Here is a 111,960-nt window from a genome sequence, read left to right as displayed (position 1 = left end):
TAATGATTTGTTTGGCTAGTTTAGAGTTGCAAGCTTCAAGCACGGTTTGCTCTGCCGTACAAACAAATTTCAAACGGTTGTAGTTTGAGGAAGAGGAATAAATAAATATAAGTGCTCTTTCCCTAATAAGCGTCCCGTCTCCGATAATTACCCACCCCTGAGCTACAGAAACCTAATTTAAATCGAATTTTTATGGTGGTCAAAAAAGTAATTTGCCCGCAGTGATCTTGCTTCCTTAAATATTGATCTTGGCTGTGTTTGTGCTATTACAAGCTGTACAAACTTCTATCGTTGTAAGCCTGGACAAAGCAAGCTACCGGCGACAGACTCAATAAAAATACGTATTTTATAAAGAACAAACCAAAGAAAACGATTTCTATTTGAGTTGAAAATTATAGTTTAATAACAACATCGACAAACATTATTACTAGTGATTAAACACAGACTACGAACAGTCGCTGCCTCTTCCTAGGATCCTGACCACGAGGGGAAATTTATTAACTGTGCAAATCAACTGAATATGAGAAATTTATACATAACGTTTTTAATATCTTTCGGCCTGGTAAATCTGAGAAAGAATAGACAAGTCAGAATAGCATACGTTAATGTAACTAAATAACGTAAAAAAATAGTTCATGCACATGAAATGTTTTTAGATATTACCGTGAATAGGTGAAAAATAGAAACATATAAAAAAAGTAAATATAATTTGGTAAGATTGAGGAAAATAAAGCTATAAACAAAAAAACGAAAAGAAAGTTATCATTTGAATAAACGGTATTTGGCATCTATTACAAGAAGGTGATGAGTTGAGAAATGTTACAATGAACAGTTACACGACAGTCAATAAATATGAAACGAGAAATCCAGATGAGGACACAAACAATTGAAATCAAAAGCTGCCGCAAGGAAATACCTGAATGGAATTTGAGCAATCTGTTCAGATGTTTAACACGCTGAACAAAGATCTTTCCTTCTCCATTCAAAAACGTTTCTGCTACAGCGAAGCGAGAATTAAACAGAAAATGTGTCAATTCCTTTTGTTTGTAGGAAATATAAAATACTTAACTTACGATTGGGATCAATAGCGGTAATCCCATTTTGAAGATGGCAAGGTTTTGCGCTGTTTTACTTTTGGCCTTCGTTGCCTGCTCGCTGGCTCAGTACCCTGGTAATTCTTTTTGTTGTTACTTGCTTTTTGCTTGAACATTTTTTCCACGTCAAACGTAGGCATTTTAAGCTTAATTCAGGTTTGTACCTTCTAACAAACATACACTTGCATTGCGTATATAATTTGCTAGCTATTAAACTAGTTACATGTGTTCGTTGCTTTTGTCATTGATTCTTTCAGTGATCTCTCTTTTTATCTTTTTTTCAGTGATCACTAGGTGCTTGTAAAAAAAACCTTGACGGTTGTACGTTAATTCTAAGCTCGTGAGAAAATGAAAAAGCTCATAAAAACTGAAAATTTAAGGATAAATTTAATCGGTTTTCGCTGCCTGCTCCAACACGAAGTCTAAGCGTTCGAAAAAAATGAAAGCATCGTTTCTACTCTACCTTAAAAAACACTTAAATTTCTCAGTGTTTAATACAAAAGGCTTTAGCCTCGTGCAAAGCGTATACTGAATGTCCTTGTAACTTGGCAGGTTATCAGAACGAGTACTTCGGTACAATCTGTGAAGGCAAAAAAGGAATACTGCGCTGCCCTGGGACCAAGACAATAACAGTGAAGTTCGCTAATTATGGAAGAAGCCGCGTGTTCAAATGTGGAATGGGATTCAACACCAAGTGTAGATCTGAAACATCCCTGAAAATTGTGAGTATTTTTTTTTATTTATATTCGTCGCAGTTCACAGCTTATCATAGACCATGTTTGGTTCAATTTTCTATGCATATTCGTTTTGTTATGTCACATTCTTATCAAGTAGTAGAGTGAGTGAGTGAGTAAACTATTGATTCAAGCGAACTTTCATCCCCCATATTTCGTTGAACTCTTGCCACACAACTTGTTCTGTAGACAAGGCATCTTACTCTTACAGTGCCTTCAGTTCAGGAGTGTAAATCGGCACCGGTGAACGTTGAACTGTCAAGGTCACCCGAGAACAAAATGCTGGCAAGTGAGTGGGGGGTGGGGGTCTAGGGGTGGGGGAGAAGTAATACGCCTAGTTGATACATGCCACCAAAGCTCGGGGCCAAAGTGCAAACTTTCAATATCTCATACCACGATGATTCACTATATTCTATGAGAGAGAAACAACACACTGACATTCAGAAAAATGTGCTCTTCAGGTGAGCGATCTGTGTAACGGGAAAAACAACTGCATTGTCAACGCCTCAGATGACGTGTTTGGTGACCCGTGCTCTTGGACCAAGAAATATCTCGCTTTATACTGGCAGTGTCATTAAGGTAAATATTATATTAAACATGATAAGGTATCTTGCATTTAATGAGCTACGTTTCTCTTTTCATATTGAGCAAGTAAATGAACGTTCGTTGTTTATTTACCTGCACTTAGCTTCTTTCTTTAATGAGAATTACTTTTCTAAATAATCTGCCTCCGCGCTCAAGACAATTTTGAACGGGAAAGGTATATTTAAAAGTGACTTTATGTTATTAACGCAGGAATCACCAACATCTATTTTGCAAGTTTTTTATTTATTATTAATTTATTTATATTTTTAAATTCTTTATTTTCTTAACTGATTAATTTGTTTGTCTGTTTGGTTGGTTACCCTGCGATGGACTAGCATCCCATCCAGGGGGGGTAGAAATACTCCTAGCTGCTTAATGCTAAGGAAACCGGGATAAGCTCCGGCAGTATGCGCCACTTTGGCTCGAAGCTGACCTTTTTTTTGGTTGGTTGGCAGTTAAAATACTAATAAGTAGACCTAACTGAAGTAACTGCTTTTTTTTCTTTTTTACGCAGGAGCGAGACATTAGAAGCGATACAATTGCCTCAGTTTGTTAAACGTGAATCACGGCTTTGCAGACGTTTTAAGACAATAAACAAATATTGAAAAATGCTTGTCTTATTGTCGTTGAATGGCTATTCTTTATTTTTTTTACATTAAAACTTTTTCAAAGCCTAGCTAGTCAACGAAACCAACGTTTATCTTTGGTTTCCATAGCATCAAGAAACACTGAGATGCTTGTCTGCAGCAGTTTAACCCCCCTCATTTTGTTGCTGCAAACCTGCTGCTGGAATCCATTTATTCTCCGAAAATTCTGAAAATTATACCCCAAAATTTCAGAAATAAAAAATAAGCCCTCCCGAATATAAGCTCATGTGTTAGAAAAATAGACCCTATTGTATAGCTTGTTTTGAAGTTTAGTTAGAGAATGCTCAGCGACGTGTTATGTTTGTAAAATGAGCAGTTGTAGGGCTTGTTCTGGGTTTCATATCGTTATGCTCAGCAAGTTTTTTTTTTCAAAAAAAAAAAATGGTATTCGTATATGCACAAATACATTTTTTGACACAGCATCCATCCAATCCAAATGGAACCAAAAGATTTTTGACACGTATACGCCCTGCCCAGAAATAGGCTTGAAAGGCAACGTTGAGCAAATATAAGCCCAGCATGAATTGCTTATCTTCGAATTTTAAGGTAGCCCTTTGAAGAATCCCTTTCAACGTCATACAAATTGCGTCAGGTCGTCAGTTTGATATCAGCTAAGTAAAGGATATGGTTTCAATAGCTCGACTAAAAATAGAATCGTTTTCTTTTTCAACCAGTTTATAGTTTGGCGGCTAACTTTGTTAGAATCGGGAAGCCATCTACCTTCTCAAGCTTTTTTTCCAGCCGCATTTTTGGGCACTATTCAATTCTGAACGGGGAGTAGGGAGGCAACTATGTATAAACATAAGGGCTATTCCCTTGTAATCAAGTTTTTGGTTTTTTAAAGTTTCCGTGAATCATGGCCGTATTTTTCTTCTCTAATCAAAGAATAGCTATTCCACCTCAAGTTAATAGCTGTTATTACAGCTGAGCCGCAATATATGTATTCTTTTGTTAAGAAGATATGCGAACGAGGCGAAACTGCGAAAGGGTAACATATCAAAAGGGTCAACAATGCGGAATGACCCTCTCGCTTCGTTTGTATGTCAGACCGCTGAGAACTTTAATAGCAGCTATTACAATGTCACAAGTTGTTCCTGTAACCTTTCAGTCTAGGATAAATCCTTACTGTATTACATAATTATCATTCAAATTCAATTTATTGAGCAGTACCAGAAACCCATAAGGGTTGAAACGTGTAACTCCCTATGATTCGCATTGTACAAAGCGTTTGCACATTCGTTTACACTAAGTACCATATTTGGAAAATCACGAAAATCACTAAGTACTATATTTGGATTAAATTCACAGCGCGCACTAGCTCGCGCTCGATGGCGTAATCTTGTTTTTGAACAAGCTTGTTTAAATAAAGTTAATTTTGGTTAAATTCTCCTTTTTCATCTTCATGAAGTAGTCAGGAGAACTTCGCTGCGAATTTCTTTAGTTTCTGTAAGAAATTTACGGCGTTTAGGTCGAAATTCAAGCAACTTACCGTAAAACCAAAAATTATGTTGCGTGTGTCACTACGTGTATAAAGCATTCGCGTACAAATTCCTCGTGTTTCCAAATATGGTACTTAGCAAAATGAATATTCAAACGCTGTGCGCGCGCGTTACACGTTTCAACCCTTATGGGTTTCTGGCAGTACTCTCAAGTTGGTTGTAACCTTTTTTGTCTGTGGATAAAACCCTAGTGTGTGACAACTCAAATAAAAGCTACTGAGCAGTACATTCATGTGGTACTGTTTATTATGCTGTGCAAGGTGGTTCTTACTTTTAAGTCTTTGGATAAAATCCAAGTGTGTGACCAATCAAACGAAAGCTATTGAGCAGTGCTTTCAGAGGTACTGTTTATTATGCTCTGCAAGGTGGTTCAACTTTTAATCTGTGGATAAAGCCCTAGAACATGGCCAATTGAATGAAAACTATTGAGCAGTACTTCGATGTGGTATGTTTTGTTTAGCCTGTCTAAAAGCTAAATAAAGCTAAGTCGACTGAAAGACTGATCAAAGAAACCTACCGAAAAGGTGAGTAAACGATCGGTTCCTATACTTTAGTAGCTGGGAAGAGTTTTTGTTTCCAAATGGCAGCTGTTAACATTTTTAGGTAGGACAAAAGAATATAAGAATTTTAATTTTATACGAGCAAATAATGTATCACAGTAAAGACTAAATGAAGTGGTTTGTTGAGGTATTCTGACGGGAAGGTCTATGCATGTGCTTTAGGCGTCAGTATGATCAACTATAAGAATTGTTTGATTCTGGTATTTCTTGTTAGCTGTTTGACACGAGGTAAATGCCGCATTTTCTTTTGATCTACTTTCGTATATTTCAGTTTATCAAGATCAGACAATCACATCAGCATTATATCAAAATGGGCAAAAAAATAACTTTATTTCTCGTTGTTTATACCTTTATGCTGAGGTCGCCGAACAGTCAATTCAGCTTAATATGAATTGATAAAAAAAATGAAAAGTATATTAGGAGTGCCTTTGAAATACTGCAAAAAGAAACAAACAAAGAGTATTACTGAAAGTGTAATGGTGCTTGAAGTGCATGTACACCATCACATTTTAAGAGTATATTTTTCAAAGATGCGTTAGCTACAACAGGATTTGAGCCCATAACCACTGCGTTACCGATGTGAACTAAACTGTAAGTCTTCTCTGTCAGTTTCTTTATCGATTCTATAGTTAATATTACTAACCTTATTGATCCACTTTCGTGTTTTTAGGATATAGCAGCAAGAAATACTACACGGCAATCTGCCAAAACAAAACAGGAGAAGTGAAATGCCCAGGAACTCAAACGATCAATCTATTGTTCGCTAATTACGGCAGAAGACATCTCTTAAAGTGCGGAATTGGTCTCAACGTTAAGTGTATCTCTATTGCCTCTCACACGACGGTAAGCAAGTAAATCGCTCGCTTTAAGCAGTCCACAGGGTAAATTGAGTATAGAAAAAAAGTTCGCCCTACCGAAAGGAATTGCACAACACCGAGTGATATCATGTAAAGTGCATAAACTGCTTCTTATGTGAACTGTAGATATAGATGTAAGAAAGACACGATCTTTGCAGTGGGTTTTCCAAATGAAGTAATTGAAAACTAACGAAGCTAAAAAATATTCAGGGCTTCCACAGGATTTTAACCACTGACCTCCGCGATACCGGTACGATGCGCGCTCCATGCAACTGAGCTATGAAGCCGAAAGGACACCAACGATGGCGAGGATGGAAATGGATTACAAAATATAAAACGCCAGACTAGATTCCTTATTCTGTTTTTCACTTCCATTTTACCATTTCTTTTTTTTTTTTTTTTTGCTTTTCAGGTGCGTCTCATGTGTGACGGGAAAAATAGCTGCTCGCTTCACGCCTCAAACGATGTGTTTGGAAACCCGTGTCGCCTGACCCCAAAGTACCTTGAGCTATACTGGGAATGTCAGCAAAGTACCTTGAGCTATACTGGGAATGTCAGTAGATACAGGAAAAAGTTATAACTGATCTAATGATGTAATAACGACCCTAAATGATTCCTTAATTAAAAGCGAAAAAAATGCTCGTGAAAATTTGGATTTTTGTGTCTACTTTTTGTGCAGATATTTATACATGTAACTAAATAAATGGGAATTTGCAGTAGCATTTCCACACAAAGTGTCTCTTTATCCACTGTTCCCAATCAAATTGGAATTTAGACTTCTTGGTTTTTGTGGAGGAATGAAAACCGGAAAACGCGGGGAAAAGCTCTAGAAGCAAACACGAGAACCAACAACAAACTCAACCCACATATGACGCCGGGACCGGGAATCGAACCCAGGCCACATTAGTGCGCCATCCCTGCTCACTTACTCCCTTTATTGTCAGTCAAAGGAAATGAAATTGGATGACGAGTTTCCTTGAATTCCGATGCATTAATGAATACGAAAATAATATAATTCCTTCTGTGAAAGTTTGTAAACGCTATGATTTCATCAGTAGTTTGTGCAATCTCGAGCCCAGAGTCCGTCTATGTCGGTCAGCGGTACGGGACGGACTCTGGGAAACTGGAATCGATCAGATCAATTTCAGGTCGATTTCAGGTAGAACCTTGGTCTTCCGGTTTTTATTGCGCATGCTCTCAGGTCTAAGCGGAAGTAAATTTCCCAGAACGGAAGTAAATCGAGAAAGTTGAACTATTTCTAACACAGTATTGACAGAACTGGTGTTTATCGAAGCAACAAAAGTAACAAAAACGTTCTGCAGTTAACAAAAGAGAGAGTCAACAAAAGAGCGTCTGGTGTTTTGATTTCCGTTAGTCTCTTTCTTGTGCATACTGTTATAATGGTTTTAAATCAAAGATCTTGTTTGCCTTCCAAGATTCCGCCTGACTGTGCATGTGTTCGTTGTTGTTTTGCGGACGACAGTGAAGAAATTTACATAATGCACAACGCACGGACAAGCTATTGTTCTGTTGATAAAAATTTTTGTTTGGCGACTTTCGTATATTTCAAAGGCTTCTCGCTGACAGCGCATCTTTTCATGATAGATTGCATGTTTTCGAGCAAATAATTTTTTCCTCGTCAAATAGCGGTAATATTTATAAAGACGTTAAAGGCCACATCGGTCAACGCTATTCAAAAGGTGTAATTAGCATTTCGGCGACTCAGCTCGTGCACACATTCACGCAATTCACGTGCACAAAATTGTACAATTCCTTTTTTCAGCAAAACAACAACGCGTAATGTTCAAATTCTGCTTTATTAGTTATTATTTTGAATCGAGCACTGTCTGCGATATTCAGTTTTTCAATCGTAACGGAGATTTGAAAGAAAACAGTAGTTCTAGCGAGATTTGTAAGTCAACTATAAACTGAGTTTTCAATCGACCTTGTCCTTGGTGACGCCTTGGTTGTTGTTTTAAAACTCCGCTCAGAATCGACGCTTAAAGGAAGTCCTTTTTTATTCAAGGTATCTTTTGAGTTCAAAAAGAATGGTAGAATTAGAAAATACTTCATACATGTAGCGCCATATGACGAGTTCTTAGGTGTTTTACAAAATTAAGGTGATACACCTGAACATTTGACAATGGAAAACAAAAAATGTTTTGCAGGGTTTCCGGTTTGGTTTACTTCCGGGGAAGATTTTCAGACTTCCGTGTTGATTTCTATTGTTCTGTGAGGACCAGTAAGACACTGAATTATTATTCAGTTTCCCAGAGTGAGTCCCGGCGACCCTACCGCTGACCAACCGCTGACGGATCACGGAGCCGGGGCTCACTCTGGGCTCGAGATTGTAGTTTGTGCCAACAGGGCTCGACGATCAGTAGGCTGTGTTTACACACGACCGGTTCCAAACGGATCCGGTCCGCAAAAAGGCCTTCTCTGTTTGCACGGAACCCTTCTGGAACCGCGGTCCTGATCGGTTCCAAACGGTTCCATGTAAGTACTGGCAGAAGCCGATGCGGTCTGGACCGTGTAAGACGGGTCGGTCAACACGTCCTGTTGGATTTAAGACAACCTTTCGCTTTTTATTTGCGTTTTGCTTTTTGTTTGCGTTTCGCTTTTTGAATTGCGTTTTGCTTTTTATTTGCGTTTTGATTTTTTTTTCAATTTGTGATTTCTTTTTTTAATTTGTGTTTCTTTTTTATTTGTGTTTGACCCTTCTGGGCCACCCTACTATCTTCTATCAACACCACAATAACGTATTGACTCAGCGCACAGAACACCAATGCACACTTCTCTCAATGTAACTTTCCTGCGATGCATCATGGTAGTCGTATTTCAACATAACAAATCTTTGCAAGTTCGTTTCACAAAAAAAAAACGTTCACTCCTTCCCGTTCTTTCGATTTCACACAAGAATTAGCCATTGTTATACTGTAAAAATATGCCAAGCCACTTATTTTGAAACCCCACTATCTCGTACAAATTTTCTTTTCCTTTAAGAGTTTGAGATAGCAGGGTCCCCAGGTGTGTTTCATTGGGGGCACTGGATTTTAGAAACGATAGTTTTGTTAGTTAGACGATGAAAACATCGTACAATGTAACTTTCGTTTCTTTTCTCTGTTCTCTTCCAGGTTTACATGCGAATAGCGGATAGTGTGTAATTATAAGCGGCCTAAGTGTGCCACCATTAGGCAAAAATCTAAAGGGCTTACCTTTAATATTCACTATGTTATTAGAGATATGGTGTGCTTAAGCATAAGTCCCTGCAAACTCCGAATAAAAAAGAAGGGCAGTTAGTCCTATCTTGTAGGCGTTTAGAAATAATTAAGAAGAAAATATAAGGTTGAATGAGTGGTCGACCAGAAGAAATTATTTCAACTGGTTGAAAAACCACAATGAATTATACATGATTTCAAAGGGCAGGCTTAACAACAACAATTAGATTTAAATGAAAAGATGAAAGAAAAAACTCAAGCTTACTGTAGCGCAGCGTTTTTATTATTTCCGCAAAAATTACGGCTTGAAAATACTTTGACAATTTATATTTACGCTCAAATCAAAACCACAAACATTAAAATCCTTCGCTATTTTAATGTATGCGAGTCTTATTTGACAGAACAATGATTTAAAATGGGGTGTTTATTAGTATATATAGTGTTTAACAAAATTTACTTAGGCGATATTTACCAGAAGTAAACTAATTTATTGGCGAACTTTATAAAAACTTCATAGCTTCAAGTTATTTTAATTTGAACATTGTAATTTAGAGTGAAACGCCGTCTCATGGCTAACTAGGTTCCAAGTACCATTTCTATACATTCACCCGTAACTTGTCATTTATACGCTCATAAAGCGAGGGATAAAGACTCTTGTAATTACAGTCGGAAAATCACTTTGTTGTCCATTTATTGTTGGAAAGGATCAAACTACGAGAGCTCTAAAAATTTTTTGCAATGAAACTGCTTTGGGCGCTCGCATTTTTAGCCACCTTTGTGGTTTTACTGGGCAACGCCAAAGGTATGTGCAATGTTCATGAATAGATAGCTCGGAGAAATAACAGAGGATCTGATAATTTCTCTATAAATGAAAGATAAAAGTTCGATACAAAGAAGATTGCTAATTCAAAGACACTCCCTGCTCTACATAGACCCTAAATTGTGAAAAAATGAATTCTACAAAACGGCAAAGAAATATGTCTCATCCTCAAAGCTTCGCCAAAATTTTCAGAAAGGATACTACAAAATAGTTTCGGAAGAAGATTTTCCACGGAACTTAATGTATTTTTTTAAATTGATGTTTCCCTTATTGTTCTATATTAATGAATAAGACAAATAGGGGGTCATATTTTGGCCCTACACAAAATTGTAAAATTATAAACTGATATGACAAAAAATATTTTTATTTTTGCTTGTATAGACAAGATGAACCTCGAAGTAACTCGAAAGGAAGCTTTCTGAAGTATTTAAGTTGGATATTTAACAATAGGCTTTATTTCTGTCTCTCGTTCGTATCCGGTTGATCTGTTTGTACTTTGTTTGTACTTCAATGGGTTTCATGGTGAAGTCCTTCGCCTGGAACTACTAGTGACTGACCCGAGTCAAATAAAAAAAAATCCGATAGGAAACTACCCGTACAATTTGAGGGTGAATCCTAAATCGCACAGAAGTCAGGCACCTCTGCGGAATCTGTAACTTCATTCGCTCCATATTTCACGCACCTCTTCTATTTTAAGGGCTAGGGTCAACCTCGTTCCCAGGGCTTTTCCCTTGGTGATTTGAAACGGCCCGTTCCAAATCACCAAGGGAAGAGCCCTGGGAACGAGGTTGGGCTAGGGTCATTGTTCCTTTCGACCAATCCTTTCAGTAAAGCCCTCCGAAAGGTGCGTCCCGCCCCAAATCCCGTACAAGAATTGAAAATGAGTCTGTGGTTTTCGTCATCGAAGTTGCTAAGCAACATGGCTTATGATCATTACGTCATAACTTTTCAGGGATGTTCGTTAGTGCCTGTGTGATATTTTAATTAGAAAAAAAGAATCCATCTGAAGCTCTTCAATGGAGGTTTGTCAAACACTGTTTTTTTCCTTGATGTCAAATCAATTAATCAAGCAAACCTTTATTTGAGAAAGATAACAATACTGCTAAAATCTTCGAAGAAAAAGTAAATTATAGAAATAAGGTAAGAAATTCAATGGATTGAGATTTAACTTGGTCTCGTTTCAAGTTTACTGTCCCTTCCTCCAAGGCGACCCTGGGAGGTGATAGTCAGCTCGAAGTCTGTTTATCCAGCACCTTGCTCTGGGTTTTGCGGCATTTAGTGACTTGGAGTATTGTCACTCCATATCAATCAATTGCAGGTCACGAGTGGCACGAGTATCCTATATCATGTTGTGAATGTCACGCTACAATATAACGCAACTTTTGTTAAGCAACAAAATGTATCTTTATGTTCAAATGCATGACTTAATGTTCAAATACCTATATGGTCAAATGACTTGATAAAAAATAGAGTTGACCAAAGACTTGCAAGAATAACAAATTAGCACGAGACACTAAGCCCAAAGGGCTTTTGATTTGTTGTTATTTCAATTATTACAAGAGCTCTAAATATTATCCCCACGCGAAAACTTGTTACGACGTTAACATGTTTGGTAAATGAATATTCCAGATAAAAGGCGACTGTATGAAGGAGACTTGCTTCTAACGCCACACGAATACAAGGAGTTAAAGACTGGGGCCCATGGACAGAAACGAGGCTTTACACCAGGCCGACAGTGGCCTGATGGCAAGATCCCTTTTGTGGTGCACAGCTCTCTAGGTAGGACTGATAGCTTTGGAACAAAAAATATAAGCTATGCTTTCGTGTTCCACGCTTACCGTCTACAGATACACGCTTTTTATTTTATAAGAATACTGTTTTTTCGACCCAGGATAAATATTCTTACTTTTCTGCCGGTTTTAGGCTGAAAATTTGCTTATGAACATTCTTAGATAATACGTTTGACATTTCCGTTTAAGCATGTTTTGCGGTATCAATTTTTGTACCGTTCGTCGAACTGTCATAAGCATCGAAGATTTGGCTAGTGCAGGTTATTATCGATTTATTGGCTAGTTAAAAGTTTTGTACGGTTCAGTAAATTAAACACATATTTAGTTGCATTGTATTTACAAATTTTCAACTCAAAATTATATTCTTTTTAAAATCTCAGCCTCGGGTTTATTCTTAAAATATTCTTAATAATTCGCAAAATTCAACCTCGATATTCTTATAAAATAAAAAGAGTGTATTTTAATAACATTTAAGACAGAAAAATTGACACACGATGTAGTCTCACTCCATTCGGACAGAATTTACCACAGAATAGCGATGGAAATGCTGAACGTTTCTATGTTGAGTAAGAGCTGTATTTTCTTCCTTTCCTCAAAGCCGTTGCTCGTATTCGTCTTTCCTTTCAGGAATAAGAATCCCTCTTTCGCCCGCTTCCAGTTTTTATGCCGTAATGTTTACTTGCGCATGAGTAATTTTTTGTTTCAAGCTCCGTGAAGGTTGGTTTGAAAGGAACTGCGCATACTTAAATGATCAAGTCTTTTATAGTTAAATATCCTAATGTTTACCATCAGTCGACCAATCGCTAAACATTAGCGGTTCAGGATTTTCTGCTAATTTTTAATATTAAAATTGTGTTTATCTATTGAATGTTAAAGAAAAGAGTGTTAAAGCAGGAGATGCTATCGCTGGAGCTATGAAAGAATGGATGGATAAATCTTGTGTGAAATTTGTACCACGATCCAACGAAAAAGCCTATCTTCTGATTGTTAACAACGACAGAGAAGTGTAAGTAATTTATGATAATTTATGTGGGCATGATCTGCTTTGTACTCAGGCGCTTAGGGACGGACCATTATTTTTTTGGAGGGGGGAGGGGATGAAAAATATTGAAAAAAATTGTTTGCAGGGCCTGGAAAGACAAAATAAATTGTTTGCAAAAATGATATGTATAATAAAAAATAAAAATTGGGTACCGGCAAAATAATAATGGTGGGTACCCTGCGATGGACTAGCATCCCATCCAGGAGGAGTAGAAATATTCCTAGCCACTGCTATCGAAACCGGGATAAGCTTCGGCAGTATAGGCCACCTGGCTCGAAGCTTCCCTTTTAGGGACAGGGCGTGAGACTCTTTCAATGTACCTTATTCACTCCCAAAGAATGCAAAAACGGTAATCATAAAGATTCCCCTTACAGTATCGATACAGTGAAACAAAGGCAGGTCATTTGAATAAAGAAATCACAAACTAGGATATTTTATCGTAATGTGCCACTAAATTATCAGAACTTACATTAAAATAAGTGTACAACAGTGATGTCATTGCTAAGGTCTGGCATGGTTGTTACTGTTTTCAGTTGTGCCGCGACCGACATAGGTTACACAGGCAGTGTGTACCGACTCCTGCTCGCTCCTCGATGTTGGTGGCATGGCATGATCCTTCACGAGCTCGGTTAGTCCATTGGTGTTTCTTACCTGCTCATGTTGCACCCTATTCATAACAACTAGTAGTTGAAAAGGTCTCTAAAAACTTACTGATCAGTGACAGAAAACTGAAAGCCTGTATCAACTTCAGTAAGCAACGTTACCGTTTATGTACAAATCAATTTTAACTCTTTTTTACTTTTAATACTACTAAGACTTATACATTTTTCCATGTGCAGAATAACCGTTAAATTAAAAAAATAATACTTAAGATTTTTTAGATAGAAAAACCAAATACGTAATATTGTAATAACCACCCCGTACCTTCTCTGGATGGCAGATCATGGCACTTTATGAACAGGAAAACAAGAAAACTTTACGCTTTTCAAGCTATTCATGTGGTACTTAAGAGCACTTATTTCATCTTCGTGCACACTAACTGACATATGATTCGTTTCACCCACCCTTTTGATCACCATCATCATCATCATCATTTATTTGCGGCTTTTAAAAGATCTTGAGAAAAAATACCTTCCGGGGAGAGGGGGGTTTATAAAGCTTTTGCGTTATTCAGTGTTCTTACGCAAGCTTGCTCAGTGTGCAAGTTAGTGGGGACCTTTTGAATTTTTCCAATCCGTTTTCCAGGATCCGGCTTAATCTTCCCAAATCTTAACCACCCTCGTTTGTTTTTGGTTCATAATAAATGGGGTTTATTGAGAGGGGGCTAAAAAAGCGGGGGATTAACAGCTTTTATGGTAAGCCACTTGAAAGGTTGATCTGTGAGAGTGGTCCAGACAGAAAAAAATCTAGAACACTTGAGCAAACAGTCATATTGATAGATTTAATAGGCCATTTCCGAGTTACCCTTTGCCTCTGTTTCAAAACGAGTCTACGTGCGAAACCCTTCATGTAAAAATACGTTTCACCTACAGGTCCATGTTCATGCATATTAAACTTATTACATTTGAATGGTTTCGCAGGTAGACTCGTTTTGAAACAAAGGCAAAGGGTAACTCGAAAATTGCTTATTCATCTGCACGGCGCGTAGCCTTCCACCCAGTCGTTCTTAGGGGCGATCTAAGAACGACTGCGTGGGAGGCTACACGGCGCGCGGAGCAGAAAATACTGATTGTTTCTATAATACACTGTTTCTTTCAAACTAGGTCACGTGATTGGTTATTTACACGAGCACACGCGTCCAGACCGTGATGACTACGTGACAGTCAAGTGGGAAAACATCAAAGAAGGTTATATGGAACATTTGTCTTTAGTACTGATGTTTAAAGTAATTTTCAAGGTGAAAGAAAGCTAAAATACTGAAAAAAAAAACATATTAAGCCTGGGTTCGGTTGTTCTCAAAAATCAATTTTGACCTCCGCAGACTAGACATTTAGTGGTCGGCGTGGGAAATATTAGTTATCGACAGCTAAATGTGAGCGACAACAAAAAAAACGTAGTGTGTGAGGCGAGCTGTCGACAACAAAATGCTAAACTTTTAGCTGTCGATAACCAAGCGAGTTCCTCTTTTCTAAAAGAGAAAATTAAAACTTTCTAGTTTTCGACAACTAGGAATTTAGCGATTATTTTTTCAACAACTCGCAATCTAATTTTCATCAGTTTGGAATATTTTTGTCGAATGCTAAATGTCTCTTGAGTGCCGTTGAGAAGAGTTAAACGTGTGAAGAAGATATCTCTTCAACTCGGGTTACTGTACAATATATCAAAAACAAATAATAAAGCTTAAGTTCAAGTTTAAGTTTAATTTATGCACCTGGTGAGACACACTTTGGCATTCTTAGGCATCTCGATTAGAAAATGCCTCATTTGCATTTACCTTCAATTTTTTGTTGTAAATATAAACGACTATAAAACTATTTCGTCTTTGATCTCTGTAGTTGGTCGCCATATAAGATTTAAATCTGATCCCAAATTTAAACAGCAGTGTGTAAACCAAGCAAAAAGTTTTATTGTTTAAACTTGGGAACAGAATGGAGGGTCTGAATGGGGTTTAGTGTTAAACCGGCCAATTTTTTAATGTTTACTGTTTCCGGAGAAAATACTGTTAAGTATTTGGAGGGTTTTTCGTGAAAAATCCATAGTCTTTAAGCATTGTAAAATCTTATCTGCTCTTCAAAACTCGGTAATAAAATCACTCATGAACTTTGAGCCTTTGATATGCGTCTCCTCGGAAACCTTCGGTAGTCTTTGGTCATCTTCGATATTATTCGGAAATCTTCGTCAGTTTCCTGGAAACTTCGACTGTATTCAGAAATCTTCCGAAATATATGATCGGGAATCGTCGGAAAATGGCCGAAAACTTCTTGATATACTAAACAAAATTAAATTGGTATTTTTGAGCCGTTTTTTGTTTCTTGTTGGATAGAATTTACTGTTACAGTGAATATTTTACTGTTAGTGTTAAAATGCCTAAAATTTAACTGTTTCATGTTTAATACAGAGCCAAAATATTAAGTGTTTAGTGTTATCAAGGTACCCCATTCAGACCCTCAGAATGGTGTGATGTGGTATTTATGGTTTATATTGATTTCTTTTTAGGGCGTGGCTGGGACTTCACAAAACAAAACGACAGTGATCCTAGTTCGTTTGTGACTCCATATGACTACTCCAGTATTATGCACTACGGAGATGGGTTCGCTTCCAAAAACGACGAGAAAACATTGGTTCCAAACGACCCAGGAGTAAGCCAGGAATTCACATAATTTATTTACCTGTTTCTTCGTTGAATAGAAAAAAACCAGATTTTTAAGTCAGCCCTTTCGCTAAACAGTTGTTTTAAATCTGTAATTTTAACGCTGTGGATAAAACCCCTGTTCGCGACCAATCAAATGAAACCTATTGACCATTATATTTATGTGTACTGTTCGTTTTTCAATCATTTTACAAAATGAAATTTGGGATATGGATATTTTCTCTTCGTTTTAAGCTGAGTTCTTTTTACGAGTGCAAGGATGAAGATGTGATTTTTTTTACAGCTAACTTAAGTTGTTGAACTTTTATACAGGTGACGATTGGGCATTGGGAGACACTAAGTGACATCGACATTCAACAAGTGAATTTACATTACAACTGCCCGTCTGGTTAGTGTGAAAACAAACTAGCTTTAGTTAACTGCAATGAAAAATTGTTTGGTACTAAGCATGTGCGCTTGTGCCTGAAAAGAAAATAGCGGAAAATGGGATATGCAAGTGAGCTAGAGTTAATGGTTAGTAACAGTGTTTACAAGGATTGATAACAAGTTGTGAAGCGTACAATTATCATTTAAAAATTAATTTTTTTGGTTCATTGCCTTTTTTTGTCATTTTGTTGCTTCCGTACGAGTCTTGTGATTTCAGGGCCCGATAGCCCACACCAAGGTTTCAAGTAGTTTATCTTATAAGAGCCCTTAGCTTAGCTTCGTCATGTTTGGGTTAGTGCTTCGAAGCTTGTGTCGTTTTTTTTAAGGTTTCTTGGTTACGAGTTTATAGTCTAAGGTTATTCAAGATTTTGCTCACACAAGAAGTGTCTAAGTTTCAGAATTGTCTCAATATTTCCGAGGTCACCGAGAATCGTACCCAAACATGTCTTCAATACAGCTATATAATTGATGAACCTTCGAGGTTGAAGTTAGTAGTCAGTAAAAGTCAGAAGTTAGTCAGTCGCAGCTTAAGACAATTTTAAAAGAAGTAAAACAGAAGATTTGCATCAGTGATTTAGAGTCCCGGTGACCTCTTACACAGCTGATTTCCTTTGAGGTTCCTCTCTCTGTTATGAAACCACAATGTGTAGACTATTGTCTGATTAAATAGTACTAAAAACTTTCTTAAAAGACATTTTCGATCTGTCACTAGATTCGTACACGTACGAAAAGTTCATCTGTCAGAACAGCAGGGGTACAATCACGTGTTACGGTGGAAGGAAGATCAAGATTACACGTGCTTACTATGGAAGAAAACAGATGTTTAAATGTGGAGTCGGGATGAACACTAACTGTGAAGCCAAAGGGTCGGAAGCTAAGGTACGGTAACGTTATTGAAGACCATTTTTATCACACCACAGGGTTCTTAAAAGTGCCTATTGGCTGAGCGCACCGGAATACTACACGAAAACATTAGAACTGCTCCAGCCATGTTCGCTTTCAATTTTATCTGTTCACTTCAACCGCCTTTCGCTCGTTGTACGAGATACCAGAACAGGCAAGATGCATGCCTTTTTATCGTTTGCTAACCCAAATCCCGCTCGGTTAAACCTTTCATAACCTACGGTATCATATCGGATTCTGCACATATTTTCCTGATCGGAGAAAGCTATACAGTCATCTCTCGCCTTGCGGACACCCCGCTACTGCGGACACTTCAGCTCGCTATTACGGACAAAACTGAGATCCCCGGCGAAAGAGATTTGACTGGAAATGGCTCCCGCTATTCCGGACTCTCGCTATAACGAACACTTAACGACGCCCCGGGCGTGTCCGCCTTTTGGAGAGTTGACTTTACGAAGCTGATGGTAATAAAAAATTAAGCCATCGTACAAGGAAGAAGATTTCTTATGAATTAAACAACTAATTTATTTTGTTTAATTACAGATAAAAAAAGCTTGTGATGGGAAAGACACCTGTGAGCTTCATGCATCTAATGATGTGTATGGAAACCCGTGTGCAGTTATCTCATCCAAATATATCCACGTCAAATACAAGTGTGCATCGTAAGGTAACTTAATTTAACCTTGATTTTAATCTAAAATATACTGAGAATTAACCATGCACGTTTTCTGCGCAAGTCTGGTCTCGGGAAAGGATCTGAAGACGGTGCAAGACCACGCCGACCTGTCTTCGTCGGCGCTATTAGCTTCAACCTGCAGTTGAAGTAATATTACCAACCAGCCCTCTTCCTTAAAGGTCTCCGCACACGTGGCGTCAAGACGCAGGGGCAAATCGCAGCAACATGTAGCAGCGACAAAATCTTGTGTTGCTCACACTGAGGGGATATGAAGCAGCGACAAAATCACAATGTGTACATACGCAAGAAAATGTAGCGAGACATGTCGTATTCGTATAATTCTGTGCAACAAGCCGCAGGGACAAAACTGCCGCAAAATCGTCCCCGCTGCATGTCCCCTCAGTGTGAACAACACATTATTTTGTCGCTGCTACATGTTGCTGCAACATGTCCCTACGACGTGTTCCACGTGTGCGGAGACTTTAACACAGCATGTGATGCGAAATGTAGTAAATTTGGGAAATGCTTTTCTAGTCTTTTTTATTAGTTCTGTTACTGGCAAATGTGCCCATATATATAGATTACTTCATAGAAAGTGCGCCGTACGGATTTATATTCACGAGTTGCAAAACTTTGGGAAAACGAACGAGTGAGCGTAGCGAACGAGTGAGTTTTCCAAAGTTTTGCAACGTGTGAATAAAAATCCGTACAAAGCACTTTCTATGCTGTAATTTGTTTATTATATATATAACGAGAATTCAACCATTCAACACTTTACGCCAATTTTTCCAGTTTAAAACCTTTGACATACAACATCTGTAGTTAACGGCGCGAGAAAACAAAGCTGAAAATGCACATAGCTTTATACAAGCGAATTCGCTATTTCAATAATATACATGTAAAAAGAAAAAAATACTGGCGACAAACTCTCCTAGACAAAAACTTTATTTAATTAAACACACTGCGTTACATTTACGTTTAAAACTTCGTATCGCATCGAGGAAACTTCGCCACAAGCGAATAAACTACTGGCGAATCAACTGGCGGATTGTGAACAAATTGTGGCAACACAACGAGTCGGTTAATTAAACAATAATTACCACGTAAATCCAGATTAAAAATACAGTTTACTTAACCAAGACGATCCCAAAAGTGTCTGAATATTCTTAGAAAGTCCCATCTCCAGAAATCGCGGACCTCCGAGTCCGCGAATAGTATGTCCTGCGGTGCATTGACCGAAGAAGCGAACGCAAGGATTACAAAGAAAATGTATGGAGAATGAAATGTTTTATTAAATATTTCTTGACAAATTAACAAATGTAAAAATGTGCAAGCGGAACACAATAGACTGGTGTATTAAGAACAACATTGTACAAGAATTGAAGTGCAGACTTCGAATTTCATTTGTATTCATGAAAGTTTTCTGCGAACAGTTTTTGAGACCACAATTATAAGGCGTTGAGAAGGAATGTATGGCGAAAACCGAAAACTTAAAGTTTATAAACAGGGATTATCGGCAAACTGAATGTGATCGAAAAAATGTGCAAGCAGATTTAATAAAACTAAACACGAATCTAACTCACCAAAAGATTATCATCTCCTTCCGATTAGATTTCATTTGTATCTTTGCCGTTAGAAAACCACAAAAAATCGCATACTGTAAACACACGGCGGCAGTCCACGTTAAATTCCCAAAATCCGCTGTCTTTGAGCTACGATATTTCAGCTGTCTTTGCTCCAATTTTGCCGCAAAAGCCATCGTTTGAAAGATCTTTTCCTCCAGTTTTATTATCAGGCAATATTCTTGACCAGTGGTTTTCCTACTTCACAAAATATTTCTCTGTGTAGGCCGCATTTTTGTGTATCATCGTAGATGTGTATGAGCCCAAAGTCAGGCTTTCGAGTCAGCGGCTATTACCAAGTTTCGTGAGCGCTTAATGTAAGATACATCAAAATTCGCCGACTTCAATGTCCGCGATTTCTAGCGATGGCAGATGTGTTGTTAGTTCCGATGAAAGTCTTGTCTTCGCTTTCACTTATCGACACTTCGCCTTCGCCTGTCTTCGCTTCGCCTTTGAAGAATGATTTTTATCACTGCTGTATTCTTTAGGTTTTGCTTAGCGTGTTTCTGTTGGCTTGCATTTCCATTAAGTTCTTAAAAGCTAAACTTTTGTAAAGGAAGAAAACGTGTAGCCATGTTTTCAAAACATAAACTGCCGTCGGGAGCAAACTTGCGGCTCGCTTTCTCAACCTCGTTGGAAACCATTTGAATTCTTCCGCTGTGATTGGTTAAGGCGTTCCACTCTAGACGCTGATTGGTTATATTTTTCACATGTGAAGAAAGCTATACGTGAAGCTGATTGGACGTATCGCTTTTTTCACATGTGAAATATAGCAAATATAGAATTCTATTTGCAAGGTTTATTGCTTAAAATTCTCGCTATATATATGATAAAAAATGTTTCACAGGCAATTTTACTGATAGTCAGAAAAATGTTTCATGAAATTATTAAATTATTGTTGTTTATGTGGTAGGCATCTTGTATAATACAGTTATAATGTAAATCAGTTTTGGTGGTTTGACCGATCAACGTTGGTGTTTCGAGGGCATGCCAAACGTTTATGGTTTCATTCTTGAGAGGAAAAATTTCGAAGATAGAAAAATACGTTAAAACTCCCTAATGAGAATGAAACCGACGCTGAGCCCTAACAATATGCTTTTGTTTTATTTTTACAGGTGTTTGGTGTTCAACGAAGCTGTTACAGGCAATGTTCAAGTCTTACATAAAAATAAAGCTACAAAATAGAATCACTTGTTTCATTTGGTTACATTATTCAATATCTCATTAACCGTGATCCCAGCTTACCGTCTTCTCATTTTGTAAAACCCAGGGGCGCTTTCCATTTACATGGAATTTTCGGTGAGAATTTTTCGACAAATGGAACAGTGCAATTTTTTCATCACGTAAATGGAACGGAAAGAAGCTGTTCCTTTTGAAAATTCCATTTTGATTACACCGCGAAGAGCCTGGGTGAAAAAAACATGGCGATCGAGAATGAAACTTGTGTACTCTATTATTTTCCTTCTTCGTGAAGCCTTGAAGAACGTTCAAGGGAAAATTTCTCGTTCTTTGAGAAGAAACGTCCTCTATCTACACTCGAAAGGAATTTTGGATTTATTTGAATGAATTCAACAGGTCAATTTGTGTTCTTTGGTTCAATTGTTAATCTTGCTCTGTGAACGAACAGTCTGGTTGTAGCAAATGGAACAGAAATTTCTGATCATTCCGGGAAAAAAGGTAATACCTCGGAAGGTATTCCTCTTTTTCCGAAAAATATCCAGTGAAGAAAGTCTGTTTTATGTTCCATTTGATTTACCACCGAAACAACTGCGTTTTCCATACAAAAGGAAAGCGCCCCAGGTCTCCCCTAACTTATAATTACCCTAATTTAAGTCACGGAAACGGAACCTTTTAATCTTTGTTTAAATGGATAGCCTCTTCCAATGTCCCAGCAAACTTAGCTTGATTGGCAAATTTCGATGAGATATTATTATCACTTAACTTTATTAGGTTGTTAACCTAGTTTCCAACATTTTCGGCAATTTTATTGGTCAATAGTAAAGGCTTCAAGTCCCTCGCGGCCATATCGAATTTTTGCCCCCGACTTGCTCGCATTTTGGCAAATCTTGTAAATTTTCCTCCGAGATGTTCGAATGTAAGAAAATCTTTCACAGTTCAACCACATTAACTTGCAACCGAAATAAATAAATGCTTCTCCCTTACCAAAACAAAATCATTGCCCACTAAAATCGTATACAACTCATCACTTGCAGTTCACCGATAAGAAAGTAACACCCTCGAGACACTGAACACTTTTGACTTACAATTTTATTACTCCATAAGTGATGTACATCGACATTTTAATTATATACTAAACTAAAATTACCCTAATTATTTTCATTCACACTTTGTGCGCAAAACCTAAGGAAACTAATAAAAGTGGTGCATTATTCTGAATCAAGCATCTTGATAAGATTACCGCAGGGCCTAGTCAATTTCTCCTCTCCAACGCTGGGAGTTGTAATTTGGCTTTCACAAACGTTTTACACTATACACCTTTCTTGCGTGGTCTCTCCTGAGGAACGAGACAAAAGATTTGCTGTCTTGGGCTAATGCATTTTCACACAAGTCAAATGCACCGTTTCCATTGTAAAAGCGTTGTAGGGTTCTTCTTTCAGGAGAAAATTGATATCACTGCTTCGGTTAGAAATCGTAAAGAAAATGTTGGCAGGATCGTGTCTTACTGTGTGAACTTGATTTCTGTGGTAATCGGGGAATTAAGAAAAAATGACTCATAAAGAAAAGAAAAGATGCACTGGAAAAATTGACGTAATTATGCAAAATGATAAAACAAAAAAAATCCATAACAGGAGGAATAAGTTTGAGATTACAAAATAAAGACGCCAAATCAAGGCGATATGAGAAATAAATGCACAGCTAGTATATAACTAAAGTAAAACGGCGTTTATCTACCACCGATTGAACAACTAATTAGCAAGCAAGAAATCGATACTACTGTATTTGGCATGCAATTTCCTATATTACAGTAATCACTTTTTGGCAATAGCCTGTGTTATGAACTTTCCATTCTCAATTCTGATCACATATCTTGGCGACAAGATCTTCAAACACGTTTCCTTCCTCAGCAGCTGTCCCGTTCTCTAACTTGGCCGGGGTGACGCTTGTTCCGTTCTCGGGAGACCCCTGGGCGGGGTTGGAGGGTGTATCTGACAAGCCCCTCAGAGTACGTGTGTATGTAAACCCTCTCGTTCCATCCGGCCCGGTGGGTTTACGTATCACTTCAATCCTGCCGGGAAAATAAAAGTTAAGTCAACACTGAAGTTCGCTTTACTGACACGTTTTTTTGTAGTACTGAAGGGAGATTAAAGGCAAACAAACCCCGTTGGAAACACGCCAGTATATATGTACCCTTAATACTAGACTAGAGTAACAAGAAATAATGAGACAAGAGTTACAAAAATTTACATCAACCACAACAGACCACGCTATAAACCAAAATGTATCAGATAATGGGAAGAGCAAATAAACTGAGAACTTGTGAAGTCCCCCCCCCCCCCTCCCTCACCCTGCCCCTTCTACTTAAAAAAAAAACAATTGCAAAACATTTCTATAAAAAATATAAGAGAATCTCGTAGGTGGTGAATTCCTTATTTCTCGTTACCATTCTGAATCACATGATGTTGCTTACTTTAACGAGAAATTTGGTATTGAATTCTCACCTTGGTCCAGGACTCTCGACACTCTCAGAAAACGTTCTTCGTATGAGCCTTTCAGGTCGCTGAGAATCGCTGCACAAAAAACAAAACAGATAATAGTAAGACAGTGTTACAAGCTACTCTTTAAGTTCTCAAAACATGCACCGAGCACATGGCATTCAGAAATTAGTACGAATTCGTCCCGGTCTATTGCAAATCATGAATACAATTAGTTTGTTCATTGAGCTGGGGTTATAAAGCTGTTCTTGGGTGAAGGATCGCCTCAAAACCATTACAACTGAACTACAGGCGTCTCCTCTCGGCAGAGGCATTAAAGTCAATCAATAAGTAACAAGAAAGGGGTTCGTTTGAAAATAACGCTTTTTCGCCTGGACTGATTGTTAGATGACTTTTGAAGGACCTTTGAGGCCCTCCCGGGGGAGGGGGTGGGGACATGTTCCCTTTCCGTGTTCCCAGTTTTCCCCCCTTTTGTTCCCATGTTCCGGCTCTTATTCCCTTAAACTCCTGGAGGAGTCTCAGCTTTATTGTAACACCAGAAACAGTATCCAATGATGGATGTCGATTGCCATGTTTTAAGTCAGTTAATTACTGTATCCCTATTTTTTTCTATTGCACTTTTGATAATGATGACGTGAAGTCATCGAAACGTCAGGTTACTTTTTATCGTTAATTTTCTTATTTAAATGTGTTCCAAAATCTACTACAATTATTGGGTAGGTGACAGAAAAAAAAACTAGACAAGAACAGAGAAGACGAAGGCAATCTAAAGATGTCAAGGTAAAGGAATACACTTACCAGATCCTTCGTAAGCTGCAGGCGCTCATTTTACGAGTCTTCTGATTCTGAACCACAACAAATTCCACTTCGTCTCCTGGCTGTGGTGTAAGAAAACAAACGATGATTATTAGAACAACGAAAAATTGCGCGAAACCCTTTTAGAATCAACCATTCTTGAATGGTTGTTTTTACAAGTTATTGGAAAAAAGTTGTCAACAAAAGAAGACACTTTATTGGTTTGGTTGACCAACTTGTAAAAACGGTTTAACTGGTTAAGGCTTCCCAATGAACGTTTTCAACTATCCTGAAGAAAAATGGTTTTCCACAAAGAAAACTAAATAGCCCAACCAACAGTTCATCTAATAATAATAATAATAATAATAATAATAATAATAATAATAATAATAATAATAATAATAATAATAATAATAATAATAATAATAATGGTTTTATTGGTAACATTTCTACATAGTAGCTCTACATTTACCAATTAAACTAACCTAACCTAACAAATAAAATGATTTTTACAATAATAGTTATTAAGGGTCAGAGGGAAAAAGCAAGTTAAGTATTAAATGAATTAAGAGTGGATAATTAAGGTCAGATGCCGTTAGTTTACAGAATACTGCAAAAGAAGAACTGTTACTACGTGGCCTGTGAAAAGTGCGGACCCGACGCTATTTATATACTGTCACCTTTTTGAATAAAGATTACTGCCATGTCTGTAGCTTGTTTCATTCATTTCAGGCAGCTAGTACTCAAACTCAAAATGTTTGTTACAAAAAGGTTGTTACAAACGACCTGAAGACATCAAGACGTTGACGAAAAAAAAGGGAAAGTAAAAAGGAAACATGCCCGCTTAAGCAAAGACTACACAGAGCCAAAACAAATGAACTATACACTTGCCTGGAGTTCCACTTCACCCTCCACTTCACTCATGTGAAAAAACAGGTTTTTCCCTTCCTCGTTTTCATAAGCAATGAAGCCAAACTGAGAAAGGAGGACGAAAAACATGTCAGCGATGAATTCATTAACAAAAATGAAACCACCACACAGCGAGCTACGTTTGACACCTGTAAATGTATGTATGTTACAATGCCTCAAACAGAAAAGCCAAATTAAGACCTTTTATTATCGATGAATTCTTGATCAGGAAAAGCAGTGTAGACAAGCTTCAGATGTGAAAATCTTTTTATAAATTCTTGTAGAACTAGATCAGGGTTCCCACGGTTCGAGGTGGAAATGACAACAGTCCCGAAAGGTTTGGCCTTTCAAAAACTCAATTTGGAACTCACTTCATTATGGGTGCCGCTATTGATCAAAGTTCAACTAAATTCAAAATTCTCACAGCTAAGAGAACAGAGAAAGAGAAAACAAACAAACAACACCCACCTGGCCTTTGACTGATTCAACTCGCGACCGCACGCGTTGTCGTACACTGACTACTTTCATGGCTATCTCCTTTCCTGTTTGTTTATTGACACCCACCTGAAAACGAACCTAAGGTGCCAAAACAAATACACAAAACGTTAAGTATATTGGTTCAAAAGACATTTCTGGGGTGCTTGTTTGGGCAGAATGACCTTCGTACTCTTTCCTGTGTGACGGGGCCAAAGAGCGCCTGCGTGAGAACCCGTGGTTGTAAATGAATGACAAGAGATCTGGGTGCAAATGGCTTCAACAACTCAGTTAAGACTAACCTGTGCTAAGTTGACAAATAAAATCCATCTCAAAATATTCAGTGACATTTTGCAGAAGCTGCTGGGTTTGAAATATGACTGTATCTTACAATCAAGGGAAATCATATGGGAAATCTCAAAAGCTGATGGGCTTACAGTTGGCTAACAGCCACTATCAGCAAGTTTCTTGTGTCTAGGCAGTGGGGGCCTTTATTTTGGAATCAGAGAGGGACAGTAGGGAACATAAATTACCTTATCTCCATACTGAAGGACAGTCTTTTTATCCACAAGACTTGTAATGCCATACTCAACAGTAAATGAACACTCTTTATCCGGCTCCTGCTCAACCTCGTTCTCTTCTTCACTGTCTTGGTCTTCACGGGTAATACGCTCAATCAAACCAGCATACTCTACTTGCTGAAAAGTTCAATGTGACAGCAGCGACTTAACCTTTTTATAGCAAATTTATAGTTCCAAGCAACAGTTAAAGGTATTGTTTTGTCATGAATAAATGAGTTGAAGCAAGGTATCAACACCTTTGCTTTCATAATGTGAGAAATAATTGACAATGGATTCATCTTTGAAACTTTTTTGTCAACAGCAAAAAGAAATCTCTAAAAGCTTTTCTTCAAAGACTAAAAAAACTTGCGAACTTGAGCAAAATGTATGCTTTCAACTTTTCAAAGCTCGGAGTTCGCGATGCAATTTACTAGTCAAAAACCTACGATTGCAAGCGTAATTTGTCACCTATGATATTAAAATGTAATCAAATTGTGTACTCGTGAAATTAGGAAATAATTTCACTTGCATTTTGTCAAAATGCTAATAATTTCCCTCGCCTAAAGGCTCGGGAAATTATTAGCATTTTGACAAAACGCGCGTGAAATTATTTCCTAATTTCACTCGTCACCATTTGATTACCAATACTAATCTTGTTTGCAGTACCTGTGGATCAGCACGCCGCAGAGACCTCAAAACTTTGCCCAAGTACACTTCTGGTAGAATTTGCTCCTGAGTAATGGTCCCCTGAGGAAGTTTTACCAGCATCTCAGCACTTACTTTGCCATTCTTACATTTGATAGCATACTCCATTTCATCACCAAGGATAAGCTCATTAGGATCGCCATCATATTCACTGAAATTAACGCGTAAATTGTCAATCAATCAACCAATCAATCAATCAATCAAGCAAGCAAGCTGGCAAGCAATTAGTTAGTTTATTAAATCACTTGGTCCCAGGTTCGGCACGTCAGCAAAAAGGTTCAGTCTTTAAGACCATACAATACTTTAATTTCCGAGGAGAAAACATACAGCATCAACATGGCCAACATCATGTTACCTCATGGTCTTCAACAACAACAGGGGGACCCTAGAGGATTTCTAACTGAAAAAAAAAGCTTTCTGTGGAAGAGTATGCACATTGTTGTTTTAATCTTGTCCCATCATCCCTTTAACTGATACTACTTTGTATAATATTCAGTCTGTTTATCAAACGTGATCTGTGCTCAGTGGTCAGGTAGAAACTTGTGGCCAATCAGAGCACACACTTTGCTGTAATGCATATATAACGTAATACACGTTTACAAACCTGTAATGAAAGAACACTTCCTTGTCATGTTCTGATGTTTCCAGGAATCCAAAATTCTCCTTGAGTGTAGCAACATATCCCTTACAAGTGAACAACACACAAAATAAGATTTGCATCAACTGCAGTTTAATTTGTCAACACTGTGCTTCAGTAAAGCTGTTGGATTAAATTATTGCAAACAACTTTTTGACAACTTCAAATCCCATTAGTGTCCCCAGTTAGTTTGTTTTAGGCTAAATCCATTGATACTTTAATAAAAGTTGTCATCAACATCATCATCATCATCATCATCATCATCATCATCATCATCATCATCATCATTGTTGTCGTCATCATCATTATTATTCATGTTTTCTCCAAGCTTCACAACTTATCTAGATGTATGTGTACATTGTACATTAATTTTTGCCTTCCCACTGTACTGTTTGTCTTTGAGAAATAAAGGCAAATTGCTTTTTGCTGTTTTGCCATTACTCTTTAAGTAAATTTTGATAACATAACTTTCTTACCTTATGTCGCATTTCACTGTTTCTTTTCAACACAGTCACATTAACTGCCTTTCTAAACCCAGTTCTTTGACTTTCTGACAAATTAAACTCCACCTGAACAGTAGGAAAGACAAAAAAAACCCATTCAAATGCCGAAATTATACATCAACATCGTTAACCATACTCCAAAATATCTTGAGGTACTGCTGTAGTTTTTACCCCATGGAACAAAATGGAAGCAATTTTTGATATCTGTAATGGTAAAAATTCTGATTATTTAACAACACTGTATTGCTATTTAAATACCAGGTCTCCATACTGTGCAGCTCCTCTCAGTTCAAAGCTGTTTAAATCAAATGGCAATGATTCCCTAACTCCATTGATACAGCAGGTGATCAGACCAGACTCGCTCTCCCTACAAAATAATACGAAAACAAATTACTGTACAAGCACTGATACATGACAGGGTTCTATGTGGGATTAATCATTTGGGGGAGAAGTTCCAAGTGGCCGAAGGTCTTGAGCTTCCGAGGGGGTCCGGGGGCATGCCCCCAGAAATTTTTGAAATGAAAATACACTGAGATGCAATCAGTGCATTTTGAGACACAATATAACTGTCCTTAGACAGGGAATACTTCTTCACTAGCCTTGTCAAGTCTGGATGAATTTTCAGAAATAGTTACTTATATATGAAAACAACATTTTTTTTTTTGGGGGGGGGGGGGGGCTGGGCATTTTGCGGTGGAAGCTTCTACCCATTAAACACCCTTGATAACCCCGATAGAAAGGATGATACAACCTGACAATATATTATTGAGCCTATCAAGAATCATGTCAAAGCAAACTACGAATTTTCAGAGGTGACTTACATTTTGCTCTGCAAATTCAAATTGACATCACAGTAGCGTGCTCAATAATTTTATATCATAACATATGGCTGGTTAAATTTCCCAATAATTATAACGGACAGTGAGTCTGTGATGACACTTACTTGTAACTATCCTTTCTTGGGCTGCGACTGTTGTAGTAAGGCTCTCGCTCAATGCGTCCTTCATATATTTGGGATGAAATTTTCTGTGAAATATATAAAATTTAATTTAGTATAAAATACATATTTTACAAAACAGTACTAAATAGACCTGGAAGCTAGTACATAAGCTGTTAGAGTGGTATAGTAAATGGGAACACCTACTACACAGACTACTTAAGCTCACCAACATCTTTTACACTAATCACAGCGCTGAAAAATTTTGAATTCCAGCTCGCTTGTGGGACAAGCAGCTCTCAAATTTTATTTACCTTGGGCAGTTGCAGTCCTATCTCAGATAACTTTTAAATAATTTGGCCATGGCTGGCAGAGGACTTACTTGGCCATTTGCTTATCAATCAAGCATCTGCCAGGAAAACCCACATGTCCCAGATGACTAAACCAGTGAGACCTTTTTTGAGTCTTGTTATCCCCAAAAACATTTCTTGTATAGTTCTGAGAATCTGGCCATATATTGGCTATATTCTCTAAATCCAGGTTGTTCAAAAGCTGATCAACACTAACGCGGGATTAAAAGTTGATGAGGGTTGAATATGTCTTGTATAATTGTGTTTTTTTAGCTTATGTTTTAACGTTTGAGATGAGGCGGCATCAAAACTGGAGGACAGAAAAATATAAATAGTAACTTAACTGAAAAGTTTAAAACTGAAAAAAAATATCCATGCGCTAATCCGTGATTAGTGCATGCTTTGAACATTAAAATGCTGGCCTAGATGACTACATGTTTTACTCTCTTATTAACTACAATACACCAGGGCCCAGTTGTTCAAAGGGTGGATAACGCTATCCAGCGGATAAGCGATGACAAAACAAACCACGCTATATCCACTGGATAGTGATTTATCCGGTGGATAGCATTATCCACCCTTTGAACAACCGGGGGCAGTAAGGTTACAACTTGTAGGCAGAGGCTACTGAATGAATGTTTCTTTGTTTACAAGATTAAGATTTTTAGAGATTCTCAAAATTTCAAAACAGGTCACAGCCACATAGTTCCACGATTTAAACCTGATAGGAAGCACAAGCTACTAACCTCCATCTGAATTGTTCCTTTTGGTACAGCTCTGACCCTTATTGCATGTAGACGTTTAATGGATGATGTGTCCTAAAATGACAAACAGTAATGCAGTTCTTGTTTTAGTCAATTCATATTAGATTTCTGGTCTTCTTTATAGGGGATAAAGCTGTCATACTATACAAGTTTGACAACAGCTAGGTTCCAGGCTTTCATACTATACATTAGACATTGCAACTCATAGATAAAAGCACACTCAAAACCCTCAAACCCCACAAGCAATGATTAAACTCTACTAACCTCAGACACTGCAAATTCCACTTCATCTCCAACTTGAATCTGATGTGCCTAATGTTAAAGCAACACAGATACAAATTACAGAGAAATACTATCCAAACACAACAAAAATTTGTTTGAGAAATAATGAGTCTCAAAAAATCGGGATTCTACTGTTTTAAAGGTGCATCATTACTGTTGAATGTTACATACAGCGTCTAGAAGTTCACTGTAGTGAAAGAACATCCTGGCATCTCTGTCGCAGCATTTTATGAATCCAAAGCCTTCCTTCAGTGATGCAACAACACCCTAATGGAACAAACGTTTCAACACAATCAGTTGGCTACAAATCAACAGTAATTACATGTACAACTGTAACAATACATAAAAAAATATCTTATTAATTTGTTAAGCTTCTAGCGAGCCCACAAGGCTTACAAATCAGGACACACACCAGATTGAACTTGAATTCAGAGTGTTGTTTTTTGAGGAGGGAGAAAAACCCTCCAAGCAGGGACAAGCAATTAATTAAACCCACATAATGATGGCAGCTCAAGAATTTGAACCTGGGTCACTCAGAGTAACTTGTCCCTTGTGCCCCAGGCTCAGTCGGCTAAGAGGGACAAGTGGCTCTGGAGACGACAATAAAATTATTGGAGAGTGTCTCATTACCATTTCTCTTGTCTCTCCGTCATCTGGTTCTGCTACATCAACCAAGCTGATATTTGTAGCTCTTTTAAGTGAGTCACGGCGATCTTAACAACAGAACAAATAAATTATTAGGTCACTAATGTACAATGAATGCACCAAATGAATGGATTCAGAAGAACCACAATCACACTCACTGGCAAACAAGTTATTACAGCTGGACATGTAAGGAAAAAAAATTAATCCCAGCTTGCCCCTCAGGTAAGCAGCTCTCAAATTTTGCTTGCCAGGGCAGCTACACGCTTGTCTTAGTTTACTTTTTATGATTTAGTCAGTAGATGACTTGTCTACAGTTTGGTTCTTGCCCATTGCGCAGTACTGTAAGCATGAAAAGTTCCTTTCCCAGCAGGAAAGTCTACTTGTCCTGGATGACACTTTTTTTAGCCCTGCATGTATTTTGTTCATTAACCAACCACCAAAAATATCATATTAAAACAAACATGGTGGCTGTGTCCAATCTGTTTGCAAGTCAGCAAATATTATCTAGATCTGCTATGTACAGCAGTTTTGGCTACTGTTGCAACATTGAAGAAATAAATGAAAAATTCCAAGCAGAACGTGCAACCAGTGACAAGGACAGGAAAAGTTGCACTTGTATTTTACTAGATCAAAATTGATATTAAAAGGCTGCAACTACATAATTTTTGGAGTGCTGTGATTACATATAGCCATTTCCACAACAGGAGCTCAGCAAATCAGTGTACAGTAACAGAAATATTATGTCTAAGTATTGAAAATCAGGTTAAAAGTGGGGCTAATAACACAGGAGTACAGTATGGTCCATATTTAAATGCAACATTATTACAACCCACCAACTGCAATGTTAAATTCCACTACATCTCCAGCTCTGAGTGAAAAGTCTCCCTGCAGGTCCCGTTCAGAAAAGACAATCTCTTCCTCGATATCTTCATTATCTGGTAGAGTGTAGACAATCTTTCCATGCAGTGGATCATGTTGTCTCTTGGCAGCAGATTTACTCAATGGCCGATCCACAGTTCCCTGATATCTCACGCTGCTCACATCTTCAAACTTCACGGTTCCCTCAGGCAACTTTTCCACACGCACTGCAACTTCTTTACTCTACATGGCATGTGAATAACATTTATGTGAGAAATAGGCTACAGCAACAACTTAATAATTATCTAAGTGCGATTCATAGCTAGCATCTCACTTGGATAAAGACACAAAATTGCAAGTTGTATATCAAACACAAGAGACAGTGTTTCATCAAGATATCCAAACACCGAGACGAGAGTTGAAAATACAACGTGCAGCATGAGTATTTTTGACAAAAATTAAAGGTGTTTGGGTAGCCGATGAAACACCATCTTGAGTGTTTGATATATCTTCTCAATCAAAACAAAAACTACAGAGGAAATGGAGAATTAAATCATAAAAATCTATGCTAATTAAGACCGAATATCCAAACCTCCAGTCCTTCACAGTTAATTAGGACTTTCTTTGTTTCAATTTGACGAATTATTAATAAATTTGAGAAGTGCTGATAAACTACTTAACAGTGCTTTTAAAAAGATTTTAAGCAGGTGGCTGTCCATGTGTGCAACTGTTAGAGAACAATGTAAGAAACTGAAATCTCCTCCCCTCCCCCAGGAGGCTGCATGCGTTTTAGCCAGTGATTCACAGCAGAATACCTGCCGCAGCTCTGGCAGGTGCTGGGTCTAATTAAAAGCCGTGACTATAATATTATATGAAACAATCAGGCAACTTGCATGAAGACAGCAAAACAGAATTTGAAAGATGAGAGTAGGAAAATGATCTCCCAAATGTAAGAACTCTAATCAAGATACAAAAGATACAAAAGCCATAGAAATAAGTCATGCACATGCTGTGGGAAATGTAAAAATTAGTTTACATTACAAGTAAATGTTGTATTTCCTAACTTGCAAACATCAGTCATAACATTAAATGAGGTTAAATGCGATTTAACCAAGTTAAATAAAGCAATTTAACCAAGTTAACCACAACGAGTGGGTAGTCGGCTGTCCTGGTGGTCAGCGGTTACTAGCTCTTGTCAGGCTCAGTGCGTTGCGTTCTCGGACATTACAGCGTGGTGTCAGGTCTTCGTTCAATGGAGGGTTTTCAGGGATGTTTTGCGAGTTTTTCCCCTCCCTCCCTCCCTTTCCTGCTTCTTTTTATTAGTTATAAATTTATTTTTCCGCTGATTTAATCAGTGTGACGGGTGTCTGTGTGTGGGGGCTCATGGCTGTTTTGTTGGGATTGCCAGCCTTGGCAGCTTTATCCTATCTGGGGAGGGCCGGCTGACCTCAGTGGAGGCCCTCCCGGGTATCCCAGGCACCCATCCTCCATATTCGCGAGGCAGTGGTTAATTTTTCTTAATGTTAATAAATCATTATAATAGAAATACAATGCTTTTCTGTGATATACCTTGATATATTCATTTAAAATATTTCAAACTCAATTTACTGGACCAATTAATTTATGAAAGCCATGGCGACTGCCTCAGAGATCTTATTCTCTTAAAGTTAATCTATATGCTGGGATCTTCCCCGTAGACTACTGCCTTGTCCTGGTGGGGGAGCTTGCGTGCCTCAATGACCTTGAGAACTATACCGTCCGGTCTTCCCTTAGCAGGTCTAACCTTGGTGGGCAGGTCAAAGGGTAGAGGCCAGACAAAAGGGTAGTCACTGGTCCTCCAGGTTGGGGGTTGGGCGTGCGGCTAATCCCCGCACCCTGTAAAAATATATGATTACAGAAACCAAAAAGAAAATTGACGAACTCATCAGGGGTGCTGTCGGGCGACATGCGAGTTACCCGATGATAGCTTTCTTAGCTGGAATTCTGGTGTCACGCATATGACAGCTGCGGGGCAAAGCCTCAAGGATCCCCGCAACCTGATTCAGTCGCCTGGGACTTCCCTCGTGACACCCAAAGCTACCCTGAGATTTGGGTGTTGGAACGTGCAACCACTTTATCAGATAGGAAAAAAAAAACGGCCTCAAGAATCCTTATGGGCCCGATGAGGATAAGTAAGTAAGTATATGCAACCATGGCTTTTCAGCCCTTTGACAGGCTGTATTCTTCATGGCATGGGATAAATTGCATGTACATGTTCACTACACAGTGTCACAACAGTGCACATTTAACAATGTTCTTACATTTCTCGCTTGTATTCCAAATTCCACATCATCTCCTAGCATGAGCTCATTAATATTCCCTCTGAATTCACTATAGTGGAAGAAAATCTGCCCAAACCAAAAAAATATATAATTAAACATGAAGGAATAACACTAAAAATAACAAACCAACAACAACAACAATGTTCAATAACAGTAATTATAATAACAAAGGAAAGGTAAAGATGACAGAGAATCTCACCTCACTGACTTTGTCTGCCCTTTCAATAAATCCAAATGATTCTTTCATTGATGAAACAACCCCCTGGAACAAAATATAAAGATCACAGATAGTTTATTATTTTGCTATTGTCTGCTATGGCGTGGTGGTTTTCAGCTAGGGGTTGGCAGACATACATTATAGTACAATGTATATTAATTCTTATTAAGCAGACTGAGTCACTTGACTCAAGTTAACTATTTGACCAGATGTAATAATTGATTGACGATATTGAAATGTTTGGCCCTGTTCACAAATGTACATGAATGTAAATGCAACAGCCAATTCCGCAACAGTCATTACAATCCTTAATTGTTGCCAAGTTGAAGTTGTAATGCCAATTGAAAGATGAAACACATTTTTGTGATACTGTATGAATAAATTCCTTATAAAGGCTGGTTTTCACTTGCAACAGAGTCATAATTAGACACATAAGAGCGCCAACAACCTTGCTGGTGAAAATTGTAAATCAATGTCGAAACAGAGTCAAAGACTCAGCGGAACCAGAGTTGGAAGAAAAAAGAATGTTTCTATTTCCAATTGATTCCACTTATGATTCATCCTTTATTAACCAGATTGTAGGAGTTGCAAGCAGAAGCAGAAGAACAAACAAAGTCATAAGTGGAATTAAAAAAATAAAAATAAAAAATAAACTTTTCACCACTCTGTCAGTCTGATTTACCTTATTATAGGAAATTAACGCTTGTGTTAATTAAGGTATTTGAAATTAACGCGACTTAAATTAACGCGAATTGAAGGAAAAATTACTTCCCAATAAAGGAAATTAACGCGACAGATGGGGTAACATTTCAAAATGAAGGAAATTAACGCGACGTACACAACAGGAACAAATTTATTTCAACACTTGTAGGCGTATAATTTTAAACGAAAACAATGTTCATGGTGCTTTTTCCACTTTGAGCGTTCTTCGCAGTATCAATGATAGTGGCAGATGAAATAATGCTTTTTCCTTGGAGTTAATTAAGAACGTCTGGACTGAACGGAGAAATTGGGGCCAAAATAATGGAAATTAACGTCATGGAAAGTAACGCTCCACTTAATTAACGGTGCGGAAATTAACGTTAACAAAAATTAACGCGACTTAAATTAACGCGAATGTTTGAAATTTGCGTTAATTTCCTATAATAAGGTAGATTGTAATGCTTTGCAGCTCTCATTATGACTCTGACTTGATCTGTTGTTAGTGAAAACAAGCCTTAAAAGTAAGTGTACACCATGCAGCAATGTTGGCATCACAGCCCTCCTTTTAAATATTTCAACAATGTATATACGCTGCATCTACACACTTATTAAACATACCTGGCATTTCTCAGTATCCACTGCTTCTAAAAGAGTAACTTCACGAGCTCTGATAACCCCAGTTCTTTTAAAACAAAACACAAACCCATAATGTGAAGAATATTAAGGTACATGTTGTCAGATAGTGCAGAGTCCCAGATAGAGCTTAGGAGGGGAAATTGTACTTGACATGTGCACTTTTAACAAATAATGGCCAAAATAATGACAGAAGCAAGATCACAGTATTTTAGGTGTTTATTTTCACTAATTATGACAAAACTGTCCACAGAACAAACAAGATTGATTTCTGAACATCATTACAGTGCGGCTACTGTAACCGGGGTCACCCAGACAAAGTTAGCTTCAGCCAATGAAATGTCGAGTACAGAACAAAGAAATTTCAACTTCTTCGTTCGCCACGAAAACAGATCGATACAAACTTTGGCTGTATGGCGGCGCTGAGTTTTCAATTAATTTCAATTGCATCCGTTTTGAACTTGAGTGGTTGTGACAGCAACATTTGGAATGTAAATATTAGCGATGTTTATGTAAGAGAAGTTCGAAACTGTGTAAAAACGGGGAAAGAAACGACCGTATCGTCTGTGTCAATGGTGCGTGGCGGAGTTCGCTCGTGACAATTTCAAGTTTTCTCTACGGCATCAACTGGAGTTTTGGTAGCTGTACCATTTAGAAAATAAATACATGTGATGCTAGCGAAGGAAGATATTCTGCGCTGTATAACGTACCAGTGAAAGTGGCGATGCAAACATTTTTTTGTCGTTTGAGTAAATAAAAATAAAATTTCACTTTGTTCACTCGTGAAGCTTATGTTTTTGCGTGTTTATTCAAGCTAGCTGAATTGCCGAAACTTTCGGATGTATACGGCCGATACGCTTTCGGTGGAACTCAACGATCGGACATCGCAGAAAACTAAATTTATCTCGCTGGTAATACATGTACGTGCTTCGTTGTATGCAAATACGCCACCCACTTTGCCTAACCTATGACCGTCGCTTTCACTGACACAGACGATACGGTCGTTTCTTTCCCCGTTTTTACAGTTTCAGACTTCTCTTACATAAACATCGCTAATATTTACCTTCCAAATGTTGCTGTCACAACCACTCAAGTTCAAAACGGATGCAATTGAAATTAATTGAAAATTCAGCGCCGTCATACGGCCAAAGTTTGTATCGATCTGTTTTCGTGGCGAACGAAGAAGTTAAAATTTCTTTGTTCTGCATTCGACATTTCATTGGCTGAAGCTAAAAATGTAGAAATCTTTTGTTTCAGTTCTGCTTTGTGATTGGTTAACTTTGTCTTGGTGACCCCGGTTACAGTAGCCCCACTGTAATTACATTTTCATACAAAATAAAATAAACTTGACAAAAGTCAGTTTTTTGTCCAGCTTTAATTTATGCCCCTACTTGGCTTTTCCTTGCTTCTTTTGAGTTTCTCTACAGCCTTCAGCTGTTATTGTGATATTTCAGTTACATTGACAACTTGTTAGACAGCACTGAAAATTCCCTTAAACTGTGTGACCTACATGTCAGGGTTCAAAATAGCAGCCGGCTGTCGGCGGTAGCCGACACTTTCAGGACACTTGCCGGCTACTTTTCACCAAAGAAATACAAAATATCATGCCTTGATTGGCCAACTGAAATCAAAGTTGCTGTAATGTTGAAGTAAACATTTCATATCAGACAATAAAGCAGCTACAGGGCTAGAAAGTGCGACTCACTGATCGCTAAAGCGACCAAAATGTTATATTTGGCGACTAAAACTTCTGATTTTACAGTTTAGTTGCCAATGTGGCGACCCTGGCTGCCCCGCCTTCTCAGGTATTGTGTCCCTCCAAAAATTATATTGCCATTGGAAGATCTTATTTGCTTCTAAAACATTCAAAATAAGAAAAGAAGTCACATGGCTGTAATCCATTTTGTTGTTTTGCCATAAAACATTCTATCACTTTCGAAAAACTTGCAAATGGCCGACTCTGTTTGAAATCGTCCCAGGATGCATTGCAAACCTGGTACATCATGTATGCATATGTATTGTGTCCCTTGAAAATGCATGGCTCTTTAACCGGCGCCTGGCGCCTGTGCCGCCCGTAACCGCCCGTAAAAACCGCATCGTGACAAACGCCCTTTCCCTCCCTCCCTGGAGACTTTTTGGTTCTCCTATTGTTCTACAGATAATAAGGGCAAATAAACCAATCAGAATCCGTTTTCTGCGCATATTTTTAGGGAACTCTTGGGGTCCTAGAAAGAAGGTTTTTTTGTCTTATTCCGTGCGTTGAAAATGTACAAGAAAATCATGGCGCCGAGCGGCACGTATTTACAAACTTCCAAGGCCTTGTTTTTGATTCTGAACACAAAAAATACCATCTTTGAGACTTAAAAAGGAAAGAAGAAACACTATAGAATATTTAAGTGGCCCTAAAACGGAAAACCATGGAGAACAGAGTGCTAAAACCTTGTTGAAGAAGGATTCAGCTTTCCTTTCACGGCCGCGAAGACATGCCGTAATGGCGCTTACAAGACCTTACAAGTGCGTTTTGAATTCAAATCAGGGGCTTGAACACGGCTAAATGCAGCTTCTCAAGACTTCTGATAACGAAATGGTAATGTACTGTTATTGCTTCGAATTTGGATGTAATTTTTTCAAGGATCGGTAGATCCATTAAGTGTACAATTGACTCCAAAAGCCGTCTGCTAAAATGAAACTTCGCCTTCGACATGAACATGTGGATAATTAATTCTTCCGTGCAGTTCAGCACGGCTCGAAAAATTTCGATATTTGACGCTTGTGAACACATTTATTGGCTATCATCCTAACTGAAAACAAATTCTAAACAAAGTTTCTTTCAAGTTTTTGTCATTTATCAATTCTGAGTGCGGAATTTTAGGCTTTTGAAGGCGAAAAGATTTGTCGCGCACAGGTTGTTATCTGACACCTATTTATTGGGAGACTTGCTTCTTCATTGTTTTGCTCCGCTTTGTTTTAAATTATGTCTATCGCTTTAGAAAATTACAACAGTGCTTCAGAATATACAAAGGAGTATGTTTATTAACATCAAAATTAAAGGAACGCGTAGAAAGCGGTCCTAGTGTTAAGTTAGTGGTCGGAATTCTGTAATTTTGTAAGCGTTGTTTATGCTTTTTCACCGAGAAAAAAGCTCAGTGTTATTGAATTAATGACAGTGTCAGTTAAACAGTTTGAAAACCTATCTTTTACCCAACTATTTTACGATTTTTCTTAAGAATTTGTACAAAGTCTACGTGTTTTGCGAGCTCCAAAATTACGCGCGGAGGTGAATAAAATTTTATCGCTGTCTTGTAATTTCGTTTGGGATCAATTTATCAATGCTGGGAATCTCTTTTAGTCATAAATTGGTATTTCAACATGTCTAGTTTGAATAAAAGTTTACTTCAGAAACTAATGGTTTGTCTGAATTTACTGCGCATATGGTTTATTTTTTCCACTCGTGCGTTTGCGTTGAATGTCGTAAAATAGCCAGGTATTTAGGGGTGGGTGTGTGCGTAAAACCTTCAGGCGTCAATGGGTTAACAGCCGGGATAAATGAGCCTTGACAAACAAGAGCTCATAGAGCTTACAACTGCGCTGGTCTCGTGAGCACTTTAGGGGAGCCATGTGGGGGAACAAAAAATGCACCCCCCCCCCCCCCTTACCCTCTTTACCTGCGTCGAACAATGTTGCGACTGACAAACAAGATGGTAGGAAAACACCTTGCGTGACATTTCATGGTTGACTAGTTCCATCCGAAATTAAATATTTTTCTTATATGCTAATGCTGGCCAAATTTAATAGCCGTAATGCATGTTTAAGTCAGACGTGCTTGTTTCACCACCAAGCCTCGCTTTCGAAATGAAAACTTGCAAATTTTATCACGAACGAATTCCCTAAGCAGCAAAGATAAAAGGAATACCCACGTGAAAACTGCATGAAGATGGCAGAACTTTAAGAATAATTCGTGTAAACGAGGCTTGGTGGTGAATTTTGAGCATATGACGTTATCACGCATTAGGCCTATTCCCACGATCCTGATCCGTGAAACAAAAAATCTTTTAAATCAGCATCCAGTGTTGTCTTGAATTACCGTTTAAAGATTGAATAACCAGCTCCGAAAATGGAATATTGGAGCAAATAATTAAATCAAATTTGAGAAAAACACTAGACCTGTGTTTTGCTGAATGGGAATTCCCCGGAGAATTAATTTAGCAATGACGTAACCCTTGCAAGTCAGGGCATGTTTGTCTCAGTGGTTTTCCATCAGATTTCAGAAATCCTATAGATGACACAGTTCCAAAAATAAATAACGCTAAAACATCGAACGTTTCACACTTAACATGCTAAGTTTAGACCAGAGGATTTGTTTGTGGCAGATTTAAACCTTTCAGAGCATTGCGTGATTCTTGCCGATCAGTGCCTTGTGAAAGTAAAAATTTGCTAACGCCAGCACATTCCAGGACACAAACGTAATGTAAATAAATGTAAATTCTTGCCCGCTAAAGCGTATCTTTTTAAAGCGTAAAATTTTAGTATTTTCTTCGATTCAAACGCTTCAAAATACTTCACACTGAATTTTGTAAGTAAAGAAGAATGGCTTCGCAAAGATTTGAAAGGTAGCTGATAATAGCTTTGAAAAATTACGTGACTCGAGGTCTAGCCGATCGAAAGTGAAACTTGTCATGTCAGCACATTCTTTTACACCAACGTAATGGTATTTATTCACAGATTCTGGCCCGCTGAAATATATTCTTCTCTCGACGCATAGAAATTTAGAATTTTCTTTGAATAAAACGCTTCAAAATTGTATATTTCACACTAAACATTTTTTGTAAAGACAAAAAATAAGAAAATTTATCCATTTGTTACTGATTTGTAGCTTCTAAACATCGCGTGACATTAAGCATGACCGAGTGGAGGTTTGGGACAGGTCACCGACAAAACGAAAAATAATAATAAACCCCGTGCAGAGCAAGAACTGCGCAGCGCAGTTAAAAAGCCGACAAATTCAGGCTAAAAACGAAATTTTATTTTGAACCCTGCATATAGCTTCACTCTTTAAGTACGCAACATGAAAGTCTGCATGACCCGATTCAAATTTTGTTTTAGTCAGGCTACTGGCATTAATGTTTTCCCTTTACTTGCACTATATTTTGAAGATACAGAGTCAAGTAACACAGATGAACTGTTTCACACATGTCAATTCCATGTACAGCTGCAATTATTAATCCCCCAAAAAGTAAAAGTACAAACCATATTCATGTTATGGTGTTTTTTAAATTCACTGTTCAAAGCATACCTTTTATCAGTGGCTACATAAAATTCAACTTTGTCTCCCTTGTGAAGTGGTGTACCAGAATCAATGACGTCACTTGCGGAGAATGACAGATAAAAGTACTCCTGGAAAAAATGCAAACGATCACCATCACATGTGTTTACAAGTAGAGATCAAGCTGTCTGGCAATCCAGATCAATTCAATGAACTGTAACAGCAACAACAACAACAACTTACTCCATTCCTCTGATAGCTAACCCGTCCCATTTCAGGATCAACAAGCCCATTTGATGGCTAAAAAAGAAGAAATTCTGTATAACACGCCATAACAAATTTTGTATACAACTCACAAGTTTCAGAATCAGTTAATTACTTTCTTTTGTCTTGAGCTATTTTATTTTCTTAAGTCAACTTATTACCATTTCAAAAACATTTCTTGTAAATGTACATATATACAGATACACTATAATGCAAAAAGTCACACTACTGTTTTGAGATCTAAATCTCTTTTATTTAATAACTTTGAATTGCCTTAAAGTGAAATTCAAATTCAATTACATGCTATATGTACATCCCCAAGTCCATGTGAACCCTGGTAATTAATGCAGTTTATAGAAAAATGCAAGTACTGACCTCTTTTGAAATAACTTTAGGGTCATTTACATGTATTTAGTACACTTGGTTGAAACCCCCTTATGATGTAAACATGGTACATTGTTACATCATTAATAAGTTAGTGAATCAATTTATAACAACCACGGTCCATAACTTATATCTTAAGATTAAGCACTCACAGATTTTGTATTGTTCTTCAAATACAATTTGGGTTCAGCATCTATGATTCCAGTCACTTTGTCTTCACTTCGAATCTGAAAACAAATAATGAAGAAGACAATTAAAACTATCAGAACTTAGCTTTTTCTGTTTTTTTTTTTTTAAGAATATGCAGAAGTCTAATACAATGCTATTAAGTACTATGTAGAGACTGTTAAAAAATAGTTGTATGTCTAACTTAATTTATCAGCATATCGGTGTGGTTAATAAACAGATGAAGGCAAGTGGATTAACAGATGAGTGTATTAGCCAAGTGGCTATGATTTCAGCTCGTGAATGTTAGACTCCACTTGTTTTAACCAGTTAGATGAAAACAAGTTTAGAAAGGAAATTTATTTTTTGTTACACTTTTGCTATTCCTGGGTTTGTTATTAATACATGCATTATTTAACTGATTTCAAAGCTAAATTTACACTAAATAGTTTTGAATATGCAAGTATAGTGCTGTTTGAGGTATTTTTACATGTATATTTTTCACTTAAAGGTTCCAACAATCTTTCATTAATTGAAAAACTAATCAGTAAATTAAGTATTTTATGAATGATAAAAGTTTTGTGTTCATGGGTGAAATGTGTTGATTGTACAAACAAGACAAAAACAGCTGATCAAAAATTAAAAAATAATCTGCTTTCAAAACGAAACCTCCCCTTTATTTGTACGTGTACACACAACAACAGTACTGCTCGACAGTTTTTCAGAAATAAAAATTGACCAATTGAATGTTGTACAGTCAAAATGTGTGTGCACAAAATCCTGTAAATGCATGTGCTTCAGATGCGCACATCTTTAAGCAGAAAGGGTTTCAAAGTTCAATAAACAACTATAATGTACTTAATAAATATAAGATGTTCAACATGACAGGAGCATGAGACAAAGAAAAAAATCTGAGTCCCTGACGGGAATCGAACCCATGGCCTCCCAGATACCGGTTGGGCGCTCTAACCAACTGAGCTACGAGAGACTCGTTGTGAGCTGGGCCATTTACTAGGTTGATATGAAAGTTTTTTACTAGGTTCAAATAAAAGAGGAGGGGGAACAAACCTCAAAGGAGACAGATCCTGCTTCAAGTCGCACCACACGACAAGCAATAGGTTTTCCTGTTCGCTGATCTGATGAAATCTCAAATTCCATTTCATCTGAGGACATAGCACAGAACAAGAAATCATGAAAAAAGGTCCATTGTCTGTGCACTTGTCGGAAGCAGAAGTTGTTACACTATGTAAGGTTGGAATGTTTCTATCTTTCATTTGTTCACAGGCAAAAGATTTGGTTGGAAACTGAGCTGTTTACAGTTTGAAATCTTTGCTGTCAGCAATAAATTTATCTTTCATTTTTTCCCCTTTGTCTGGTCATCTTATCTGAGACACTGGAAGATAACAAGTAATCTGGTAATTACTGCTTATAACAATTTCAAATTAAAGACAAAATTATTAAACCATAATGGGTACCTCCAACACAGAGGTCCTCAGGGTCTTCATTGATTTGACTGTAATGGAAAAAAATCCGCAGTTCTCTCTCACAGCACTGGATAAAGCCATATGAATGCTACAACAAAGAGACAAACAAAAAAATTGAAGTTAGATGTATCTTGTAACTTAAGCTTTACTTCCAATGCCTGAGAAACTCCTGCCTGAGTACCTAAATACACCGGATCGGCTTATACATGGGTAAATACGGTACTATCAGAGAATCAACCCGCACTGCTCGAGAATAAACAAAGTATCTATCTATCTTCTGTCAGTTACTGGATGAAAAGACAAATTTCCAATAGCGACATCCACAACATTCCAAATTGCAACATGACAAGCCCTAAAATAATAATCTATGGGAGACATGCAAAGCTCCTTTACAGAACCTCTTTCATCTACAGGCTTAACAGGTGGAGTAACATTGATTATTTTATCAAATTATTTTTAAAGACTTGAGGTTAATATCTGCCAATTAGATATGATAAATAAAATTGAAACTTTTTAGTTGCTCATGAATGTTATAGAGCGACTGAGAGCAGAAGAATTAAATCGTGGCAAAAGATAACAAACACTTACTAAGAGTTTCTCAATTACACCAGTTTCTCTAGCCCTGAAAGGAAAATCACAACAGGATTAATAACAGAAAAATATCGAGTTATATCAGTTATTGTGCACATGAGAAGTTTGGAGAAACAATGAAGTAACATGTATGTAGAAACTTTGCACTAATTTCAACTGCATACAAACACCAAAACCAACAACTCCAGCCCATTAGATAATAAAGATGGCTAATAGATGAACCCAACTTTTTTTAGGTTCAAATCAAATAAGTGAGTGGGTGAAAGAGTCAATAAATCAGCATGCACTCTGTCATTTTTGTACTGTTTGCATGACAGACACAAATTAAAAACATACTCAGATTGCCCAGAGAAGGAACTGCTGTATGAGTAAGATCTCCCCTTATTGTGGTTGCCAATGTAATAATCACGATCACTGAAGTCGTATGGCGTTGTTCTGGTCCGATCTCTGCGTTCAGAACTCTGCAACAAAAATCCACTTTTGATTGAATTATGTTAACACTACAAATACATGTATCTTTGGCATGTATAAAATAAAAATCGAGAACCTTTTGAACCTGGGGCAATATCATACCTCCAGGATGGAATGCTACATAGCTGTAAGCCATCACAGTTCACCGCTGGGTGAAGACTCACGTAGGAATGGAAAAAAAGCACCCTTCCAATCTCCTTGGCAAGTCTCTAAGCAATTAATTTGGGTAAGGACAAATTACCCAGTTTTTGCTGCATTTCTTGAGATAATTGCCCAGATAGCGAGTATAAAATTAAGTTTCAAGTCAAGGTCTGAATAATTCTTACCGTTAGACCACTGTATAGTTTTTAAGTTGTTATATTACATGTATTCCTTGCCACAAATTTGTAAATAATTTAAATAGGCATGCCTGCCTCAACAGCGAGATTCTTACCTTCCAAGTAGCAGTTGCCATCTTCAGAATTCGATAATAATGCAAAGTTTGCCAATGAAAAAAATATTATATAAATCCTTTGAACTTCTTTTAAACCAGCTCCTCTAAATAACAAATACTAATAATACAAAAATGCTTTGGGAACATTAATTTGGCCTTGAAAACTCCAATCTCCAATGTTTGCCTGTTGAATACAAATAAAAAGAAACAAAACGTAATTGAAAATGGAATTTTTTTTTAATCACTTGTGTTTCAGTTTTCATTCAATACATATGATTTATAGCATAGCAAAGGACTATTGTAAATATAAGCATAGGGTTCTTTTTATTTCTGTAACTTATTATTATAAGAGCATTGAGATTTTTATGTAATATGTGAGAAATTTATTATTATTATTAGAAAGTGTTCATGGTCTAATTTACATTGTGTAAAGTAAAACAATGATCACGAGTCAACTTTAAAGTCTTTAGAAAACCATACTTACACAACAACAACATTATTATAACAACTCATTGTGGTTTAATTCAATATTATTGTACTTGCACTGGTAAAATATATAAGAACAAATTTATCAGCTAATAATGGTTTTATGAACCCGCTCAAACTACATCAATACTAACAAATAGTTCTAGCTTATATCCATCTTACAACATAGTGAATTAGGGCTCAAGACTAACTTTTTTCTAACTAGCCTAATGGCTATAGTGACAGCTTTGATTTCACTAGCCAAAACCAGTTTTCTTCTAGCCAGAACTTTCACGCATGGTTTTGTATTTTTTTTCTTTTACCAAGGTGGGAGATGCAGAATCAAATGGACTTCATAATCATAACTCCACAACTTCCACAACATGACTTCTTAGTTCTGCTCTCTTAGTGTTGAATTCAATTTGCAGTTTCTTTCCACTAAAATGCCTCAAATTTTCACTAGCCATTTTGGCTAGTGAAAGCCCAACCTACTAGCCAAAACTGTATTCTACTAACCTACTGTTAGCCTCGAGCCCGCGCGCTGAGTGAATAAACTTCCTGTAACCTTTTCAGGTAAATACCCAAAGCCACTAGCATTTATGGCCCATATGCATGTGATCTCTAGTTATATAAATTATTCTGGTAAGCATTTTTATTTAGTTATTAACTCTACCCTTTAAGGTCATTGCCAATAAGTATAATTCATTAATTTTTTTAAATCACTACTTTTAAATCAATTTATTTTCTATTTCTAATTATTAGTTGAGAGGACGATGCTAGAAATGTACATACCAGTAGATAATAAACAAAACACAGCCTTTGCTATCAATCTTGGGTATGAATATTGAGTTCCAATGAATTTGAAGAAAGGAAGGCCACTACAGCTTGGTCTGTTTGCAAAGGCGAAGTGTACAAAGCCATCATCTTGTTTTTATTTGCTTCCTGAATTTCCTGGGTAAAAAAAAGCCCAGTATTACATGTATATTGACATTCTCAGAGTTCAAATTACAAAAACTCTAAGTTTGTTGGGTGATTTTATCATCCACTATATCCCAATAACAGAACAAAAGTAGTCATCAAATACAAATAAAAGAAGTTAATAACCAAATAATTACAAGTTTCAACTGTCAAACCTTTCAGACTGTACCCTTAACTAGTTTAAGAATATTTAATGTGACGAGGTTCTCAAATTACGTTTACACGCCACAAGCAAAGGACAAGTCTCTTCACTATCACTGGCGTTTCTTCACACCCTGTTTATAAAAGCTTTAGAAATGTTCACGATGGCTTCAGACTTATTCTTTCAATACGAAATTAAACTTCGCCAACAAATTTTCTGTTCAAGAAACACTGGTCAAGGCCAGAACATACCAGCATACCAGATAACTTTAACCTGTTCGCCCCGCAAAAACGAAAACGCATTTTCAGCAAAATGTTTGTGACAATGGAACTCTTCTCTTCGCAAGTTTAAAAGTTAAATTTGTTTCTTGATAAAATTTCTAGTTATAGACGTACAAAGACGATAAAACGACCTTAGACTAGTTGAGACAAATCTCTTCGACAGAAAATTACTCATGAACGGTCGTTTTCTTGAAGTAATGAAATTAGCTATCAAATCTTGCTCCAGCACTTTGCGTGCCAGCCTCTTGACTTCTTTAAACAACTAAAACAATACATTAGATCGTACTGCCTTGAAGGAGAGTGATTTTACAAACCTTCGGAAGGAATATCGCGTACGAGGCGAGTTATTCCTCCCCGTGTCATGGAACCAAAAAGCAGCCATCTTGGATCTTCTTTCACCATAACACTGATCATGTGACCACTTCAGCCACATGTGCCCGGTCTGATGGGCGGAACCTTCAAAGGGAGATGGACATGATTGACGGATTCGTCGTATGTCGAATATTCAAGAGGACTATATTGGAGAGGGGGTCCTCCAACGGGCTGATTTCAAGGGTCTGTTGCACAAAAAAGGAAAAGGAACGCGTCCGCGGCTGGAAACACTTTTCATAACGGAAAACTCTTCGCAGCATAGCAGATCAGACTGGAAAACTCGTCCCGAGATTAAAAACTATTTGCATCCCGCTTCGAGGGGGAGGGGGGGGGGGGGTGGGTTGAAGAAGGAAAATTTTGGAATTTTGGTAAGTATTTTTTGGGTGGCTTGATTTGAGATTCGTGGTAGTGCCTTGGCTGTATGAACAGACGTGTTCTGTTTTCCTTTGTCAGAAAATAATTTGGCATGGGATTTTTTGGGGGTTAATTCTTGTTCCAGGGATTTTTTGGGGTCTTGATTTGTTCTCATTGATGATCCCCCTCGCTTGAAATCCCGAGTACCCCCCCCCCCCTATGCACTATAGAGAGAACTTTGTCATTGTAAAATTTATTTTTCCTGTGAGGGTAGAGGGACAGGAAAGGGGAAAAAACCAGCTACAAGGGACCGTATTGCCAGCAAATTTGAAACCCCTCTTCAAGAGTTTGGACAAATAACAGAGACAAATGCTGTAAAAAATCTTTGATTTATTGGTACAAGGGAAAGGATCAAGAACATCTCCTTCATGTTCCGCGAAAATCCTTTAGCCTTTCAAGACTTATTAATAATGCCAAAAATTTCCTTAATGTCTTACACATTAGCCTCATTAGAGGATATAAGTTCTAGGGCCAGTCCCTAACTCCCTCCCCAAGGGGTGTTGGGCAGACCATAGGAGCTCTGAGTAAGTTCCTGATTCCCTTAAGGTCAAAACAATGGAAGAACTAGCACATCACTGTACTGCTGACTCAATTTCAATGTTGTGTAATACCTTACTATAACCAGTGTCCCTGACACTTGTTGATATCAATTCTAATAAACAACCTCGATATCTAAATACTTGCTCAGACAAGCAATTTATCACCGATCAAAATAGCAAACTGTAGATTATTTATTTTTAAATCTTCTATTGTTTGCCAGCAGAAACGCATGGGTATCAATTTCGAAGAAGACTCTAGCTGTAATTTTTTACTGGCAAACAAACAGAAAAATGTACATGTAGAGGCAGGAAGCATTAAATTGGCTTGCTAGACTGTCGTCAGTATTTAAAAAAGGAAATGAAAGTGGCTTCAACGTACACGATTGTGGCTTGGAAGACAACAGCAAAATATTGCTGACTGCAAATGTAGTTTCAAGTAAATCGTGAAAAGGAGACTTTAAACTGCTTCTAGGAATAATTACAATAACAGACAAGTTGAACAGTAGATTATCAAAGTTCTGTAAAAATATTTTCAATCCAATCAAAGTCAAATGTCCAAGACATTGGTTTTATTATTATGGGATGTTTACATTGCCAAGAAAAGGTAGACACAGAAAGCACCTTGTAAAGGAACATTTTGGCTAGACGTAGAATTGTGTCTCAGTTAGACATAAAATAGCGCCTGAAGTGAAGAATAGTGTCTGTTTCAAGGAGTGTTAGCTGATCATCTAATTCTTGGAGTTAGTCAAGGGTGAGGAACCACGGCTCTGACCTGACTCAGGCTTAACAATGTAAACTGGTGAACTTATACACTGTACAAATGACAACATATGATGGGTAATAAATGACGGCAGTTTTTGCAAATGACAAGTCTGTAGCAAACAACATTATCTTTTAAGTCCGGTAGCTCTGTAATTAAATGCTAGTCATTTTTGTAGTCTCCTTAATACATAATACATTTTAAGAAAACTTAATCATGCTAAGAAGCTACCAAAAACTATCTGATAAAAAAGGTATTCAACATGGACACCTTAGCCCCAGGGGGGTACTCCGGGATCAAAGTGACGGGGATGATCGAATGGAGGCAAACTCAGGACCCAAAAATCCCTAAGTCTCCCGACATTACCCTCCCTGGACCAAAAATCCCTAGTCTTCCCCTGCCAGGCCGCGCCGGCACTTTAGTTTGATTTTTACCCATCCCCTATTTATCAAGTCACCCAAAAATACCTGCCAAATTCTCCCCCATCCCGGATCGATTTCGCCCCAAAATCCTTTGCACTCCCCGTCACTTGGATCCCGGAGTACCCCCCTGGGACCTTAGCATTCAGTAGCTTTATGTATGTGTAGGCATGAGGCAAAACACTACACACAATAGAGTCCCTTCTTTACCTTTTTCAAAACATGAGGGAGTAATCGTTTCACTAAACTGCTTGATTCTTTGTTTCAGATGCTCAATAAGCAGAAGAAACTTCCCAACTATACAATCATTATTATATAAAACACATGTAATTATCTGAGACCCTGATGTAAAACACAATTTTTAACCAGTGGTTTTAAAATTTTTGTATGCAGATTCATGGTTAGCACACGCCATTCATTTTAAGCATCTGTCTAAACCAGTTTAATAGCATGTTCAGGAAATCAAGCAGTACCGTCAGGGCTCAAAATATATTTTTCAGAAAGTTGCCGGTCATGTTGTCCAGCCAAACAGATCACAGTTCGGTCACGTGTCGTTTCTAACCGGTCAAAATATTGTAATTAGCACTTTTAAACTACCACTCATTTCTTCTGTTCGTTAGATATTCTTTGTTTGCGTGGCATAGAAACCCCGCTATTTCTTCACTGTTTTGGCTGCAATTTTTAAGATTAAATCGCTCCTTAATGTCCTTCTGGTCATCAGTTATTGTTTTAAAATCCATTTATGTGACCGGTCACTTCTTTCGGACAAATAATTGCCATCTTGACCAGACAGTGTCCGTTGACCGACGGTTATTTTGAGCCCTGACTGTGACAAGATTACACTTTCATCTGGTCACTGTTTAAGTTAAAGAAGAAACACTGTTGCACAGGGTAGAAGGATTAAAAAATATCTGGAAAGAAATTTGTACAAGTAAAGTAATTAAATTGTACTTTTCCATAATTTGTTTTCTAATTTGCTGGATTATCCCAACCCTTTCTACTTCTACTGTACAATTTTCATTTTAATCTTTGAACCATAAAGGCCCGGCCAAACGCTCACAACATTTCAACGCAACATATCCCAACTTTGTTGCACACAGCATGTTGCAATCGTTTGGCCACCTTGTTGCAACATGTTGGATCAAGTTTGAAAATGTTCAAATTTTTCTCCCAACATCTCGCAACATTTTTGGATGTTGCATGATTTTGTACTCATCTGCCCACGTTTATGCAACAAGCATGCACACTAGTTCGGTTTGCGCCATGTGTGCACAACAATGTTGCACTATGTTGCGTTCAAATGTTGCGTACTTTTGGGCAGCACCTTCACAACATCTCACAACATGATCCAACAATGTTGCGATATGTTGCGCTCGTTTGGCCGGGCCTTAAGTAAGTTAAAGTGGGCTTTCAATCCCACAAATATTATATAAAACTCCCAATTCATGACTCATGAAATTTCATGTTCCTGGATGGCATAATGTAGCTCTTATCCATTTGAAAAATGTCTTTAACATGTATTTCCTGTCCTTGGCAGTTTCTTGGGTTCTCGGATAAACTGATGGGTCAAGTGACATTCACTTTCTCTCTTTTAGCTCTTGATCAGCACATTCTTTCTCCTTTCCATCTTCTATATGAACACTGCTAACAGTTTTCCATGACATTAGGAGAATTTGATTTTCAGATCATATCTCACATTCTCATGTCTTGCCTATTTTATTTTGTTACAAAAATATAATGGAATTATTATTTGGATGAAATGATTAAGATTTTTTTTTTATTTAACTACAAAATGTACCATCAATAATAATGTTACCTAAAGCTTTACGGCGCATACTAAATCTACCTGCATACATCACACTTTTTGGCAATATACATTATTACTAAAATCACCGGAGACCTTAAAATTATAGTTTACTTGTGCCATAATGGAAACTGGAAAGACAAGACTTAGGTTAAAAAGCAGGTATGACAGATGTTTTTTAAATTCCCTGTTCAAATCTACATTGGGTCCTGATGTGAAAAGCGAAACAAAATTTCTGTAGCAGTTTTCCTTCACCATGTTTTTGCTGTTTAAAAACATGAAATTTTACTTCTAATGGGTAAAATGTGTTCCCGGTGCCACGTGGCAACCCAGTTTCCCCTCCTGGGGCGGTATTTGACCCAACCGAAAGTAAAATTTCATGTTTTTAAACGGCAAAAATGTGGTGAAGGGAAACCACTACAGGAATTTTTTTCGCTTTTCTTATCAGGACCTAATGTAGATTCGAATAGGAAAATAAAAAAAAAATCTGTCATAGGCACTTTGAAATCTAAATTGATTGCAAAATTATGGTCGCTCATGGTACATACATATGCTGCTGTGATTTATTTGTAGCATCTTCCTACATATACATGACACCCTTCTCTCCTCATAACTACACTTTGCAGTCAACTTGACCCATCAGTTTAAATGCGGCTTGTATTATTGACGTAAGCAAGGAGAACGCTGCTGTCATCTTAACTGTGACATAGCGATATACTTGCATGAAGAATTCTAAAACATTCTACAATATTGTGCAACGAAAAAACCCTCTGGATGGTTTCGGTTGCTGTGTGACGTGGATTGTTGATGACGCCTGAGGACTTGATTGTTCCTGAAGAATGAAAAAGGGGGGGGAAAAACAAAAAGACCGAATTGATAATAATTATTGTGTTATGTCAAATATACATTACATGTAAAAGTGATTATTGTTTCTACCAAGTCAAATACACTCGTCAAGATTCTAGTTAATGATGTGCACATTCTGTAAACAGCTTCAAAGTTGCTCTAAAGCCACACTTCAAAGTATTACTCCGCCTATGAAAGCAGGTTTGACACAAGCTGTTTTTAAGCAGTTGTATGCAAAGCTGAAGCTTCAGTAAAAACCATGACCATTGCAATACCAGTGGTGCATGTAAATACATGTTAAAAATTGCATCAACACTACTAAAAGCACTTCATTATGGAAGACAAACTTACAAGTTTCTTGTCCATTTTTAGTTTTATATCTCTTGCAAGAGTGAAAAAGGCCTGCGGAAAAAAAAAACCATATTACAAAAGGAAACTTTAATATATGCAGCTAACTAGTATGGTTACATTAAAAAGATTCTGACTCACAAAGGTGACTTTATAATATCAAATGTTCTGTTACACAAAAGAACCTCTAAATTGTAGTTACATTAGTCTCCATGTTGCTACACAATGACAAGACACTAGCTGTAATTGAAACCATTACAAATTACTGATTATAACATAGCGTGCATGCTGGCCCTATCTAATTTTTATTGAGCCATCACAGTGTATAATGTAACATACACATGGCCTTGCATATAGAAGGTGATGTGTGCTTTCGCATTTTTGCTCTGTCGAGTTCTATAGCTGTGAGTTTCAATCGTTTAGTTTCCGACTTTCTTTTCAACAGCTAAATGGAAGAAACAAGTGAAGAACTTTAATTTTTTTTTCTCTTTGCGATGTCCTTTTACACCATGACTTTCACTTTCCATTCAATTAATTGTTTAATAATTATACATATAGCTAAGTGTGCCCTGTCATATTTACTAACCTCTTCTACATTGATACTAGCTTTTGCACTGGTCTCCATGAATTTAATTCCATATTCTGTTGCCAACTAAAACAGAGAAATCAAAAAAGAAAATACAATTGGGTTACAATGTACAACTGCAGACAGACTAAATAAAGAATTCAACATTTGTCCATAGCGTAATAAAAATACCATATAACTATACATAATGAAATTTTGTCCACAGTACAAATTTCATGACAGCAAGTTGATTTATGTATGTATCTTTGGCAACACTACATGTAGGAGGTTAAAAAATTCTAACAATCACCTATACATGTGCAAGCTACATGATCATACAAACTGTTCTTAAACTTTGAACCTTGGGTTCACTTGTTATTTATTTAGTGAACTAAAAACAAAACATGAATCATTGTTTAAAATCAATGTACTGTACTGTCACTTGCATCACTAAGCGTGAATACTCGCCGCCGAAACATGATCTAATTGGGTATTAAACATGGCATGATTTGTCATTAATTGTTGAAGTTTGGCAGACCCTAACGACAACTTTTGCACCAACAGTTCAACACATTCCGGTTTAGACATGGTGTAAAGATTGGATATGAAGATTTCTTCAGACAAATTGATCCTGATCTGTGTCGATATGCATAATTTGCAGATTCACTAGAATCACTTCTGGTGTACAGTTTCCCCTGTACTCAGTGTTTATGGTGAGCATTTTGAGCGCAAAAGTTGCCGTTACAGTCTGCTAAACTTCAACGTTTGATGACAAATCATGTCAGGTTTGATACTCAATTAGATCATGTTTCGACGGCGTGTGTTCATACTTAGATGTAGGGATGTCTCATCTTCTTTGAGTTTTGACAATGCCATGCAAACCATAATAGAACCTAGACTGGGGTACCTGTGTTCCTCTTTCTTTAGACACTAATCTTCTATCCTCCATGTCACACTTGTTCCCCAACACCATTTTCTCAACATCAGATGATGCATGCTGTACAAACCAATTAAGAGTCACGTTAACCAGAAAAAAAAAAAAAAAAAAAAAAACAGTAGAATTCTGATTTCTAAAACCATCGGTTTCTCAAGACTCTTGATTTCTCAAACCAACTGAGTCGTTTTCCATGTTTAGTACTTCTCTGTAATTTTACACCCAATTTCTCCAACTTTCTGATTTTTCTAACCAATTTTCCCCGGGAGGTTTGAGAGGATTCTACTGTTCATTTGAACACTCTTAACATTGGCAATGGTGTATGTTTGAATCTAAGTGAGTCCTCAAACAACAATAACAACAAAAAGGCTCATCTTTCAGCAGTTTAAAGAGTGCAAGATAATCATACTTTTAAATTTCAGAAATACAGCATGTAGTGTTGTGGAAATAAATTACCGTATTTACCCATGTATTAGTCGATACCGTGTAGAAGTCGAACCCCTATTTTTGAGGCCAGAAACTAAGTTTTTTACATTTCTGGGTAAGAATTTTCTTGGAAAATTAACCTTGTGTTTCTTAGAATTTCTTTCAGGTAAAGATGCTTGATGAAAAAATCACAGCAAGTTTCGATGTTATGTTTATTATCATACTTACTCGAGTTAATGCAGGCATTTTGTCCATAATTTTTGAAACAGGCTTATAAAATCAAACACACTTATTTCAAATGAACCTTTCTAATTGTTGAGAGATAGCAGCGGCTTTAGAAGAAAAGCAAAACACCAAGAAACATTAAAAATCTTTTGAATCGACTCAATAAACAAAGTGCTTGCTTGGGGAGCTTGGTAACCAAGCTACCTCGATGAGGTACTGGTAACTGATAACTACACGTGCTTGCATCATGCCAGGTTACTAAGTAGCGGAGTTCGCAGCAAGAAAGATCATGCATGAAGATGTTTTTCTCGAGTGGATTTAGCAGCTTTATTGGTGAAATATGTCAACTCTTTATTCAATTCTTGTGCCAATGAGTCTCTACAACTTTCAGGTTTATATTAAGCGATAAATCGTAGGGAATTTCAACTTGAACTGCCAATTTACAGTGGAACCCCGATATAACGATCCTCGATATAACGATATTCCCGATATAACGATGAATATGTTATGTCCCGGCAATAGTAAAATGTATGGGACGGAACCCCGATATAACGATTCCTCGATATAACGATATAATTTTACTGTCCCCTTGGCATATCGTTATATCGGGGTTCCACTGTAATAACACAGATAGCAAAGCGAAAGGACATTGTAACCTGTACCGGTTTTTTTTAGAAGTTTGTGAACATATTAAAACAATTGTTATGTTAATTATGCAGAATTTATTTAACTGGTGCTTGGGTCAAAAATTTTGACCCGTGTATAAGTCGAGGGCGATTTTTTGGGACGATTTTTAGGTAAAAAAGGGTCGACTTATACACGGGTAAATACGGTAACATATGCTTAAACAACAAAATTAAAATTCAAACTGATTTCTAATCATTCACATAAAAAAACAAATTATGTAAACCACAATATACATCTTGCACATAATCTGTACCGCATTATCAACTTTTTTAATGTAAATAATAAAGATGGTATTTTTTCAGCTCAGTAATAAATAATGAAGATGAAGTATTGAATACTTCATCTTCATTTTTAATGTGTCTGTAAGAAATGACATACATTTGATTTTTATTCAGTTTCACAACTGTTACTCTAAAGATGGCAGAAATGTCTTTTGAGGGGATGAATACAACAGTTAAAGAACTTTGTAAACCAAATAATTTTTGAACAGTAAGCAAAGTTACAAGATGAGTGGATGCTCATTGCTGATTTAGATTTAAATTCACGTCATGTCAAAAAATAACATTCACAATCTTCTTAATATTGTAAAGCTTATACTTTGGATAACTGGCATTTTTAAAGAAAACTCTCGAGCACAGTTCTACATGTACATGGGCATTTCCACAGTTACGGACGTTACATTCAGAGTCATTTTTGAAACTTCAATCTAGCACAGGCAAAGAATAGGAAGAGGTTGTCCAATGTTACATTGATTATCATGTTTATGCCTACTGAGGCATTAATTGAGTTATAAAAGTTTTCCACTTGACTGGCCTATATGTTCAAATAGAGCAAAATACACACTGTTACGGATGTTACATAAAAAACAACCAAATGAGCAAGAGCACTGGTAATAATGGAAAATTCCTGTGAAGTGCCAGGGCTTATTGCATGAACTGCTCCAAATATTTGAAGTATAGTAGTTGTGTGAACCAAAAAGCTTCATTTCATTTAAACTCGCTTTCGCAATTATACAATGCTATGTGAACTTTAACGTTACGGAAGTTACAGCCAATGTTACGGACGTTACACTGTGTGATTTATTATATTATTTTGTATTGTTGGCCACATTTTTTTGGACATAAAAGTTCAAAATGGCTTGTATTTAACATTTTATAAATCAAACTGGTTGGTACTTTATGTTTAAGCTGTGAAACGTCCCAACACAGTATGAAGGACACTACATGCATTTTACATAAAGTACTCAGCCTTAAACATGAGCATGCTCAAACTATCATAGGCCCACAGACATATACTGGACTCCAGTGGGTATAATCCATTCCTTCTCTAAAACACTGCTTTCTTTGAGAATTCACATATCCAAAATTGCCTTTTACTGTGGCAGAAACAGTCCAAAATCACAAGCTTCAAGAATTGTAACGTCCGTAACAAAGTTTTGTTACCATTTTTTGGAAAATGTTGCAGTTTTTCAGGGACCGCTTTTTACCAAAGTGTTTCTAAAGAATATTTAGCTTTGTGGCAGAAATATCTTTGAAATCTTTTAAATGGTTGTTTCAAGAATGGAAAAAGATTGTGTAAACGTTACGGACGTTACGTAACGTCCGTAACAAAATTTACTTTGTTAATAACTTTTTTTAAAAAAAGTTCAGGGTGAAATTTATATTTTTTATGTATTAACGCCTTTGAGGTATTTCTTCTGATATAACTGTTTGTAGACACAAATCATTTCCAAATTTTATAAAGCAAGCTAAAAAAATTGTCTCTCACCTATTGTTTATTATTAAAAAATAAACACTTACTTTGGAGACCCCCCTGAATGCATTGCTATCACAAGCGAACTGAAACTTATTTTTCTATGTACTATAACTTGTCAACAATATAGTACAGGGTATGATTTTATGTCCAATCACTTTTTAAAAATCTGGATTTTTCGCATTCTCACATGGAATTGCCCACATGTATAACTTTTCATCCTCTAATAGATGCTTACCTCTTCAATATTTCTGATCCAGTTTTTGATATTCTCGAAGGATTTATCATTTGTAATGTCATACACCAGCATGATTCCCTAGTAATCAAAACACAAAATTAATCAACATTCTTGAACCATTCTTTAATTTTAAAATACTTCACATGTTCCTTACCATGGCACCACGGTAGTAAGCAGTGGTGATAGTTCGGAACCTCTCCTGGCCAGCTGTGTCCCTGAAAGCCAAGAACACATACAGCAATCTATGAGCTCAAACGGAACTAAACTCTAACATCATGTCACAAAGACAACTTTTTCCATGACCTTAAAAAAAATGTTCTCAAAAGTGTAATTGAAAGAACCAAAACAAGCTGGGCAGCTTTTCCTGCTTTATCAAAAGTTCAAAATGCTAAAAAGTAAGCGACGTCAAAGGTAAATCATTAGCCACTACACTCTGCAATATGCTTTGCAAAGGTTTACTAAATTAATCACATTGCTTAAATTTGTACTTTACATATAGTTCATATTTTGTTGTGTTGTTCATAGAAGGTAAAAAATTGCTCCATTACTGCCAAGGCAGGTCAGTATGTTTGGGGACAAATGCTTGACAATAGTCGATGAGGCCAACGGCTAAGTCAATTATCACATCATATAAATAATCTAATAATTAGATTGTTTAACTGCTTCACTAAGATCAGCACAATAGCATTTAGTTTAGGGGTAAACCTACTATAAACAGAAAAAAACAACTTTTACAATTTTTCTCTTTTTAACATTTAAACCTATTTATTTCAAAGCTATAACTTTCCTTATTATTTGTTCAAGTGTTTTATGAACAAACAGATCAACACCTTTAAAATGGTGTATCATACATGGATACCACCTTTTCAATAATTTTTCGAACTTTTCTGACTCAGTTTATGGAGGATTTCAAAGAAAGTTTGAATGTTTGAACTTTACTCTTTAATTTAACAAGTTTTGGCCTTATTTTTTTATTGGACAGTTCAGATGATTCTACTTCACAGTGCTTTATGTCTCTTGCTTCTTGTGTAGCTCTTTTGACATCAGAGGGCATAAAATAAAGCTCTGATGTCGGCAATATATGTCAAAGATAACGTCAAAAAACAATCAAAACAGTTTGTGGACCTCTACTAGTGGTATTCTGGAAAGAAGAGCTTTGTTGATTGAAAGTCCTACAACATATTACTTCGCCAAAAACGATCCTGTTAAAACAATCACAAGACTGAATATCTTAAAAAAACAATTTTACACTGTGATCGCGATATTTTCAGCACAAAAACGTGAGGGGGCTAGAGCCTCTCTGCTCTGCCTTTTATGACGACTATCTTTGCACACTAAATAATAACTTTTTGTTATGTTTCTTTAAACACTTTAGCAAGAGATTAAAAATAATCATGTGACTGATTGGCTTTTATTAATGACAATCACATGTTTATTCTTCAACATGTCAAAGCAAGTCTTTGTGCATGATATGGAAATTGTTGCACCTTCATAAAGCACTCACAAATACATCTTGTACATGTACACAGTGTCAGTTTGATGATTTATTAGTATATTAGGTCTACCTCATTGTTATTACATGCACATATAGACTTGTGTGCAATAAGTTTTTCATTATATATATTATACCATAGAACTGAAAAAAGTGTCAGGCCTACTCCTTTTAACAATAAATTCAGGTATTATAACATATTTCTATCAGCTGAAAGATTCTGTATGCAATCCTACTGATTTTCCTGGTAACGTAAACATTTATCCGGAATGTACAATTGTAGCAGTCAAGCTGTCAATGGAATTAAGTTTCTTAAGGGTATTTCAGACAACCTTAAAATCAATGAAATGCTTGTTTTGGCAAATTATTAATGGCTATTTCCCATCCGTCAAAACTAGAGAATAAATACAGCCACGTCTCGACTTTAAATTAAGCGAAGGAGATGAAGTTAATTATAAGCACGTTAAAGGTAGCATAGAACACAGAATGAGCAGTTTAACAGGAAAAGAGCAGTGGATTAGGCCACACGCCGATAACATAAAGCAGCATCTGCTTCACGACCCTTCGTGATCAGGAGATGAAAATGAAATGAACAAGGAAGAATTTTACTCACCATATCTGAAGTTTTATCTTCTTTCCATCTAATTCTATTGTCCTTATTTTAAAATCAATGCCTGAAAACCACAAAAAGAAACTTTAAATTCCCGAAACTGAAGAAGCCAAATCACAAGAAGCCGCTCAAATGCCGCAGCATTCACAGAGAAGCAGAGAGAAGCGACACACAAACTTTGCAAGGCTCCCGGAATTCAACCGACCTATGGTGGAAATAAATGTTGAATTGAAGGCATCCTCGGAAAATCGGAACAGCACACAAGTCTTGCCAACACCTGAATCTCCTATCAGCAGTAATTTAAAGAGGAAATCATATGTCTTTGCCATTCCAGAACAGTGCTAAAGTGAAAATTGTTGTTCGGTCTTTCCGACTTTGCGACTGTTGAACTGGGCAGGCGTGGCAAACAGACCTTGACTGCGCCTGCGCATTGTCCAAAAATCAAAGTAGCCAGGCCTGGTGTAGGAACGCGCCAGTCTGGGGCGAGAGTTCTTCTGGGCTTCTCTTCCACTTCTTCCCGTAATGGACACTTCCGTTCACGATTTCATGTAAACTTGTCTGCAGCTTTCTTCGTTATGGGAGAGAAAGAATACGAGACAACCTACAAAATTCTTATTCTTGGGGATAGCGGTGTTGGAAAAACCTGCCTGATCTTTAGATTCATAGAGGATGTATTTTCTGACTCGTATATTTCGACAATTGGTAAGCTGTTTTTGCAAGTCTTCTTAGATTTTTTTTTTCCGCATCGAACTCCATCACACACATTTTCAAGATATAGTGCTGCCAGGATTTACGGGCTTCCTTTGCCGTTGTTCAGCTCAAATTAACTTAAAACTCGCTAGAATTCTGAACAATCTTGTTCAATCTTGATTACAAGATATCGATGGTGTAAATTAACATCTAAAGTGAATATACACATCATCTGAATTAATGTACAAACTGACATGACAAAACTTGTATATTGATCGTAAATTTCTAAGTAAGCTTATGTAACATATCGATCGGCTCGTTGTGTTTTATTGGAATATAAAAAAACGAGAATTAGGCAAATTAAGTTTGGTAAGAATAAGAGTATAAGCTTTTTTTGGTTACAGTTTTCTGTAGCCACTAATGTAGGTGATTGGCGCGCCTAGGGTGATCGATCAGTTAGTTGTACAGGTTGATTGTCGCACTCTAAAATATTTCGGCCCTCAGCTGCAATGCTAGAACTATATCTTGCACAATATCAATATATCCATTTTTAGTTCTCTTAATTTACCAACAAGGAATATTGTTCAACTTTGTTTTCTTGTTTGTTAATGTTTGTTTCACAACAGTTTCACATTCCGCTGGAAAAAATTCCAGACGTCATCAACTTTTCACAGCTCTAGCCTAATCCACTATATATAAGCTTATACTACATAAAACTGGAGATTTAATAGCCCCTTATATTTTTTTCGTTCAACATTTGGTAGAATAAGGAATTAATGTCTAATATATAATGCACCTATTAATGTTAAGCCGCTGGGGGGGGGGGGGGGGGGGAGGCCGGGATTTGGCGGGGGATTTGACAGCAATTGTTTGCCCGTGGTGGGGACTTTTGACCGTTTTAATGGACTTTCTTACAACATTTTATTGAAGTTAAGTGACTCTTTTGAACATCCACACATGCCCTGGGGTTGGGCATTTGATCAGAAAGTCTCAGCTAAGTTCAAATGCCCGGCCTATGCCCGGCCTCCCCCCCCCCCCAGCAGCTTAACATTGATACGTGCATAACTTAAACACAGCTAAAGATTAAATACTGTTCAGTATTAAATTTGCCTGCATGTGGGTATATTACTGAGAAAATAACATATTACATGTATTTGTGTAAGGACCAGAAAAATAAGCTCAATGTATAAGTTGTATATTGATTTCTTCTTGTTAAAGGTATTGACTGTAGGAGTCGTGTTGTAGACCTAGATGGAACAAAAGTGAGGCTCCAAATCTGGTAAGTTGTTCAGCATTCAAATTCTCCTAACTGTATGTATAAAGCACTGGTTGGGAGAATTGGTTGTCTATCAATTTATGTATTTAGGAGAAATGCGTTAATGTTACTTAAGATACTTTCACTTCTAGGTCTGAAAAGAAAAAGACTTAAAAAAATTCACAATTTATTCGTGATAAGCTCAATAATATTATGCCCTGCTAATTAACATATTATTTACCTTCAGGCAAATTAGTGGATCATATACAACAATCAAATAATTTTCCTCTGAAATATAAGTCCATGCATTCTCTGACTCAAACAAAACCTACCAGTATTTCTAAAACGTTCCACAATTCCACCAGTGTTTTTGTATTTCTTTCGAAAATAAGACCTACATGTAACTAATATTATATACATTGCTTTTGTGTAAAGACTGCAGGTGATAAGCTTAATTGCTATTGACACTGATCTGAGCTCAACCATCTGCCTACTTTAATTAATTTGTTTTTATTTCTAGGTTATAAGCATGTTAAAAATGCTCTGTTATTATTAATCAGTCTGGGTCTTCTGATGGTTCTGATCTCAGAATTTATTTGAAATCATACCCTGATACATACATGTAGAATAACAAATTCTATTCTTAAAGTTTATGTCACTATGGCAATTTGATTGCAGTCATAATTTATATTGTGGCAGGAGGGGGAGGGGAGGGACGGGAGAGGGACAGGAAGTCTGAAGTACCTGTTTCTCATACAGTTTACAGGTGTACCTTTGCCTCCCAGCTCCTGCCCCTTTTTATGGCTCCAGCCTCTTTCAGATTTTTTTCTTGCACAATATGTAAATATTCAAATTTGCTGTAAATGATTTTCCTATTTCTCCCAGTTGCTACCAACTTGGGAATCTTACTCTTATAACTATCTCATAATTTATCTAACTTTCCTCCCAAGTCGACTTCTCATCCCCTTTTCTCCCGCCTTTCCATCCCCTACCTCACCCCCCCCCCCCTGCCATGTCATTACAGCAATACACAGGCAAGCAGGCAAGCGTGGCAGAGTGGTTTGGGGCACTGGTGTTGTAATCCGGAGGTCCCCGGTTCAAGACCTGTCCTTGCCACTAGCTGGATTTGTTTCTCACTTGTCCCGAGTTCAAATCCTCGACCATGCTTTGTATATAGCTAACTGGTCTGCCTCCTGCCAGTTGGGATTGTTAGCCTTGTTATGTTCATTTAAAACATTTGTTTTCTCTGTTTCAGTGGCATGCCTGTAAACTAGCTATCTCGTAGAGATATGAAGCTAAGTGCATGACCACTCACGGCTATAAAAACATTTTTTTTTTAATACACTGTATGTGCTGTCTTGATTAAGTTTTGTACCAAAAGGACTGGGGGATAGTGGTTCTGATAATTATTATTTTTAGCCATACCCAAGTGCATTTGTTTGTTTTTTGCCTTGTTATTTAAAAAAAGGGTCATGTTTTTCTTTTTTTTAATTTATTATTAATAATATCAAATGCCAGTTTCTTGTTTATAATTTTGTAAAGTGCTATTGGATAGCAATAGTTAGAGCACTACATAAATAAATTATCATCATCATCATCATCATTACATGCTCTCTGACATGGATCTTTAATATCTAGGGACACTGCTGGTCAAGAAAGGTTCAGAACTCTTACCAGTGCATATTATAGAGGAGCAATGGTAGGGACCATTACATATGTATTAAGTTTGGGGCTGGAACAGTAATAATTTATATTATAATTATATACACTGTAATTTTTATTTATTAAACAACAAAGGTAGTCAGAGGGCTAACCATAATTTTTATAGGGGGAGGGAGGGAGGCAATGGTTGTTAGTGGAAGTTTTAGTGTAACTTAAATTAACTCAGTGTTCTTGTTTTGTTAATTTTAGGGCATAGTTCTAGTTTATGATATCACCACTGAGGACTCATTTAAACACATAGCACAGTGGTTACAGAATATTCAGGATGTAAGTACATGTGTAACATAACCCTTCTTTAAGATTTTGTTGCTTGCATCTTGTGACAGCTAATGCTTATAGAACAAAATCTGTTAATCCTAATTGCTTATCAGTACTGCCCTGATGTCAATGTAGCTGTGTACTTGTTGTGAGATGCTGTAGTCCATTACATAGTGCCTCAGACTTTGGCCAGCATTTTTTTGTGGCAACTCTTATCTGGCTCAATAGATATGATGTGAGAATAAATGACTGCATCCCCATGCATGTGGAGGTTGGGTTTTTGGGTGAATCCAGAGCCTTCACTGGGAGCCCAACCAGCTGGCCCCTAGATTAAGTATGGCCGCTCCCATGGCTGGAATCCCTGCGACCCAACCATGAACCCCTGTGGCAAAACAGTCTCAGTCCCAAAGAACAGCCAACTGAAGGATGCACAGCTGAGATATACCGGTACCCCTTCTTTTAAGAATGGAATGTCTGTTTTGGTATATTCCCAGCTAAGACCAAAATGGTTTAATTTGGCAGGCCAGAAATTAACTTTTATCACATTTTTATTTGACCATTAATTTCAATCACATGCATGAACAGCCAGCTGCATGAACTTCCATTTCAGAATGAAAACCACACTAAAATATCAAGCCTTTGATTTTAAGAATTAAACAGAAACTTGACCCATTCGCTCCTAGAGGGCTTAAAGGATGATGATGTCATCCTTTAAGCCCTCTAGGATGATGATGTCAGAGGTGTAGCAAAGGCACTTGTAAATTATGAGTGGTTTAGGGCATCTTAGGGGTAAATGTGTTAGAGCTATAGCACACTCAGACTTCAACAGACCTCACAGATGTTTTCTTTGCAGAATGCTTCCCCAGATGTTTGTAAAGTTCTGGTGGGCAACAAACTGGATGCTGAAGATGAGAGAATCATAGACAGTTCAAGAGGAAAATCAGTAAGATTGTACTTCAGGGTTCTAGTATATCAAAGTTTAGTTTACAACTTGTAACTGGTGTTAAAACACAATCAGGTTAAATTTGTTGATTTGATACTTTATAAGGCCAAAGAAGCAGAGTTAATATACATGTACTACAGTAGTACATGTATATTAACTCTGCCTCCTTGGCCTTATAAAGTGGAGTCTAGAGCACTAACCATTATGCCACTGCACCTACCATTTTCTTGACTAAAACCATAATTTTAAAAATAGTAGTACTCTTTTTAAAATTATGGTTGTTTTAGTCAAGTCAATGGTAGGTGCAGTGTCGACCGCGGTCAAACGACAGAAATATGCACAAAAAAGAAAAGTACTGCAAAGAAGTTTATCACTGTCAAGTCGTACATACCGGTTCCTAGGGTTGCTAGTTTGGAGCTTACTTTCTACGGGGCAATTGCGGACTTGTCGGCGCCATTTGTCAACACTTTGGTTTGGATGCGGAACATTTAAAAGAAAACTTGTTTACCTGAGGATATGGGATTATGCTTACACTCAGCAACTATTTTTATCTTCCTCTCATACTACACTTCATTTGAACAAAAACGCCGAAATGGTAAGAAAAGCTGCCTGAGACGGACCGCGGTGAAGGTGCAGTGCCATAATGGTTAGCGCTCTGGACTCCAGATCAAGTTGTCTGGGTTTGAGCCCTGGCCAGGGTCACTGTTTTGTGTTCTTGGGCAAGATACCTAACTCTCTCAGTGCCTCTCTCCACCCAGGTGTATAAATGGGTACCTGCGAATTAAATGCTGGGGGTAACCCTGTAAATGGGCTAGCATCCCATCCAGCAGGGGGAAGTAGAAATACTCCTGGTGATGGGCCTGATGGCTCACTATAGGCCTGAACGCAGACCTTGCCTGACCTCACATAACACAGTATAATTTTTGAGCTGTTGATACCATTAATTTTAACCTCAAAGCCTGATTATAGTTTAAGCTGATTTCCGGTCCGTACTGCGCAGACTCGGGGTTTGTTTTCGTTTTTGTTTTGAATTCGTTGAAACGTTACACTTCGGTGATAGCATACATAAAGTTTTTTAGTCCGCCATTACGGTTCCTTTTGTTCAAGAATTCCCGATGAGCTGAAACGTCGGTTTGAAATAGCATCAAGGTTCTTCTACTCGTTATTATTTGTTCTGCAAGGATATCTGGCGTTAATAATGAAGAAAAAGGTAAGTTTGTCACGGAATTTTTAGTTTTGCTTGTAAACATTCCTTCGTGTGAGGTTCACATAAACATTGCAGCCGAGATTGCGCAGTACGGACTGGAATTCATCTTTAATGGCATTAAAACTGACTGGTCAGATCTGAGTGATTTTGGTCATTTAAAGTCTAGGTATAGTTCTTTGCCAATGTTGCTTGCCTGTGACACCAGCCCTTCACATTGCTTGTCTACAACACTAGATATTTTCATAACTGGCATGTCTGTGAATAATGCTTTCATTTTAGAAATTCTCTTTTTTTTCTCTTTTAGATAACTGAAACTACTGAATTAGAATTTTTTGAAACCAGTGCACGAACCGGAGAAGGTGTGACAGAGGTGGGAAAATAGAATTAATAACGATTATTTAAGCCTGGTTTTCACTAGCAATGCAAGCACAAGCACAAGCACATTTGTGCTAAGTGAAAACGACATCGACATAAGCATGAGCACAAGCATAAGAACACAACATTTACTAGCTACAAGGCTCAGATGCGAGGGGAATCTGGAGCGAGTGTCTTAATTGGGCAGACACGGGCATATGCGGTGTTTTGTTTTCACTTGAACGCAAGCAAAAGCGCAAGCACAAGAAAAATTTTGATCCTTGTGCTTGTGCTTTTGCTTGCATCAAGGCCATTTTCACAATGAAATAAGAGCTGTTATGCTTGCGTCTGTGTTTGCGTCACTAGTGAAAACCAGGCTTTAGCAGTTTTTCTCTATCCTTACTTGTAACATTCTCGGCTAGACCTGCAAAAGTCTAAGGAGCTGCAATATGTCACAATACATTGTTCAGTAAGCCAAGAAACATCCTCGGAGACAAAGGGGCTGTTAGTCGCAGCAAAACGAAATCATAGTCCGGTTTATTTCGTTTCGCCCCGTGTTACTGCCCCTGGGTCTCCGAGGATGGCCAAGAAATGACCTTCAAATAGACAGAAAACCTCAAAATAATAGAATGTGGCATTCCTTGAGACTGTCATGTGAGTGTGTGTATGTGTGTGTGGGGGGAGACCCCACTGGTAGCAGCTGTTAGTAGTAGTAGTAGTAGTAGTAGAAGTCCTCTGTTCTGAGGTCTAACGTGAATGGCTTGCTACCCTTCAAGAGAACAATCTGAGAACGAACAACAACTGTTACGCTAGAGGACCATGCAGTAGAGTAACAAGCTTACGAGAGCTGCTACGCTAGCACTACTGGTTTAAACTGGCAGTGAAATTATATCAGGGAATCTTAAACTCACAGTCGCCCGTAAAATCATCGGCCAGGTAATTCTTAAAGACTTCTATTAATTCTGTTTTATTGTTGGTTGACGTGTAGTTTGAAAAAATATTATCAATGTTAATTTCAGGCTTTTATGGCTGTTGCAAGGCAGATCAAAGAATTCAGGGAAAGAAAGGTCAGTTTATTGCAATACTATTATGAGGCTAGAAAAACGCTTGTAAATCAGTACACTCAGAACTTTGCCGTGTTTCGTTTGTCTGGCATGTAAAATTTCCATAAAAAATTTGAGAAACATAAATTATAAGTGAATTATTAGTAAGTCTAAGTACTATTGTCATCAAAAGTTTATTACAAACGGAACTCCGAATTTATTCTTAAAATGATAATTAAAAATAACACTGTTTAATAGTTGTGAACATACAGCCTAAATTTCAGACTTTTACCGAAAACGCTTGCTGATTTTATTTGTACAGACATTAAACTGAACGTCAGGTATCGGCTCGGGTAATCGGGATTCACTTCCATGTACTCATACTGTAGGAACTCTAACTTCTGTTTGTCGTGAAATTATGCACCGAGTTACATGAAAATTAAACCAATTTTTTCAATGAGTTTTTTGAATTGGAATTTTCTTGTTGTGTAGCGAAACGAGTGCAACTGTAACAAAACGATCGATTTATTGATTGATTGATCGCAATTGTAGCGAAACGAGCATAAACCACTCGCGTACAGTGTATTCAAACTTCCCGAAAGTTGCAGCCCCTTACATTAGGGCGACTTATTCTCAAAATGTAAATGAAACAGGGTCTGTTTTATTTTTAATCTTGTGGTAAAATCATCTCAGTTTTGTTCTCACCAATTCATTTCCAGAGTGCAAGGTTTGCTTACCAAGATGGCCTAAATCCTGTACTTGTCTCGGAGGAGCAACATGAGAATTCTCAGTCCGGTGCTTGTTGTAGTTCGTAAATGACAAAGGTTTCCTTGGTCAACGAAATATTGCCCTATTAGAGGAAATCAATGCTCCGTGAAATTGGCGAGTTTCAAAAATTCATCATTTCATGAAGCATTAGTTTTAGCTCGGCATAGACTGTGTTGTAATCTTTAAATATATCTTTTAGAGATTTAAATTTGAAGTTCCTCCTCGTTCGCAAAAGCACGATTTATGAGTCATGGGAGAGGCGCCTTATCATCAGTCTCAGATGGTGCGGCATCGATTTTACATGAGCGAATTAAATGTATTAATTAAATAATTGAATAAATGTATAATATAAAATCATGCAATTACATAACATAGGACTATGAACCGTTTGTAAATTTTTTACGCTTCGTACCAGTTGAGGTGACATATTGGACATATATAGGTAGCTGCGTTATTTGCTACTCTCACTTCTTATAGTTAGTCATTCTGCAACAGTTTCGGACTTAAAACTCACGCAAGAACTACGCACGTTGATTTGTAAATGTACCTTATTATCTGTATAGGAAATTAACGCTCCATGAAATTAACGCGAATTGTAACAATTTTTGTCGGCGTAAAAACATTAATTTCCGCGACCTTTATTTACGTTAATATTACCCCAAATACGGGCGGGGTCCAAAAAAAAAAAAAAAATTTAATCAAAAATACCACTCCCCCCCCGCCCCCAAATTTTTTAAAAATTAATTTTTAATTTTTAAAAAAAAAATATTTTCTTTCCTAAATACCACCCAAAAACCAAAATTAACCTTAACCAAAAACCACCACCCCATTAACCCTCAAATACTGGATTCCGTCCAGGCATAGTTTACGGTTATGTTGTTTACGATATTTCCAGTTCATGCCTGTTTTCAGGAGGGCAGTTTGACATCTGACACATCAACTTCTTATGATTTGGCAAAAACATTCAATGTTAAAATAAAATTTGTTCTTTTTGTTGCCACAAACTGCGCTTTCTTGTATTAATCGCGTTAATTTCCTTCGTTTTAAACATTTACCTCCTATTTCGCGTTAATTTCCTTTATTCAGGAGTAAGTTTCTTTCCAATTCGCGTTAATTTAAGTAGCGTTAATTTCAAATACCTTAATTAACACGAGCGTTAATTTCCTATAATAAGGTAAAATTGGTTTTCAAGCATGAAAAACTAACGTAAAAAATGTTAACTGGTCTTAACTGTGAATTGCTAAAAATTTTCTTGCACCTTACCGTCCTTACGTCGCGACAAAATAGTGAGACAAGATGCCAGAAAAAAATGCATCGTGTAACAGCACTTTAAGCATAACCTATAGACTAAGGGTAGTAACAGCCTGTTCCAGGTGTTCGGATAGTTAGGGAAGCAGCGTAAAAAAACGACGGCGAGTGAAAAAAAAATTAAACTAACCGAACGCCTAGAACAGGCTAGGACAGTAATGGTACCCAGTCCCCTCAATCTTTCATCGCCTCTTGCTCTCTCGTAACGGAAAACGACTGCTTTGCAGGCTTGAAAAATGGCGGAAGTTTTTGATACTGGCTGAGTGCCCCAGGGGGGGTACTCCGGCTTGTAAATGACGGGGATGATCGAAGGATTTTTTTGGGTTTGAAATTTTCGATTCTGGGATTTTTTTGGGTAAGAAGATTTGGCAAGTATTTTTTGGGGTGACTTGATTCAAATAGGGGATCTTTTTGGGTATTAAAAACAAACTAAAGTGATTTGGCACGGCCTTGGCGTATTTATGGTTTGATGAATAAACAAACACGAGCGTTATTGCCCCTCCTGGCAATTTCGGGGTAATTTGACAAGGGATTTTTTGGGGGGTTATTTTTGGTCTAGGGATTTTTTTGGGTAATGTCGGAAGAGTTAGGGATTTTTTTGGGTCCTGAGTTTTGCCTTCATTCGATCATCCCCGTCATTTACAAACCGGAGTACCCCCCCTGGGCTGAGTGCAAACCGCCGGTGACACTTATGCGCACAACGAAAATTTGAGTGAATATTGAAATTTGGATATCAGTTTTTTAAAAATTCTCACATAGCAATTTTATCTTTTGTAGTAGATTTTGTAGCAAAAGAGGTTGTTACAACCAGTTTTATATTTCGTGTTTAGCGTTTTTAATTATTTTAAGTAGCTCTAATAATTGGATGTTACATCTGTAATATTTAATGAATGAATTGGGGAGTTTGTATGTAAGCAAGGTGGTTGGTTGAAGTCTTAGCAAGGTTTTCAAATCACCTGCTTGTTAGCTGACGGTTTTTTCAGTAACATTCAGTAGCTTGCCGCGCGCGCGAGCAAGCGGCGAAGCCGCGAGGGGCCTAGTGCTTTCTTCTTCCTAGGTCCATTGCGGCTTCGCCTCGTTTTCACGGCTTTGCCGCTTGCTCGCGTGCGTTAACCCCAACAAAACCGCCAGCTACGCAGGCTAGGTAATTTCTTAATTGGATAAGCGTTAGGCCTAATTTATACGTCGTATTTTACTCGTGTCGCCGCAGAAATTTGGCTAATGTAAGTATTACTTCAGTCTTGCTTGATTTGACGTTGCAATACACCATAAAAACAATGTTCTACTTTGCTTTTTTTTAGCATTGCACTGATTTAAAGTGATTTCCACGAGTTCTGTGGGCTTGAATGACATTCGACACGACTGAAATACGACGTATTACTGTTGCCAAGTTAAAACATCGCACTTATGGTATCCCGGCACAAAATACCTAATTATCTGTCATTGTGTTGTTGATGTCTGTTTCCCAATGAAAAAGGTTTTGTTTCTATTCACTGGTCGGGAATTCATCTGTGCAGTTTCCAAAAAAGCCGAAAAACGAAAGATATTAATAAAATGTAACGATTACTCAGGGAATCAGTGTAACTCAATTCAAAATAATTATTAAGGGCTTTTTTACAGTTCGCGCGTGGGAAGTGGTTAAGGGGTAATACTGTTTGAGTAGCGGGGAACCCGCAATAGCGTGCTCTAACGAAAGATTGAGTTTAAACGCTTATGTCTTTCGACTGTGGTTAAATATTAAATGTTTGCAGTTGTATTTTCAATGATGTATGTTTTTTATAGTAATCTTCTTAGAAGAGAGACTTCGCCTTGTGGGAAATGCGTTCGTGGCGCAATAGAAAATTTAGAAATTCTAACTTGGGCAGAAGCCTCCTCGCTGCATAAAATGAAATAAATCAATTATTCATTCTTCAGCATCAATGTCACTTCTATTACTTTGTTTCGCCCGACCTAACTGCCTCTGGAACTTCGAGGATGAGATTTTCCATAATTATTGTCGATTTAAGGTGATTCTATCGAAAAAGAAATTAATCAAATTTTTCTGAAACTTTTCAGAGTTGTTGATTTGGCAAATGTATCAATATAAGAAGAGGGGTGGTACAACCATCTAGCTTGGTGAGAAATTTTTGGTGTTGACTTTAAAATTCGGCATTCAGCAAGAATTTAAATCGTAAATATCTTGCATGTCATGAGAGAAAATGGTTTGAAAACCTCAAATTAAACAATAAACAAGTTACACTGTAATCCTTAAGCGGCCTTTAAACGACAAACTCAAGTTGGCAAACTTAAGTTGGTGTATGTGAACGACACAACAGCAGTTGGCAAACTAGTTGGTAAACTGTTGGCCACAAATAGAATTTGTCTTTTTTCTCGCTAACTTTTTCACCAACTGTTTCGTGTTGGCAAACTCGTATTTGACGTGTGAACGATTGGCAAACGAGTGTTGCTAACTTTCAACCAATCAAAATACGCGCTCTATATTCATGTGATTTGCGTGACACTTCACAAAATGGCGGACGACCGACAAGACGAGCGTGAAGCCATGATCCATGCGCAAAAATATTTAAGGTCGCGATATCTTCTGTGCGAAGCTCGTAGACGAGCGTATTGGACATTTTTCTTACGCATTCTTCTCAACACCAATCTTTTCAGCAAAGTATTGTATTGCTTGGTGGTGTTCCAAAGACAGTTCTCATTCCTTGAAAGCTTAGTAATCTAAACTCTTGACTGCCAATCGTCCGGAGATCTAGTGTTTTCATCTTTACTGTAAAGAGGGGTTTGGATGAGGCGGGTAAGAAGAGTTCGAGTTGTCTTAATACCCGTCCACGTGTTTTCTTCTTCAAAAGAACAGAGTCCCCTTGACGCTTCGCCGCTTTGCTTTAGATACTCCCAATAGAGTTTACCGCGATTGTAGTGAGAGTTCTGGAACTCCATTATCTTCTTGATGTAGCTTGACCGAGGAACATTAGGTTTTGCTTGTGCGCTCAATGCTTTCAGATATTTAGTTCTGATATTGCTTCCAAGTACAGGTGCATCGTCTATTCTTTTTCTAATTTCTTTAGCAAAAAACCACGCATTTCTAGCTCCATTCGGTCTTGCTCGTACTTTTATTAACAGCAATATTAAATTAAAAAATTAATGGTTCTGGAATAAATAATGTAAATTCTTAATACATCAAGGAGGCCGGCATATTCACGAATGGAGCACAATGCTTACCATTATGATGCAGGCTCAAGCAATCACTACAATGGTTAAAGGTTCTGGCAACAAGACCGTCATTTCCCTGAATATGGGCTTGTACCAGCCTGCCAAGAAGCTTAAAATGGCACGGAACGACCTCTATATTATCATTCTTTGCCGGTTCTGGTGAGCTACACGTGGCCATGGCGCAGCTTAGAAAACTTATTAGTTCTTTTATTGAGAACAGTGGTATAGATCTGTACGGCCCCACAATGGTGAAGCAAATCCTTGATGGCAATCACGTGAAGAGGTAATGAAGCTCGTTTGATCACCTTGCAAGCCCTATTTATCATATACCAGAGAGCACTTTAATCTTAACAAGATCTTCAGATGGTTAAGCAAATCAAGGAATGGGCAAGGCAGCTGGGAGGTGCTTGTGACACAGGCCTCTGAGGAAGGAATAGCAAGATTCTAGAATTCCAGGTTTTTTCCGATGTTACATGCCAACGACAATGGCAATGATGCAGTTCATTATAGCGGTCCAAACAGGGGACTGGCAGCTGCATCCTATATCGCTGCAGTTGTTCACAAAGTACTTCTTTGCTCATGACCGTCTTTATTGCACCAGAATGATTCCACTTTACCTAGCTGAATCGCAGATTCGGCAAGAGTCAGAGCTAGTCAGACCCTGAGATGTATACAGAGTTCCTCGAAGGTAATTGGGTTGTTAACAAGAACCCGCATGTGCCATTCTGTGCTTGGGCTTTAATGCCCTACAGCAAATAAGTCCCTCAATGAAAGTCTCAGGAAGGCTAGTTTACCATGAATCCAAACGCCCACGCCAAACCCGGGACGCCAAATCCTTCTAGCCGAAGACGCTAAAGAAATGGCATGGACATCTTTGGCAAAGGATGCCACCCATCATCATACCTTGTCAGCTTCTGTTATTTCTCGCGAAGAGAGAAAACAGAACAGTTGGTAACGACAATGGAGAAATTCATGAATCCCTTCATCAAGCAGAGCAACGATCTCGTCAACCTTGTGAAAAAAGGTTGAAATGTCGAGCAAAGTAAAAATTCATCTTCTGAAACGGAGTGAGATTGGCCACAAACTGACATTCATAAAAAATAAAATCCATGCAGCCAGAAAAAAATCAATCTTTGGTCACCCATGAAGGGAAAGCTCCAGTCATGGAAAACCATGGGGAAGAACATCAAGGTTTCTATTTTCAGCCAAATAGTGGAGTTACACCAGCAACTGAGAAGACCGAAACACGATGGCACGCATGATGGTAATATGCAAAAGCCGACTTGAGATCGATTTCCAAGAAGCTGAGGGAACATAAGAATTTACAGTGGTTTTGAGGTCTATGTTTGTTACAGACGAAAAAATGCTGCACCGCCCAGCCAAGAGTACATCGAGGTCCATTCTAGAGAAGCAATCAACCAACACAGATTACAAATGTAGTGCAGGTCAAGATGCTGCTAGTCAGGGGAAAGAATGAGTCTGTCATCGAAGCAATGGCTGAAGTGCAATCCCCAGACAAGCCTGAGTGCAAAGGAAGCTGCTCACACCTCGCAGATCACTGTACATTCCGCATTGTATGGAGACAGTAATGCGATCCGCCTCCCCTTTTTGATCGATATGACCTCCCATCATCCCTGAGGTAGGTCGCAGGAAAGGACTGCGGGAAAATGAAATTGATTATGCCAAAGATTCTGGTGTTCCTGTTTTTATTGCGCATGCTTAAGTTCTAAATGGATGCAAAAATCTCCTAGAACGGAAGGGAATCGAGCACGCCTAATCTTTTCCACAGGAAAGAAGAAGGAAGGGTTAAACCATGTGTGCCTGATGCTTTCGACAAGTCTCTTTCCTCAGTATTCTCACTATATCTCTGTGTTTTGAATCAAAGGTCTTGGGTGCGTGTGCAACGACGCTTGGACAACTTTATAATGGTCGTTCCCATGTTGTTTTGCAACGGGAAAATAAATGTACAAGAACTTAGGACTCGTCTTCGGTGTAAAAAAAACTGTGAAACTCACCCTTGACGTAAAATACAAACAACGACCAAGACAACAAAGAACCTCGAAGCAATATAGAGCAGGAAAGCAATACTTCCAAGACAGAAGAAATTCACAGGTTCTTACACCGAGGCAAACCCGAACTTATAACACGTGCACGTGCTGAGCCAAACAACAGGCATCACTTGCGTAGGCGCGTTTGCTCACGTCCCGGATGATGGATTAGCACGCGTAGAGGCTCCTCAGCAGGGAATAGAGCGAAAAAAAATCGAAATATCGAGTGCGTTCTCGCAGGGAATCTTCTACGAGATCTTCCAACCCAGACCGCTCTCGGCTAGATCCGGCCGCCCTTTTTGTGACTACTGCGCATGCGCCAGTAGTCACTATTGCTGTCATGTCCGTCCCGAAAGTAAGTAAGTAACAATAGAGTATACTTCGGAGCCAATCAGCACAAAGAATACAGATACGTGAGTCTCTTCGGTAACACTTCGTAACAACGATGATCTACCGATGGTCTACGATGACAAACGAACATCTTTGTAGTGATCGATTACATGTTCGATTGCGAGGTCTGTGTTTTATATTTTACAACATTCACCTCTCACAACTTTCGTATTTTGTTTCGAACCGAACAGATGAAAGGGTTCGTGAATATTTTTCAGCTTTTAGGTTGATATAGATGTATACGACAAATTTCTCGGCTTCGCTTCGCTCTCAGCTTTTGAACGGATTGTTCGATCGCGAGTTAAGTGTTTTTATATTTTACAACATCACACAGCGTTCACATTTGCCTCCAACCGATCAGATAAAAGGTTTGGTGAGTACTTTTATGCCTTTAGCTCGACCAGTTATTAGTGTGCGACGAATATGTTGTATTTTAAACTGATTTGACCACGCGTGATAAACAACACGTGCGCTTGCCGATACTCCAACTCCATAATTGTAAAGTACATTAGCCTCGTGTGAAGAAATTGAACCCCTCTTTAGGAGAATTTAGCCACTGCGGATGAATATTTCGCGCTCTAGTTTTAGGGAAATACATGATCCTCTCTCCCACTATGGTAATAATATAATATTGTGTCCGTTTACGTAGCAAACAAATCTGAGCAAGTGCCTGCTATTGACCTCTACTGTCGAATTAAATCTTCTAGCGATCGAGAAACTATCGATGTGAAAGCTGTGGTGAATCATTACAAAAATTCCTTTTTAAAAAGTAATTACTCCAGAACTGTGATTTGTTAGATGTATCAAAACATAATGATCGTAAACCGTGGTAGTTCGATCAAATAAGCGATAAACTACAGTGTTGACCATTCAAGGTCTTCAAGCCCTCGCAGCCTAAAGTTCAAGTCACGCAATCGCTTTAATACAAGTATTTTTACATATAACTCCACAGTACGCTTTTATTTGAGTTTTTAGTCTAACTGTCCGCTTTTTAATTGTAATTCTAATTGTAATATTTTACTAATATTGCAACCTTTATTTACTAAATTCAGCAATAATTATTTCTTTATTCCAAAACATTTAAGTAAAGTATTTACAGGTAAGCTTAATTAAAAAACTTCCAGGCATAGAAGATGAATGAAAGTTTCCGGTTTCAAACACAGTTTTTCTCCTGTGTATACAATGAAAAAAAGTTCTTTGATTGCCAATTACAAGAAAATGAACAAACAAATAACCTGCAGAGCAGTGTGCCTCTCACCAAGAAAGTGTGAAGTTTTTACCGATTACAGTAATAAGAAAAACCCATTTGTATATAAGTTAAAAAGTTCAACGCGGACAACTTTTCGAACACCAATAATATCTTGATGGGTACAGTTGTAGATACTACGATATGTAGCTGAACACTATCCACTTGACTTCTCAAGATCAGAAAATGAGAAATTCAAACCTATCGTGCTTCTATTAAAGGCAAACCAAAAGCAAATATGAATTGTTCTGCAATGCTTTGAATAATTATGTTCTGTTCTTGTTACCTATAACGATGTAGCAACTTCTGTTAAATAGATCTCACTAAGTTGTTGTATCATTCTTGTTTGATATTAAAGTTTTTTAAATTAATTGAAACTGTTTTTGATTATCCAATAATTTTTGGGTTGTATTTTGGAGCCGATTTCTGGTTACTTCTGTGGGAGGCGCAGTGGCCCAATGGTTAGTGTGCTGAACTAATGATCAATTGCAAGCAGTCGGGGTTCGAGCTCTGGTGCGGCGTTTTGTTCTTGGGCAGGAAACATAACTCTTATGGTGTCTCACTTCACCTAGGTGTTTAATGAAATGGGAACTGGCAAATTAACTGCTAGGGGGTAACCCTGCAATAGACTTGCATTCCATCCAGGGGGGAATAGAAACACTTCTAGTAAAATGCTAAGGAAACCGGGATAAGCTTCAGCCTGATGGGCTACTTAGCTCATACGTAGACTCTTCCTATTATCTTCTTGATTACCACTGATTTATACACCATATATAACATGCTCTGACCGACAGTTTGACAATAAATATAGCCCCATATATATGCCAACTCTACTTTCGTAATTTTCATCGATCATCTTAGCAGTAGTCACACGCGCCTGTAGGCGCCTATTTTTTTATTTTCCAGTAGGGAACCTGGCTAGCGATGGTCTGGTGAATTAGTATTTAATTCCCACCGAAGCCCTTAGTCGACCTTTACTCTCAATCACCCCAGAAATAGTTAGAATATGGGAACGAAGCAACTCCGGAGGTGAAAGAAAGCACGAGCTCCAAAACGACAGGTACGAAGGTCATCGCTGTGGGGAGGTGAACTGGTTGCTAAAGCTTCAGTCCTCCAGCAATTCGCGAAAAGACAGAATACACGTTAACTGGGAAGCTATATACCTGTACATAGTCAGCAGCATGGCTTGCCATTGCCAAAGTAACTGGGCCCGTGGAATGGGAAATTAGGATGTTTGTTTGCGCGGGCCCAGGTGAGAATAATGGCAACAACCAGGGCAGAAGAAGCCTGCTCCCGCCCTGGAGAAAACTGTCTGCACATGCGCCGCGAAAATCTTCACGTGATATAATTTCTGCAGACGTATATCCACGTAATTAACCGCTCGATCTGTGAATAGCCTCTTGGTTTTCTTACTTTTAGTAGAGATCGGGGATTCTATTAGCCACGATTTCAAGTGGAACGTATTCTATACAAAATTTTTTAAAATTCTTTAAAATGTTGGTTTGCAAAAACAGAACATCGAAAGTGTTGGGTCTTCTTGTCATCAGATTCACGAGGTTATTGTGACAGGTTGGAAAATGTCACACTGTTAGACGAACGTCTGATTCAAGACAAACTTTTGTCCGGCATGTTCTAAACCATAGCCAACATATTGCCTTCTGAAACCCGGCCGAACCATATTGGAAAATGAAAGGCCAAAACATTGGGACAGTTTGACCAGGGATTTACTTCCTTTTTCGTCGAAAAAAAAAATAAAAATAAATACAAGGCTGTTGTCATCAAGAAAAGATAACGGGAGTAACTGAAACTGTTCTGTGGATATATAGCGTCTAAAGGTTAAAGTTTGCTCCAGCCCTAGTCACTGTGGAGTCTTACGGGTCATCGTCAGCTTAACTTCGTTTTCTGCAACATGAACGACTAAACGTATTGCTACTTTCCCTAGAAAACATTTCATTCCATGGCAGATCCTTCCCACTCCCTTCCCTACTCGAAACGCACCTTCCCTAGCTTTTAACCAGGCTGCCTAAACAATTTGTAGGTGCCTAATTAGAGTGAAGCGATGAGAAGACACGCACCCAACGAGTTGGACAGATTTCAACGCGCGAACAATTTCGCAATCGCTTATCTGCCACGCAATTGCATATCTCAGTTAAGTCGTCAACGCAACTGGATATCATAGAACACATTTATTTTAATATTCAATGTATAATCTTTTAAGCATATAAATTTTGATATAAAGGATAAAATTCTGAGAACGTGTTAAAGGCTAATTTTCTTTGAAACAATTCAGTTACAAAAAGTGTTGAGGCAGTGAACATCATGTTACCAAGTCTTCAACACTGTACACAAAAACTTAGATTCCGAAACATTTGCTATTTACATAGATAAAACTGGTTCTCTTTAATCACATTAACTATTGCTTCCATAACAAACCGATATAATGAAGCATGGAACGGAAATTCGCAATAAATTGGCTGAAAGATTCAAATAACAATTTGTAAAAATAACGCTCTAAGCAAGCGATCCGATCGCTTGCTTATATACAATACGATCATCGTATTGTACAATATACAATTTTGAGGGATGAGAAATACGAAAGCGACGTTCTTGTGTTAAATAGAATACGACTCTACCCGTTAAATCTCCAATGTTATAACTACTGAGTTTAGTCTTTCATTCTTCGGATATCATCGTTTAAAATCTACCTAAATGTAATCGTTCGTGTATGGATAGATGGTCCTTCCTCTTGGTGGCAAACCCACAAATGGTACACTGGAATGGTCTCTCGTCACTATGTCGGCTCTGCTTATGACGAGAAATCGAACGATGTTCACTGAACAAGGCGTGACAGATGTCGCACTTGAATCTCTTCTTAGTGAGTTTTGTTCCCGATTGAACAGCAGACACGGACGAGTTAGGGTTCACAAATTTGCTTCGATGCCTAGATGACACATTCACTTGTTTGCTGTATGTTACTTCGGTGTGAGAACCGCGTCTGCTTCTCAAAGATTTCAGCTTATTGCTATTTTGTAAAGACGATGAAATGGTTCTTAACGGCGGTCTGGACAAACCATTGATGCTATGCACAGCTTCGCCAACTTTGCCATTGTGAATTTCGTCGAAGTGTTTTGTCCATTCGCCTTTTGTGCGGAGAGTTGTGCAGCAGATCCCGCATTTATATGGTTCCCTGGCTGCTCCAGGTACGGAAAACTCGCTTGAGCAGTTGTCAGCAGCAGAAATGCAGTATTTGAGGATAGAACTTTGTGAAGAGAAACTATGTTGCCTTGTTAGGTTTCCATAATCGGTACTGGACACACAGTCATTACTGGTAACATGCAACAAGGACTCGGTCATCTCAGGAACCTTGTTAGCAACCTTTGACTTCGAATCCAATAAACCTTGCTGTGCTAAGGCTTCAGACCCAGAATGAGCAAGAAAGAAGTGTTTGCACTGCAGACTGAATGACGAGAATCTCTTGTCACAGAACTCGCACGGAAATGCCTTACTCTTGTTTAATGGCCACATTGCGCCATGGTCGGCAGAAATATCCTTCGCAGGAGTACGGCAGCCATCAGGTGTCGATCCTAAATTAATACCGTGTCTTCGGAATTTCTTGCTTTCTGGTTGACAATCCGAGCTCCATGTGGTTGCCTTTCTTTTGGCAGGAGACAACGAGCAACCAGTGCCACGATCACTAGTTCTTCTGGTCGAACGTCCAATGGGAACTTTTTGTTTTGACTGGCACACCCTGTAAGTCGCGTTGGCAGGTCTAGTATGTACAAGCATGACATGCTTGTACCGACTACTAACACGGAGGAACTGCTTAGGGCAATACTCGCAAGGAAAAGACTTGTCCCTTAAATGGCATTCTTTTGCATTAGGCCCATCTGTGCAAGCTCTTGATATTTTCTCTCCGTTTTTGAGGGCAGATAAGAAGTCGTCACTTGACAATGGACTTTCGTTCAGAGGTTTGTTGATGCCATTCTTGTCAACGTCAAGCTTGGATCGCAGCGACGAAGATTCAACTTGTTTCCCATGCAATTTCACTTCATGTTTCCTGCGGGAATTTTTCGTGAAGAACCGTCTACTACAGTGCCGACATCGAAAGCGATTAGTTAGAGGGGAGCTTTTAGTTCTTGCTTTACACAGTTTGTTCTTCACAGTGGCGAATTTTATATTGGCTGACTCGTCCTTCTCGTCACCAATTTGAACACCTTCTTTGCTTACTTGTGTTGTGCAGGCTTGGTGAATGGAGATAATCCTCCTTACGGACTGATCATCCATGCGATTGCAAGAACGCTGAGTATTCGATCCAAAATCATTTTTGTGCGCAATCATGATGTGCTTGTAAAGGCTATTAATTGTAGAAAAACCTTTTAGGCAGTATCGGCACTGAAATGCCCTCGCTGAAGCCCGAAATGGACGACTCAGACCGCTATTCTTTTCAGGAATGGACTGCGCCCTGCCCTGAATAGAATTGCAAACAAACTGTCGTTTTAACCCAGACCCAGTAGCATTCTTTTCGAGCGACAATACTCTGCTGCAATGGATACAATGAATGTGTTTGTCGCCACTTCCAAATGTAAAAAATCGAACTTCACATCCAGGACACACCTGTGTTCCGTTGGCCATTTCACTGCTGGCGGCCTCAATGCTCCCTTTTCCTTTTGGCTTGCACTGTTGGTAAGAGCCAGACTTCATCCTCTTGCCGTGTTTTTTCTTGACATGCTTTTTGATTCCACTTTCACTCTGGAATTCCTTACTGCAGTACTGGCATTTCAAAGGACCAAATTTAGCCGGTTTTGAGCACGTTTGTGATCGCCCGGCTTCTTCGCTCTTGGTGGTCTCAATACCATCTTTTCCTCCTGGCTTGTTCCCTTGGTAAGTGTCGGACCTCTTCCTCTTGCCGTGTTTTTTCCTGACATGCTTTTTCATACCACCGACACTCTGGAATTCCTTACTGCAGTACTGGCATTTCCAAGGACAAATTCTGGGCGATTTTGAACACGTTTGTGTACTCTCCTCCACATCGCAGTTGATGGTTTCGAAACAGCCTTCTCCTTCTGGCTTTAACCCTCGGCAAGGTTCAGACTTCTTCTCCTTGGCGTGTCTTTTGTTAACATGAGCTTGCATACCACCGGCGTTCTGGAATTCCTTATGACAGTGCTGACATTTCAAAGGACCAATGCTTACATGCTCAATATGGTACTTTCGCGTGTGCCTGTAGAGACCGCTATATGACACGAATCGCTTATCACAATGGCGACAACCAAACTGGTAAACTCTTAACGCTTCACCTTTGGCTTGATAACAAGTCTCGGTTAACGAAGAGCTCTTTAGGTTCTGTTTCACTTTGCCGTGTTTAGACAAAAACTTTAAGTGTCCTAGTCTGCCCCGAACAGTTCGGAATCCTTCATCACATCGTTGATGCTTGTATGGCCTATAGTGTTGACTTCGTTTGTGTCGCAAAAGATTCCACTTAAACGAAAAGCCTTTATGACAAAATGGGCAGACGAAAGCAGTATTTATTCCCACGTGCGAACGCTTGTGTTGAGACAACGAACGATTGGACTGAAATGATTCGAAGCAAATGTTACATACACAAGGTCGCTGTCCATTTGTATCAACACCCTCCATTGAAGCTGAGGCCGGAGAAGAAGCAAACGAACCTTGTCCCTGGCAACTCTTTTGCAGTCCTTGCAACGACGGACTAGAAAGAAAAGACTTTCTACCAGACCGGGAGTGATGACTCTTATGGGATTTCAAAGACTCCTTTGAGATGAATTCTCTTGCACAAATATCGCATTTGAAGCTGTTTTCTTCTGCTCGAAGTTTCGAAGATTCAGGGGAACACTTTGGCAATAGCTTTGATGGTGGCACATTCCACTGGGAAGAATTTCGGCTGTGGTGCGTCATGTGCGAGCGTAAAGATCTCTCCTTGAGAAATGATTTGTTGCAGACATTACAACGGAAAGTTGAGTTGTCAGCGCATTTAACAGAGCGGGAAAAAATCGTGGCATTTTGTGCATGGCAGCATTTATGCTGGCGCAATGATTTGTTAGAGTAAAACGATTTGCCACACTGTTCACAGGATATTTCTCGAGATGGATTCGTTTTTCGGAAATGGGAAGCTCTGTGACAGTGCATCAACTGAGCAGAAGGAAACTCTTTAAAACAAACTTCACATCTGATCTTCCCGTTGCCGCATTCAGTGTCAACAAGGCTAGGACTTTCTTTGTTTGGCGCTGTGGATGAGTTGACAAATGAATTTGGCAGTGCTGGATTATTCTTCCTAAAGTGGGCAGCTCTGTGGTGATACATGGAGGTCAAAGAAGGAAACGGTTTAGAACAGAATTCGCATCTAAAAACCTCATTGTTGTATGCTTTTTGATCCTGCAAATGATTAGGATTGCGATACTTTCTATCTGACGCTTTCATAGTTCTCTCCGACTTGCCTTCCTCTGCCTTCTGGTGTTGAAGGGACTGTGGTTTGGAGCCATCTTTTCTTGTGAGTGGTGCGGCAATATGTGCAGCTAAGCGATGTTTATCAACACACGTCTTTGTGAGGTTTCCACGCTTCGCAATCTTTACATGTGGATGCTTTTGTCGCATGTGCCTGGCGAAGTTTGTTTTCAAAACGCCTGCTTTGCAAATCTCACAAACACGGCGGGTCGAACATGCTCTTCCTTTTACTACGGATAAACCTTTTGTGGGGTATTTCTGTAAAGTGTTTGAAGCCACTTTCTGGTATTTTCCTCCTTTATCAGACCTACAGAGATATGATGGCTTGTGCAAAGCTTCATGCCTGAGTAAATTTTCCCTTTTCCGAAACAGTTTTCCGCATGTTTTGCATTTGAATGCATCAGCATTAGTGTGTGGCACCCGTTTCTTGTGCTGCGTCAGACATTTCCAGTTTGCAAGCAATTTGTGACACTCAACACATTCAAACTTGCCAGTGGAAAGACGTTTGAAGGCGTGAAATGTCCTCTCATGTCGTCCAAGACTAATCGTATCACCAAACACCTCGCCACACAACTTGCAACTGCATGTCTGAATAAAGTGCAGGCTGTAGTGCCTGTTTCTCGACTTTGGATGTGAGAATAGGTTGCCACAAATTCTGCATGCGTATGGCTTGATGCCTTTATGGATGTTCTTGTGCATATGAAGAGAAGACTGCGTTTTGAAGCTTCTATCACAGTGAATGCAGCGCCAAAGGTGGTGCTCATTGTTCATTTGACAGCGAAACTTGTTGTGACTGGCAAGGGAAGATGGGCCCGAACAAACCATAAAGCACTTTTGACACTGTATCGGCCCATCTGTATAGAAGTAAACAAGAAATGCCTCAATTACAGCTACCGGTCTTTTCAATTAATTACATAGCAACAAGCTTTTAGCCAGGATTTAAAAAGTGGGAGTCCAAAATTTTTATAAGGCCTGACTTTGTCCCCATAGGAGGGCCTGAAGAGCATGCAAGGTGTTTTTCAGCAGGTATGAGTGCAAAGGTATCTAAAGATTTCCAAATTTGCAAAACAAACCTCTGTATACAGTTATTCAGTTTAATGTTCTCTGAAAAGTGGCCGTCCATAGGACTCCTGGACCCCACCTGGCTAAAAGCCTGCATAGCAACCAAACAACACTGTCATAAACGGAGGCATACAAGAAGAGCACATACCTGCAATTTTGTCAGAGTGATCTTTATTCAAGATATCCAAATCACAAGCGTATCTGTCTCCGTACCACACAAGCAGCTCCATACCTGGCTCAATCACCTTGTAGGAGCGATAATATATTTCACCTCGGAATTGAAAGGCAACAAGATTCTGCTCATCCTCATTACGAGCACAGTTCACAAAGCGTAACCAGTTACTGTGTTTCTCATCCCGAGCATCAACAACACGCGTAACTCGTCCATTTTCAATTATCTGCAAGTGAGAAGACAACAAAAATTCACTTATCGGCAAATGAAAAGACATAAAAAATGTTCAATTATCTCTAATCTGCAACTGAAAAGGCATCAGGTGTGTGGCCATGGAACTATCTCACGTCTGTCTTAAAAGTGTAACATAAACGCAAACGATGTTCATGCAAAATGAAAAATAAAAATAAATATGTGTTATAGTGGTCATGCACTTAGCTTCATATCTCACGGTGCTGTTCGGCATGCCACTGAACAGAGGAACAATTTAATGAACATACAGGTATCCCAACTGGCAGGAGGCAGACCAGTTGGCTATCACATGGTCGGATGAACTCAGACAATCGAGATCATCCAGCTGTGGCAGGGCGGCTGACCGGTGACCTCCGGATTACAACACCAGCACCCTAACCACTCGGCCACGCTTGCCTCCAAGCAACACGATGTACGCATGCATAAACACAAAAGTGGCAAATGATGCTCTGCTCGCGTTTGAGATTATGGAAATCTTGACTTGAAAAATTTATTTTGACTAAAAGCATCCTAGAACATCGAAAAATTTGACACTATATAATCAGTATTTTACTCGTTTCACAAAACTTCTATTTTTCTGGATTAAAGAAAATTAGCCATTTATTCTTTACTAGTTAAAGGGACTGTGTCACGGCTAAGTTAAGTTTACTTTATTTAGTTTTGCCAAATGTTTGCAATGAAACTTACTATTTGTTAATAAATTTTAAATGACAAAACCGTATCTTCATTGCAGCAAACGAGACTAACTTTGAAAACTATTCAGCCCAACAGTATTTCAAAAACCTATATTGCAATCCGTTTCAGTCTTCGTCGCTTTTGGCCATCCGTTCCTTCTTTTGTATTTGCCGTGTTATCGAAATGTTCCTTCGCTGTTTTAAGAGGTTATTTTTCTATTTTAACGAATTTGATGGTCATTTCCTATGACTTAATTTGGCTAAAATCCGTGACACAGTCCCTTTAACAACCTTTTTGTTGTATTTGTCAACTCACTGTAATTCTTTGATTTATCTTAGTTTGTACATGTAGTTTGTGCACCTGTACACGCACAGATGCTCGGAATTTATCCACAATAGGCCATTTCCGAGTTACCCTTTACCTCTGTTTCAAAACGAGTCTACGTGCAAAACCATTTATATGAAAATGTGTTTTACCTACAGGCCAGTTTTCAAGCAAATCAAACTCATTTTCATTTGAACCGCCGCCTGGTTAGCTCAGTTGGTAGAGCGCCCGACTGCTGTGCGGGAGGTCGTGGGTTCGAACCCCAGACCGGACCAACACTCAGGGTCTTAAAATAACTGAGGAGAATGTGCTGCCTTTGTAATTTCATCTGCAAATGGTTAGACATTCTAGTCTTCTCGGAAAAGGACGATAAACCGTAGGTCCCGTCTCCTGTATCTTCAGTCTTATAACAGGGGACGTTAAAGAACCCACACACCTTTACAATTGTGAAGTAAAATTATAGTACGTGTAAAGCGCATTTGAACATATACATATGAAAAATGCGCTATATAAATACATTATCATTATCAAATACATTATCATTATCGCACATAGACTCGTTTTGAAACAGAGGCAAAGGGTAACTCGGAAATGGCCTATTGCTAACATACTAATTATATTGTTCTTACATCCCACATGTAGCTCTGATCCATGTTTGGTGCTACATCTGCCACACCTATCTTTTGGCCCCAGTAAGGGCCAAAGACCACATCACTTTCAAACCTCTCTTTGGCAAAGATTCCCAGGCCAGCATCTAAAAACAACAGGCCCAATTTTATATTATATTATATCAAGGTATTAACTTATTTCCATCCTGATCCACAATAAAGCAACCACACTTGCAACCAAGTTAAACGGACTGTGAATTTTTAAATTGATTTACATCCAAAACAGATTAAACCATGGTTGAAGTGCAGTAATGAGAGGGAGTTTGTGGTCTGTCCAAATACCAACTGCTGCAGTTTACAGTTTCTAGAAATTATTGAGGAATTTCTACCCTCCTACTGCCAAGCAAGTTGCTCAGATAGAAATTCCCCCCTCACCCCCACCCTTAGTTGGGAACGTTTGCCTGCCAGCTGTTATGAAACTGCCTGCAATGAGTATGGAAAAGCCCAGTGTCACGGTAATATAGAATTCAACTTGCTTGTCATAGAATCTTTTTTTTTTTTGAAAGCTTAGACAACAATGACAACAATTTTTCAAAGTCACACAATTCATTTAACCATTGTACCAGTACAATCCCAAGACGTTTTTTTTTTTTTAAGTGAGCATAAATGCCACTATGAAGGTATTATATGACTTTTCTTACCGCGAATACTTGAAATTTTCAAATCCATGTTATTTGGAATGGTGGATCTTGCTCTTGTCAGCCCTTCTTTTTCCAACACAACTGATGGTTCCTTAACCCAATTCAAACTTTCATGAATCGAACAATTGCCAATGCGTAGTTTGTCACATTTGCTGCAGACTACAACAAAAAATTGAAGCTAACTTAAGAGTAAGAAAGAACAGTTTACCGGGTACCTTGTATAGACAATATTGTTTTCTCATGGAAGGATCTCATGTAAAAGTGATGGGGAAGCTTGTCAAAAATTTCGTGAAATGATAAGTCAGAAAGGTACCAGTATCCATTTCATCGGGCATGATTTTAAGTCCATTTAACGTCTGAAAGGTGCAAATTACAAACTTTTGCTTGATGAGTGATACACGACACTGGCTTGCCAACTGAAGAGTCTCCTCACAGACAAAAATGGATTATTTTTAATTTCTTCACAACTAGGTTTTTGTGACTGCTGGGTTACTTTTAATATATAGTACTACCATAATATGTGAAACAACTGCAACAGTTGGAGTGGTACCCCCAAGCAATCTCTAAAAGGTATAAGCATCCATAAGACCCCCTCCTGGGTCTTTTATGAATTTACTTACAAATGTACTCATCTTCTTCCAGTTCTAATCTCTTGTTGATACAATTTGTAGTAACTCTTAGTTTCTGAAAATTAATTCACAACAATGCAATAACATATATTTATATTATTATTCAACAAATATGCGCGCTGCCCATATATGGTCAAAATGTTAAGGTTATCTTTATCAGGCGATATTCCGCGCGATTTCGCAGGATAATTTGTTAAGTAACTGACAGTATCACTATTATTAAAGGAGAGTGTGGCAAGAAAGAAAGGTGATTTCTGGAGAGACCATTAGAAAATGGTCCTTTCTGCAAACATTGCCTGGCACAAACAAAACACAAGTTTTGGAAGATTTAAAAGTGCTTATGTGAACAATCATCTGTGGCATACACAGGGTTCATGCTCCATTCAGATTATTGAAATTCTATGGCTTTCCAGGTTTTCCATGACCTATACAATCCCTGCTTACAGATTTTAATTCCTAAACATTTAAGTTTCTTTAAAACCTATTAAAGAAGTCAAACATCAAGATCAACTAGGTTTGTACACATTTTGTACAACATACAACTTAGTTTGTAATCTACTGTAGGTTTGCAACATAAACTTAGTTTACAACATAAGTGATGCATTTATATCCAAACTTCCCAAGTCACAATGACTGTTTCAAGACAGAGAGGATGCCAGTGGAAGTCCATCTTATAGCAGCTCACAACCACATAACCACAAAAGCTTATACCTTCAAGGGAATTGACAATTCCTGAATTCTTGGTTTACTTTTAGCACCAGCATCAGAGTGTACAACTGATTCTTCAAAGTCCTTGACAGAGAAATAAAACAAACATGCATTGCTTACTTACTTTTGTAAAGGCAGTAAAAAAAGGATTATCCCACCCAAACAATTATCTGCTCTTGAACCCACCCTAGGTAACAACAACTTCTGTTATGTCATGTTGCACAGTGTTACCCCAACCAACAAAACATTACTACAAGAACAAGAATGATTCCAATGTATAATTACAACATTTGCAGCATTTTGGGGCTGTTTTCCTTTCCCAGCCTGTCCAATAGATAAACATTGATGTATGAATATTAATCAATTTATTAATAATATTGTTACTTAGTTATTGATATATTGATTGGAATTGGCCAGTTGATGACTGATTGAGTCACAGTTTATGATGTCCTTTAGGTCATTGGTAATGGTTTCCAGCAAGTTAAACAACTATTGTTACCTTGGAAGCAACCGAAATATCAATAACTTCCACCTCACAGGTGACAACATCAATGACTTCTTCCTCACAAGCCTCAACATCAATGACTTCTTCGTCACATGTTATAACATCAATGACTATTTCCTCTTCACTGTTTACTTCAGGTTTCACATCAGAGCTTGTCTTAGTCTCCTAATGATAGAATAATAATAACATAGGAATTGCCACTGTTAGTAATTAATTTAGTTTGTGAGAAGCACAAGGCAAAAATTCTGATGTCCTGAAGTCAAAACTATAACATTCAAACACCAAACAGATACTCTGACCACTGAGATTTGTGGAGAGCTTAGTCACTTACTAGGTTCACATGTGACATACATCCTACCCCTACATACAATGTACTGCTACGATCATCATGTTGAAAGTGGCAAGTGCATTGACATATTTGTACAGAGATGATAAATGTTGTGGTCAGTGGTACTGCAGCCTATTGCATGTAACAGACACAGTAAAATAACTTCAACTGAGATGTACCTCATTTGGGACTTTCACATCACTGTTGACACGAGCTTTGACTTCTGAAGTTATTTTAGGATCCTATTGAAATGAAAAGTAGATATGGGAGTGTATTAATATTTTTACAGATGACCTACAGTGTACTGCACTATTATTGCATGTGACCTGCAGGGCTTGAAAAAAGAAACTTTAATTCCAGCAAGTGCAGGACAAGCTGCTCTCCAATTTTGCTTGTTCAGGAAATTGCCTGCTTGTCATGTTTACTTCAAGACTACTATTTATTGGATGTATTTACTTTTGTTTAGCTTTTTGATTTACCAAAAGACAGTCACTTTAAATAAATAAAAAAATCTTGCCGAATGGATTGCTCTTCCTGAAACATCATTATTATTAATAGCAACAGTTAAGTAATAGTTTGCTTAATTGGATTCCAAAGTCCTTAAATTACTCCATCAAGAATTGTTTATAACTGGTTTCCATGACTTCAGTTTAACACAATTACATGTACACTGTCTGAATCAGCAGTCGCTCTAAAGTTTCTCCAAAGTCGAACCTCACTGATACATGTATAGGTTCAGCACATGACTGGAGTGGCCAGGCCTTTGCAGATCAAAGTTTTTCAAAATTGAGTTTTAAATTATTTGGCATACATAAACTATGTGATTTTGGCATTCATTAACAGAGAAAAATCTGAAATAATTTTTCATCCTGGAGTTATTGTAAATTTGCTTTTTTGTGTAAACTGCTGGACCTCCAGGGTGTGGGAGGGTGGCTTCCAACAGAGCATCATCACAACATTGCTTACTAGTGATTGTTTTCTGTTTGTCCCAGTTGTTGTTTAATCACTTGAGAGGAATAAAAAGAAAATGAAACAAGAACCCTTCAGTTGATCTGCATGGAAGCTAGAAATCTAAATCTATTCATCAATCCCGGACCAACTGCGAACAATTTGCCACACACTATGAGTTGGATGGTATCGACCTGTTTCAACTTATGACACCATCGAGTGCTGCAGTTGGAACAAGCAACCAACAAATTCAGCTGTTCACTAGCACAGTGACTGGACTTGCTGCAAAAGAGATGACCCTTAATTTTCCTGTTCTATCAACTCTTAACACCCCCGAGTGGCGCACACATGTTCTAGACTACCACAATCACAGCCATTGTGATTTTCTACAATTTGGTTGGCCAGTCGGCTACTCGGCTTTCACTCGCTCCATTTCCACTCAGCACAACCACGGCTTCACCCTCTATTGTGCGGAGGTGGTCAACTCTGTCCTGGCCACAGAGTACCTCCTTGGAGCAACATGCGGTCCCTTCTCCAAAAATCCTCTCAGCGTTGACCTGGTAACCTCCCCATTTCACATCACACAGCCGCTCTGAGAAACTGAATTGTTGTCTACCTCTGTTTTTCCACAGTGACTTGGGGAGTGGTTGGGATTCCTACGGATACCTACCTTGGTGCGCTCTTTACCCAACGTCTTCCAGGAGTCAATGCCCTCATCAGGATTATCTGCCAAAAAGGTCAGGGTTGTCATCTCCTCAAGAGGGACTACCTTATTATAGGAAATTAACGATACATGTTATTAACGCGAATTTCAAAAAATCGCGTTAATTTTATGTATGTTTACTTTTTTACTATAAGCATTTGACCAGAACTTTCCCTAAATTCGCGTTAATTTTATTACGCGTAAATTTTGTTTGCGTTGTTAAAATGTCTCGTTATATTCCTATAATAAGGTAAAGCCATGCGTATCACCAACTTTGCATCCTTCTGCATGATTTCCACCTCCACGGATACTGCAACAATGGCTCCCTATATTTGGACATAGCTCTGCCATTCACTCTTCGTTCCTCAGCGATGATGTACCAGTGGATCACCTCTGTGGTCATGTACATGTTTCACTACATGGGTTATCATGATTGTACTAATTACTTTGATGACTTTGGTGGTGCCAACACTCCCCAATAACTCTACCGCAGCCATTAAGGCTTCAGTCATCATCCAATAAAGACTGTCCACAATCCACCGCTATGGTCTTCCTTGCTATTCACCTTGACACCCTTGCTGTGATGATGTCTGTCACCCTGTACGGTTATGCCCTTATTTGTAATCATGCATGCTCTTTGCAATGCATGCTGGGACCTCGTGCTTTCACGAGCGGCCATGTTGATTAAACTTGTGTTGTGTTTACTCTGAGTTCAGTTCTTCCTACGAATACTACATGGTGGCAGCGGTTGTAGACCCTGAAAATGCCTGATTTAGAAGAAGGAACACATCAAGAATTGCTCCCGGCAGCAGGACAAAACCAAACTCAACAAACTCATCCACAACAACCGAGTAAACTTCCACTTCCCACACGATTTGATGGCACGAACGGCTGGCCGAAGACTGCGAGTACGGCTCACTAAAAGTTGGCTTAATCCGAGATCGAATTGTTGTAGGCGTTCTGGACGACTCGTTATCAGATCGACTTCAAGCCAAAGCAGATTTAACCCTCGAAACGGCAGTGCAGATGAGTCGTCAGGCGGAGGCACGAAAGCAAAACAAGATCTTATCCGCGGGAACGTCATCTCTGAAACGGCTACCGACCCTACACGTGTGGATTTAGTGGAAAAGCACAAGCGAGATTCGAAACCGGATCCCGGAGTACGGTCAAACCCCGAACGTAAATGCATGTGGTGTGGCGGACAGCAACACAAGCGGCAATCATGCCCTGCAAAGGATGTCACTTGTAACAGTTGTCACAAAAGAGGTCATTTCCAAGCTGTGTGCCTCTCTAAAAAACAGGCATCAAAGCGCTCATCCGTCAAGAAGTAGCAGGCCTTGAAGAAGTTGAAGTTCCCTTCCTCGGTGAAGTCTACAGCAGCGACGCAGATTTCTGGACCGCCGTTGTGAAGGTGGATGGCCACGAAACACATTTTAAGTTGGATACTGGAGCAGCTGTATCCATTGTCAGTGATCAGGAGCCTTGGCTTAAAGACAACCAAGTAAAGAAATCCCAGCAGATTCTAAGGGGTCCAGGAGGCACCATTCTATCAGTTGTCGGCACCTTTTAAGCCACGTTGACATATGAAGAGCGTCAGATTTCGGAAACTGTGTATGTTTTGAAAGATCAGCTGTACTCCCTCCTTAGCAAGAAAGCCTGTGTCGGCCTCGGGTTAATCTCCCGAATCGGAGAGGTGAACACTCAACCAGCAAACTTCGTTGGAGAATTTCCTCATCTTTTCAGCGGCCTGGGAAAATTGGAAACCAAGTATCAAATCAAGCTTAACCCAGATGTAAAGCCAGTCCGCCTCTACACCCCAAGGAAAATTCCTCACCCATTGTTGCCTAAAGTGAAGAAGGAAATCGACTCTAAGCTCCAACAGGGTGTCATTTCTCCTGTCACTGTTCCCACAGAGTGGTGCTCTGGCATCGTCCCGGTCCCAAAACCCAATGGGCGTGTACGGATCTGTGTAGACCTGACACCACTGAACAAAGCAGTACAGCGTGAAACTCATCTGATTGGTTCTGTTGATGAGAGCCTCGCGATGCTGGGCGAAAGTAAAGTGTTCACAAAATTAGATGCTAATAGTGGTTTCTGGCAAATTCCTCTGGATGAAGAGTCAAAATTGTTGACCACCTTCATCACACCATTTGGCCGCTTTTGCTTCAATCGTTTGCCCTTTGGAATTAGTTCAGCCCCGGAAATATTTCAGCGGACCATGTCAGACATCTTGGAGGGCCTTGACGGAGTCATATGCCGTATGGACGATATCCTTATCCATGGAAGGAACCAGATTGAACATGACGTACGTGTCCGAGCAGTTTTGTTTCGTCTTCAAAAAGCTGGACTGACACTGAACATTCAAAAGTGTGAGTTTTCTCAAGGAAGACTCAAGTTCCTAGGACACATTGTCGATGCCCAGGGTGTCAATGCAGATCCGGAGAAGACAAATGCTATTGGCCAATTTCCAACTCCCAAGAATGTGACAGAACTACAGAGATTCATGGGCATGGTTAACCAACTGGGAAAGTTTGTACCTGGCTTGGCCGACATCAATGCACCCTTACGCCAACTCTTCGCAAAGATAGTGCTTGGTACTGGGGTGAAGCTCAGCAGACAGCATTACAGCAAGTCAAAGAGAAGCTTGCCTCACCTGAAGTCCTTGCGCATTACGACCCTAACCGTGCAACAGTCATTGCTGCAGATGCGTCATCAATAGCAAGGCTGTGCTCTAGCGGTGCCCGGTCGCCTCAGGCGACTAACATTTGCTCTCGGGCGACCAGAAAATAAAACTGGTGGCCCGGCTGGGCACGGCTGGCCCTCTTGTTCGCTGTTCCACACTGTAGTATAGCAGGAAATTGACTGTAAAATTATGTTTTTGCAGATTGATTATGTTTTTCGCAGGAAAATAGCCTTCCACACATTACGGAGTCAAATGTTTACGCTTGCCGGCGCTGTCAAGTTCGTTCCACATGATTTAACACAAGCTTGACTTTGCACGTGACGGACCGCACGAACATTTTAAAAAATATAATAATATGGGTTGAAAATCTTGATTTTTTCTTCGGGATGGTTTAGTTCCCATTTATTTTGGTATATCAATAGTTTTCGTAAGGGCAGTGATTTAGTGTTAGCATGAAATGAAATTCTTCGCACATGCAAATTTCTGCGTCTGGAGATGTTTACAAAGGAATAGATTAATTTAGCGACGACTTGTTGCACTCTAATTAAAGCAAATCTCGATAAAATGTTGTTGTCATTCAGCTTAATGGAATTTATTTGTTTTACAACTTGATTTACTGTGGTAATTTCAAATGAAATTTCTAACGATATTTAATAGAACTTTGGAGATATTTACGCTAATAAAGGAATTTTCGTTGGATATCACAAGTTTGTCAAAATGCGGTGGCCGCTAAAAATAGTAACAATCACTTCGCCGTGTGTGAAATTAAACCCTTGTGAACTGTAAAAAAGATTTTAAATGTAAGATTGTTGGCAGTTCCATAAATTTCTGCATGTTTAAATCAGTCCGTTTCTTTATCAATTGCATGGCTCAGATTATCATTCAAATGGCGGTTCTTTCAGCCGTCACAAGAATAGAAACTCAACCTATTTATAATAAATGTTCTTTCTTAAATTCTTGCGACTTTCCCTTTTTTTTTTAAACTCTCGACAAATAAACCGATCGATGAAACAAGAAAAGCTTGCAATTAATGATTTTAGCCCTAACTTCTCTGGCGTTCTTTTATGAAACTAGATAAAGTAAGAATTAATTTTTTACGAAAAGGTAGAAATTCTAACGTTTTGGCGCGAAAATTTCGATGGGTTTCATATGACAGGCATACTGGAATTCACACTTTTTTGACTCACGATTCACAAAGCCGCTACAGTAAAACTACAGTCGTGTAAATCGTCAACCATGCTGTTGTATGCCCTGAAATTTGCAGGTTCGTCATTAAGATTTACTTATCAGATTTACTAATTAATTTCAGTGGCAGTGAACACTAAATTTTTATTTACGTCTGATACATTTAGAGTTTAAGGCTGTGGAATGACAGTTTCGTTTTTGATACTTATAAGATAATGTATTTGCTTGCTTAAGTAACAAAGAACTTCTGATTGTTGAACTACATATTTGTATGCCATGAAATTTGCAATTTAGTCAATTTTAATGGAAAAAAAAAATGAGACCTGCAACTTGTTTAGGGTTAGACCATAATGTCATCATTCGAAATAAAACCTCTTACAAACTCTCTGTATTAGGTCTGTATTGACAAAAACAATAGAATAGTGAGTGTGAATAGTGAGTGTGCTGTGAAATAAAATCAACAACAAATCTTAATTGGTTGTATGATTTAAATTTATTGTAAATTAATTATTAACTTATTAAACCATGATAATATTAATAAATTAATTAATTGAATAATTAATAAATTGAATAATTAATTAGTTTGGGCGACCAACCCAAAGGGCTGGGCACCCTACCTGGCAGGGTTGGGAGCCCGAAGGGCTCCCAGAAAATTTCCTTAGAGCACAGCCTTGAATAGGACTAGGAGCAGTTCTCCTTCAAATCCAAGATAATGGACAGCGCCGTCCTATCTGTTACATCTCCAGGTCCCTTAGTGATGCTGAAAAGAACTATGGAGTCATCGAGAAAGAAGCGCTTGCCTCAACCTGGGCATGCGAACGCCTTGAAGAGTATGTACTTGGACTCAGGTTTACCCTGGAAACAGATCACAAGCTGCTTGTTCCACTCCTCACAACAACTGACTTGCCCAAGATGCCCCCTAGAATACTGCGCTTCCGTCTGTGAATGATGCGATACAACCCTGAAGTCTTACACGTCCCTGGTAAATGTCAGATTTCAGCTGACGCACTGTCACATACTCCAGCCAGCTCCCCAAACACCACTGACATACAGTTTAATGAGGAGGTTGAAATCTTTGCTAGCTCCACATTGAACCAACTTTCGGCCACCGCTCAGCGCCTCCAAGAGATTATAGAAGCCCAGAGAAATGACGAAGTATGCATGCAAGTCAGAAGGTACTGCCAAGATGGTTGGCCAGTATACATACCCCATCAACCCCTTCTCAAGCCTTACTGGGAGAGCAGAGCTCACTTAGCAGTCGTCGACGATCTTCTCCTCTATGACGAACGCATCGTAATCCCGCCAGCCCTAAGATTAGAAGTACTAGACTGCATCCATCGTGGTCACCTTGGCATTAGCAAATGCCGAGCTAGAGCCAGAATGTCAGTTTGGTGGCCAGGGCTTTCTGCAGCCATCGAAGACATGGTCAAAGCATGCTTCACATGTTCAAAGGAACTTCCAGAACCCAAGGAGCCCTTGATGCCGTCGTCCTTTCCCAGTCGCCCTTGGGAGAGAATTAGCATGGATTTGTTTGAGTATGGGGGACGAACATACCTCATGACTGTTGATTACTATTCCAGATGGGTTGAAATCAAGCGCCTCACAACACAAACTGCAAGTGTGATTGCAGCTTCCAAGGAGCTATTCGCAACCCATGGCATCCCAGACATTGTGATTTCCAACAATGGGCCCTGTTTTAGTGCAGTATCCTTCCAAGAGTTTGCGGCCAGTTATGGGTTTGTCCACACGACTAACTCTCCCAGATATCCTTGAGCCAATGGAGAGGTTGAAAGGGCTGTAAGAACTGTGAAAGGACTGTTAAAGAAGAACGATGACCCCTATCTCGCACTCCTCACCTACCGATCTACTCCCCTGCAAACTGGTCTCTCACCAAGCGAATTACTTATGGGACGAAGACTCCGGACTCAGCTCCCTGTGCTCGAAAAGACATTGACACCCAGAGATTTGAGGAGAGAACGTGAAGAAGTTGTGAAGAAAGAAGAGACCTACAGATCCAACCAAAGGAAAAGCTTTAACCAACGACACCGAGCAAAGGAACTCTTGTCAAAGCAGAGTTATGCCCTTATTTGTAATCATGCATGCTCTTTGCAATGCATGCTGGGACCTCGTGCTTTCATGAGCGGCCATGTTGATTAAACTTGTGTTGTGTTTACTCTGAGTTCAGTTCTTCCTACGAATACTACAAAGAGCTCCTTCACTGCTGTGGCTCTGCTCTTAACCTCACTGATATCCCTTGCTGTGACTTACAATCACTTCTTGGCATCACGTCTTTTGTTACTGCTTGCACTTGCCCTGCCTGCATCTTCATGTCAACTCTCCTCCACACTTTCCATGTTCATTGCTACTCACCCTACTGCCTTCTGTCCAAGTCGGACTTGTGATGGTGGCGTCATTTCCTTCCTTAACAGTGTTTCCATCATCAAGACTTCTCCATGGCTTACCAATCCTAGGCATCTCTCCACCGATGCTTGCAACACTGGGGCTGGTGGTGATTTCCAGGGTCAGTTTTTCTACATGCCATTCCCAGGACTGATCCTCAACCATTTGGGGCTGACATCAATGTGTTGGAGCTACTATTCATCATGGCAGCCCTCAGGTTCAGGGGCTCTGCCTTGTACAGGCCCTGGTTTGTTCTCCAGTGTGACAACAGCAACAGGGTTCTCGTGGCCTCTCGGTATACAACTATCTGTGTGAAATTTGGTTTCTCTCCCCATTTTACGACTTCGAGATTACCACTACATGTATACACATTCCTGGCTGCCACAACACTCTCGCTGATCATCTCAGCCAAAAACACCCCATCACTCCATCCATACCTAAAGGTCTGTGGTAGCACTTGACCTGCCTCAAGTTGCCATTTGGGCCTTATTCTGCACAAATCCAACCTTACTGTTGCATCTGCCATTTTCTTCAGCCCCAGCCACCATCTTGCTCACCGCGATATCAAGTTAACAAAGTCCAAGCAATCATTTTCATTTGTTGGACCAAGACCCAACAACACAAAGAGGGTCCCTTCTGATACCGCTTCCCAGCATTCCCAGCTTCTTTCTCTGCCCCTTGTCTGCTTTGCTGCATTTCTTCACATTAGTTCCGGCTTCCACCACTTCTTTTCTGCCTCCCCATACCATCCGGTGTTCATCTATTGACTTTCTCCATCTACCATGCCTCTCTCAAGCGCCTTATATCAGTCATAGGACTGGATTCTCAGTATTTTCCCCCTCACAACTTCCAGCCAGGTATCCCAGAACATTTGATTAAATTGCTTGGCAACTATCGCTCAGATGCTTTTCGTGTCTACCTGTCTTTGCCTCTAGCAACATGCTCCCAAGTCACTGACATCATGGTGCCTGGACTTTATTTGAACTGTAATTGAACTGTGCTTCGCAAATGAAGTATTCATTTTATTTTCTATGAACGAATGTCCCGGGGGGGGGGGGTACTCAGGATTTCAGGTGACAGGGATGATAAAAGGATTTTTGGGGGGTCAGAAATTTTCCATTCCAGGATTTATTGGGTAGGAAAATTTGGCCAAAAAAGAAAATACTGGAATGGAAAATTTCTAAATTTCTAAATTTGGCAAGTATTTTGTTGGGTGGCTTGATTTAAGTAGAAATTTTTGGGGTATTAAAAAACAATCTAAAGGACAAACAAACGTGTTTTTCTAAAGTTTTTCTTTGTGTTATATCATTCCCCCTTTCTGGAAATGTAAGGATCTGAAATTCAGCGTGGGATATTTTGGGGGTTAATTTTTTGTCCAGGGATTTTTTGGGGGTTAATTTTTGCCCCCATTCGATCATCCTTGTCACTTGAAATCCCAAGTTACCCCCCCCCCCCACCCGCCCCAGTCGAATGTTTCCTCCTTACACAAGTTCATTTATTGGTTTCTCCCTCCCTGTTTATTAACTTCGTTTTATTTTTTTCTGTATATTTTCTAATCACACTTTTGGTCACCAGCTTCCTAGTCTTGTGCTTCATTCCCTTGTTATCCGGTAGGCCTTCAATAGTCTCGTAACCCACCCTTCTTCCCGGGGGCTTCAATTTTTAAGTACTTTTGCCCAAACTTGTCTCCCAATTAATTGATGTGTGTAAGTAGTTTGCACTTTAATTCAGTTAGAAACAGCTCTCGGTTCTTGGTTCTATAAGTTTTATAATAACGTTTAGGTTTAGGTCTCTCCTAAAATTACGAGCCTCTGAGGACAGATTTGCGCAATGCACCCACAAACCTATTCTTTAACCTTTAGAGTTAAGATTAAAGCTATTTGGGTACTTTCTTCACAATAACAGTACATACAAAAAGTAAAGGACATCAATTGAGATGTTACCTCACAAGGGATAATGTCAACAATTATCACATCTTTCTCCTCACTGTTCTGTTCAGGTTCAATATCAGAATTTGTCTCAGAGTCCTACAATGTAAAAGTTGAAATAAGGAGTGGATGTTTATCTGTTATTTTAACCTGATTTCATTATCAATTTATATTTTACATGTACTTAAAAGTTGTTTTTGATATAATTATATAATTCTGCCTAACCCCTTGAATCTATAACTACATGTATACATGCACCACAACTTTCGCAGTTATATCACTTACATGTACATGATAAGAGCCTGAGATTTAGGTCTTTTTGTTTTATCACAATATGCACTGTATGCATGCTACAACATTATTATATACCAGAACATCAACTGAGATGTCACCTTGCAAGAGACCATGTCAAATTGTTTGCCCACTTCATTGTGCACTTGAAGTTCCACATCAGAACCTCTTTCAGACTCCTGACAAATAATTAATAAAAAATAGACATGTATATGTTTCTGGCAAGGCAATTTAAAATTGATTTATTCTGTCATCTTCACCCTCAGGAATTTGAGTTTGGGCCCGAGACACAATTATTTTGCCTCATCCTTAATATTAATTTTTATAAATATTTGAATATCTGTAGTTTAAATGAATGTCTTTTGACGGTGGTGGACAAACACTGACCCCCAGTCCTGGACTCCCCAATGACTACCCATCTACCTTGCTACCCCTAAATGACTCCCCTTAGTCTTTCCGGTGTTCCCTTACTGTGTTGTTTCCTTCACTTCTTCGTCTTTCCCTCTCCGCCATTTTGAATATTACACTATACTCTCTCCTCACGACTCATCTCTCCGCGGAGCTACTCCTCTTTCGCTCGTTCGGGGACTTATTTATCAATCTGTTTCCTCTTGACTAGAGTCATAACTGACGTGTTGATTTTTTTATTTGATTTCTTTAGTGGCTTGCAAGTGATTTTGGTTCAGTACAAGGGTTAACATGATGCATATTGATTTACACTCTACTTTGCATTACCCAGGAAATCCCCGTTGTTGTTGCCATTAGTCCATATTATTTTTACAGTTTAGGGACTTTTACGTTTCAAAACATTTTTCCCTGGTCCGGGCAATGTTTGGGGAGGTATTTTGGACAGGCAAAACTTTTATCTTTTTCTTTTTTCCCATGTTTTTTCTCCTCTGTTTCCTCTTCTCTTGCGTCCTCTCGCTCCTTCTTCTTCTTTCCCTCTCCTTTCTGTTCAGGCTGTGCACATTGTAGTTCCTCTTACTGCCTGTAGTGCGGTTTTTGTGTGGCTCCTCTTCGTTTTTTTTTTTCTTTTTATGGTGGCCCTGGATTGCAGAAAGGGCCTAGGGGTGGGTTGCAGGAAACGTGACAGCCAACACATAGTGTTGCCATGTGCCTTCGAAAGTGGGCTCAACAGTGCATAACGTTTTTTTTTTCCTCCTTCCTACCTCTCCCACTCTGTTTCTTCCTTGCCTTTTTCCTTTTCTTTGTCTCTGTTTCTTTTTTCCTTCTCTTCCCTTCTTTTTCTCTTCTCTCTCTTCTTCTCTCCTTCTTTTTTTTTTTGGTTGTCTCGTCCGCTGCTTGCTCTTTTGGATGTCTACTGAGTGTGGTGCGAGTCTACTGTGTAGAAAGGATGCGTGGTCAAGTATTTCTCTGACAGAAGTCAGGGGAATACTGACATTATTGTCCGCGGCGACCATTGTATGCAGTCATGTCCAGTACCATAAAACTATTATATCCATTGAGTATGGAAGGACATAGACAGATGGTACCAATGTTCTCTCCATTATTATTCGTGGTGAGCCCAAGCAATTCACTGTTGCCCCACATGGTAACCGCAAGGCCAATTCAACACAGTCATATGTCAGGACAAAAAATCTACAAAGAAAGTTGGCAAAGAATGTTGCAGTGTAAGTTCAAACAAGGGCATTATTTCAAACCGTCAAGGAAGTTGGAGGGGTTAGTGGGGCTGCCAGCACTAGCTCCCTTCCTCGAATTACACCCGGCGAAGAACATTAAGCAAAAGTTGGGCCTCACACCTGGCTCATCAACAAAAAGTGCTTGCCCCTTGCTTGCGTGCTGGAACTCAGAAAAGTACATTTCCTGGTTTCATAGAGAAGTTGTCTGTCTACCCACCATAATCTGTACACATAGCAGTTGGATAAATTGTGGTTTTTTGTTGAAAAGCTGGACTTGTTTCTGACTTTTTGAATAACATTTAATTGGACCGTTTGTACTGGTCTCAAATACAAAAACTGCTTTATTTTCCCCTTCATGCATGGGTCCGATTTGTATGTTGACGAAGGAAGAGGCACATATTTATCATTCCTTCACTGTTTGCTTAGAGAAGTCCCCGGTCTATCACAATATCTAATGCAACTGGGACTGACAACGAGGTGGCCCTTCGCAATGCTACAGCTGCAGGGTTCCCCTCTCTGCCTTGCTTGCTACTTGCATAGCAAGAGAAATGTCAAGGCAAAATTGAAGGAACTGGGGGTTTCACAATCTTTAAATAACAAAATTTGCCGAATTTATGCCAAGGAAGTGGATTACTCTGGTCAAATTCAGAGAGCAATTTGACGAGCGAGTAAAATTCTGTTAAATGGGAAACACTTGAGGGTTTAGAAAGAAGAGGCCCCCACAATTTCATTTTCAAAGCTGGAGGATATGAGGGAGAGGATGGCAAAGTACATCTGATCTGGGACTTGGAGATGAGCCATATCACAGAAATCCGAGGCTGTCAACTGATGATTAAGAGTGGAAAATTTGTCCCCCAGGATTGACAAGTTTATTTTCATTTTGCTTTGCAGAGACATTTGAGTTTGAAACTGAAGCAGCATGGTTTGGAATCTCAGAAAAGTGGGAAGTTAAAGAAGGTTACCGTCAGCACCTGCCTAAAGTTTCACATGGGGCAATGACAACAGATGAAAGAAAAGCTTCAATGAAGAGAGTTTCAAAGTTTGCCCAGACGCAGAAATGTAAAGAGTGTCGTGCATTTAAATTTCCGCAAGGTGACCAGTACCAGCTGTGTTACAGGTCAAACCACCTTGTAGGGAACTAGCTGAAGTTATTGCTCCCCTAAATTTTTCTCTGGGGAACTGTTGGAATGTATGACAAGGGTAGAGCAGACGTGAAGAACAAAGAATTTGAAGGTTTCAAGATCATTCCTTGTTGACAGTGGAAGGCCTTTACCCTACACAGTCCAAAGTGCTAATAGTGGCAAGTGTTCTTGTACCTGCTCAGTATTTCAAAGGAACAGTTTGTGTCATCATTGCTTGGTGTGATGAAAACTGGGAAACTTGACAGTCTTGTGTCTATTTTTCTGGGAGAAGTCTTACAAGGATTAAAATATCGCCCTTCTTGGCTCAAATCCACCTAGAAAACGCCAAAAAGTGAAGAAGCGACATAAAGATGAAGGGGACTTTACAGCCAGTACAGTTAAACGAACAATCATAAAACCCTTGTGATAAGAAAAATAGAATACTCACCCAGGCCAGTGCACCACTGGTGCTGGAAGTAGCAGGAGGGATAAAAAAGCTGGTGCCGATACTATCCTTTGAGGGTTTCTCTCTTTGTCGGCGAAACTACTGGAACAAACTGAAGATTAATGTACTGCACTTCACTACAGTGTGCACTCATGCAAGGATTCTCCGTATCAAGTGACAAGGTGGAGGTTTCCAGCCTCAGGGCACTCATCAAGAAAGGTCTTCTTTTTTCACTCTAGGTCCTCCTACATCATAAAAATTTCCTACTTTCTCCCTACTATTTTGAGTACTAGCTGGGAGATTGCTTTGATGATTTTTTGTTTGCTTCTCCTTATTCTGACTTGTTGTATAGTTTGTGATTAGGAGAAAATTGATGCAATCACTGTTGGAGCTTAAAGGGTAACTTGATTGCCTGGCTTATGAATAATTTTTGTCACTTATGATACGAATTCCGGGGTGGTCTTGCTGGAACTGTTTCAGTGTTAGGGCACCTCTCATTCATTGAGTGACTAGGAGAGATATTTATTTTTTTTTTCCCCTCCCCACTTTTTTTCATTATAGACCTTATATTTTTCGGTCTGTGTTCTTAGGTCTCTGTATCTCTTTCTTTTTCCCTTTCCTCCCTTGTCGGCCTCTGCATCCCTATTTTTACTCTCTCGTCTCTCCTTTTTTCTCCATTTTCTTATTTATCCCTATTTATAAAAGTTTGATCTTCTGTAGTGCAGTGGTTCTCTGTGCGCGATATTTTGTCTCGCTTCGTTAGCGGTTCCATTAGTATATATATTCATGCGGCTAGAGGGATACGTACGGCTTGAAAATAAAAAGGTAAGACGTGAGTGCAAATTATGTGCGTATAAAACATCTATAGTGGTACACACTGGAATAGTACTTTAAGGGGTAGTCCATTTTTTAGGGGTAGTCCATTTTAGGTAGTCCATTTGGGTAGTCCATTGGGGTAGTCCATGGACTGGGGGTCGTGTTTTGTCCACCACCGTCTTTTGACTTTCATATCAACAAATGATACTGAAGTGATATATATATATTAATAATAAGGACTTTTCAAGGAAAAAAATACACTGTAAATTTCAAGTGCTTAAGGTGGTACTGGAGGCTAATTTTATAATTTTTGGTGCATTTTCTTTGCTGTTGAAATTGGCAAAATAGTTTACCATATGGTGCAAAATTTGCCTCACTGACACCAAATTTTATGTGTGCCAAGTCCAAAAATTAATATTTGTCAAAGACAACTGCCAGTCTGCTGGACATTTTATTAAGGTTTACAATCTAGAGCATTTAACTTAGTGTAATGAATTTCGACTTGAACTGCCAATTTAACGACACAGATAGCAAAGCGAAAGGACATTGTAACCTGAACCTTATCAACCTAGTAAAATGGCCCAGCTCACAACAAGTCTCTCGTAGCTCAGTTGGTTAGAGCGCCCAACCGGTATCTGGGAGGCCGTTTTTTCCCCGGGGGGATTTTTTTTTTTTTTTTTTTCTTTTTTTTTTTTTTATTTTTTTTTAATTTTTTTTATTATTTTTTATTTTTTTTTTTTTTTTTTTTTTTTTATTTTTTTTTTTTTTTTTTTATATTTTTATAAAAATTTAATATTGAAATTTATTTAAATTGGGTTTGGGAAAAAATTTACCAAATAAAAGAGGGGATTTTTTTAGAATTTTTAGAAAAAAAAAGAAGACAATAAAGGGTAAAAAAGATAGTGAACCCTTTTATAATTTGGGCATCAAAAATCACTCTTCCAGAAACAACAACAAGAGGCCTTATATTTCAAAACCATATAATAATACTAACCTCTAATGTAACTGACCCAAGTTCTTTCTCAAACAGATATTTAAATTTTGGTAGAACATCTGGTTCTTTTAGTAGCTGTACTGCACCACAGTGTACAGGTATCTGCAAAGTTCAAACTTCAAAGTCTTAACTTTTGAGGGTATCTGTGTTCAGTTAATGGTTTAGTGTTTGCATCTGGGTTGTGTGGTCTACTGCAGGTTTGAGTGTGGCTGGGGTCAAAATTAAGAAAAACATTTTAATCTCAGTGCCTGTCTCCACCAAGAAGCAAAAGGGAAGCCAGAAAAGGCAGTAACTACTGATGGACTAGCTAGACTTAGGGTTACACACGATGAAAAATTATACAAGTTTTTTTTTCAGAATTTTGGTATCTTTTAGGGGTCTAAAATAGCTTGAGTCACGCCCAGATTGGTCTCTTTTAGGGGTTCATTTCAAAATTTCCGACGAGCATCCCCGTCCATTTAATATGGGAGTCTCCCCCCCAGATGTTAGTGGATAATAATTTTAGCAATTTTTTTTCTGAGCAAGATTTATTGACTATTAAAGGTCAAATGAACAGAAATTTCGATTTTTGTTATTTTTAACCCATGTGTTTATTAAGAGCCAAATAAACATAGCCCAAAGTTTCAAAGCAATCGGTCATTACATCGCAGAGTTATTGCAAGTTAAAAAATGCTTTTTTTAGGCTGTCATAATCGTAGAGTGCTCAGAAAAATTGTCGGAAAAATTGTTGGAAATAAAAACTTGTGACGTCATAATTGGTGTTTTTGAAGACGACCGCAGACCGATTCCGCAGACGGCACCTTAAAATTTAAATAAATGTGTTAAGTGACATTTCAAGCAGTTATTTCATTCTGTTCGGCCGTTTTTCAGTGGATTGATTGTTGGTTGTTTTTTAGAGAGGCTCATTATTTTTTAAATAGAATAGCTAAAGCACAAAAATAGCTTAAAGTTTTGTTTGCTGTCGTTTTGCATGTCATGTGAGACATAGGTAGAATGCATGCTGGTATGAAAACAAACAGGAATCTCTATTGTTCTTTCTCATTAGCATTTAACGTTAATGAGCAGAATTATCTGCACGGGCGTTAACTATGCACGTGCGTTTTGATTTTTGGTACACTTCAAAGCTGTTCTCTGCCTAACAAAAACGTGAAATGACGCAATTCTGCGTATTTTGGACAACGTCAGCCATGACGGCTAATTTTTGGTTTTTCTATTTGGGGTTGAACGCTTTCTTCGAATATTCGGCAGGAGCTAGTTCTTAAAGCAATAAATAAGCAGAACGCGTCTGGAAAGTAAAATATAAATTTATTTTGCACCAGACGTTGTCGTTGAAGTTGGCGTCGGTGCGGTCTGCGGTCGTCTTCAAAAACACCAATTATGACATCACAAACTCGTTCCATTCCTTCCATTTCAGTGCGCAGTCATTCAAAAACGTTTCGTGAAGCTTTCGGAAATCTTCGTATTTTTTGCTGTAATTCACACTTTAAGGCTCGGAAAGCAAAATTTTTTCTTAATTTTACTCAATAATGGATAGTTTTAGCGTTTGGTTGGTTAAAATGGCATTTTGAAATTTCTGTTCATTTGACCTTTAAATTTAGTGATTTTCTGAAAAATGAAAAAAATGAGCAAAACAGTTTTAATGACTTTATATGTAGCTAAGATGGAAATAAATGTACAAGAAACAGTTATTTGGGATTGAACAAACAATCATTATCATTGTTAAAAAGAACAAAGTTGAAAATGTCAGAAAATGGGTCCTTGTCAGGGAAAGCAGTCTTGCCCTCCATGTTGGCAGTAGTCCTGGCTCTCTCCCAACCCTTCTTAATTGTTGTCCGGCCACTTTTCCTCTGGGGGGGGGATACTTAATTTGACCAAGACAAATTTTAGCGAGTTCTATATTTGGCGATACTCGCCCAACTCACTAAAATCGCCCAAATTAGTAGCCACTATCAATAGTAACCTTAAAGGGGCAGTGTCAACGAGATTTAGTGCTACTTGAAAATTCAATGAAGGTGTTGGTATTAATTGGAAATCCAATAATAGTGGCCTGGCCTTAGCTTCCTAAAACATACTGTACTAGTCATGAAAATTGTTAAAAGTCGTGTGGCTGTGGATTGGTAGGAAGAAAGTGGCCTAAAACTTGAAAAAGTGGGGCAAACGTTTTCAAGTTGGCAGTGTCACTTGGGAGAAAATCACATTAAAACCATTGATTAGGGATTATTTCACATCTTGGAGAATCAATGCCTTTCTTTTATTTTTTAAAGGTTATTTTGTTGACCAGTGAGTGTACCCTCACAGTTCTAGCATTGTTTACACAGAACTTAGAAGACTTCTCGTGAGATTGTCTCCTTAAAAACCTTCGCGAATCTGATTGCATAAGTAAAGTACAAAGGAAATTACGTAGTTCATTCAATCTAATTTAGCTCGCTTTATGCATGCATTCATGCTAATTAATGAGCAAAAACACTACCCTTGGCCTCTATAACCTTTATTTCTACGATGAAGTAAAACGAGAGAAATCTCCACGGAAAGCTTACACCGGTAAACGTAAATTTAATAGCGATGACAATGTTACGCCATATAAGCTAACATGTAACCCGAGACTTAGCGCAATCCAACGAGCTAGTGGCTTACATTTTTCAATTCACGATTAAATTATAGGCTTTGTTGATCAGCTACTAAATTATTCCTTAAACCAACGTGGAAGATTTTAAAACGAAAAGAGTTTGCAAAAGCACAGAGAACCCATCGAAGATTAAGCTTACGTTAAGCTCAGCTTTGGAGCGAGCTCCGAGCTTCACGCTTCGAGCGCCATGTGAGATAATTTTGCTGTTTAAGCGATCGCCGGCGTATCACATCTTTGAAGAAATTTACCACCAAAATAATCTTCGATATATACTTGGCATAGCAGACAGCAAAAAGATTATTGTATGTGGGCGAAAAATCGACAAGAAGGTCCCCAAATAAAATTGTAAAGGCTCACCTGAGTCAGAACATAGGCCATCTTGTTCGCCGACTGAAGATTGAATGAAGTGGCGGGAAATATTCATTTACGAGCGCGCCGGCTATGACTTCCCGAGATGCATCATTTCCCGCGAATAATAGCGGGTGCTGTCACGCAACCCCGGACCCCCCCCGCGCGCGTGCTATATGGATGTCGAAAACGTTTCGAGTATTGTTTTTGGGAGTGGAGTGGAAATTGGAATAAAGTAGAAATTAAAATACGACGGTCATCAACATAGACAGGAGCTTACATAGAACGATATTGATATTGATCATCACGGTATTTATAATTATGTCAGATATGTAACTGATGCGGGGCTGACTGCGATGCTAGCTTTGGGGATAACACAGGGAACACAGGGGGAAGAGGGTCTCACAAAATGGCCACAGTCGTAGCCAGAGTGACCACAACATAATAATAATAATAATAATAATAATAATAAAAAAAAAAAAAAAAAAAGTAGTCATTCTCAGAGTGCTCTCAACAATCCCACACGTCTCTCTTCTTCACGTTTCTTCTCACAGACTCAGGAGATCAATCGTTGTTAGAGCGCTTGCTTCCGCAATGCATATGTCCACAGTGTTTGGTTCGAGACATAGTCAATGGAAGGTACAGGAGGTATCTGCTCGACACCAAAGCGATGAGAGGGGCGGAAGTTAGCAGCGACCATCATCTTGTACTGGCAAGGGTGAAACTGAAATTGTACAGAGAGGAAACTGTATGACACATTGAAACTCGGGGACCAGCAAGTCAAAGAGCAGTTCTGTATTAAAGTCAGAAACAGATTCAAAGGACTGGTCAACAACGAGGACGACAGTTATGAGGATGATAGTCCCGGGGGGGACTCCCTTTAAGGGACGGGGATGCTCGTCGGTTTTGGCCCCTGGACCAATCTGGGCGTGGCTCGCTTGCCCCTAGATCCAATTCTGGAGAACTTTTTGTTTTTCTTCGTGTCACCCTCGCCCTACGGCTACCTTTGTCATTTTCGTCTTTTCCCCCACCCTGCGAGACCCAGTCCGATTTTCCCCTGCGAGACGACGAGCTCCCCGTCACTCTCATGTCCCCCCCCCGATGATAGTATTGAGCAGGGCTTTTTGCAGTCGAAGAATGTTTACAATTGGTGCAGAGGCTGTCTTCGGAGAAAGGAGGAGGATCAAATGGCTAATGAATGAAGAGGAAATCCTTGAAAGATGGAAGGAGTATTTTGATGAAGAAATAAATGAAAGAACTGAACTCTGAACTCTGCCAGAACTGATGTAACAAGCAACATCGCCCCTGTTGCTGCACAGAAACTACCAGAAATAATAACATAAGAAATACAGTCGACTACCGATAACTCGAACCCTCGCTGACTCGAACCAAAATCGATTTCCCTTGAACTTCTGTCATATATTCACTTAGCCTGCGAACAGGCTCCCGAGTACGCGAGCGGAAGAGCGGGGCCTGGTGGGGTCCGCCGCTCGCTTCGTTTGCGGAAACCCCCACTCGGGAGCCTGTTCGCAGGCTAATATTTCAGATATTTACTGTAATTTTACCCTCGTAACTCGACCCTCGATGCTCGATCTCCCGCTACTCAACCAATTTTCGTTTCCCTTCGGTCATTTTCCTTTATTTCCCTCGCTCCTTTCTTCATCTCATATCGCGACAAGTCACACAGTGTCTGTGACCAACGTTGAATTTATTTTGAATCTGACAACATACACGAATCGGCCGTCCTCGAAACGCCCCTCAACACTCTGTGCCACACCATTGACGTGCTACAGTTCAGTTTGTTTGTGGAGGTTGATCCGATTCTTTCTCCAGCGTTGAAGGATTATTGCCAGGACGAAGTACTGGCAATTTTTTGAAAAAGTAAATCGGCATAAACTCTGCTCCCAGCAGTAGCGACCCAGTAGCCTATAGCGTTGTTCTCTTTGAAACCTGCAACGTTCGCAGCTGATTCGCTTTGTTTTACGTTACGTTCCGTTCTGTCTATACAGTGATTTAGAAATTTATTGTTCCTTTTTCTTTTGCTTTAATTAAATATGTTTAAAATGTACACTGGTCTACACTGTACGAATAGAAAATCAGTAAACACCGTTTTTTCCTTATAATAATTATAATAATAATAATAATAATAATAATAATAACTTTATTATTTCTATAGCGCATCCATCATTTGATCTTGCGCTCCCTTTTCATTCTTGTTCTTGTACGCACAAATTCAATATGAGTGCGTGCTCTTTGTCCAGCTCTCAGATCATCTGGGGGGCGTTCCACAAGGGTCAGCGGCGGGGCCCTGTCTCCTGTGTCTTCTTCTCTGGCTGATCCGGTCATTCGTTTTCAACTCCCGATAACTCGAACCATTTTCAATTTCCCTTAAAGGTTCGAGTTATCGGGGGTCGACTGTATCGAAAGCTCAGCGCAGTAAGAGGTGCCATATCACGACTACAGAACAGGAAGAGCCCAGGAATGGACTCCATCAGTGCAGAGCCGATTATAATGAATGCATGCAAGACACGCTCCATAAGCTCTTCAACAAGATCATGGCGGAGCAGAAGGTCCCATCAGACTGGAGAAGATTGCTCATTGTGAAAATCCCGAAGAAAGGGAATTTGCATAGGCGTACGAGGCGGGGGGGGGCGGGGGGCTGCGCCCCCCCGTGCCTTTTCGGGCTGCCTGTTCGGGCCGCCTGGTGGCTGAGTCTGTCACATTCTTCACATTCTCGGAGTTTGGTCGACTGGTTCGTCCATCTCTCTCTCTTCGTTCCTCCCTTTCTTCGTTTCCTCTCGTCCCTCGTTGTTCCTCGCTTCCCGCGTTGCGCGGGCGCCTCGCTGTCGTGTGGTTCTCGCTCGGGCTGGCTGCCGCCCTCTCCTGTTTGCCGCTCGTTCGCCGGGACCATGTTTGGCTCTCGATTTTTTTTTGCTGCTGGTGATTTGTCCGACTCGTGCATGCACCTTCGGCTCGATCTCTTCGGGTTCCCCATCCATTTTCGGCAAGGTCTCCCCCCCCAGGACCGAAGGTCGGTCGCCTATGTGAATTTGACCATACCTGACAACTACTCTCCTATCAGTGCCATCGAAGATCTGCAGAATTCTAATTGACAGAATTAAGAAGGGTGTAGATGAGACGCTGCGACAAGAACAGTCCAGATTCGGACAAGAAAAGAGAACAATGGAACAGATATTCACACACGAAACATCGATCCTTAAGCAGTGTATGAAATGACAGGCCCCAATTTACGTGAACTTTGTTGACTTCCGAAAAGCCTTTGACAGCGTCATCAGAGAAAAGTTATGGTCCATAATTGGCAGAAATACTTCACTCCTAGCATATACATCATCATCATAAAAAATCAGAGCTCAAGATGCGTCCTTGAAGGCAAAAGAACAGCAGACTGGTTTGAGGTGAGAAGTGGTGTGAAACACAGCTGTGTCATGTCTGACTTCAGTGTTCATGCCGGAGCGTACTTGTCGATTGGGTAACGAAAAATACGCTTGTTAAAAGAAGAGGGCTGCGTTGGAACCTCACCACCGTTCTAGAAGATCTGGAATACGCAGATGATATAGCACTCTAAGCAAGCAGGCATAGCTAGCGACATGCAGGAAAAGACATCCCGCCTCCACGATACGGCTGAGGTTGTTACTCGGCGTAGCATTAACCCCAGCATAACCAAGAGTATGCGCCTGAATTGTAAGAAGAGCGATCCCATCACTGTTGAGGGCAACCAACTGGAAGACGTCGAAGCATTCCCATACCTTGGTGCAATGCTAGACAAGCACGGTGAAACGGAGGCAGACATTAAGCGAAGACAGGCCCTCGCTGGAAATTCTTTCGCTACACAAAAGCCCCTATGAAAGTCATCAAACTACAGCTCTCAAACCAAACTGCGCATTTTTAACGCCAATGCAGTGGCCGTCCTATTGTGTCTAACGGGCAGAGATGTGGAGAACCGCCACCGCAGACATGAACAAACTGGATACCTCAGTTTCACAGGAAATGCATGAGAAAGATACTCAGACTTCTGGCCAAATCAAATATCAAACAAACGAAGAATTGAATCATCTGACCAACCCACAGCTATTTTCTGTAAAGATAAAGATACGAAGATGGAAATGGATCGGACACGTCCTACGAAGAGGTGGCAATTGCAATAACATGACCAGAACTGCACTGAACTGGGCACCAGAAGGGTATAGAAGGCGAGGCAGACCGCGAGTGACCTTAAGGAGAAGTGTGGAGAGGAAGCGGGAAGAAATGGGATGGAATTCGTGGGCGGGTGCAACAATAGCTGCGAAAGATCGATAGGGGTAGAAAGCTATTTTGAATGGCCTCAAACGTCCTCCGGGGCGCGAAGAGGTTAAGGTGGCTCGATCGGATTTTTGAGTGACGATACCTTTCAACTTTGAGCAACTTGTATGTCACCGTGAACAATCTGACTGAAAATCAATCAATATAGCTGTACTAAAGAAAGATGAAAGTTTCGAATGAGATATAGCCTGCGAGCAGGCTCACCTTGGGGCACACATGAGAGCTACAGAAGAGCGGCGAAGCCGCGACACGACACGTGAGCGGCGTCAGCCGCGAGTGAGCCTGCATTGATCTCTGCTAATTATTCACTTCCACCCCGGAAACCGCAGGAACACTGATAAGTCAATTAAGTTTCACCGGAAATAAGTTTGACAGGAACGTTGACAGCGAATAAGCCTGATAGTTTCAGATTTATCGGGAAAATTTCCAATGCAAACTTTTCATAATATCGGTTGTGAATTCTACACCGAAGAAATAAAGCAAGCGTTGAAAAAAACCTGTTCTTCCTTCGGTTAGAGATTTCTGCCGACTGTGTGCGTGTTCGTTAAAAGTCCAATATGGAGAGTCGGCTTGTGTGATCGCAACAGAAAATTTCTTTCAAGCGTCAAAGCAGAAAGGTTTCGTCGGTGTTATCCTTGCTTAACTGTGCTAATATGTTGGTTTACAAGTGATAGCCTCCGCGAATAAGTCCGATAGAGTTTGCCAGTCTTGTACACGGAAAATAAGAAATATGCACGAGCTGAACTTTCGTTTGTAGCTAAAGCGCTGCGGAAAGGGAAATCGAATGCGAAGAAAGCGAAGACCGATTCAAGCAAAACGGCGAGTACATCTCGGTTCATCAACAAACTTTCAACAGCGTATGCTGTTCCTTTTTTAGAATAGCAGAAACAGACTAGAACTTCGCTGAAACATTAGAAATACACGCACTCGACTCTCTCTCTATAATATTACTGATTGTTGACGACTGATTTGCGACAACCCGCGGCAAACTGAACGACTCCATGGGGATCTGATCGCACCTCATCAAACAAAACAGATTGACAGTTTTCTCACCTTTCTCGCCTTTCGACCAATGGTATTTCACTTTGCTCAGGCAAAGCAGAAATGAAAAATATACAGAGATCAAAGCAGGCTCACTTTATTGGCGCCACTCCCCGCAGTTATCGCGCTACGCTCGCCACTCGCGTGTGCCCCAAGGTATATTCGCGCGTGCCCCTACGTGAGCCTGCTCGCAGGCTAAATGAGATAAGTTTCGTCGAAATCGGAGTAACCATAGCAACATAATGACGTCACCACCCATTTTACACGAGACCGATTTTCTTGTGAAAAACAGCGCAATGTTTACCTGAATTAAGGTCGCGGGGGATATATTCAGCATGAATAAATTCATGAAGCGAAATTTTGCTTGACCTGCATCTTTTAAAACGCTTATTCCTCGGCTGTTATGAATGCGATTAGGCTCAAATTTTACAGAGACATAAAGAAATGATAAAAGATTATGTATGTCATCTTTTATTTGGTAGATTGTACCTACGGCGATGTTATA

At 38.9% G+C, this 111,960-nt stretch overlaps 5 protein-coding genes, 2 long non-coding RNA genes and 1 other non-coding gene across 8 annotated transcripts; 5 read left to right on the top strand and 3 right to left on the bottom strand.

Moving 5' to 3' along the window:
- Positions 1-1,624: 1,624 nt before the first annotated feature.
- On the top strand, positions 1,625-3,022 carry LOC144642420 (uncharacterized). Its single transcript, XR_013568727.1, has 3 exons — positions 1,625-1,816; positions 2,290-2,407; positions 2,928-3,022. It is a non-coding gene; the product is annotated as an uncharacterized LOC144642420 (long non-coding RNA).
- Positions 3,023-4,503: 1,481 nt separating this feature from the next.
- Positions 4,504-70,562, top strand: LOC144644847 (uncharacterized). Its single transcript, XR_013569203.1, has 2 exons — positions 4,504-4,711; positions 68,688-70,562. It is a non-coding gene; the product is annotated as an uncharacterized LOC144644847 (long non-coding RNA).
- Positions 9,862-20,970, top strand: LOC144644795 (astacin-like metalloprotease toxin 2). The gene is made up of 10 exons (XM_078504338.1): positions 9,862-9,996; positions 11,644-11,793; positions 12,681-12,810; positions 13,380-13,474; positions 14,610-14,693; positions 16,003-16,145; positions 16,469-16,544; positions 17,295-17,461; positions 18,029-18,152; positions 20,899-20,970. Exons 1-9 carry the CDS (start codon positions 9,933-9,935, stop codon positions 18,149-18,151), a joined length of 1,032 nt encoding a protein of 343 aa, XP_078360464.1. The 5' UTR covers positions 9,862-9,932; the 3' UTR covers position 18,152; positions 20,899-20,970.
- LOC144644746 (cold shock domain-containing protein E1-like) lies at positions 22,034-47,095 on the bottom strand. The gene is made up of 29 exons (XM_078504266.1): positions 46,985-47,095; positions 46,062-46,220; positions 44,805-44,988; positions 44,237-44,361; positions 43,898-43,931; positions 43,301-43,397; positions 42,894-42,988; positions 41,813-41,887; positions 41,256-41,312; positions 41,043-41,143; positions 35,735-35,798; positions 34,397-34,459; positions 34,177-34,263; positions 31,852-32,119; positions 31,004-31,086; positions 30,545-30,640; positions 30,356-30,403; positions 30,074-30,145; positions 28,984-29,066; positions 28,299-28,407; positions 28,014-28,106; positions 27,505-27,584; positions 26,862-27,051; positions 26,169-26,333; positions 25,630-25,737; positions 25,140-25,227; positions 24,256-24,331; positions 23,464-23,532; positions 22,034-23,030 (listed from the first exon to the last, which is right to left on the bottom strand). Exons 3-29 carry the CDS (start codon positions 44,823-44,825, stop codon positions 22,814-22,816), a joined length of 2,664 nt encoding a protein of 887 aa, XP_078360392.1. The 5' UTR covers positions 44,826-44,988; positions 46,062-46,220; positions 46,985-47,095; the 3' UTR covers positions 22,034-22,813.
- Positions 48,543-59,511, bottom strand: LOC144644816 (ras-related protein Rab-8A-like). The gene is made up of 9 exons (XM_078504368.1): positions 59,307-59,511; positions 59,105-59,165; positions 57,154-57,214; positions 57,000-57,077; positions 53,645-53,734; positions 52,759-52,824; positions 52,176-52,226; positions 49,312-51,810; positions 48,543-49,025 (listed from the first exon to the last, which is right to left on the bottom strand). The coding sequence occupies exons 1-8, from the start codon at positions 59,428-59,430 to the stop codon at positions 51,721-51,723; spliced, it is 621 nt and encodes a 206-aa protein (XP_078360494.1). The 5' UTR covers positions 59,431-59,511; the 3' UTR covers positions 48,543-49,025; positions 49,312-51,720.
- LOC144644813 (ras-related protein Rab-8A-like) lies at positions 59,587-67,698 on the top strand. The gene is made up of 8 exons (XM_078504365.1): positions 59,587-59,803; positions 61,010-61,070; positions 62,685-62,745; positions 62,958-63,035; positions 63,880-63,969; positions 65,481-65,546; positions 66,550-66,597; positions 67,293-67,698. The coding sequence occupies exons 1-8, from the start codon at positions 59,677-59,679 to the stop codon at positions 67,386-67,388; spliced, it is 627 nt and encodes a 208-aa protein (XP_078360491.1). The 5' UTR covers positions 59,587-59,676; the 3' UTR covers positions 67,389-67,698.
- A 7,566-nt stretch (positions 70,563-78,128) lies between the features above and the next one.
- Positions 78,129-106,157, bottom strand: LOC144640852 (uncharacterized). Its single transcript, XM_078499917.1, has 12 exons — positions 106,104-106,157; positions 103,121-103,222; positions 98,206-98,283; positions 97,829-97,912; positions 88,146-88,208; positions 87,633-87,803; positions 87,137-87,217; positions 86,417-86,480; positions 85,797-85,955; positions 85,117-85,241; positions 83,213-83,462; positions 78,129-82,856 (listed from the first exon to the last, which is right to left on the bottom strand). The coding sequence occupies exons 1-12, from the start codon at positions 106,122-106,124 to the stop codon at positions 78,235-78,237; spliced, it is 5,820 nt and encodes a 1,939-aa protein (XP_078356043.1). The 5' UTR covers positions 106,125-106,157; the 3' UTR covers positions 78,129-78,234.
- Trnas-gcu (transfer RNA serine (anticodon GCU)) lies at positions 84,689-84,761 on the top strand. The gene has a single exon. It is a non-coding gene; the product is annotated as a tRNA-Ser (tRNA).
- Positions 106,158-111,960: the final 5,803 nt, after the last annotated feature.

Source organism: Oculina patagonica, chromosome 2, assembly GCF_052425735.1.
Source record: "Oculina patagonica isolate OP01 chromosome 2, crgOcupat, whole genome shotgun sequence".
Lineage (NCBI taxonomy): Eukaryota > Metazoa > Cnidaria > Anthozoa > Scleractinia > Oculinidae > Oculina > Oculina patagonica.
Note: the sequence above shows the minus strand (reverse complement) of the source record. Positions and strands in the feature narration are given on the sequence as shown.

Bases quoted from the DNA above. Each gene is read 5' to 3' on its own strand.
- LOC144644813 (XM_078504365.1), top strand. From the start codon at position 59,677: ATGGGAGAGAAAGAATACGAGACAACCTACAAAATTCTTATTCTTGGG. The intron at 59,804-61,009 runs GTAAGCTGTTTT...TTCTTGTTAAAG, and splicing joins CTCGTATATTTCGACAATTG to GTATTGACTGTAGGAGTCGT. The intron at 63,036-63,879 runs GTAAGTACATGT...TTTTCTTTGCAG, and splicing joins GGTTACAGAATATTCAGGAT to AATGCTTCCCCAGATGTTTG.
- LOC144644746 (XM_078504266.1), bottom strand. From the start codon at position 44,825: ATGGCAACTGCTACTTGGAAG. The intron at 41,888-42,893 runs GTTTGTTCCCCC...ATTTGTTTTCAG, and splicing joins CAGGATCTGTCTCCTTTGAG to ATTCGAAGTGAAGACAAAGT. The intron at 28,107-28,298 runs GTATTTAAATAG...CCTACTGTTCAG, and splicing joins CTGCACAGTATGGAGACCTG to GTGGAGTTTAATTTGTCAGA.
- LOC144644816 (XM_078504368.1), bottom strand. From the start codon at position 59,430: ATGGCAAAGACATATGATTTCCTCTTTAAATTACTGCTGATAGGAGAT. The intron at 57,215-59,104 runs GTGAGTAAAATT...CTTGGCTTTCAG, and splicing joins AAGATAAAACTTCAGATATG to GGACACAGCTGGCCAGGAGA. The intron at 53,735-56,999 runs GTAAGCATCTAT...TGGTTTGTACAG, and splicing joins GGATCAGAAATATTGAAGAG to CATGCATCATCTGATGTTGA.
- LOC144644795 (XM_078504338.1), top strand. From the start codon at position 9,933: ATGAAACTGCTTTGGGCGCTCGCATTTTTAGCCACCTTTGTGGTTTTA. The intron at 9,997-11,643 runs GTATGTGCAATG...TGAATATTCCAG, and splicing joins TTTACTGGGCAACGCCAAAG to ATAAAAGGCGACTGTATGAA. The intron at 16,545-17,294 runs GTTAGTGTGAAA...ATCTGTCACTAG, and splicing joins ACATTACAACTGCCCGTCTG to ATTCGTACACGTACGAAAAG.
- LOC144640852 (XM_078499917.1), bottom strand. From the start codon at position 106,124: ATGGCCTATGTTCTGACTCAG. The intron at 85,956-86,416 runs GTAAGTAAATTC...TTTTTGTTGTAG, and splicing joins GGAAGAAGATGAGTACATTT to TCTGCAGCAAATGTGACAAA. The intron at 85,242-85,796 runs GTAAGAAAAGTC...TGTTGTTTTTAG, and splicing joins GAAAATTTCAAGTATTCGCG to ATGCTGGCCTGGGAATCTTT.